This window comes from Trematomus bernacchii, unplaced genomic scaffold (genome assembly GCF_902827165.1).
Source record: "Trematomus bernacchii unplaced genomic scaffold, fTreBer1.1, whole genome shotgun sequence".
NCBI lineage: Eukaryota > Metazoa > Chordata > Actinopteri > Perciformes > Nototheniidae > Trematomus > Trematomus bernacchii.
The window spans coordinates 2,705-146,883 of NW_022987803.1; the positions used below are offsets into that span (position 1 = coordinate 2,705).

The following is a 144,179-nucleotide window of genomic DNA, read 5'->3' on the forward strand; positions in this document are numbered from 1 at the left end:
CAGTTTCAGTGCAGTAGCATGGGAGATGGGCAGAAAAGTGAGTTAGGGGTTAGAGTCCAGGACCATTTGGGGCAGGGGAGAAAGGTCGGAGGCCAGGTGGAGAGATCAGGGGAGAGATGTCAAAGGGCGGAAGAGATGGAGGGAGGGGAGAGAGTTCAGCAGCCTGACCGCCTGGTGGAGGAAGCTGTTGCCCAGCCTGGAGGTGCGTGAGCTGAGGCTGAGGAACCTTCTTCCTGAAGGCAGGAGGCTGAAGAGGCTGTTGGAGGGGTGGGTGGAGTCACCCACAATGCTGAGTGCTTTGCGGGTGAGGCGGGTGTTGTATATGTCCTGTAGTGAGGGGAGTGAGGCACCGATGATCCTCTGGGCAGAGTTCACTATGCGCTGCAGGCTCTTGCGGTCGGCGGCGGTGCAGCTTCTGAACCACAGCGTGATGCAGCTGCTGAGGATGCTCTCGGTGGCGCCTCGGTAGAAGGACAGCATGATGGGGGGTGATGCTCCGGCTCGCTTGAGCTTCCGGATGAAGTACAGGCGCTGCTGGGCTTTCCTCGCTAGTGCGGTGGTGTTGTTTTTCCAGGTGAGGTCATCAGTGATGGTCACCCCAAGGAATTTGGTGCTGGTCACCTGCGTCACAGCAGCGCCGTTGATGGTCAGGGGGAGAGGGGGTCGACGGTGGGTTTCTCCTGAAGTCAACAACTATCTCCTTTTGTTTTCTCCAGGTTGAGGAAGAGGTTGTTGTTTTGGCACCACAGGGACAGCTGGTTCACTTCCTTCCTGTAGTTAGTCTCATCGTTGTTGCTGATGAGACCCACCACAGTAGTGTCGTCTGCAAACTTCACGATGTGGTTGGTGCTGAAGATGGGTTTGCAGTCGTGGGTCAGCAGAGTGAAGAGAAGGGGGCTGAGCACACATCCATGGGGGGCCCCCGTGCTCAGTATGAGGGGTCTGAGGTGTTATTGTTGACCCGTACAGCTTGTGGTCTCTCTGTGAGGAAGTCCAGCAACCAGTTAGAGAGAGGGGCTGAGGCCCAGGTCTGTAAGTTTTTGTACAAGCTGCTGGGGGATGATGGTGTTGAATGCTGAGCTGAAGTCTGTGAATAGCATTCTGATATATGGGTCCTTAGTCTTAGGTTGCGGTCGAATAGTCCAAAAATCAGCTCCTAAATTCTAACCCTATCATCTATTCCTTGACCTCTGAGTGAAACGTCACGGGGTTAAGGGATAGTGGATAGGAGAATTCAAAAGGATTTAGGAGAAGAGACTGCGGTACTTTAGAGAATCCGACTGCACTTTCACTATCTGACGTGTTTATGATGCGCAAGCGGAGGTCATAAATGTGCGTCTGCTGCTGTGGGGAAACTATGGAAACTACAGTTTTCTATACAGCGGACTACAACATGGATGTTTAATAAGAACGAGGGACTACTGTAAACTCATCTAGAGACTCTGCACCTTGCTCTGATGCTGTTGTTTTATGCTTTATGAACGGGGACAACAGAAACATATTCTTCATGACCAAAGTTGGAATTGAAATAAAAAAGGAAAGGGAAACTTATGCTCGTCACCCTCTCCCTCCGGTCCACATTAATACAAATGATCCCAATACGTATGATTGTATGAAAAGATCTTAAAATCAATACAAATGTATTTATTATAAACGTTAGTCCTTAACATCTATCACTGTGTATATCACCATTCAAACATCTTTTAAAAGTTGAACAAACCCCACACAGCTCAGTAAAGACTGTGAAATGTTGACTTTATTTGATCATTTCAGTAAAAACTAACGTTCGTATTTCTCTTTTTGATTATAATACTGATGAACGTTCAAAACAAAGCACTTTGGCAACTTACCACATACGTTTTAAAATGCTTAATAAGCACCGTAACTTTCATGATATCATTTCTCGTTCATAATCGGTTGTTTCCGTGAACGGCCGACTGTTGTGTGACGGCAAATGCCGCGGCCGCAAGGCATTGTGGGGCAGCATTTTCTCCCCTCCTTTAGCTTAGGGAGGTCCAGTGGTTCCTAAGCTAAAGGAGGTTATAAAGGAAGTTTGAAACCTCCTTTCCTTTCATTTAGAGAATTCGAACGGCACTTATCATGGCTGCCACTGAGGGACTTCCGGGTCATTTCACTCCGTTAGGAAGGTTCCTAAGCTAAATGGACTATTCGACCGCAACCTTTCTCTCTTGCGGGTTATACCACAAGGTGAGTTCCTTTTTATTTCCTGCTTCTTCACACACACACATGCTCTGTGCGGTACAGGTTAGCTCCGACCATATTACGTCCAAAACAGTCGGGCATTGTTTCTGATAGCAACGTTTCTGATAGGGCCGTGGGTGTAAAGCCAGCCTACATTTCCAATATTACGTCATATCGGACGCAAATCTGGATCAGCTCCGTTGTAGCCCCGTTTTTAGAGATTTGGGTACGGAGGAAAGAGAGAGGGTTTTATTTTCTGACGCTGCGTGAGTTCGCCGACACACCGGGGACACATATTTATGTATAAAAGACATCATAAAGTGCATTTTGCATGATAGGTCCCCTTTAAGCATATTCAGGCAGTAGCCTATACACCAAGAATGAAACACATGAGCAGATACTACAGTTTGAAAAAGCAGAAAAATCTGAGCTGACAGGAAATGCTCCGTTTTAGTTTAAAACACACAGTTAAGCTCACACACACTATTTTATGAAAATATAGGTTCACCTACTGAATTAAAAACAGAACAAATGAACCAAAGAAAGTGAAAACCATGAAGCAGATTCAGGCAGTAGGCATATAGATTCACACTGAATACACTTAGTATTACTCTACAGAGCAGTACAGCTTACAGAGAAGAGATAACATCTGATCCTTTTACAACAAACACTATATGCTCTTTTTAGGTTTTTACTAACATTCTTAGAAATGTAACAGTAATCTGATTACATTTTTTTTAATGTAACTAAGGGAAAACAGTTACCTTTTATTTGTATAAAATCCTGATTACGTAATCTGTTACTCCCCAAGCCTTACAGCAGGTAAGGAGAGAAGCAGACTGTATTTAATAAAATATTTAATGTGAAATAAAAAAAAACTAAAATAGATCTTGGTTTTTATTTTTATGATGAAGCCCTTTTTGAATTTTTATGATTTTGGGTTGTAAGATTTTCTCTTATTCGGGGCTTTAAGTGTAGAATTCGGCCTAGTGTATATTGCAAAGTATGATTTTGCAGTTGCATTTCTTATTAAGATGAGGCATGCTGGAAACTTGGTTGAACTTCCCCTCAGCGTGACTAACAGTGAGGAGCTTCTATCATCTGGGGACTCTGATGGGCTGGAGGGTTTCAGGGTGGAAGCAGGCGATGCACTGAGGGAGAGGCTGAGGTCACACACTGACAGAGTTTCCTACTCTCACACCACGCCTGGTTAACATTTCTGTTGTTAGCTTATGATGCGGATTGATTTCTTTCTGGTTTGTCTAGTGGAAGTAATGGGAGCTGAAGAAGAAACTCAGTATTAGCAGACAGCATGACATTCCATTCCTGCTAAAATAAATAATTATTAAAATATTAATATTCATGAGTGATGGACAACTATTACTATTAAGAATTCTTAGATAATTATTTCACATGATAAATATGTTTACAAGCAGTGGTGGGAAGTATTTAACTAAATTAACTTAAGTACTGTACAACTTTGAGGTACTTTACTTGAGTATTTTCTTTATATGCGACTTTAAATTCAATTCAAAGAAAAAACATGTAAGACTGCATTTATTTCACAGATGTAGTCTCTAGTTACTTTATAAATGCAGGCATTTACACATAAAAAATATGTAATTAAAAAAATATATATGTTTATGTTTTTATGTAGATTAAAGGGGACCTATCATGCAAAATGCACTTTTGTACGTCTTTTATACATGAATATGTGTCCCCGGTGTTCCAGGGAACTCACCAAGTGTCAGAAAACACAACCCTCTCTATTTTCCTCCATACCCAAATCTCTAAAAAAAGGGGCTGCAACGGATAAAAACTGATCCAGATTTGAACACTGTCCTGACGTCAGGACGGTGGCACTACGGCTATTGGGCCAACTCCACCAATCAGGAGGAGACAGCCACGGCCATTGCCGTTCGAAAGCGCTGGAGACGCTGTAGTACATATGCCAGGCCTGTAGGTGGTGCTGTTCTCACAGAATTAGCCCTTGCAAAAACAGGGCTAAAAAAGTGCAAATTGAGCGAAATGAGGCATGGCTAAAATGCATGATCTGTTTTGGTATTTTGAAAAAAAAAAAGTATAAATATGGTCCTTATAGGTATGGTCCTTCACTATATTATTATAATATAGCATGATAGGTCCACTTTAAACTATCACACATTTTATTTAAGTACCGAAGATAATGATTGAGATGACAGAAAATGTATTCGTAGCAATTTTGCTAATTGCTTACTTCATTTTTGTGTGTAAATTAATTTGATAGTTCTAGTTTGGTACTTAACACTAGAACCGCCAGAGGTCGCTGTATACCTAAAACCGCCAACGGGTCAAATTTACCCGCTATTGATTTTCAAGGTACAATGTTCTTTTATTTATCATGTAGAACAGTGAGTTTTGATCGCACAGGGATGAAAGTTATACCAATAGAATCTGTATAGTTTGTGCAGATAGCATGAAGTATAAAATATCGCTACCAGTGCTGATTTAACCTGTTAAGCACCAAGCCTGTTTTTCATGTTTCAGGCTCGAAAATGACATGCCCAAAACAAATGACTACAACTTAACTTCTAAAAGGGTTATATGAATAATTTCTTTTATCAAAGCAAGGTTACATCTGTGAGTTGGATGTAGAAGTGTCAGAATCAATATAGATGTTTTTTATTTTAAAGAAAATTCAGATTTTACATAGTAAAAAACTGTAAATTATAGTGTCCGTCCAAAAATTCTTTTTTACTTATAGTGAAAACTACCCTTGGATGATGGGTTAGTAGACTAAAAGCTTTAGGAATCCAAAGTACAACATATAATAAGTACCCTGTATCAAGATTGATGCAAAACAAGTGACATTTGACCTTTTTAGAGCGATTTAGCCAAAACCACCCCACCTCTGAGGTGATTTGGGTGAAAATGTTTTTTTTTACATATCTCTGGCCCCCCTTGGTCGATTTGGATGGTTGACACCTCTTTCTGACCGTTAGAGCCAATAGAATCGAAGGGGGAGGCCCCCACACACACACGTTGTGAAGAGAAGAGGTGGAGGCTTCGCACATGTAATTTTGCAGCAGAGTGGACCGATCTCTCGCTCTGACATTTGGAAACGAAAAAGCAGTTTTATTGCTTATGGATTATCAGAAATCATTTCAAAGAGGACACAGACACATTGGATTAACCTATGGATTAACTGCAGCATCGTTTTTTTATCGTTTTAATGCCATTGAAGACCAGTTTTGACCAAGGTAAGCCATGTTAGCGTTTCTAGCTACCTAGCTCCACATGTTATGATGTACGCTTTCGTTTATAGTGTCGCAAATGTTTATCACTGAGTGTTGAGGTGGGCACCCCCAGATTCTGTGTCTCCAGGAGATGCAAAACGAGGGGTTGGCTGTGCATCTAGGATAAGTAATAAGGGAGTTAGGAGTGAGTTTAGTTGCAGAGATAGGTTACATTTTTTCGCACGTGGCTAATTCAGAGTGTTAGCATTGTGGGTTTTTTTTTGGATTTTTTTTTAAAAAGATCAGTTAGCTGAGTTTCTTCCCGTTACATGGATATAAAACATTCATAGTTTATTAAATATTAAGATTCCTTAGATGTTGTTTCCTGCAAATGACGCGTTTATCCGCCCGGTACCTGGGGGGCGGTGCGTAACAGGTTAAACGCTTGGTGTTAGACTTGTGTTTTGTTTAGGTACAAATCTCTCTATCTATCTATAACTATCTATTGATCTATCTGTAATGTTCTGTTCTATGGACATATAATTGTCTACATAAACAGACGACGCGGACTACTTCTCTCATTCCGAGTGTCCATCTTTATTCAACTGGTACGTAACCTGCACACATGCATTACGTCCTCAACGTGAGCTCAGTCATCCAAGATCTTGTATTCTCCAAGATGTTACACTATCTATAACTATCTATCTGTCTAACTCTCTCTCTCTCTATCTATCTATCAATATATCTATCTCTCTCTCAATCTATCTCTCTATCTATAAGGAACCGCAGTAGACAAAAGGCGTTGCTACAGATGTAGCACTCCAGATAGGACTCCAATGGGTGTGTCCCAACCAAAAACCCAGCGGATCCCAGTGGCTGGGGGTGTTGCCAAATTGCTAGAGGGCGTTGCCAAATTTCCCCATTTGTTCAATTACAGGATTTAACCATGAGATGGCGCTTCATTCACAAATACACAAAGACAACTTGGTGTTGTAGACCTTAGTCTGTTTGCAATGTTGCAGCTCTGCAGTTGTGTTGCTGAATACTGTAGCATTTAATCACTTATTTGTTATGGTTTTCACAAGCTGCTATAACGAACATAAAACATCAATATTTTAGATCAAATAAAGTATATCTAATCTTATTATCTTAATTGTACTTCAATAATATATAGTCTTTATATAATAATGTAAATGTTTACACTTCTTTATTTTTTATGCTCATACTTTTACCTTTACAATAGTTTGCTTTATGCAGTATATTGTTTGTAATATTGTTGTGGTGTTTACACAGAACAGTAGATCGAAGTAAATCAACTTATACTTTAAGATAAGATAAGATAAGATGGACCTTTATTAATCCCCGTGGGGAAATTCAGTAGTTCAAACAGCAACAGGGTGAGAGTGAAAAACCGGACAGCACAGATTCACACAGATTAATAAAATCAAAAATAAGATCAGCGATAAAAAAAAATAATAATAATGAGAAACTATGAAATAAGAAATGAATCAAATTCAAATGTAATTAAAGCTGCAAGCAGCGTTGAGCGGGTCTTCGACGCTCCGCAGGCTGTTATCCGCGCACGTCGTGTGTGTAGGTGTCTCGAGGACTCGGCCGTTGGCAAACGTGGGAAGTTTCAGGCCGATCGGACAATGTATTTAGGAGTTACAGCAGTATCATAAAAATTGTGTTTGATGGCGAGTGATCTGTCGCCATGGCAACGGAATTTGATGACACCCCATAATACGCCTAGATGTGTTGAGGGCTGCATCGTTATCAAACCTGTGAAGTTTTGGGCCGTTTGGAGCATGTTAACTGGAGTTATGAGAAAACCGTGTTTCACGGCGACCATTTTGTCACCATAGCAACGACATTTGACGAAATCTCAAAACTGACACATATATGTCTCGAGGGCTTGACCGTTAGCACACATGTGAAATTTCAACACTTTTTTACCATTTACACAGGACTTAAAGCAATATCGTGCTTAACGGCGAGGGATGCGCTGCCATGGCAACAGCTTTTGAGGAAAACTCACTATTGTCATATTGAGGTGTTGAGGGCCGGACCATTAACTGTCATCTGAAGTCTGGTGCAGTTTGGACCATTTTCCATCGAGTTATGACAACACTGTGTTTCATGGCGAGGGATCTGTCGCCATGGCAACGGCATATGATGACATCCCATAATTGGCGTAGAGCTGTTGAGGCATGGACCGGTGATATAAAAGTGAAGATTGGGGGACGATGGGACCGTGTCCATTGGAGTTACAGCGACACCGTGTTTTATGGCGAGGGATGCGTTGCCATGGAAACGGCATATGATTACATCCCATAATTGGCGTATAGCTGTTGAGGGCCAGACCATTAGCCATCATCTGAAGTCTGGTGAAGTGTGGACGATTTTCCATTGAATTAAGACAACATCGTGTTTTATGGCGAGTGATTCGTTGCCATGGAAACGGCATAAGGTGAGATCTCAGATTTCACGTAGAGCTGTTGAGGCATGGACCGGTGATATAAAAGTGAAGATTGGGGGATGATGGGACCGTGTCCATTGGAGTTACAGCGACACCGTGTTTTATGGCGAGGGATGCGTTGCCATGGAAACGGCATATGATTACATCCCATAATTGGCGTATAGCTGTTGAGGGCCAGACCATTAGCCATCATCTGAAGTCTGGTGCAGTTTGGACCATTTTCCATTGACTTAAGACAACATTGTGTTTTATGGCGAGGGATGCATTGCCATGGAAACGGCATATGATGACATCCCATAATTGGTGTAGAGCTGTTGAGGGCTTGACCCTTAACTGTCATCTGAAGTCTGGTGCAGTTTGGAAGTTTTTCCATTGAGTTAGGACAACACCGTGTTTCATGGCGAGGGATCTGTCGCCATGGTAACGGCATATGATGACATCCCATAATTGGCATAGAGCTGTTGAGGGCCGGACCATTAGCCATCATCTGAAGTGTGGTGCAGTTTGGACCATTTCCATTGACTTAAGACAACATTGTGTTTTACGGCGAAGGATGCGTTGCCATGGAAACGGCATACGGTGAGATCTCAGATTTCACATAGAGCTGTTGAGGCATGGACCGGTGATATAAAAGTGAAGATTGGGGGACGATGGGACCGTGTCCATTGGAGTTACAGCGACACCGTGTTTTATGGCGAGGGATGCGTTGCCATGGTAACGCCATATTAAGTAACATCAAATTTGACGTAGAGCTGTTCAGGGCCGCAGTGTTAACCATCATGTGAAGTTTGGTGGCATTCTGAGTATGTCAGTTGGTGTTATGACATCGTGTTCCATGGCGAGGGATCGCCTAGCATCAAGCGAACGCGAACTTTGGCGCCAAATCACGGCTACGCCGTGCGAAAGAAAAAAACTTCCGTGATAACTTTGAATTGCCCATGTCTCGAGACGCTACCCGACAAATTTCGAGTCGTACGGATAAAGTCCCTGGGAGAAGATAGATTTTGTGCGGAGGACGAAAAACGCGATAAATCGCGTTTTTCCGACGCCAAATTCAAAATGGCCGACTTCCTGTACGTTATTTTATACCCCTCCAAGAGGCTTTTTTGTTCGTCTCCACACCCTAGATATGGGTAGCGAGTTTCGTTCGTTTACGTGAAAGTTAAAGTGCGGGGAGTTTACGTTAAAAACGGAAGTGGGCGTGGCCTACGCAATTTTTTACGCAAAGTTCCGGAACCAATTACATATCGCAAGTTGCACCACTTCTGACGCGCGTGCAATTTGGTGAGTTTTCACATATGTTGCGGGGGTCAAAGGTTTATCGGTCGCTGCGCGACCGATTTCAATAGGGTCTTCGCCGACCTAGGTCTCAGACCCTAATTATCATATTAAGTAATATCATACATTAACCCCATTATAGCAGATGCCACATTGAATGGATGAACACATTTATGCATCAATAATTACAACAGAGTATTTCTAAATACAAGTTGTAAAAATACTTATGAGATGATAATACTTTTCAGGGTTAGGGTTAGGTCCGGTCTGACAGCGCTTAGCTCTCTGCTGCAGAGAGGAAGAGAATTCACTGCTCTAAACAAAGTCAAAAATCAACATACAGTAGGCAACATAGGGGGGTGGGGGATGGTGAACGGTATGGTCAATGTTTGTAAACACAATCCCCAGGATGTGTCCTAATCAAACCAAAAGAGAAAATGCAGGTATTACACTCATAAAAGAAATGGTAGACATATCAGTACTCTTAGTGCCAAGTTGTCTCAGACAATCTGCATTTCCTAATGTGGGAGAGTTCTGTGCAAAATGTGGGACACTGAAAAGTCTATGTTAAAAAGCCTCAGTCACCTTAATTCATGTAATAAAAACATCTCAGGTCAGAAACACTCAAAGCTAAATGTGCAATACCATGTTCAGCTATGTTACTATTTATAATGTTATTGTTGTTACAACAGAAGATGTTTTTCTTTAAAGGGGACCTATCATGCAAAATGCACTTTTGTACGTCTTTTATACATGAATATGTGTCCCCCGGTGTTCCAGGGAACTCACCACTCATCAGTAAAGTGGCGCTACGGCTCGAAAGCGCTGGAGACGCTGTAGTACATATGCCAGGCCTGTAAGTGGCGCTGTAGTCTGCCACAAAAGCAGCGAAGAAGACTTCCCGCCCATAGTTACCATGGTTACCCTTCTGTTTATTCTCCGCTGTGGCTTTTTTTCTCCCTCCCCGAGGCAAGCGTTTGCTCCCGCTGCTTTAATTCAATGCAATCCCTCCCCGTCGAGGCAAGCACTGTAATTCTCTCTGGTTAGTCCATCAGCAGATGACAAACACCCACCTCTCCGCCTCTTCCAAGGAACGAGGGGACCGTGCGGCAGAGTTTCAGTTTCAGTTTATTTCGCCGGTCAAAATGTCCGTTAAAGTTTAAATCTTCCGGACAAAATTAGAAAAGTGCCGGTCAAAGGTATTCTTTGTTATTTATTGAGCTTTAAAAAAATGAATAACGACTCTATAGGCCTATAATAATATAATAAAGCACGGAGGGCGGAGATATTTTTTTCTCCCCCTCTTGACTTGATCAGAGCACGGCTCCCCTCTCCTGCAGGGGGGCGTGGTCAGCTGCAGCTCACAGAATCAGCCCCGTAGACAGCTAACAGCACATAGAGCGAAATGAGGCATGGCTAAAATGCATGATCTGTTTGGTATTTTGAAAACAGAAACGTATAAATATACCTTATATAGGTATGGCCCTACAATATATAATTTAAATATAGCATGATAGGTGTCCTTTAAATTGAAGTTAAATGCATCAATCTGGTGCACTTTGAGGACAAAATTAAGAAATGTATGGATACAGCTCTCAACACTCATATGAAACAGAACTGTTCTTACAATATGTGTTGGAAGGATTTATTAAATTACTATGCATATTTTATTTAAACTTGTTTAAAACATATCTAAATAAAGCGTATTGAGCAGGAAAAAAAAAGAGATGGAATGATGGAGCAACTGCGCTGTCATATGTGTGGGCTGGACCTGTATAGTTTAATTTACAGGAAAGGAGTGAGCAGAGGGTAGAGTTGTACTAAAGAGATGCGTTACCATGGAAACCAAACAATGGTGTCGCTGTAATATTTGGAGCGTTATGTTAGAATGAAACAGCCAGGTCGTGACTCACAAAACAAAAGGGTTACTTCACTAACTGTAAGCTTGTCACCCAGAGTAACCTACAGTTAATTTAACTGCTGGAGAAGAAAGATTGGGGGGGGGGTAAGAGAGCTGTGGCTGATGGGCCATTAGGTGTGTAAACACACAGCTGATCACCTGAGAGCTGCCGTTTCATTCAGACTGTTTAAAAAAAAAACGGTCTGATTTTAACAACTCAATGTGTGATTGTTATAGCAGTAATATTAGACACTAATAATACAGTAAACTATTAACACTGTACATATTATTGTTTGCCCGTGGGATTAGGATTATCGGTAGTGAGAGCCGTGCTGCATTTTCCTCCGGTCGGATGTGATATAAAACAAACTGATTATTTTTGTAGTTGTAAACTCACGTGGATTAAACTACATGTATTAGTGCATTCATTTCAATTCGGTGAACATATGATACATTAAATGATCGTGAGGATGATGATTACAAATCGTTTGTATGAGCCGGTCTGCATTTCCTGACAAAAAAACATAGCGATGGTTTTCTACTTACACCAACGTGGATTAAACAACATTATTTTGTTAAATAAAAACATGGTGATGTTTTGTAAATGATTACATGTCTCTTATTTAGCACAGAATATGATCCTATCCGTGACAGATGGATCTTAACAAATATCCGCTATATCAGATACCTCTACTGTAGATCTATCAGCTGTTTATTTTTTATTTCACATGAGTTCCAGTGTGGCAGCTTTTTAATCACTGCTCCCCCTGGTGGATCCATGATCCATTGCAGCTGGTTTCATTATAATTACATTTATTTATCAAGGGGGCGTATCAAGTCCTGCGGGGGGTTTACCTTTTCAGCAGGGGCCCACCCCGTGCAGATCATGGACCCGCACGGGTAGGCGTCTGAAATGAAGTGCTACATCTGTATAGCAACACGTCATGTTTATGCTGCATTTTCTATGAAGTAAATATTACCCGCTGGCGGATATAGGTATAAATGGCAATTTCTTTGGCGATTTTTTCAATCTGACTTCATATTGACAATTTTTAACAACAGAGGGTGCTACATAACACACTTTGAGGAAAAGTCACGGACTGGGAGACTTTAATATTTAATTGAAAAAAGTTACATACAATCAAAAACAGCTGCGGGTAAAATTTACCCGTTGGCGGTTCTAGTGTTAAGTACCATTATCAATGCAGATTTTTACTTGTATTTTTACCTCTATTTGTTTAAGTAAAAGATCTGAATACTTTCCCAACCAATGTTTATAAGGCAATATAAGTGAACAAAGACATAAGAAGAGTTACCAAAGTGCTCTGTTAAATGGTGTTAAGGAGAGCATATCAATGCAAACAAAACAAAGAAGAAATATATACTCACAGCGAGGATTTAAAAAAAGAATATGTTTTATTCTAACTATTTATTTATTTCATTATTTTATTTGTGTTTCATTCAGTCCTGTGTTGGTATTAATCACAAAGCTATGTGTTACTCTGGATATTACCTGGGATAGGGGTTAGCAGTTATTATTCTTTTACATGTGTTCATTGTTAATGTTTTTGGTTTGTGAAGCACTTTGTGTATGAAAAGGGATACATAAATAAAGTGTGGATTTGATTTGATTTAGATAAAAGCATCAGCTTAATGGAATGCAATGCAAAGTAAAAATAAACCCTTTATTCTGGTTAAAGAAATACTCTGGAAATGCCTAAAGTTTTTACATAAGAATCAGAAACGGGTTTATTGCCAGGTAGGTTCACACGTACGAGGAATTTGACTTGATGTCATAGTGAATTGGTAAACCCAATTAAATGTATATTTATATTAAATTGTATTCAATCTAAATAAAGTGTTTTCTTTTTGAGATTAAGATCCGATGATCGCTCTCCCCTGCTGCTACACCTTTATCTTAAAGCGACCACACTAATGGCACTCTTAATGGACACTTGATGAGCTAATGAGCGATTTGATTTCAGCCACTTATCCTGCCCCTTTTCGCCCTGTAATGGCCTCTGTTAATGGAGATTTGATGGGCGAGAGATCTGTGAGATGTGGGCCTATTATGGTAGCTCCATATCTAATATAATGCATAATAAATAGCTTTAAACTAGTAGCTGGAGATTGGTTTAACAGCACATTGTGGGACACTGCTGAAACACTTTCTGTGTTGCAAATGTTACTCGCTTTAGATGGCACTTAGATGAATACTTTTGCTATTGATAGGTCTGATTATTCCCATGGAAAGGAAGACGTGAATCAAATCTGATGACATTAATGATTAAATGGCTCTAAAGTTTCATAATGGCCAACTTTGTACAAGTCATTATGAGATAGCCCCCTCACTTTACAAAGGTCAATGTGTCATGGCCTTAACTTGTGTTGTGTGTTTGTGGTTCCCTTATGTATTGGTAGGCAAGTATGGTACGAATTCCTCAGTGCACTTGTGAATGCGAAAAAATAAAACCCTGTCACATTTACTTCCAAATAATGGACATCATTGCTGTTGTGGAAATATTTACCTAGATAAGGAATTGACCAAGTTTAACACTGTCTACTCCCCTCGTATAAGTTGATTCAGGATGTTTTGTTGGCTCTAGGGACATCTGGTAGTCCATCTTCTCCTACTTTAAAAAAAGTAAAATAAATAAAGGAAGCCAGGGGACCAGGAAAGGACCCTAGTCCTTTCCTGGTCCCCTGGCTTCCTTTATTTTTTTTTTTTTATTGTTTTGTTCGCTCCTCATTGTCTGTTTTGTTTTGTCTGTCCACCATGTTGAGCTACCTTGGGTCCCGTGAAAGGCGTGAATTTTAAATGTCTCTAATGGTATTGAGAATTGGTGTTGTTTTGAAGAAATGTATGCACATTGTATTTACCCATTAGATTCTGAATCCTTGTATAAATCGTTTGTTCTTGCCAAGGGGATAATAATTAAGTCATCTTTCTTTGTAAAAATATAAATAATAAAGGTAGGCTTTCAGAATATCCTTGGCTCTCAACTGATTTTTAGGAACATTCTGCCCAAGTCAAAGTGCAAATCATCAGAATTAAATCTGACAAACCCAACCTTTTGAAAGGACACAGGAAATGTGAGTTTAAGGGACCAGAGGGGTTATTTGGCCCTCGAATGATGACTGTTAGCCAAAGAGCTGTTGGAGCGTTGTGCTGACTTGACTCTTGGATACATCAGGTTGACACTGCTCGTGAAGAGATGACAAGAAATGCAATTTGCAAAGCAATAAGATCAATCAACCAAATATTCAGCTTTGTGAAAAAGGCTGGAATGATGTTGCTCTTCCGTGAGATAATCGACTCTGCAGTACTGTGTGGCCATCTCTTCCTGTGTATCCCTGCCCATATTTCTCATTGTGTAATATTTTACCATTGAGCCAACTGCCAGGAACCAGTGGCTGCCCCCTGAGGCCGAGGCTCTGTTCACCAACAGTACACGCACTACAACCATTAACATAAAGTACAATATAGAGAGGAGAATGCTTTTTTAAAACTGAACAAAGAAGCCTGGCATTATAACTGAATATCTCACACAACATCAGATACCATCACAGACTGACCCTCTGTTCAAAGAGGAAGTATTATATGAAGGTAGATATGGTGCAAAATGCGAGAGCTTGTAAAACCTGATGTGAGCACTTGTAGAGTACAATGTGAGAACTTGCAGAAAAAATATCTGACCTTGTGTGCATACATTTACACTTGTATAAAATATCCACGTATCTGTGAACCAAATTTGAAGTCACAGAAGAAAAAAACGTGTTTAGCTTGTAGAAAAAAATGAACTTAGTGATGACATTTTCACTTGCAGAAAATATATATTTTTTCAATATATTTTCCATTACAACTGCAACTTGGTTATTACAACCTCTGGGTTGAGAGTAGAATCGATGACATCACATGGCTTAGATCTTGACATTGCAAGGAGAGCTCTGAAGTGCCGTAATTCCTCAGTTGTTCAGGTCAGAGCGGTGAGTGGTACACATATTCAGTCAGAGCAAAAAAACGTCACAGTTTTCTCGACAAAACACGTATTACTTTGACACATAAGACTTTTATTCCTACGCACAACACAAGTCCACAGACAGCGCCATGGATAGAACAAAGTCAGACCAGAGCAACAAGGAGACATCCGACAGCCAGAACGATGAGAGTCTCCTGCAGTTTGACGCAGAGACCGTCAAACTGCTCATGATGAGAGGAGATGAACTCTTTGAGTGTGTGACAATCTGTGAGGAAAGATACAGCGCTCTGGAGGAGGAGATGGAAGCTAAAGAGGCTCAACACAAGCAGCAGCTGGAGGAGAACCTGGTGACCATAAACCTGCTGAAGAGAAGAGAGGAAGAACTCCTTCAAAGCCAGGAGAAGTCCACCAAGGACCTGGCTGAGAAACAACAGAGCTGGGAGAGTGGAAAACAAGGCATGAAGTATGTAGTGGACGAGAAAAACTACCAGGCCGCTAGAAACCACACCTTGGAGACGGAAAAACAAAAGATGGAATGGAAAGTGAAAGGGGTGATGAAGCACAACAGTCAGCAGACCTTTAGAATCCAGACCTTGGAGAAGGAAGTCCAAAAGTTGGTGCTCCAGTTGAAAAAGCAGGGAGAAAAGATCTCTGAAGACCAACAACCGATGGAGACCAAACTGAAAGAGGTGTCTCAGGAAAAGTACGACCTGGCAAAGAAGAACCTGAGCTGTGAGACTGAGCTCAAACAGATGGAGGCCAAACTAAAACAGGAGGAGGAGAACGAGCATCTGGCAAAGACAACAAAGCTGGGAGACGGATGTCAAACAGCTGAAAGACCAGATGAGAGAGAAGGAGGAAAAGTTCTCCAAAGACCTGGCCGAAAAACACCTGAGCTGGGAGACTAAGTTAAAACAGGTGGAGGCTAAATGCAAACAGGTGGAGAAGCAAAAGAATCACTTGGCCAAGATCAACAAAAGCTGGGAGACGGATGTCAAAGAGCTTAAAGACAAAATGAGAGAGCAGGAGGAAAAGTTCTCAGAAGACCTGGCTGAAAATCACCTGAGCTGGGAGAGTGAGAAACATCACCTGGAGGACGAGAGGAGAAGATGGAGACTACATTAAAACAGGTCGAGGAATCCAAGAAGAAGCTGGCTGAGGAGAACCACAGCTTGGAGTTGGATGTCAAACTGAAGGACTTGCTAGTGAAGCAGTTTGAGAAAGACATGGAGGTGCAGGAGGAAAAGTCCTCCAAACAACACCAGAGCTGGGAAACCAAGGCCAGTTTGATGGAGACTGAAATAAAAGAGGTCACTCAGGAGAAAGAAGACCTGGCTCAGACACTTCAGAGCCAGGCGACTGAATTCAAAGAGATTCAGGCTCAGTTACATCAGGCAGAGGATGAGAACAACCTGAGCTGGGAGACAAAAGTCCAGCAGCTTGAGGAGAGATGAAGGAGCAGAAGGAGAAGTGCTCCAAAGACCTGAGCCAGAAACACCAGAGCTGGGAGACCACGGTTCATCTGATGGAGACACAACCTCGCTCACGACTGAGCTGGGAGGAAAGAGAAGAAGATGGAGGACGAGAAGACACTTTTGGAGGACCTGTGTCTTCACATGAAGAATAAGAGCAGAGGATTCTTCGCTCGCAGGAGGGCGACTGAGGAAAGGGACGTCGTTTTGCAGAAGATGCTACGCAAGATGCAAGAGAAGGAGATGGGAAAGGAAGCAAAGGGGGAGAAAGAGGAGGCTGGACGTCAGTAGCTGTCTTTTCCTCTCCTCTTTCCCTCCTCCCTTTCCCTCACCTCCTTCCTCACCCCCTACTGCCTTCCCCTTTTCATATTTAGTGTTTTTTAGTTGTGTTTAGACTTGATTTTAAAATAAAATGTTAATTAAATGTATTATGTGTGTGCCTCACTGTGTAAACTTATACAGTATATATTCATTACTGTATGACATGTTGGTTACTAAAGTACTGGTATCTGTTCTATTTGTGATTTAAACAACTTTGAATTTAATAAATACAACAACAATCTAATCACATTTTTTATCTAAAAAACTGCACATTCATTAATTGCTTTAATCAGAAGGGACTCGTCAGTACTTCATAAATCATATGAAACCTCACCAAGCCAGTCTTCTTTTATTCACTTTCAGCCCATTTTATGATCTGTAGTCTCCAACTGAGCAGCTAGATCAGGAGACATGCTGCTGTTCCTTTAAACCCTGATGTTTGGGTTCTAGTTCTGCCTTTTTTACTGAATCCATGAGGATATATTACATTACATTTAGCTGGTGCTTTATCTAAAGCAATGTACTGTAAAGTAAAAGTAGAAGTACTCATATCTTGTACTTGAGTAAAAGTAAAAGTACTCAGATCCTGTACTTGAGTAAAAGTAGAAGAACTCAGATCATAAAAAGTTACTGAATGCAGCTAAATACATGATATAATGTGTCCTCCCAAGCTTCCTTGCAGTCAAAATGGCGGCAAGACGACAACAAATAGGGATTTAATCATCTAGTATCCCGCCTAAATGTAGTAAATCTTAACAAATCAGGTGTGGAGTTAATCTACAAGACTGTCTGGTAAAAACAGACCAAATCTTTCTATGGATGTCAGTTTCTGAGCAATGATAAAGACCAAAATGGGGCTTGGACCAAACTAGGTAATGCTTGTTTCTGGCGTGTTGTTGTAGATCAATAGTCGATTGAGAGGAGTGAGGACTCAGCACTCAATAGCCGCGTTCACACCGGAGTACTTTTCACCGTACTTTTCGCGTTTAGTTCCGTTAGTACCCCTTATGTCGCGTTCACACCAAAAAGAGCACTTAATCTCTGGAACTTTTACCCCCATTTTTAGTGCCTGCTGAGAGATCGTACTTTCCTGGGGGAAAAAAGTGCCCAGTTCTGGTTGGCTGGGCGAATTGCAAACCACGCCCCGTACAACTCTGAAATGTTTTGTAGAGCCGCCATTTTATTATCCTCGCATTAGCATTATTAGCATTAGCATTCGCCCAGCGCACAAACGCAGAGAGACTAACTTATGGCAACACAAAACAAAACATGGGAGCGGTGGAGATGAGGAGGTGTCGGCGTTCTGGCGATTTACTCGGAAGGCTTCAGTAGAAGCTGCTGGGAGTCCCAGCAGCTTCTACTGAAGCCAGTCCCCAACTCCGGGGACTTCCGGCCGGGGACTCCGGGTGGCAGTATACGCCGTGAAGTTGTTTGCTGCCTGCCAGTAAACCCAAAGCAGAAGAAGACGAAGTGACGTCAGCGGCTCATTTGCGTAATCTTCCCTCAGGGAAAAGTACTCCGGTGTGAACGCGATCTGTACTAAATGCCCTGGGGTCATAAGTGCCGGGGCTCTGAGTGCCGGCACGGCAAAGTACTTGGTGTGAACGCGGCTAATGACTCAACCACTAATGGTTCCCTCGTATGCAAATCATTGGTTTTTGGAACGTGTGTTTGGTTAGAATATATCTGGTTTACAAAAGCTTATGGGTTTTTAACGCTTTGTTCTACGACATAAATGAACACAGTAAATAAATACCCCACTTCACTTTTTGTGTCATAGGAAAAGTGGTTGTCAGCAAGTGTCTAAATGAGACGACTAAACGTAATCACGCCCAACATTAGCCGCCTTTAGCTTAGCATTTACGCCTCAACTATTATAAAAGTGGTGTTAATATGTGGAGATTTTATCATACATCAGTAAGTATCATCAACATTTGTTCGCCACAGATCTGATTTTCTGGAATAGTGCAAAAGCCAATGTGAAAAATCCCAATAGGTGCGTTCACACCGGAGTACTTTGGTGTACTTTTCCCACAATAGTTCATCAGAACTACGATATATTTGCGTTCACACCAAAAAGCCCCAGGAACTAAAGTAGCTCAACTTAGTTCGCGAGACTCGCTTTTCAGTCCCTGCTACAGAGCAGGGTCTCTCGTGGGAGAAAGTAGTTCCTACGTCTGATTGGCTGTGCGGAATGCAAACCACGCCCCGTACAACTCCAGAAAAGTTGTATAAAGCAGCCATTTTACTTGCACGCATTAAAATCTCAGCGTAGCAACGAGATATTTTTTGGAAAAACCAGCAGTTATGACAACACCGAAGAGATCAGTGGAGCGATGGACCGATGATGATGTTTCGGCGCTTCTAGATATCTACGCGGACGACGCGATCCAGGCACTTCAGCTCAAGGCAGTGTCCAACGCGAAAATGTACGAGTGCATTTCGCAGGAGTTAGCGGACATCGGGATCATTCACGGCGCTAAATCATGCCGGGACAAGATCAAGAAGCTAAAGCAGGACTTCAAAAAAATAAAGGACCACAATAACAAGAGTGGTAACGGTCGGAAAACCAGCAAGTGGTATGATCGTTTGAACGCTTTGCTTGGCCACAGACCGTCATTCCGCGGCACCGCGGAGACCATCGACTCGAGCACGGCGGCGTGGGAGGATGCAATGGTGGGGGAATTGTCCAAGCACGACGACGACGAATTAGGTAAAATATCTACATGCACTGCACTGTTTAATCTGCACAATAATGGTCACATATGTACTTCTAAGGCTCGGTAGATCGAGCTAGCCATGCTCGGCTGAATTGGCTAACAGCTAGCTAGCTAATCTCGGCCGCTATCTCATTTGCTTCACTAACTCATGGCACTAATCGAATGTAAAATATACTACATGCACTTTACTGTTTTAATCTGCACAATACTGGTCTCAGATGTACTTTTATTTGCTCGGTAGATTGAGTTAGCAATGCTAGGTTGAATTGGGTAACACTGTTAGCAGGCCACAACATAGCTAGCTAATAACAGCTAGCTAGCTCACTAGCTATTCTTCCGCTATAAAAACGTTTGACTTGTGAATAAGTGTGCCATGTTCTGTAATTTGCTTCACTAACTCATGGCACTAATCGTGTGTTTCAGGCAACGTGGTGTTTCCCCTGGAATTGGAAATCAGTGAGATTTCCCCTCCGGAAATCCACGGTAGTGCCTCCTCATCTCCCGTTCCAACAACCAACGCAAAGGTACATATAAACACACTGTAACTACTCTGGCCTTGAAAGAAGGTTACGCATCGAACTGATGTCCACTAATCACGTTTATTTATTTCTTGGTACAATCATGAAACACCGTGAACATACATGTTTACACTTTTCACGCCCTTTTCACTCTCTCACAAACGTAAACATCCGGGGCTAGAGGTCACATGACTTCCGGTAAGAAAGCTCTTAATCATTTTTTACCAAATAAAATTCTAGCAAGCACAAAACAATAAATAAGGGCACTTTGAGCGTCAGCTATTGATCCTATCTTTATTAGCTAGTAAACACATTCCTAGTAAGTTGTAAAACTACTTATTTCTCCTATTAGGAAAGAGGACATGGGATGACCGCTTCCTGGACACCATCACGGCGATGGATGACCGGCGTGCCTTGGCCAGCACGGAAAATGAGGACCGGCATGCCATGGCCAACAAGAAGATGCACGACGAACGGCTGCTGCATGAACACAAGGCCCAGGAATCGCAGGACCAGCTCTTAAAGGTGATGGCTGACTCGGCGGCGCGCCAGGTGGAGAGGTGGCGGTGCGCCAGGTGGAGGTGGCGGCGCTCCAGGTGGAGCAACAAAATAGCTTTCAGGCTGGGCTTCTGGGAGTGCTAAGCGAGCTGGTTAAATCCAACAGGCCTCCAATTAAAAAGAGAAAAAAAACTTGTCGTCGTTAGTCAACTATAGAATGACTTGTTGGGAGGCGTGTGGCGCAGTGGCTGAGTGCGTTGGTGTTCGGATCAGGGGAGCACAGGTTCAAACCCCACTGCAGTCAGCATGTCGTTGTGTCCCTGGGCAAGACACTTCACCCCAAATTGCCTACATCTGGGACAGTCAATTTTGTATTATTGTAATATATATATATATATATATATGCCACTGTTATAATAGTGACACCTAACTTACTTTGCACTAAGGTGTGTCTGATGCTGAGTCTATCCCCACATCTGGGACAGTCAATTTTGTATTAAAGTACATGTATATATGCCACTGTTATCAATAGTGACACCTAACTTTGCACTAAGGTGTGTCTGATGCTGAGTCTATCCCCACATCTGGGACATTCAATTTTGTATTAAAGTACATATATATATGCCACTGTTATTAATAGTGACACCAACTTTGCACTAAGGTGTGTCTGATGCTGAGCCTATTATTGTTATTTTATATTAATATTGCCACTGTTATTATATTGTTTTGATACTACTGACACTTATTGATCTGCTGCTGATAAATAAAAGAACCTACATGGCGATGTCTTGCGTGTGTGTGCTTATTTCTCCTGACACTTTATCTTTATGGTGACCTGTGTAGCATCCTATACATCACATGTAAGTGATTATTCTGATACCATCATGACACCATGAAACTGGCGAAGCTTTATTTATAGTGTCCCACCCCATACATGTGGCTTTGAAAAAGATCATTCCATTGTATTTCAAAATGGCGTCCATCACACAAACACTATTTAAATAAATGGTTAAGTTTGTAATTAACAGTGTTGTGAGTTCAATATTTAATTAATTATAGTAAGGGAACATAGGAGTTCGTGAACTGAGTTCCTCTCAGGAGGATATATAATAAGGTGTTAACTGGTGAGCCTATTTACTGTGCAATACTACAGACATGTTAGTGGTATTATTTCTTATCTAACTCTTTCCTATGGTCAGACAAATCAGAAGTCATTTAAACTTAATTTGAGATTTTGTTTTTTTTGTTTCTCAATTGATTTTCCAGAATATGCACCACCTAGGCATAGACTTTATATCACAAATGAATGACATGTACTACAGTAATTGATGATATTGATATTGCCTACTCAGATCTAGATGTGTATAAAATGAAATCAATTCAAAGTTTCTTGCTGCTTTTAATGCAATTCATGGCTGCAGGGCACACGTCCAAAATCCTTATTCTACAATCATTTAATCAAGACACTTGTGTATATTTTACTTTAATTTGTAATAAACAAAAAATATGAATGGTTGTCATCATTGCTCAGTATTACTTAGCTATTTTAAAGTACTTAAAAACTATTATAAATATTGAAAAGTCATGACTGAAGTGCATTGTTCTGCTGACAGTATTTCTACTCAGTATTTCACCTGTATGGTGCGGTCTGGGCGACAACACACAGTGAAGATGATCTGCTGCACGTACGTAGTTCTTCAGGTGTGTATGCTTAACATGTATGTATTTATCACAGTAAAGATGGTATCCAAAAGTTTTTTTAAGAGCCTTCAACCTCATCCCATTGTCTTTAACACACATTCAACATAATAATATACTCATTAATATACAAATATACAGTATGAGTACTGTTTTGATACTGACATTTTATCTAAGGTGTGTATGCACTATTGTAATTTTGTCTGTTGACTGGGGTAAATAAAAGAGAGAACCAAAAGTACAAAAGATCAGCTTTATTGTCAATTTACATGTTCAGATGCGTCATAAGAGCTGTGCGCGTGTCTTGCCCCCCAGCCTCAACAATGTCTGGCGCTGGCCCATCAAGCTGGGTCGCCGGTAAGGCAGTCCATTCCTCCCTGTACTCCACGACGCTCACATAGGTTATGCAATACGCAACATGCTGCCACCTGGATTTTGATGTTGTCCATGTTGCAGTCGTTTCGCTTCATCAAGCACCGCCATCTGCCCTTCAGTCTGCCAAAAGCGTTCTCCACCACCACTCGTGCTCGGCTTGTTTTGCGGTTGTACACATGTTGCTGGGGTGTGAGCCTTCCTTGGAAAGGTTTCATCAGCCATCTTTGCAGGGGGTAGGCTGAGTCACCAAGGATATAGTAACCCACATCATGTCCACCAATATTCTTTGTTACATGAGGAAGTAGACCACCTCTATCCACACAACTAACCAGTGATGACAAGCTGAACACTCTGCTATCATGCATGCTCCCTGGTAAGCCAACAAAAACACTCCAAAAGAGGCCCTTACCATCCACAACACCCTGCAGGATGACAGAGTGCCAGCCTTTGCGGTTGAAATACTCGTTGTGGTATTCCTCTGGTCTCAGAATGGGATGTGTGATCCATCTACTGCACCTACACACTGTGGCACACCCCATCTGCCCTCAAAATATAACGCCATCTCCTCTAACTTCTCAGAGTTCGGCCATGGCATGAACTCAGGAAGGAGTAGGCTCACAACAGCGGAACAGAACTCCTGCACACAGTAACACACTGTAGATCTGCCGACTCCAAACAAATGAGAGATGGTCCTGTACTCAGAGTTGGTCGCAAGTTTCCACAGTGCTATGGCGATTTTTTTAGGCACGGGTACACACTCCCGGTAGTTGGTGTTGCGTCTCCCCAACGTTGCTTCCAGGCGCATACAGAGCAGTTGAAAAGAGCACTTGGACATTCGGAAATCTTTGATCCACTGCTCATCGGTGTACGTTGGCACCACCTTTTCCCACCAGGCCGATGTTCTATTGTTCACCCAGAGAAAGCGCGGGACACGACGCGTTCCATAGTATTCGCATATCTGGAACACATACAAAGACACAAATTAGCCCTACATAACTCCATAAAATCCTACATTAGATAGTATTAATGTGATTTACTGAACGTACCATTGCTGTTCTTTGGGCGTGATAACGGTCATCCTCCTCAGCTGTCCTACGACGAAACATGTCCAGAGCGTGTGCTTGTCGCCGTCCAGTCCTTTTGTTACGGGCCGTCTCCACGGCAGCGTTAAAAAATCTTGAAACGCTTCTGCCCATTCACTTTGAATGGGGTGACGTCACTTTTTTTCGCTTTCGCCGAAATGCATTGTGGGCAGGCGAGCGGAGATTCTCAGGATTTTCAAGATCCAAAGTTGAACAATGTTCAACTTTGAAGCTGAGGAGGAAGCGTCAGCCAATCAAATCCCATGTACGCAAATCTGACAGTTCAAGCTCTAGCCAATCAAACGGCGTGTATGCTGGAGAGATATCCCGCAGATCATTTCCTCATATTCCAAAAAATGGAGGAGAAATTAGCGGGTAGCGAATCAATCACCCGGTGCTTTATGACCAGACCTACCGGGATATAACCGGAGGAGCCAGGCATGGAGGGAGGTGGCAGAGACAGTGGTATGTTTTCGCCTGTTTTGGGGAGTTTATATCCAGTTTACTTCGGGCTTTTGGCTTCGTATGTCGCGGGCGGGAGATTCATGTGATTGGTTGATCGCAAAAAAAATCCCCAAGCTTCAGATACGCCCACCTCCAAGATTTTTTAAACGCTGCCGTGGAGACGGCCCGTTAAGGCTTCTTAACGCCTTCGCCTCCGAATCAGGCATTGCTATTGCATTTGAATGGTCGTGTATTTGTGGCTGAGTTATTGGCTTAAATAACTCAGTTACGAAGCTGTGTAACACGAGCACCAAAACCACAACTTCAGTCAACTCCATAGCGTGTCTGACTGAGGTCGGAAGGTAAACAGAAGCATACAGCGGAAGCGGAAGTTTTTTTTCTTCTTTCTTCTCTCGGTTTTTTGGCGGATTGCAACTTTAAGGTGCATACCGCCACCTACTGTACTCGCCGTGAAGTTGTTTGCAGCCTGCCAGGAAAAGCTAAGCAGAAGAAGAAGAAGTGACGTCAGCGGCTCATTTGCCTAATCCACCCCCAGGAACTCATTTTGGTGTGAACGCGATCTGCTTTAGTTCGTCAGAACTAAAAGACCTCTCATGAACTAAAGTTCTCATGAACTACTGTGGGAAAAGTACTTGGTGTGAACGCGCCTATAGAGTCTAGTAGAGGGCTCCTCCTGTGCTTATAGAACTAGGGTTACAATACGTAACCCACCGTTATCCAGTAATGTGAAACAAGTCTTGGGATAAACAAGATAAATGTTTCTTCTTTAGCAGCTGTGGGCAGCCGCCTGTTAAATGAAACAGCAGCATTTCAGTGGTTCTGGTGACCAGGAAATGCGACAGAGCTGCTCCAACATTCCTCTGACTCATTGCCAATACATGCAGTCATCTGACCGGAAAAAAGGGGACGTTTTCAATATACCCAAAACAAGCTGATTTACTAAGTTATGGACATACTTTTCAACGCCAACAAATCCACCATCAACTACACATAGGAGCAATACCAGTGGCCTGTACTACGAAGCTAACTTCCTGGATTTCCGGTCCTACGACGCTGGTTCACTTCTTAGCGGGCTAGATAACTTATTCTGAACGGCTAGCCTGCTCCGGAGCAGGATAGGTTCTAGGATAAGAGATCAACTGTGCGGAGTTCTTCTTCTTCTTTGCTTTAATGGCGAATCGCTTCCACTTGGAGCATATATCGCCACCTACTGTTGATTTATTTAATTTCCATGTTAAATCCTTGTCCTCAGACCGTTTCAATAAGGATAAATCTATTACAGGTTGAGGTAGCAAGTAGCAACCATGGTGGAACAGCTGATAACAACAGTGTGCAGAGTTTAAAGCGATCAAGTCATATTACAGGATAAAGGAAATACAGTTTAAACTGCCGTTGCAGGAAAGACGGCCGGCCAAAATCACCGACTGTGTGAATGTGAAAATGAATAGAATATCACCTCCCATCTTCAGAGCAATCTGACTATTATACATTAGCATTAAGAAAGCTTACTTAAATATCTGCCACAACATAAGTAACCGATCAAAGTAACATTACGTAGCCTACAGTCCGCGGCACTGTGAGTGCAGACGTCGATGTGTCCCATTATCATTCATATCACATGATATCACATCATAATGTATCATATATTTCCTTATCTGATTCAGCTTCTTGAGCCGTATCTGGCTGTGCAACACTTACAGTGTCACATACTGTATGCAGAAGTATTATTTTAAGCAACACATTAAGTTGACGAAACACTCGAGTCAAATGTAATTAAAGTCAGATCCACTCGTGTCTTAACGGGGCAGTGATATCATAAACCTGTTGATGTACGCATTCAAACACTTTTTCTGTTACCAGCTGTATTCACCTTGCAGGTGCAGCTATGTGGCTTTTATCCTGGATAAAGTGTTTAAGTCATGGATGTTTAAAGTTGAACTTATTCATATGTCTAATATTATAGTTGACTTTTCATTCAGGAAGTATGACGCGCTGCGCTGTCAGTACGCGGCTTGTCCATGTTTGTGATTGGTAGATCGCTCCAAATACCACCCCTTTTATGTGAACGTGCACCTAACTAGATAGGACACGGCTGGCTTGAGCGATCGAGTTGATAGCCAGCGTCGTAGGACCGCTTAGAGAGAGCGGGTTTGTTTTGGATTAAGTCAACCGGATAACTCAAAACATATACAGGATATGTTGAACTAGATTCGTAGTACAGGCCCCTGCTCTGCAAACTTCCGTCTTCAACTGAAACCCTTTCATTAAAATATGGCCACCATGTCTAAAAGCAGTTAAATTCATTCACCAATAATTTGGTTCGGAAAAATACTTTCTGCCACAGAAAAACAACACCAGATAAACAGAGTGGGGATTTGTTTGTTCCTTTCAGCTGAGGTTGAACTACACAGCACATTAGCTTCAGTCCCCTGAGGCTTCTGGTTTGACCCCCTTTTCTCAAGGTCAGAATTGTTTTGCTTTTCACATAGTTCAGGTGCGTCTGAAATCACCTCATGGAACAGTATCAGCATTTCACATAGTTCAGGTGTGTCTGAAATCACCTCATGGAACAGTATCAGCATTAAATGCAAACACTCTCTGTCCCAGCATGCTGACCGAGATGTTGCCAACAGGAAATGAGTGTGCACAGAGGAAACAGTGACGCTGTCAAAGTGCTCTTCTGGGAACAGAAGCTGTGGAAAGCAGCAACTCTCACAGTGTATACACACACTTTGAACAGAACAGCAGCACGTTCAACTTTGGCTTTCCCTTCAGTGACTCATTGATTGATTTTATTTATAGATATAGAGGGCAAATACAATCCACACTTAACATCATACAATAATAATAGTGTGTGTGTGTGTGTGTGTGTGTGTGTGTGTGTGTGTGTGTGTGTGTGTGTGTGTGTGTGTGTGTGTGTGTGTGTGTGTGTGTGTGTGTGTGTGGTGTGTGTGTGTGTGTGTTTCGACCATTCTCCAATCGTCAATCTACTGCTTGTGAGAGCTACAACCCCGCTTCCGGTTTTGGGCGTGCTGGCATGCATTCACCAATGGTAATGTTTAGATGGATTTTTAGGAACTTCCCCTCGATTCTATTGGCTCTAACGGTTCAAAAGAGGTGTCAATCATCACAATCTACCGAGGGGGGCCAGAGATATCCACCCAAAGAGCAAATCCACCCAAATGACCCCAGAAGTTGTTGTTTTTTGTTTCTAAACCTCTCTAAAAAGGTCAAATGTCACTTGTTTTACATCAATCTTGATACAGGGTACTTATTATATGTTATAGTTTGGATTCCTAAAGCTTTTAGTCTTCGATCCCATCATTCAAGTGTGGTTTCCACTATAAGTAATGTGTTTTTTTTTATTAAAAAAATCTATATTGATTCTGACTTTTCTACATCCAACTCACAGGTTTATCATTGCTTTGAGAAAAAAGATTATTAATTTACCCCTTTTAGAAGTGAGCTACCGAGAGCGTCAGGACTGAATCCACAGTGCACACACCAAGGCAAGGCAAGGCAAGTTTATTTATATAGTACCTTTCAACACAAGCCAATTCAAAGTGCTTTACAAAAATGAAAGACCTTAGCCGCGTTCACACCAAGTACTTTGCCGTACTTAGTGCCGGCACTTAGTGCCCCGGCACTTATTACCCCAGGGCACTTAGTACAGATCGCTTTCACACCGGAATAAGTTCCCTGAGGGAAGATTACGCAAATGAGCCGCTGACGTCACTTCGTCTTCTTCTGCTTTGGGTTTACTGGCAGGCCGCAAACCACTTCACGGTGTATATTGCCACCCGAAGTCCCCGGCCAGAAGTCCCCGGAGTTGGGGACTGGCTTCAGTAGAAGCTGCTGGGTCTCCCAGCAGCTTCTACTGAAGCCTTCCGAGTAAATTGCCAGAACGCCGACACCTCCTCATCTCCACCGCTCCCATGTTTTATTTTGTGTTGCCATAAGTTAGTCTCTCTGCGTTTGTGCGCTGGGCGAATGCTAATGCTAATAATGCTAATGCGAGGATAATAAAATGGCGGCTCTACAAAACATTTCAGAGTTTTACGGGGCGTGGTTTGCAATTCGCCCAGCCAATCAGAACTGGGGCACTTTTTTCCCCAAGGAAAGTACCATCTCTCAGCAGGCACTAAAAATGGGGGTAAAAGTTCCCGGCACTCAGTACTCTTTTTGGTGTGAACGCGACATAAGGGGTACTAACGGAACTAAACGCGAAAAGTATGGGGAAAAGTACTCCGGTGTGAACGCGGCTATAAAGAAAATGGCATTTAAACAAAGTCATTAAAAAACTAAAATAATAAAATAAACATTAAAGAAAAAATACATGAATAAAAGTTACAGTGCAGTTTAAGATATGAATAGCTCAATTAAAAGCAGCGGCAAAAAGAAAAATCTTCAGCCTGGATTTAAAAGTAGTAACGGAGCGTCCACACAGCAGCATTAAAAAAATCTTGGAGGTGGGCGTATCTGAAGCTTGGGGATTCTTTGCGAGCAACGCGACCAACAACCAATCACATGAATCTCCCGCCCCCGACATACAAAGCAAAAAAGCCCGAAGTAAACTGGATATAAACTCTCCAAACAGGCGAAAACTTACCACTGTCTCTGCCACCTACCTCCATGCCTGGCTCCTCCGGTTTGTATCCCGGTAGGTAAATAGGGACTGGTCATAAGGCACCGGGTGATTCCCTACCGCTATAATTCATTTCTCCTCCATTTTTTGGAATATGAGGAAATTACCTGCGGTATGTCTCTCCCAGCATACACGCGGTTTGATTGGCTAGCGCTTGTACTGTCAGATTTGCATAAACAGGATTTGATTGGCTGATGCTTCCACCTCAGCTTCAAAAGTTGAACATTGCTCAACTTTTGAAGCCTGAGATGCCTGGAAATCTCCGCTTTGCTTCCCACAATGCAGTTCGGCGAAAAGTGAGGCAAAGTGACGTCACCCCATTCAAAGTGAATGGGCAGAAGCGTTGGAAGATTTTTTTAACGCTGCTGTGTGGACGGGCCGTAAGAGTTGCAGCGGACCTGCAGGTTTCTGGTAGTTTGTTCCAGATATTTGGAGCATAGTAACTGAACGCTGCTTCACCATGTTTAGTTGTGACTGGGGACAGAAAGCAGACCAGTCCCAGAAGACCTGCAAGTTCTGGGCTAATCCCGTTCTCAACCAAGACTAGGGACTGGAGCAGAATTAAAAAGGGCTTTATTGCAAACCAGGGAAGGGTAAGGGGAATTGGAGCCGTCTGAAGGGGAACAGGCAGGCGGGCAGGGGATCAGAGAGAGCAAAACGGGAGGTATAGAGCAGAGGAGAGACACAGCAGAGCAGAGGGGGATTTGTAGATCCTAACCCTAACTACATACCTTCAACTCATGGGTGTCACTTTGTTAGAGAAAGTGGTGGGGATATATTTTTCAGATTTAAACCACTCATGAGAGTTGGTTTAAGTTTCTCATCAGCACATATTTGTTTTCAGTTAGAATCAGTAGGCGGAGGGCAGTGGAGGCTGGTGCATTCTTCTCCAGGGGGGGCTCTACCAAAATGTAAGCAAACTTATACACAAACTCAAAACATATGTCATATTACAAAGCAGGGCTAGCTCAAAGGCCCACAGCACTTGATACAGTTTATTATTTGAGTGCCTGTTTTTGTCAACCTCCTTATTATGCTTACTGATCCCTATCCTGTAGCCCTCATTGGACAGCTGTGTTTACTTTCCTAAACATGGCTAGTCCCATAGCGTCATCCATGTGGACTCTGGTTTGTTCATGCTTTTTAGTTTTTTCTGATATGTGCTTTAAAGGGCCCATGTCATGGCCATTTCCACTGATCATAATTACATTGTTGAGGTATACTAAAATAGATTTATACTGTGCAATTTTCCAAACTCACATTGGTTTCGCATACAGCATCTCTGTCAAGCATGTGTATTCAGCAGTATTCACTTTCTCCACTAAACGACTCGTTGGAGCTCTTGCCCCCCCCTCCCTGTGAGCCTAGTGTGCTCCGATTGGTCAGCTCGGCCACTCGTTCTGATTAGTCAACCACCAGAGAGGCTGCGCCCATGTCAGTGCTTTTCCCGGCTGCTCTCAGCGTAACATCAGTCTTATCATGGCGTCGGTACAGCGGTATATTTTATATACATATATATTTTTAACTGTTGTTATAGAAGAGTGTGACGGCCTCAGGGCCTTTGTCTTACGGTGGGGTGGAGCTGAAGAGGGTAATCAGCGCGATCACGGACACCTCCGTAGCCGGTGCTATTAATCCCAGCGGCCCGGAGTCTCTCTCCAAAGCGGCTGCAGAAGGACGAACTGAGCGACCCTCTCCCCTCGACCACCTGTCTCTGCATTTACTACAATAAATGTGCCGTGGTTTTGTAAACTCGTGTATGTCTCCTTGTCTTTGTGGCCTACGAGCTACTCTCATAACAAAGAGTAAGTTATTTTTACCCGTTATAAACTACTACTGTTTGATGAGAAATCAAATCATGGTTTGCTATATATGAATTCAGGGAAGAAAGGATAGGCCTACTAAGTATTTCCATTAAACTTTATTTTTAGAAATGTACAAAATGAACATAAATATACATATATACACGGTATATCATCCATTCCTCCTCCTCGCATCTTGCCTGCGCACAGTCGGTGCGGTGCCTTTTAGCACCCTCAGTAGTAGTAGAATCCCTTCCCCGTCATGGATTGTCCGCCAGGATCTGGCTGGACGAAATCAAATGCAAATCACAAAATATTAGAGAAACTTAGTTGTTTTAGATTCGTTAGTAGTAGTTGTGTAATGAACAGCTTGCCTGCTAATATGCTAACCTAGCTTTGTTTACCTTGGTAGCTAACACGATATGAATGTTAGCTTGGAGGAAAGGCAACTATAATGCAGTGTAATAAAACTACTATGAACAAAAGCTAGTGGTTCATATTAGGCTAGCAATAACGTGTTTATAATTGCAATCGTATACGGGTATTCTGCTACGTTCGGTCATACAATGTAACTTGCATGAATACATTGTTTTGCGCTAGCATACAGCTAGCCTCGTTAGCTACATGCAGTATATGTACGGTCACAATGTACGGTAAATCACAGTACAGTATACTGTATGAGTATTCCGTGTGTGTGACTGCAGACATTCTCCTGCCATGACAAACATGTAAGGCCATCTGCTGACATTGTAGTTGATATATTTAAACGCTAGCAACGTAGCATCACAAAAATGTTTTTCTGACCGAAACTAGCTCTAGCTCCGTGTGTTAGATCGCTACGCCAGCTATAATGTAATTACGTTTCGCGACTGACCGGCAAATCACCCGGAGTATACTGTCAATAGGTATTTTGTGTGTGAATGCAGACATTCTCCTGCTATGAGATACATGTATGCAAGGCCATCTGCTGATATTAGAGTTGATATATGGAAACTCTAGCAACTTAGTTAGCACTGTGTCAATGGCTTAGCAGTCCAACACAGTTTACACATTTAAACAGTCTTGTTTGATAAATACACAAATAACAATGCAAACTTACAGGTTGTATACCCAGATCTTCCCCTGCTCCAAACGGTCCAAACAAGCTGTGCATATCCGGCCTCAAACTGGGCAATGTTTTGGAAGCTTTCGTCTGTGAAATGCCGGTTCTTCGAACCTCTGGAGGAGGAACACGACGCTGCTGGTGTGGCCATAGCTCTTCGGGATTGGTCCATTTCGTTCCGGGTACCGCATGACATCAGGCGGTACCCGGAACTAAATGGAAGACTCAAATGGGCAGTGACGTATCTCCAACGAGGCGTTTTGGGGAGGTATTTTCTGTGTTAGAGTTTTACTCGCTACAGGGTGTACTTTGAGGGTTTTGACTCTGCACACCGTTTACATGCATAAAAACCTTCATAACACACAAGGGGACGGGTAATAACCGGAAAAGCATGACATGGGAGCTTTAAGTCACTCACATCTGTCTGGATCCATGCTGGGTCTGGTCCATAGACTGGTTTGATCCTGACATTTGAAAAGGTAGTTAGCTCAGCCTTCTTGCTAAACCAGCTCCTTGAAAAAGAGCACGTATACTGCCTTCCTCTATCCTTAACTCCTGCCTATGTCAGGCGGATCATGGGCCTCATTTATAAACGTGGCGTACGCTCAAAAGATGGCGTACGCCAATTTCTAAGCAATCTTTGCGATTTATAAAAAACAAACTTGACGGGAGGATGTGCGGTCCTCCACGGACACTCTGACCCATCCGTACGCACAAAAACAGGAGATATGAGAAACTGCGACACTGTTGGCAGAAGGAAAAATGGAGAGAAATGTGAAAATAATACCATAAATAAATTGTTACCTCATGTATCTTATATGAAGAATTAATTTGCAAAAAATTATTAAGGCTTAAAATGATTAAACAAACGCCTGTTTGAGTGCACACAAAAACATAACTTGGATAAATAAATAAATAAATACGGATGTTATTGAAAACCACCTCGAATATGTTGTGTTAATGTTATGACATGTATTCTCATAAATTATGCGGTAAGCAGAAGGTCAGAATTACGTCTAAACTGAGGCCATTTTGGATTTCTATAGGTTTTATATACTATCATGTTTAATCATGTTTTGTACCGTTTGCCAAGACTTGAAAAGTCGCTCATAAAACACAGGAGGTATGGAAACTAAGAACACCATATATTTGGTAAATTGTACAGCTGATATAACACAAAACATTTGTTTTATTTCATTTAAGTGGTGGATAGAGTTGCTGCGGGGGGGTTGAGATGCACAGGGTGCAGTGGAGACGCTGCGCACAGCTGATTGATAGCTGGAACACAAACCACCAAATAAAATAAAATAATTCAGATCGAGTCGTCATGACTCCACTCCGGAGGGATCCGCGATCATTTCTTACAGTTTCTCATCAAGGGGGGTCTCCTGTCCCCGGTACAAACATACTGACACACTGCCTGAGGAAGGTTATGTGTATTTTGTCATTAACTTTTTTCGGACCACTTATTTATTTATTTCATGCTGCTGCTCTGGTTCAAACTGCATCCACCAACAATATGATTTACTTGTCTCCACCTCCCCAAAAGAACCAAAATCTGACTCGGTGTGAAAAGTCTTTTTTTGCTGTTCTGTCGGCAATCTTCTTCCTGCTGTCAGTCTGAATGAATATTAATACGGGGCGTTTCTTTGACTATTTATAGCCAAATATCTGCGTTACGTGAAGCCCGCAAAAGCTGCGCCGCATTTCGAGTTGATTGTGATTTATAAAGGGAAACCGGCATAGGACGTGAGTGCGCAGTGTTTTGTAAATTGGAATATTTGTGTGCGTACTTACTTGCTTTGTCCTACGTACACCACCTTCCCACGTGAATCCTACGCAAAGCTTTATAAATGAGGCCCCAGGTCCGAGCTCTTTTACTTTCAGCTTTCCCTCCAGTGTCCTCCTCTCAAAGGGTGTTTCTTTAAGTAATTAAACATCATTTTCCTTCTCCATATTCGCTATCTAGTTTTGTTTACACTCCGTCTCCGTCTCACTGTTGATTTGTGTTGGTTCTCTCGCGTCCCAGGAGAGAAGTTAAAATAAAAAGACTAATGGAGTATCTGAAAAGGTTCAATTTGGTTAATTTAATTAAAGTGGACCTATCATGGTATATTTAAATGATATATTGTAGGGCCATACCTATATAAGGTATATTTATACGTTTCTGTTTTCAAAATACCAAACCGATCATGCATTTTAGCCATGCCTCATTTCGCTCAATTTGCACTTTTTTTAGCTCTGCTCTGCAAGGGCAGATTCAGTGAGAACAGCACCATCTACTGGCCTGGCATATGTACTACAGCGTCTCCAGCGCTTTCGAACGGCAATGGCCGTGGCTATCTCCTCCTGATTGGTGGAGTTGGCCCAATAGCCGTAGCGCCACTGTCCTGACGCAACCCAGTCTCACGGCATTTCGTGTTATTAGTCACGAAATTAATTTAATCTATTGATTCGTGTTCACCAAGACGATTTTCACATTTTTTTCGTGTCACACAGAACGATTTTAAATGCAATGTATTTCTATTGGTAGTGTGTTTCGTGCCTGCAACACGTCTTTTTGTCCGGTCGGGTCTTGGAAGACCAGAAGCTGTGTGGTTCATAAAAACATGTTCTTACTCAATATCTTACCCTAAGCCTAACCCTATCCCTTTTATTTTAAATTGTATAATGTCTGAGTTTTTTTGCCGTCAGTGAGGAAAATAAATGGGGCTCAGAGCCTCAGAATACTGAAATCTGTATTTTATGTCATCTTTTTTTCCTTCTAATTTGTTATTATTTGGTGCAGGCACGAAACATACTACCAATATAAATACATTGCTTCTAAAATCGTTCTGTGTCAGAATACTTAAATCTGTATTTTTTTAAATGTCTTTTTCCTTCTAATTTGTTATTATTTACATTGCTTTTAAAATTGTTCTGTGTGACACGAAAAAAATGGCGAAATCGTGTTGGTGAACACGAATCAATAGATTAATTTCGTGACTATAACACGAAATGCCGTGAGACTGTGTTGCCTGACGTCAGGACAGTGTTCAAATCTGGATCAGTTTTTATCAGATCCGTTGCAGCCCCTTTTTTAGAGATTTGGGTATGGAGGAAAATAGAGAGGGTTGTGTTTTCTGACACTTGGTGAGTTCCCTGGAACTACATATACATATTCATGTATAAAAGACGTACAAAAGTGCATTTTGCATGATAGGTCCCCTTTAAGTAGCGTGGTAATGAAATAAACAGAGGAGTAGTGGAGACAGCAGCTGTTGTCTCGAAGTGGTTCCGGTGGCAAGCGCCCGAACACGTTGGTTCTCCCCGCTTGAATCTCTCCTTCGCTCCTCCTCTCTCGGGGCTGTGACGTGGGGGTCCGCCCTCCTTTCTCCAATGTCCGATATCGCGCATAACAGAGGATTTAGACGTTGTGTATTCATTGCATAACTCCACACGCCTTTTCTCCTCATACACTCTTTCATGACTTTTTATTTAATGCATTTTAACGGCTGTAATCAATGTTAACGTAAAACCGGAAGTGGTCATTGTTGTCAACGGCAATGCCTTTCAATACAGCTTTTCAAAATAAACTTTAACCGGAACTGTTTTCAGAATAAAACAGTTTTAAGCTTACTGTGTGTTTAAACTAAATTACGTCATTCAATATTGATTTTAATTTCTTACACTACAGATGTAGCACCTAATTTAGGACAGTTTGAAACGCGAGGGCCGTGGCCGGCACGGGGTCTGCCCTCGCTCAAGGGAAAACCTCCAACTTGACTTGAGACCGCCCCCTTGATAAATAAATGTAATTATAATGAAGCCAGCTGCAATGGATCATTGATCCAACAGGGTGCAGTGGGGTTCCACACTGGAGCTCATGTGAAATAAAGTCTGATACAGTACGCTGGATGTACAGTATGTCTGGTACAGCGGATCTTTGTTAAAGCTCCCATGTCATGCTTTTCCGGTTATTACCCGTCCCCTTGTGTGTTATGAAGGTTTTTATGCATGTAAACGGTGTGCAGAGTCAAAACCCTCAAAGTACACCCTGTAGCGAGTAAAACTCTAACACAGAAAATACCTCCCCAAAACGCCTCGTTGGAGATACGTCACTGCCCATTTGAGTCTTCCATTTAGTTCCGGGTACCGCCTGATGTCATGCGGTACCCGGAACGAAATGGACCAATCCCGAAGAGCTATGGCCACACCAGCAGCGGCGTGTTCCTCCTCCAGAGGTTCGAAGAACCGGCATTTCACAGACGAAAGCTTCCAAAACATTGCCCAGTTTGAGGCCGGATATGCACAGCTTGTTTGGACCGTTTGGAGCAGGGGAAGATCTGGGTATACAACCTGTAAGTTTGCATTGTTATTTGTGTATTTATCAAACAAGACTGTTTAAATGTGTAAACTGTGTTGGACTGCTAAGCCATTGACACAGTGCTAACTGTGCTAACTAAGTTGCTAGAGTTTCCATATATCAACTCTAATATCAGCAGATGGCCTTGCATACATGTATCTCATAGCAGGAGAATGTCTGCATTCACACACAAAATACCTATTGACAGTATACTGCGGGTGATTTGCCGGTCAGTCGCGAAACGTAATTACATTATAGCTGGCGTAGCGATCTAACACACGGAGCTTGAGCTAGTTTTGGTCAGAAAAACATTTTTGTGATGCTACGTTGCTAGCGTTTAAATATATCAACTACAATGTCAGCAGATGGCCTTACATGTTTGTCATGGCAGGAGAATGTCTGCAGTCACACACGGAATACTCATACAGTATACTCCGGTTTACCGTACATTGTGACCGTACATATACTGCATGTAGCTAACGAGGCTAGCTGTATGCTAGCGCAAAACAATGTATTCATGCAAGTTACATTGTATGGTAGCAGAATACCCGTATACGATTGCAATTATAAACACGTTATTGCTAGCCTAATATGAACCACTAGCTTTTGTTCATAGTAGTTTTATTACACTGCATTATAGTTGCCTTTCCTCCAAGCTAACGTTCATATCGTGTTAGCTACCAAGGTAAACAAAGCTAGGTTAGCATATTAGCAGGCAAGCTGTTCATTACACAACTACTACTAACGAATCTAAAACAACTAAGTTTCTCTAATATTTTGTGATTTGCATTTGATTTCGTCCAGCCAGATCCTGGCGGACAATCCATGACGGGGAAGGGATTCTACTACTACTGAGGCGTCGTGCTAAAAGGCACCGCACCGCACCGGCTGTGCGCAGGCAAGAGGAGGAGGAATGGATGATATACCGTGTATATATGTATATTTATGTTCATTTTGTACATTTCTAAAAATAAAGTTTAATGGAAATACTTAGTAGGCCTATCCTTTCTTCCCTGAATTCATATATAGCAAACCATGATTTGATTTCTCATCAAACAGTAGTAGTTTATAACGGGTAAAAATAACTTACTCTTTGTTATGAGAGTAGCTCGTAGGCCACAACGGAAAGACAAGGAGACATACACGAGTTTACAAAACCACGGCACATTTATTGTGGTAAATGCAAAGATAGGTGGTTGAGAGGATCGCAGAGTTAGTCTTCCTGCAGCCGCTTTGGAGAGAGACTGGGGCCGTAGTGTCCGGAGGTGTCCGTGATCGCGCTGATTACCCTCTTCAGCTCCACCCCATCGTAAGACAAAGGCCCTGGGGCCGTCACACTCTTCTATAACAACAGTTAAAAATATATATGTATATAAAATATACCGCTGTACCGACGCCATGATAAGACTGATGTTACGCTGAGAGCAGCCGGGAAAAGCACTGACATGGGCGCAGCCTCTCTGGTGGTTGACTAATCAGAACGAGTGGCCGAGCTGACCAATCGGAGCACACTAGGCTCACAGGGAGGGGGGGGCAAGAGCTCCAACGAGTCGTTTAGTGGAGAAAGTGAATACTGCTGAATACACATGCTTGACAGAGATGCTGTATGCGAAACCAATGTGAGTTTGGAAAATTGCACAGTATAAATCTATTTTAGTATACCTCAACAATGTAATTATGATCAGTGGAAATGGCCATGACATGGGCCCTTTAAGATCCATATGTCACGGATAGGATCATACTCTGTGCTAAATAAGAGACATGTAATCATTTACAAAACATCACCATGTTGTTATTTAACAAAATAATGTTGTTTAGTCGAAAAAAACGAACAAGAGGAAATGCAGCCCGGCTCTCGATTTTTAATCCTAATTTAATCATCATCTTCACCACGATCATTTATGTTTATGTCGCCGAATTGACATGAAAGCACTGACAAATATGAATATACTGTATTCAACTTCATTAAAACGTTATTAACGTGCCTAAACTCAGTAATTCACTAAAAATATTTATATTTTAATGGAGCCTTGTCAGGCAGATCTTGATCCCTGGGTGTTATTTTTCCCCATAATGACCAAGTCGCTGCAAATTATCCCGCTTATTACATGGCCACATTCTCAACAAAGTAACGACATGACTTCCAATATTAATTGAAATGCTTTTATGGATTTAGAAAATGTTTTTATTGATTTAAAAAATAGTTGTATGTATTGATTTAAATTGACATGCATCCGCTAAGAAAAATAGTCACTAGACACTTGACACAGTGGCTTTTGGCAAAGCAGAAAAAGAACACTCAAACCGAGAGATGAGTTATGGTTATTACAACGTGACTTCACTATTATTTAACAACTCTTTTTATTGGGTTCTTTTATTTGGGGTTAAGTACATTGTCAGAATAAGTGAGAAATGGATTTAACTTCTGTTAGACATCATACATACTGAAGAAATATTGACTGTGAATGTATGCAATATGAATGGCATTCATAATTGATATCTAATTACATTAAAGGTGGGGTAGGTAAGTTTGAGAAACCGGCTCGAGATCGCTAGAATTAGAAAATACACAACCGGAGAAAATCTGCCACTTCCTTATAGAGCCCCTCCTCCAACACACACGAACGCGCACATGACCAATGAGTGCACGAGATAAGTTTGTGCACAGATGGAAGGCTGACAGGCAGGTAGGCCATCCAGTTATTTTAGCCGGGCCGGCTAAAATGATTGGTCGTACTTTTTACAGTATTACGGCTTCCACAGATGACATTTTTTTATGGATTTTTTCTCAAAGCACTCATTCAACGCGTCATTTGCAGGAAACAACGTCTAAGGAATCTTAATATTTAAAAAACTATGAATGTTTTATATCCATGTAACGGGAAGAAACTCAGCTAACTGATCTTTTTAAAAAAAAAATCCAAAAAAAACCCCACAATGCTAACACTCAGCCTCTGAATTAGCCACGAGCGAAAAAATGTAACCTAAAACGGCACTTAAACTCACAATAACTCCCTTATTACTTATCCTAGATGCACAGCCAACCACTCGTTTTTGGTGTCCTGGAGACACAGAATCTGTGTAAAAAACCTCAACACTCAGTGATAAACATTTGCGACGCTATAAACGAAAGCGTACATCATAACATGTGGAGCTAGGTAGCTAGAAACGCTAACATGGCTTACCTTGGTCAAAACTGGTCTTCAATGGCATTAAAACGATAAAAAAACGATGCTGCAGTTAATCCATAGGTTCATCCAATGTATCTGTGCCCTCTTTGAAATTATTTCTGATAATCTATAAGCAATAAAACTGCTTTTTCGTTTCCAAATGCCAGAGCTAGAGATCGCTTCACTCTGCTGCACATTTACATGCGCGCAGCCCCCACCTTTTCTCTTCACAACGTGTGTGTATGGGGGCCTCCCCCTTCGATTCTATTGGCTCTAATGGTCAGAAAGAGGTGTCAACCATCCAAATCGACCAAGGGGGGCCCGAGATATGGAAAAAAAACAATTTTCACCCAAATCACCTCAGAGGTGGGGTGGTTTTGGCTAAACCTCTCTAAAAAGGTCAAATGTCACTTGTTTTGCATCGATCTTGATACAGGGTACTTATTATATGTTGTACTTTGGATTCCTAAAGCTTTTAGTCTACTAACCCATCATCCAAGGGTAGTTTTCACTATCTGTAAAAAATAATTTTTGGACGGACACTATAATTTACTGTTTTTTACTATGTAAAATCTGAATTTTCTTTAAAATAAAAAACATTTATATTGATTCTGACACTTCTACATCCAACTCACAGATGTAACCTTGCTTTGATAAAAGAAATTATTCATATAACCCTTTTAGAAGTTAAGTTGTAGTCATTTGTTTTGGGCATGTCATTTTCGAGCCTGAAACATGAAAAACAGGCTTGGTGCTTAACAGGTTAAGATATTCATTGCTATCGGGATGTTAAGAGCATACCATGGAATATAACAAAAAGTGTATCTCGAGCCGGTTTCTCAAACTTACCTACCCCACCTTTAACTGTGAATGTCCTTCATTTTATTTAAAATAAAATAACAAAAGATTTTTGTATGGATATTTGAGACGTTTATGCTTCCCGGACTGCAAGCCAGCAACATGTGCTTTTCTGCTGCTCAATAAAGTTACCTTTTGCACCTTCGATGCACCGCCTCCGACTCCTATCTCTCGGCACTACAATACTATTGTTAATAGTTTATTCTTATCTAAAAACAGCGGGACGATAGCTCATATACACAGTGATAGATGTTAAGGACTAACGTTTATAATAAATAGCCTAGTATTTATCCATGTTCATAATAATATTTATATATTCAACAACCATTTTTAATGTAAAAGGTTCATAAAATAAAAACACAACACTGTCATTGCAAGTGACACTCAGATGACTTTTATGTTTTTATGTTCAGTGAAGTGTTTTATTATTTTCGGGACGGGGAGACGTGGGGAAACCAAACTAAGTCTTAGTTTGGCCACTCATTTTTAATCACACACGTCTCCCCATCTTATTCAAATTCAAATTATTGACGGGAAGAGCGGTTTAGCCTACATGTAAATGGGTGGCATAGTCTATATGCATTTGAAAATAAATAGTACCCCCCTCTGAGTGACTATCTGTTGACTTCACATCTTGTCACAAACCAGGGGACTTTACTTCCTGATTTTTGGAAGACAAGACTGACCCAAGATACCTGTAGTCGACTAATTACAGGCCTCAATAGAGTTCTGCCATTGGTTGTGCAAAATAAAGGTGGACATAGTGGAAAGTGAAATTGTCATCAGGTTCTATAAGGCTACTTCAATAAAAATACAAAATAATGTATCTGTGTACGTGTTTTAATGTACTGTGATCTGCATGCACTTATCAAACATTTAATTAAAGAATGGTGATATACACAGTGATAGATGTTAAGGACTAACGTTTATAATAAATAGCCTAGTATTTATCCATATTCATAATAATATTTATATATTCAACAACCATTTTTTATGTAAAAGGTTCATAAAATAAAAACACAACACTGTCATTGCAAGTGACACTCAGTTAGTTGACTTTTATGTTCAACTGCTAAATTCGTTACTGATAAAAAAGGGCTTCTACCTAATTACCTTAAATGAACTCACTAATTAATGAAACCAGTTCAATATGCATTATTCTTATTCTTATAATTCTTTATGAGCGCAGAAATAGTCTTAAAATCAGACCTGTTTTTTAAATGAAATCTGACGGCAGGCAGGCAGCTCTGATCACCTAATGATAAATGCGCCACACCTAATCGCCGGCCATTCAGCCACAGCTCCCTCTATACAAATCAAACTGTAGACGGTGTGAAAGCACCTATTGTTTTAAATAATGGTCGGAATGTGACCTGTGAGTCTTCTGAATTACCGTGGGACAGCACATTCTAAACTAAAATGTTAAATCAATAAAGTAACATCTTATCTTATCTTATCTTAATATCTTCATATTAATAATAATAATAAATCATACAGTATGTGTCCGAAAGGGAGCAGGAGGAAGCAAACACAAAGAAATATATACTGCATATTAAAGCAAACGATTGTAAAGGTAAAAGTATGAGCATAACAAATAAAGAAGTGTAATGTAAACATTTACATTATTATTATGATTATTTAATATATAAAGACTATATATTATTGAATTACAAGATTAGATATACTTTATTTGATCTAAAATATTGATGTGTTCAAATGCTCTTCTAAACACAACTGAAAGTCCATGAAAAGTTGTCTTTCTGTATTTGTGAATGAAGCGCCATCTCCTGGTTAAATCCTGAAATAGAAAATCTGGCAACGCCCTCTTGGAAAATAGTGGGAGGGCTTAACATTCCCAGCCGCTGGTCTTAGGCAGGAAGCTGTAAGCTGGAGTCCTATCTGGAGCAAGCCCCCAGGAAGTGCGCCGGACTCAGATGAAAATATGCGTGGTGGCCAAACGGCGGTACTACACTTCCTTTTGGTTGCCAGGCCCGGAAACACTTTTTCCCATTGACTTACATGGGGAAAGAGTGGTCTGTAAATCGTTGGATAATTTAAACTAAATAAACTACCCAGTATGAACACTTGTATAGCCCTTATTAAAAACATTCGTTCCTCAAGTTGTAAAAATGTGCTAATAACGTTATTCTGAGAGTTATTTCCCTCTGCATTATGAACGCGCATCTAACCCACGGGACCGCGCCGCCCGGCACGTTCATGTTACGTGTTCAGCACTACATGTGTTTATCTTTACCCATGGATGCACAATAAGAACGGACCCATATCGCCTTACTGCCAGCCCACGGAGCTGTAATAATGGATATATTGCACATGTTTGCTGTAATTCATCATTTGTAAAATATTATACTACATGGGCTGTATGATTAAATCTTGTACCGTAAATGTTGTATTAAATAAAGTTAATATTACCGACGTAGATTAACGTCCCTGTAGCTTCTTATTGCACTAAGAAGCTTATTGCACTGTATATGTATATATATATATATACATATATATATATACATATATACACATATATACATATATATATATATATACATATATACATATATACACATATATACATATATATATATACATATATATACGTATATATATACATACATATACATATATATACGGTGCAATAATTCTTTCATGCTAAATGAAGCTCTGTTGCTTGGATATCACTAGATCCTGTTACAGCGTAATATAAAACTACATAACGATTGATGTGTAAATTAGCATAATTACTAGCTAACCGCTAGCTGCTAACTGCCGCCTCGTTAATATCAAATCTATCATAATAACAACCCATTACCATGCTGTCATGAACGTGCAGTGCTGTTACGTGTACGCAAATTGACGTGCTTGATGTGAACGAGCATTTTGGGGGGCATGGTTAAAGTTGCGCATGCGCTATGAGCGCACATACGGGTACTTCTCAGGCATGCCGGGTAATCTGTGACGTTTCGCTCTCTCAAAAATTGGGCCATTTTATCATCATGCGCGAATGAGCAACTCTCATAGGAATGAATGAGGCCCCGCCTCCCACGCTGTATCCAGTTCTTATTATACATCCATGATCTGGAGTGCTACATCTATAACTCTCTGGGTGTTTCTCAATCGCAAGTACGCTTGCTTGGTAGCACATGTCTGCCGAGCATCGTGCTTCAGAAGCGAGGCAAGAATACTACCTGGCATTCGGAAAACAAAGAGTGGAACAGGCTAGCAAGTGTGCAGGTGTGCGTCATATGAGAGGCCCTGCCTTACATCTTCCGCCACAGATTTGGGGAAATTGGTCCGTGCGCAAAGCATTGTAGGGATTTTAAGACCGCGGAGTCTACTCATGTGCAGCCTCGATATTTCTCCAAACGGAGTACGCCGGGCTCGGTAGATTTCCAAGTATGCTGGAGATTGGAACAGTACTTCGGCGGCACTCGATGACATAGTATGCTTGAAATAGTGGCTCTGTAGCAGCTTTACTCGCGAGAAACACCCTCTCTCATTCAAACGTCAATCTCTCACTCTGGCGCTCCTGCTGCTAATATCAGTCTTATGCCTAGTAGTATAGGTATATAGCTATAACACACATGATATAGCTTACATAGTAAGCTATATCATGTGTGTTATTGAATTTCAGTTTCCAGAGTTAGAGAGAAAATGGCCTCTTATAATAGATGTATTCATTTTAAGTGAGCTGATGCAAAGGTCAGAAGAAGTACAGAAAGGGCCTCAGGTTTGAAGTAAGAAGATATGATTCTACACTGTATTGAAGTAAACATGTATTGTTTGAACTGTTTTATGTAATCACAACGGTTTATGGGTAATCATATATATAGGAATGTTGTTCTCACTTTTAAACTCACTGACCTAGAGATTCTGTTTTCACACACCAACCTTGAGTTCACTCCTAAAAGCAGATGTCGTCAGTGAGGTCGTTAAAGACAACATTACATCCTCCTTATCACCGCTAAGACCAGGTGCTGTTTTTAAGTCGTTAAAAGACATCGTTAAATATGTGGAGAACTCATGGGAAAGAAATGAAGTTAAGATTCTAATCACAGATAGAGGTTGACTTTTGACCTTATGGAACTTTATGGTCCGAACTCTGATTGAACCAGACCAGAAGGGAATCCAGCCAGTCAGGACACTTGAGGGAGGTGGTCAGCTTAAACAGCTCCTCCCCAGGGGTTCTCTAATTCGCTTGGGAGAAAAGTGGGAAGGAAGAATCGACAAATCTCCGCCCCAAAGACAGATAGAAATACTGACGTTTGTGTGTGTAAAATTGCTTTTGGGTTTGGTGAGTTTGTTGGTCCTGATATCTGTGTCCGCATCGAATCACAAACTTGAAGTCCAATTTCTTCTCGTTTGATGAGTTTGTCTGGTCCCGATGCATTTATCCGCATCGCATCACAAATCTAAAAGCCCAGAGTACTCGAGTACTCTGTATAACTTGTATATGTGTTTGGTTTCCTACTAGAAGTAAACTCAGATAATTTGTTATAACTTTGATTCCGGTGTTTTCAATTCCTTTCTTAATTTAATAGAGATCCAGCCTCATCCAACGAACGGCGCGTAGCAGAGGTATTCTACTCCAACAGGTTATAAAACAGTTAAGCCTTTGTTAGTTAATTAGTCCTAAAGACGTCATGAGATGATGACCTTCTGATATCTAAAAACTAGGGCTGTCAAGTTAACGCGTTAATAACGCGTTAACGCAAAAAAAAAATTAACGCCACTAATTATTTTAACGCGATTAACACATGTGTATTTTTTGTCCTCGGCCGCCGTAGTTTCAGAGCGCATCGAGTGTAAAATACCATCAACAAGCTGATGCTGACAGCCCCGCTCCTGCCGCCCGCTTGTGGCAGACCACACTTCCACGCTCACTGGCAGGCCCGGACTGGCCATCGGGAGGACCGGGAGGGAGTGTGTATGTGTGGCGCGACTCGCGCGAGCGAGGCACACCTTACGTGTTGTTGTTGTTAGCATCTGGTGCTAGCTAGCTGCGCTAACGGATATAAGGAGTTGTTTCAATGACATTTCGCCGACAACTGCGCCGAGCACTTGACTTTATGCAGGTAGCCAGACAGTGTGACATTGTACGAAAAGTCAGCACACTCAGCACGGATAGTACGCGCAACATTATTGCAGCGTCCAGGCAGCTCCCATTCGAGCATATATGCCTTGAGCAGCTGCACATAGCTCAACGATCCATCACAGTGTCTACACACACACACACACACACACACACACACACACACACACACACACACACACACACACACACACACACACACACACACACACACACACACACACACACACACACACACACACACACACACACACACACACACACACACACACACACACACACACACACACACACACACACACACAGTATTATTGTATGAGAGAGGTTCCAGGTTGAATTGAGGCGAATATTTGTAATGTTCAAAGGTTGTTGTGTTTAATATTCATGAGAATATTTGTCATTGTTCAAATGATAATAAACAAACATATAAAGCATATTTGTCCACTCATATGTTGATAAGAGTATAAAAAACTTGAAAGATATCCCTCTAAGGTACATTTAGAACAGATAAAAAATGTGCGATTAATTTGCGATTAATCGCGATTAACTATGGACAATCATGCGATTAATCGCGATTAAATATTTTAATCGACTGACAGCCCTACTAAAAACATATACAAGTATGGCATTCAGAGGGAAAAACATGTGATGTTGTGTGTTAGTTAATGTAAGGAAAATGAGGGTGCGTCATTTTAGAATGCTATATATTCCTGTGTGAAGCTTCTAGTCGTGGGGGCATTTCCACGATTGGCTGCTGTGGCAGAAGGTGATGTACTCCAATATTATTATTGTTGTTGCGCAACTGAATAATAATTAATCTCAACCATATCTGTGTTTGTGTTTTATTGATCTCTCTCTGTGTTAACATTTAAAGTTGGTGAGCTATTAATTGCACTAACAAGGTATGTATGCAAATATTTGAATTTATATAATTTTTCAGGAAATTAATGAAGTCTTTACAAATAGCAACTTTGTAATTTGTCATGATGTATTGCAAAGCATATGAAAGAGTTTATATTAAATTACATAAATATGTTCCTATTGCATAAATTAATCCCAAGAAAAAAGGTTTTCATTTTTTTCATATAGTTCGAAAAGCAGCTTGAGCAATCCTTCACCAGTGAATATAGAAGACATGGAGAGATCATGTACACCACTGTCATCAGGAACAGATGAACATTCCAGGATTAAATCCCTGGATCTCCACCCCCACCAAAGTATTCATATAATCATATAATCCGTTCTTATTGTGCATCCATGGGTAAAGGTAAATCTCATGTAGTACTGAACACGTCACATGAACGTGCCGGGTGGCGCGGTCCCGTGGGTTAGATCCGCGTTCATAATGCCGAGGAAAATAACTCTCAGAATAACGTTATTAGCCCATTTTACAACTTGAGAACCGAATGTCTTTAATAAGGGCTATACACATGTTCATACTGAAGTAAAAATATATGATTCTACACTGTATTGAAGTAAACATGTATTATTTTGAATTGTATTTTAGTGAACATGTATTGTTTGAACTGTTTTAAGTAATCACAACTGTTTTAAGTAATCACAACGGTTTTAAGTAATCACATATATAGAAATTATATTCTCACTTACAACTCACTGACCCAGAGATCCTGTTTCACACACACACAGCTCCTTTTCACCAGCGCACACACATGTTCTTCTCAAGGTCCTTATGGACATCATTATATTTGTGCACAAAGGTTTAATTGTATGAGAAAGAATAGTTTATGTGAAAAACTCCCATGGGAAAGTAAGGGAGTGAATATCGGGGCAGAGATAAGATTGACTTTGACCTTGTGAAACTTTAGAATCTCACGTTCTGGTCAGAACTCTGATTCGCTGTATTGAACCCGACCAGAAGTGAATCCAACCAGTAAAAACACCTGGGGGATGTGAGCAGCTCACACAGCTCCTCCTCACGGACTCTCTAATTCGCTTTGGAGTAAAAGGGGAAGGGAAAAGTCAACACATCTCCGCCCCAAAATATAATTATGAATACTGTTGTTTTTGTATGTAAAATGCTTCTGGTTTGCTGAAAGCTGGTGCTAGAGACGGTAAACCGCATCACAAACCTGGAGTCCATACTTCTTGTTTTCTGAAAGCTGGTCTGTCTACCTGTAAAACCGCATCACAAGCCTGAAGTCCGGAGTACTCTGTACAACTTGTATATGTGTTTGGTTTCCTACCAGAGTAAACTCAGATAATTGTTATAACTTTTGATTCCGGTGTTTTCAATTCCTTTCTTTATTTAATAGAGATCAGCCTCATTCAACGAACGGTGCGCAGCAGAGGGGGGGCTCTCAGCCACCCTAATAGGTGTTCTGCTCCAACAATACTGGGTAGTTTATTTAGTTAAAGTTTAGTTAAAGTTTAGTAAAATTATCCAACGATTTACAGACGTCTCTTTCCCAATGTTAGTCAATGGGAAAAAGTGTTTCCTGGCCCAGCGACTGATACGGAAGTGTAGTACCGCCGTTTGGCCACAAGGAATATTTTCCTCAGAGTCCGGCGCACTTCCTGGGGGCTTGGGTATGACGCCAACGAAGGTCGGAACAAAACCGCGGCGCAGACGCACCCGGTGGAATCCCGGCGTGAGAGTCACAGCGCACCGCACAGCGGTATAAACAGCAGAAGCTCTGGTAAGGATTCTTATTGTGTGTGTGAACAAGCAGCGAGTCCACACACTGAGCATTTAGTTATAGTTTATATTACTCATATCTGAATATAACAACCCAATAAATACTACAGAGGAAACGGAAACATTGAAAATATGAGCGTCTGCAAAAATCCCTCATCATGAAATGAAAGCTTTATAGTTTTCTGAGGTCAGAATTGTTATATATTATAGGTCTATATATGTTGATACAAAGCTAGGCTACTGCCTGACTCACTGCTGCTGTTTTCCTCCAAGTCTGAGAAAGTAACACACGTTGTCGGGATAATTAAGCTCCGGGTTTTGTTATGAAGCCGGGATTCAGGAATGGCGTGGAGATGGAGGAGACTTTTTGCCGTCGTAGTTTGCATGTCAACTTGTGGGACTCGTCCTTTACTTGCTCAGAAAGATCCACACTTTGGATTTCCTGCCCGACCAAATTAACTTAATGACCAGGCTCCGCTTTCCGGCTGACGCTTCTTCACATGCAGCGCACGGATGGAGCTTTTTTTTAAATTATATAAATTTCCTTTTTTTTTTAATATACATTTTTTATTTCAACTAATCGACTAATGAAAAATTGCTCGATTAAGACTTTATTAGTCGACTATTGATTATTCGACTATTAGGGGACTATAACCAAGACATAATTGATCCAAATGACAACTGTAAGTGACTAACATTTATTTACAGTATATTTTAAATAAAAAAAAATATCATTATTCAAACTTACTTCCAAAGTCCAGTCCAGTTGAAAGCAGGAGAGATGCAGCACATGTGGGAAATTGAGCGTGTAGATGTAGCCCTTGTTGCTTGCAGATATTAGTTGGAAACCCCGTTCTTTTGTGACGCAAACTTACAGAAATGAGTTTGACCCTCAAATTTATAATTTAATTATACGAACTTTACTCAAAAAACGTAATAGAGATAGTTGAGATAACTACTTTTATGTAGTTAGCAAGAAAACCAAATATTTCTTTGCATGATCTGTGTCCTTGACAAACACCAAAATGCTCCAGGCACATTGAAGCCAACATTTCAGGCATTTCTCGTGCACCTTTTGTACCTATACTTCTGAAGAGTAATCCGCTAGTCATTTATTTGTATACTTCATATTGATAAACTGGACAGTTGTTGAAGTGTAAAGAGCATCAAACACCACATTCTCGGCATTCATTCAAGCATTTACGGTGAATAATTAATATGTCATCCAGTGACTTTTGTGCAACTTCATAGTTTTATATAATGTGTGTGTGTGTTATTACAAATATTATAATAGTAGTATAGATGATAGTATTATCATCATCCATTTAATACAAATAAACTTCACATTATACAATTCTTCATTTTCAAGCACTATGTTGCAAAACATGTTCACTTAACACAAATCATTTAATACATGTGAAGCCAATTATACAGTCAAACAAGTGAACCCCATGGGATTTTCAAGGGATAACCTGTAACTTAATGTAAAGCTCAGGTAAAATCAAACAGTTGAACCTACAAACCACAAATCTGACATTGCACTGCAAGCAGTAAAGTTAACAGATATGGTTCTAAACTGTATTGAAGTAAACATGTATTATTTTGAACTGTATTTTAGTGAACATGTATTGTTTGAACTGTTTTAAGTAATCCTATATATATATTGTCTACTCATTTACACTCACTGACCCAGATATCCTGCTACACACACATACACCTCCTCCCACCAGCACACACACATATTCTTTTCAAGGTCCTTTCTGGGCATCAATATATCTGTGTACAATGTTTGGTTGTCTGGGAAAGAATAGTTTGTGTGAAATATTCCTTGGGAAAGTAAAGGAGTGAATACAGGTGCAGAGATAAAGATTGACTCTGTCCTTGTGTACTTCCGAAGATCTCAGAAGAAACATACTTTTTTCCCAGAACTCTGATTCGCTGTATTGGACCCGACCAGAAGTGAATCCAACCAGTAAAAACACCTGGGGGAGTGAGCAGCTCACACAGCTCCTCCCCATGGACTCTCTGATTCGCTTCGGAGTAAAATGGGACCGAAGAATCAACACATCTCCGCCCCAAAAATGTCTATGAACACTGTTGTTTATTCATGCAAAATGCTTCCTGTTTCTGACTGGCTGGTCCCGATACCTGTATTGCCCGGCAGTAGAACTGGAAGTCCAGAGTACTCTGTAAACTTGTATAAGTGTTTTTTACCAGTAAAATCAGATTATTGTTATAACCTTTATTCCGGTGTTTTGAACTCCTTCTTTTATTAAATATAACCAGGCTCATCTAACGGACGGTGCGTAGCGGAGGTGGGCTTTAAGCCACCACCACGGTGTTTGCTACAACAGCAGTCATGTCATTTATTTACATAGAAATTGGAAATTGAAAGGCCTCTGCCCAAGTGATACAAATTACGTTTTATTCTTTAAAACATAAAAAAAAAAAAAAAAAGCCAATAGAAATCAAATGGAGTGGGCAAAAATGCATGTTATTCATATAATTATTATAATAATTGGTTTAACCTCTCTATGGAATTGTGTGATGGACATGGATTTCTGAAGGTTATATAGATTTGCTACATTAATGTTTTACATGTATTCTTTACAACACATGCTGCATTACTTTGAGAATTCTACGGTTTCTTTATTTTCTACTTTGGTATTTAAAATGGTAGTTGAAATGCCATGGTGAAAAATGTGGTAAAATGTTTTTCCACATATTCTACATCACATACAATAACCTGTGTTTCCATGTCTTGTACATGTGTTCTACATGGTAAGCCACATGTTGCCCACATGGGCAACACATGTGAACACTGGGGAAATTCATGTGTTTTTTCTGTAAGGGTCTGTCCGAATATACAATGACTTTGGATGCCATGTCTCAGTGGTGGCTCATGTCCTTGGTGTTTATATGTAATTGTCTAAAGAAGATGGAACGTCTTTTGGAAGTAATCTATGTGCCACAGATCTGAGTTTGTGTCAAGAAGGGAGAAGTTCAGAGCAGATCTGTATTCACTGCTACACAGTTCCTGCAGGACGGACCTGCCGCAGCGCTGCCCTGCTTCTCTCTTTGCAGGCTGACTTCCCGGGGACATTTATTGAACTAGATGTAGAAAGTAAATCAAAGAAAACAGTGTTGTGCTGTTTTAGTGGCCCGGACAACTGAGCCCCTCTCTGCTGTTGGTTCTCCATTTAAGCAGCAAAAGCTGGCAGTGGTTCAGATCCCCCCCTCTCATGCCAACTCCTCTCTCTCTCTCTCTCCCAATATCTCTCTGCCAACCTTGATGCCAGCCTGCCTGCCTGTCAGGGCAATGCTTCAGGCCGCCATTAAGGTTCAAGGTTCTTTATTGTCAATCTGACATAGCTACAGAGTAATTATGTAGTTGAAAATCTTATGTCACAGGCTTCTCCAACAATGCAACATAATAACATAATAACAATAAGAGCAAGAGCAATACAAAAAGAAAAATAGTTATAAAATAAAGTGATGATGTGGAATAGTGCAGTACAAGTCTATATACAAGTTATTGGAATGATATATATATATTAGGTATTAGATACATAATACTGAGTAGCAGATGAATGTTTTGAAGTTGTTTCAACAGTTCAATTTTTTAACAGTCTCACTGCCCACGGGAAGAAACTGTCTCCGAATCTTCTTGTCCTTGCCAGGATGCTGCGGTAACGTCTGCCAGACGGGAACAGAAAGAACAGTTTGTGGCTGGGGTGATGGGGGTCTTTGATAATCCGTAGTGATTTCTTCCTGAGCCGCTGGGAGTAAAGGTCCTCCATGGATGGCAGCTCCGTCCTGGTGATGTTCTGTGCAGTTTTCACCACCCTCTGTAAAGCCTTACGATCGAGGTCGGTGCAGCTGCTGTACCAGGCCGTCATGCTGCCAGTCAGGATGCTCTCTGTGGTGCACCTGTAGAAGTTGCAGAGTATCCTGGAATCCATTTTGAACCTCCTCAGCCTGCGGAGGAAGAAGAGCCGCTGTCGAGCTTTCTTGGTGATGGTGGTGGTGTGAAGAGACCATGTCAGGTCCTCAGTGATGTGGACCCCAAGGAACCTGAAGCTGCTGACTCTCTCCACTGTAGTCCCATTGATGGCGATGGGGGCGTGTCCCTCTCCCTGCTGCTTCCTGTAATCCACAATCAGCTCCTTTGTTTTGCTGATGTTGAGATGGAGGTTGTTATCCTGGCACCAAGATGTCAGGTTTTCGACCTCCTCTCTGTACGCCGTCTCGTCATCGTCTGTGATCTGGCCGATGACGGTCGTGTCATCAGCAAACTTCACGATGGTGTTGGAGCTGTGTGTGGCCACGCAGTCGTGGGTGAACAGGGAGGAGAGGAGAGGGCTGAGCACGCAGCCTTGAGGGGCACCGGTGTTGAGAATCAGGGTGGAGGATGTGATGTTTCCCACCCGCACTGCCTGGGGTCTGCCCGTCAGGAAGTTCAGGATCCAGTCACAGAGGGCGCTGTTGAGCCCGAGGTCTCTGAGCTTGATGGCAAGCTTGGAGGGCACAATGGTATTGAATGCTGAACTGTAGTCAATGAACAGCATTCTCACATGTGTTCCTGTTCTTCGGGTCCAGGTGTGAGAGGGCAGTGTGGAGGGTGAGGGCTATGGCGTCGTCTGTGGACCTGTTTGCTCTGTAGGCAAACTGCAGGGGGTCCAGAGATTCAGGGAGGGAGGAGGTGATGAATGATTTGACTAACCGCTCAAAGCACTTCATTATGATTAACAGGCCAAGCACAACTATTCGGACGTGCCTCAATGTTCAGAGTCGCTAATGATGATGTTCAGGCCAAGTTCCAGTCATCCTACACTAATGTCAGCTACGTTATTGTTTCCTGTGACTGCTAGTGATTCATACCAAGTGGAAGGTAAGTTAACCAAGTGCTGACACCCGGGGATCTGGTGATAAGTGGAAGCAACTTGAGGACATCCTGCATTACCTAAACATAAAAGGTGTATTATAGTGTGACACACTGTCAGGGAGACAACAAATTCATTAAGTACAGTAAGCCGTCAGTGAACCCTAAAAGTAAAACACACCAAAGATCTGTCTGAGAAGCATGTCTGAGAAAACATGATAACATTTGGACCAGTGCAGCTCACACGACAAACAACTTCATTTGTTGCATTGTACAATTTACAGACAAGATCACTAGGTTTTGAATCCTGAATGAAATGTTTCAAGTTATGCATTCTATGCCACGCTTTGCAATGATTGTGATGTTCCATGGAACAGTTGTGACAGTTTCATTTACAGTTTATTTTTCAAACCTCGATGAGACAAATGATTGAGGAAAAACTGTATGAAAATATACAACTTTTAAGGGTGCAGAAAAATGAAAATATTTATAATAACAAAAAAGCTATACTACCTTCCCCATGCAACATGTCTAATAATATCCTTGTGTCTATCAAAACATTACTGTATCTGCCAGCCAATGATGAAAGTAACAACACAATTTCTGACTCGTTCCATTGGGCTGAAGGGTACCCGAGAAACCCCCCTACGTGAACCCAAAGATCATAAGGTGGCTCTACCTACAGTACTTTCCTCTTACATAACAAATGACAACATGGATCCTCCAGGTAAAACCCATTGAAACCTACCAGGGAGAAACAAAGCTTAATCTAAACACAACATTACATGTAGCAATCCCCACAGGAGCAATTTGGGGTGAAGTGTCTTGCCCAAGGACACCTAAGAACAGTGCACTTACCCACAGCCTCCCAACACCCAACTAACACCAGACTGGCAGAAGCTCTGCCTCCAACAGACATAACCAAAGTGTAATTGTCCTGCAAAAATGATCGTTAAATCCTACCACCATTGCTTCCGACTTAAGTTTACAAGAACAAACATTTCAAACAAACTGCCATATTTACAGTTTTCACAAATTATTTATTTCATTACCTCAGTGGACAAAACCCCATCCTGTCATGAACTGGCTCACGGTTCAGACAAAAGGAAGTCAGAGTGTCATTAATCAAACAAATTATGAGGTATTAACATATGCAAGGTGGGAGAGAGAGCAGGGGGTTCTGCGTGCACCTCCAGTTACCCGCACACTCTTGCTGGTCGAGATGGCTCAACAGACAAAAGAGGGTATTTCGCGTACTGCGAATGCATTTCAAATATTTAGTTTTAGATTAGATTTATTAGGGTCCAAGCATCGACAACGTCGGATGACCCTATTGTATTTGTAGGAATTATTATTATTACTATAGTTAATTTTTCCCGAAATGAATCGCATTTTGAGGGATTTAATTGTTTTTAATTGATTAATCGCATGATTGTCCATAGTTAGAGTGGACAAATATGCTTTATATGTTTGTTTATTATCATTTGAACCATGACAAATATTCTCATGAATATTAAACACAACAACCTCTGAACATTACAAATATTCGCCTCAATTCAACCTGGAACCTCTCTCATACAATACAAAGTGTGTGTGTGTGTGTGTGTGTGTGTGTGTGTGTGTGTGTGTGTGCGTGTGTGTGTGTGTGTGTGTGTGTGTGTGTGTGTGATATGCTCGAACGGGAGCTGCCTGGACGCTGCAATCATGTTGCGCGCACTATCCGTGCTGAGTGTGCTGACTTTTCGTACAATGTCCCACTGTCTGGCTACCTGTATAAAGTCAAGTGCTCGGCGCAGTTGTCGGCGAAATGTCGCTCCTCTGTTTTCATTGAAACAGCTCCTTATATCCGTTAGCGCAGCTAGCTAGCACCAGATGCTAACAACAACAACAACCACACGTAAGGTGTGCCTCGCTCGCGCCACACATACACACACCCTCCCGGTTCTCCCGATGGCCTGCCGGTGAGCGTGGAAGTGTGGTCTGCCACAAGCGGGCGGCAGGAGCGGGGCTGTCAGCATCAGCTTGTAGATGGTATTTTAAACTCGATGCGCTCTGAAACTACGGGGCGGCCGAGGACAAAAAATACACATGCGTTAATCGCGTTAAAATAATTAGTGGCGTTAATTTCACTCTTCCGTTGAAAACGCCAATCATAAAAGAAGAGGGGTGTAACCAATTAGATTTGGTGTTACTGCGACATGGAACGCCCACTTCCTGTCAAAAATAAAATGTCTCCGCGGGCGAGCAGGCAAAGGTTTTGCGAGCAGAAGAGCCCCTCGAGAGCGAGGAGACCTCCGCGCGAGAGCAGTAGAGTAAGGAGAGCTCCTGTAGATTAAGTCTGAAACTTAAAAAAGTGAAAATAATTAGTGTAATTCTCCTTACCCCCTTAGTGGAGACCCTACTGGGGCTTTACACTGGCGGGGCTCTTAGGTGTAATAGTTATCTCAATTATTACTCTCTTCAGAGAGAAAAGGTTACTTTTGAGGGAAAGTACTCACCAGTAATGAAAATAAAAATTGAGCGTAGGGCTTTAGCACCAGCTCAAATCACAACATAGGAATGACAAGCTTTGACGAGCGAAGGCAATCGTCAGGGAGCTGCTTATAAACTATAACAGAAGTTGCACATCTAGTTACTTTGGAGCGAAAACGCTCACCAGTAAATGAAAAATGCCCGGACTCTAACTCGAGTGCCCCGTGGGCTATTCACATCAAAACAAAAAGGAGCGTATTTCTCCTTGCCTCTAACCCCTAGATTCCACCGGGTCCGTCTGCAGCGCGTTACGGGCGTGTTACGGGCGCGTTACGGGCGCGTTACGGCTGCGCCGCGGTCCACACGGCGATCGCGGCCACTCTAGTCACGCGGCACGTTACGGCTCAGAAGCGTCCCAGAAGCGTCCCGGCGCAGGGCTCCTCTAAAATTAGGATGAATCCTATTTTTGGCGCGGCGCAGCCGTAACGTAAGGTCGGGCAGGCAGGAAGTGGGACGTTCAGAGCTATATAGACCTATATATACACACACACAAACTAATTTTGCAGACCCTATCCCTCCGTAGTCTTTCAAGTAGGAGGAGAAATGCCAGCGTTCTCCTCCGGTTTACAGGCACTGTGTAAATTATATATATAGAATAATTATGATGATGAACGCATTTTTTTACCACTAAAATACAGCAACACATCTTTGATTCATGTCGTTTATAACTGGAATATTACAGTTATTATTAACTTTGTCTGTACAAAGTAGCCTGTCCAGGAAATATGCCCAAATCAACAAAAACTGCGAGCCGGCAGGCAAGACGCTCCGCTTCTGAAATGCTTCTGAAACGCGCCTGGTAGGGTATGACGCCGGAGGAGGCCGGACCAAAACCGCGGCGCAGCCGTAACGCGGCGCAGATGGACCCGGTGGAATCTAGGGGTTAGTAGGAAACCTACTGTTCTAGCATGGTTCAAATCAAAAATATTTTTATTTAGTTTCGACAATCAATAAGCAGTGTTTGTCATATAGTAATGGTAAACATAATATATGCCAATGCAAATGAGCGATTGGTCTGTGCTGATTGTACAAAAGGAAAAATAAAAAACAAAACAAGAAAAACACAGACAAACAATAACAACGACTAAAATAATCCCCTATCACTGCCAGTGATCCTTATGCACACGAATATATGCCAGACATATTTTTGGGTGAGTATATATGCATGTAAAACAAATGCATATACACACATGCAACCTACACATACACATTTGCTGTATACATACACATACATACATACATATGCTGCACTTAAGCTAAACCAATAACAGAATGATTTACAGAGTTTGGAATGCATTTATAAATGGTCCCCAGGCTTCCTGAAATTTGCTGTTTGAGTATAGAAGTGAGTATCTGATCTTTTCAAGTTTCATACAGGACATAACATCTGTCACGCCTGTAGATGAGTGGGCGGGAAACTATCCATCTAAGCAGGATAGCTCGACGAGCTAAGAGGAGAGCAAAAGACAGAGATCGCCGCCGTTCTGCAGTTAAACGCATCTCCTTTCCTTTTACCCCAAATAGGGCAGCCAGAGGATTTGGATCCAGTTCAATACTGAACACTTGGGATAGAGTTTGAAAAATCTCCGTCCAGTACATGCTTAGGTGGGGACAGGACCAGTACATATGAATGAGAGAGGCTTCATTAATTTGGCATTTATCACAGTAGGGACTAACATCGGGATACATTTTGGATAGTTTGACTTTTGAAATATGAGCTCTATGTACCACTTTGAACTGAATTAAGCAGTGACACGCAGATAGAGAAGTTAAATTAACCAGTTTGCGGGCCGTGCATTTCACCCCTAGGCCTTTAGTAGTATGCCGACATGAATGAATCCACCTCTAAATACCATCGTTATGACGTCACGGCTATAGAAACCGTTAATATTATACAGAAACGCAGAATAACAGGGCGTTGCATCACAGACAGGTATCTAATGTAGCGAGAATTAATGCTATTAGCACAAGTCTCCTTTCACTGCAGCCACAGCTGCACCACACTAGGGATGTGCATCTCCATCACTGAGGCCGATGCGCATCTCGATACGTTGCCAACGATACGACACATTAACGATACATTTGAAACACCAGGCGATACGATACGATTCACCCCTTTTGCGATACAGTTCGATACTATTTGATTCAACATTATGCGATTCGGGGCGATACGATGCGATTCAACACGATGCAAAATAATGATACTTCAATATGGTACGACAGAGGATTTTTGTTTTATTCCTTATATGCAGCAAATCATAAATTAACAAAAAAGTGCTTTACATATTTGGTTCCCTCTACTAGTACTGCGCATCCCATCATGCTGTTCCTTTTTTACTAGGGGTGTAACGGTTCACAAACATTTCGGTTCGGTACCTAGCTCACGGTTCTGTACGTTTTCGGTACGGCAGAAAAATGATCACAAAACATAAAATATTTTTTGGGGGGTTTTAATTATTATTAAACTGTGAATAATGTATTCACTCAAATAAATACAAAATATAATACAATAAACATTAAGGTGCATCATTTCGATGAACTGAAAAAGTCTGTATTTGAACTTTACTGTACTAGTACTCACAAAACATAAAATATTAGTTTAGCGTTTTTAATTATTAATAAACTGAATATTCACTCAAATAAATACAAAATATAATAAAATAAACATTAAGGTGCAGCATTTCGATGAACTGAAATAATCTGTACTTGAACTGTACTGTACTAGTACTCACCTAAGCAGCCAGCTTGACATTAGGACTTGCTTGCTTGTCATTGTATTTTCATGTTTTCTTTAAGAAAAATTAACTTGTCCACATTGCTTGCCGAAAGGGCAGATCTGCTGGCACTAACAATGTCTCCTGCTGTGGAGAACACCCTCTCGCTAGGGACAGAGGTAGCAGATACAGCCAGGTAGCGCTTTGCTAACATGGCAACATAAGGATATTTGGCGTTGGTATTAGCTTTGGCTGGGTCTGAACTTTTTGCGAGTGGTGGAGGCTTAAATGCTAGTGGGAGTTGGGTTTGCACTTCAGTAATTTTTCTTTTGGTACCGGTGATATTCATGTTCGGGTGATGCCTTTTCAAATGAGTGTGCAAGTTTGATGTATTGCCAGCCGCGTAACCAATTTTAGTTGAACAATGCCGATAAACAGCTTTGGTTCGGTCCACGTGCTGTCTTTGTCCATCATCCTTGTACGTAACTGCGAAACCAAAATGTTCCCAAACCGGAGACTTCAATGATGCTGGAGGATTTTCGAGCTCAACTTTATCTGCGTTCGCCAGTTCCTCAAATGACTGACTTTGAATTTGAACGCATCCCTGTGACCAACTCTCATAGTATGCCTCTCGTCCAATGAAATGACTTGGTCGCTCTATGACACGTTGAAACCAATGTGAGCAAATTACACTGAATGTTGCGACGCAGCACCTGAGATTACTTCCAAAAAGTTGTTCACGTTCTCAATTTTTTACGTTTAACGTTATATTCGTTCGGTACACCGAAGGGCCCATACCGAATATTTTCGGTACAAATACGTATACCGTTACACCCCTATTTTTTACCTTAACCTGTTAAGACCTGAGCCTGTTTTTCAGGTCTCAGGCTTGAAAATGACATTCCCAGAACAAATGACCATGTCTTCCCTTCTAAAAGGGTTAAATTAATCATCTTTGTTCTCAAAGTAATGATAAACCTGTGAGTTGGATGTAGAAAAGTCAGAATCAATATAGATGTTTTTTATTTTAAAGAAAATTCAGATTGAACATAGTAAAAAACTGTAAATTATAGTGTCCGTTCAAAAATTATTTTTTACTTATAGTGAAAACTACCCTTGGATGATGGGTTAGTAGACTAAAAGCTTTAGGAATCCAAAGTACAACATATAATAAGTACCCTGTATCAAGATTGATGCAAAACAAGTGAAATTTGACCTTTTTAGAGAGATTTAGCCAAAAAAACCCACTTCTGGGGTCATTTGGGTGGATTTTCCATATCTCTGGCCCCCCTTGGTTGATTTTTATGAATGAAATCTCTTTATAACCGCTAGAGCCAATGGAATCGAGGGGAAGTTCTACACACATCAACACGTTATATAAATAAATAAGGAGTGAGAGTGACGCGTGGCCAAAACCGGAAGCTGATATGTAGCAGGCCCCGCTATGCAGGGCGCGATGACAGATTATATTCCTGTAGAACAGGAGAAATTATGAGCAGAGAATGCCTTTTGCTGCTCGTTTTGCGGGTCTTGCCAGAATTTATTCACAATTGGCACAAAACAAAACACAATTGTTCTTGCCCTTTTTCTACTCTCAATATAAACACATGTTTATATGTTCATGTCTTCAAAATATACTTTTAACATGCTTGAAGTATTCAAAATAAACACATTTGTCTATAACCAAGTGTCATTAACTTCATGACTAAAAATAAGAATGTACTGTTAAGTACCTTTTCAGGATAACTATTAGCATTAGTCTAAAATGTGCTAGCATTAGCATCTAACAAGCATTTACAATAATTAAAGAACGACTGACCATAGTACACATAGGCTATAGATAATACAGAACACACCTTGTCATTTGGAATATAAACACTGAAAATAGGTAGCTAATAAAGTGCACAGGAGCTATAAACAATTAACTTGCATTCACTTTCATCAGGGAGCGTGAGTCTACTACATCTAAATAGCGACCGCCATTATACATACACACACAGCCACCACGAGGTGGTCTTACATCTAAATAGCGACCGCCATTACACATACACACACAGCCACCAAGAGGTGGTCTTCTACGCGGCATTAAACATAATAAACATCTACACATCACTTCAAACTTAAGACATTGCGATTTATAACATTTGTGACAATCTGTACACATTACTGACCTGTAGAACAGGAGAAATTATGAGCAGAGAATGCCTTTTGCTGCTCGTTTGGCGGGTCTTGCCAGAATGGCAAGCTAACGACAGCGCCGTCATCACGTCAGACATTTTACGGCAGACGCGTAAATAATAACCAACCCCTTTGCGGCAGTGATGCCCTGCCATCTACTGCCCCCTGCTGTCCATTGTTAAACAGGTCATATAAAATCATATTAAATATAAACATACAATTGTGATTACACACTTTGTGTGGGTCACACATACACTCTGGTGGCTACCATTAGCAGCTAACTTATTTGCTCCGAATTTTACATAAAAATGGAAATTATGGATTATAAATAATTTTTTCAAACCGACAGTCACATTATCAACCCATGGATCAACCTATACAGCCTCGTTTTTTCTCGTTTTAATGCCATTGAACACGTCTTTTGATCTAATTGACAGCTACGGTGCGACGATCTGCCGTAAAAGCTCCGTAAAGGTAGGTGTTGTGATGTCTGTGTTTGCTTCCCCTGTCGCGTGTTCGGATCGCTCAGTGATGATACTATACCCTTTATAATCTGTGGAGTCTCAGCTTTAATCGGATATATTGTATGTGCAGTTACGATAAGTAATAAGGGTATCTTTATCTTGAGTTCTGTGCCGCAGTGCCTTAGAATTTTTTCGCTCAGGGGTCATTTATGAGACTTGTGTTTTGTTTTGGTAAAAATGGTTCATATCTTCAGTTAGCTGAGATTCTTCCCATTAATCTGGTGCTACACATTAATAGTTTCATAAATGTTAAGAAGCCCTGAGACAGTCTCGAAAAAAAAAAAAAGTTGGGGGGGCCCCCCTGTGAGGGGGCCTTAGGACTGAAGAGGTTAAAAAACTCTCCAGAGTACAGTACAATTGTATAACACCTCACAGTTAAACAATTTAAGGATGCATTGCCCATGATTAACAATGTGCAAATAACAACTACCATAGTGCAATGCCCATACAACTGCCAGTGTTGGGTTCAGAATTCCAGAAAAGACAGACAACTTCTAAGTTTAACTATTTATTGTAAAGAGAGCAAAAGATATATATTACTTGGCCAAGGACTCATCACGTCTTTGGGAATCACAGGCAGCAAGGCTGTAATCACCAAATCCGTAAAAAGCCTCGAACCTCGTGCGACAATACATTTTATTACACAGGGCGTTGCCCGTACATTTTTCAAGACTAGCTGAAGAGATACCATGGTTTAGACTTGGTTCTCTTTGGTTGGTGCACAGACTTTGAAAAAAGTCTCTTGGCAGCACGATCCTCCAATCAGCATTTGGCCGGCCTGTGGAAGTCCCTCCCTACTCTGGCACCATCATACGTAATTTGTTTTCGCTAACGTTTCTACAGAAAAAGTGGAATCTTCATAAGGCTGCTTCCTATGTGTGGGAGTGGAGCTCACCCAAAGCTCAAGGCCGGAGTGATGTCCTCTTTGTATTCTTCCACTGTCTGCACCTGACCTTGCTACTCTGTATTGCAGGCTAAAGATGTCTATTTATTCCAAAGTCACAGCCACATAAATGAGCACAATAAGCTTATAATGTAATAATAAGAATCAGTCTTTCTAATGTTATATAAAAATAGCCTCCACAGGCTCATTCACTGGCACTTCCACAAACAAAATAATTATTACATTCAAATAAAGTACATTATTCAAGTAACTTTGGATAATAACACGGGAGAAATTAGCAGAACCGCTCTCTTTTCCTCTCTCTCTCTCTCTCCTGACAGCCTGTCAGTATCCGTCTCATGCAACTCACTGATCCAGTAATGTAATGAGTGACCCGAGAAATATATTTATAACTAGTTTAGCTTGTTCCAGAGGTAGATAAAATAGCTGTGTTAGGTCTAACTCTTAGTGTGTGTTTTGCTCCGCTCACCGGTCCGGGTGGAGCTGCAGGATTTCTGCTTCACACACGTTGCATACCGCTATTTTATTTAAAATACTGCCAAACTGGTGAAGCCATTTTGGCGAGCTTGTTTTGCCGCGCACAGAGTCATGTATTTTAAGTCATGTGATCGGCTCTCCTGATCGGCCTTTATAGAGAGCACCGATCGATCGGCAGAGAGTGAATATCGGCCGATCGATCGGAGCATCCCTAGTCTCGGAGCTCTGCCAACAGGACCTCCTCTCGCCTTTGCTGCCCTGACAAAAAGTATTTCATCAGTGACAGTAGTTCTCCCCCTGGTTCACTGGTTGACCCTGAGGCTATAGGAGCTGCTGGGGGCACCCAGGAAATGTCTTCATCATCGTCATCGTCTGAAGACAATGCCGTTTCCCATGCCAGCTCTGATTTTGCAGTTGCCGTCCCCTCCTGCTGCTGACGCTGGGAACGTAGTCCTGTGCGTTGCTTCGTAAAGCGGGTTAGCTTTTTTCGACTAGCCATCCCACTTCTGACACCATATGTGACGGGGTGCTATTTGTCCGTTTGTAAACATAGGCTTAGTCGGTTGATATAAGCTCCAAAAACTTTATTTATAACAACAACTAAATATATATACTTTTTGACAATATTGAAAAAGTATAACTTAAATAAACAAAATCAAAGTTACCAAATTAGGTTGTCTATCACTGATCCATGGAGTAAACACATACTAGCTGTTGCCTTCACTGCAACAATCTCCCGAATGCCAGTCCAGGGCCAACTCCATCCCTTATGAACCCATAGCCCCTCCCCACAGGCTTACACAATTAATTCAAAAACACATTGTCAACATAATTTTAACCCCTCAAACATGAGAACAATTATACGACCCAAACATAAACAGGTTAAAGATGCGGTAGGTAATTTTGGAGAAACCAGCTCGAGTGTGCTAGAATTTGAAAATACACAGCCGGAAAAAATCTGCCACTTCCTTACAGAGCCCCCCCTCCAACACACATGAACGCGCACATGACCAATGAGGGCACGAGATAAGTTTGTGCACAGTAGTGATGGGAATTCCGGCTCTTCTTGGTGAGCCGGATCATTTGGCTCGGCTCACCAAGAAGAGCCGGCTCTTTCGGCTCCCAAACGGCTCTTCAGTTTACCACATATTATACCTTTTATAATTCAATCAAATGTAGCCCTGTTTTGACTAATGATTTATATGTGTACACATATCACTTAAATTATTCAATACATCCTTTGTACTGAAGTATTCAAAAGTAAAAATTACATGTTTAATATCAATTATTTGCTGTGGCCAATTGTTTTCATTGCATTTACAGACCCTTGTATCTCTCTGATACCATCCAATGAATGCACTGACTTGCTTGTAGAACCACGCTACACAAAGCAGATAGCAACACAAAAACTTAAGCATAGACATTTAAAAAAAAGGGCTACTGTATCGACATTTTAAAATTATATTTAAAGAAAAGGCCCTGACAAAACAGCAGGGCTCTATTTCAGTATTAACTATAGAAAAAAAGACAGCAACAGCTGACATCAAATCTTTGCTGAGCCCAAGGATAATCATAAATAAATAACATAGTGAAAATAAATATATTGCTATGCTCAGTACAGCAGCATCCAACCGTCTCTAATCATAAAAAAACATAAGAAAAATAAATGTATTGCAATGCTCAAAACAGCAGCATCCAACAGTCTCTAATCCTTGGATATTACATGTCACTGCATGCATGCACGGAGCAGCTGTAGCGCGGAGATCATCATATCATTCTGTCTTGTATTACTTAAAAAAAAAAAAAAATTAAAATTAAAAAAAAAAAACAAAAAAAAACGGCTCGTTCGCGGGCGCGAGCCGGCTCCCGTCGTTCACTTAAAAGAGCCGGCTCTTTGAGCCGGCTCGTTCGCGACCGACACATCACTAGTGCACAGATGGATAGCTGACAGGCAGGTAGGCACACCAGTTATTTTAGCCGGGCCGGCTAAAATGATTGGTCGTGCTTTTTACAGTATTACGGCTTCCACAGATGAATTTTTTTTATGGATTTTTCTTAAGATATTCATTGCTATCGGGATGTTAAGAGCATTCCATGGAATATAACAAAAAGTGTATCTCGAGCCGGTTTCTCAAACTTACCTACCCCACCTTTAACTATCTCATAACACAATCATCCCCCATCATTAATAAACGCAAAATAAATAGTAAATTGCATGGTTCATGACATCATATTTAAACCACAGAAGTGATGTGCCTCCGTCTTTTCCACATTCCCCTTTGCTGGGGAGACGGCGGCGTAACTCAGTTCGCTGCCCGTCACGCAAGTATCGTGTACTATTTGAATGTATGTTTAAATAATTGTAGACTCACAAGCGTGCACTCATGGTCGCGCTACAGAAAGGGAGGGAAAAAAGGGACGTTAAGTGATGATTTAATCTTATTTATCGACGAACGGAAGAGAGCAGGAAATGTTTGGTGTGTGTGTGTGTGTGTGTGTGTGTGTGTGTGTGTGTGTGTGTGCCGCCGGCGTCAGTGGCGGAGTCAGTCACTCTGATCCGCTCCGTCACACAGCTCAAGTTTGCAAAACCGGTATGACTACAAACACCAAGGCGGTCAGTTAAAATCGAAATGTAACTTTTTACAAGGAAGGAACACTCAACTTCCCTGATGTCATTATTAAGTCATGTTTAATAGAATGTATATCAGTGTATTATAGTTGTTACTTTATCTATTTAAACCAGAACGTTTCTCAATTCTTTGTAAAGTATGAAAGGGGTCTTTTTACCTTTCACTCCATGCTGAAGTTCACTGCTTCTAGGAATGTAGGTCTGTCTCTCGTGTTCAGCATCCTCGTGTCTGTCTGCATCACCTGGAAACTTTAAACAAACAGATATATATATGTAAAGTAACAATGTGTTGGTCACAGACTTTTTTACATGCAAACGTCATGTCATAATCTTTTTGTTATCCTTGTAAAAAGTGCTGGATATCACAGCCCTTACTGTATCTTATCAGTTGGATTGTGTATTATTGTGTAGTTGGGGTCCTTTTTATTTTACTGTTATTTTGGAATAGTTTTTCATGAGACAGTCAAATTAAATATTTGTCCTATGCCATATTCACATTCATTTGTAACACACACGTAAGGGTGAAAGACAAACATCTTTAACAAATATAGTGCAATGAATAAGCTTAATTGTCACAGAAGCACACATAACGTCATATCTAATATTTAAACAAATCATGTCCTTGTCACTAAAGCATTGACTGAGCTATTTTTCATCCTTAAATGCAGGCATTAAGTTACATGTTCACGTTCTGCTGCCACAATAAGTCGGTTTCTCCAGTGTAATGATAATAAAATGCTTAGTAAGTATTGGTAATAATATTAATAAAAACAATAACGTTTGGGTTCGTTCGGTTATTATGATGGTAACGTTAACCAGTAAGCTTCAATAATTAACTCCAGCTCAACAAACCATATTGCAATATCTACGTTAACGTTATTTCTGGAAACATCTGGAAATGTGACATTCATATTTTTTAAATACACATATCTTATAGTGAGGTTAATCTCATGTACAGTACGCTGGTCTTCAACACTGCTGTGACGTTAGCTGTCTGCATCGTCGAGCATAGCTAATTTAAATTAACAATAACATGCATACAGTTACCTAACTAGCAAACTAACTAATGGACGAGGATGACCTTACTTTACCAACCTCACACAGAAGCCTTTTGTTCTACAGTGTAATCCTTCTTAAAGGAAACCTATCATGCTATATTTAAATGATATATTGTAGGGCCATACCTATATAAGGTATATTTATACGTTTCTGTTTTCAAAATACCAAACAGATCATGCATTTTAGCCATGCCTCATTTCGCTCTATGTGCTGTTTGCTGTCTCCGGGTCTGATTCTGCTGACCACGCCCCCCTGCAGGAGAGGGGAGCCGTGCTCTGATCAGCTGCTGGGCTGTCAGAAGAGGGGGAGAAAAAGAGATCTCCGTCCTCCGTGTTTTATTATATAGAGTCGTTATTGATTTGTTTTAAAGCTCAATAAATGACAAAGAAGACCTTTGACCGGCACTTTTCTAATTTTGTCCGGAAGATTTAAACTTTAACGGACATCTTGACCGGCGAAACAAACTGAAACTGAAACTCTGCCGCACGGTCCCCTCGTTCCTTGGAAGAGGCGGAGAGGTGGGTGTTTGTCATCTGCTGGTGGACTAACCAGAGAGAATTACAGTGCTTGCCTCGGGATGGATTGCATTGCAGCGGGAGCAAACGCTTGCCTCGGGGAGGGAGAAAGAAAGCCACAGCGGAGAATAAACAGAAGGGTAACCATGGTAACCAAGTCTTCTTCACTGCTTTTGTGGCAGACTACAGCGCCACTTAAAGGCCTGGCATATGTACTACAGCGTCTCCAGCGCTTTCGAACGGCAATGGCCGTGGCTGTCTCCTGATTGGTGGAGTTGGCCCAATAGCCGTAGCGCCACCGTCCTGACGTCAGGACAGTGTTCAAATCTGGATCAGTTTTTATCAGATCCGTTGCAGCCCCTTTTTTAGAGATTTGGGTATGGAGGAAAATAGAGAGGGTTGTGTTTTCTGACACTTGGTGAGTTCCCTGGAACACCGGGGACACATATTCATGTATAAAAGACGTACACAAGTGCATTTTGCATGATAGGTCCCCTTTAATGTTTTACACTTCTCAATTATGTTTTAACTTGTATGCTACGGATAGCATCATTAGCACAGATGTAGCTTCGTCTCGCTCGTTAGCTGAGTAAAAAGACCAGTAAGAAATAAAGTGCTTGAATTTCACTTACCGAATAAACTGCATTCATGGACGGTCTGTTTGAACCGCAGAGCCAGAAGATAAGTCCGATATTTCAATGAAGAATACTCCACCAGGCATCAACACAACAAACACGTCCGAGTTCAAGTTGTGTTCTCTGGATCAGCTGAGCCCCTGTAGCAGCCTGAAGCTAACGGGGCTAATGGAGCTAGCAGAGAGACCACTAGCAGTTTGGTACTTCCGTTTCATTACAATGACTTCCGTTACAGCAAGAATCCCCCTCACACACATAGGTGAAACACATGCCCATTCCCTACTGAGAACCTTTCAGTAAAATGTTTTCAGGAGTGTGTGTGCGAGGTGTTCAGTAGTGAATGTGAGAGGATTTCAATAGTGTGTGTGTGAGGATAATTTTCAGTTGCGTGTGTGAGGTACATTTTTAGTAGTATGTGTGTGAGGTTTAATTTTCAGTTGTGTGTGTGTGAGGTGTTCAGTAGTGAATGTGAGAGTATTTCAGTAGAGTTTGTGCAAGGTCAGATGTTTTCAGTAGTGTGTGTGAGTTTGAATTTTGGCCTACACGGCCCTTCATACTATTTCACATCCCATACAATTTGTAATAAAGACATGTGTCTGTAAAGTCCTTTGCTCTAAATAAACTTGAGCAAGATGAAATTGGAAATAAGGCATATAAATGGCACAAATAAAAGAACAGAGTAATGCATCTGGCCAGTAAATGCATTTTTAACCTGTCAACAAAACTAATGGGTAACAAAAAAACTGGCCATACTCGATAACTCGTAGCTGTTGCCCCAATTACTAGTAGCATTATCACATCAGGTGCGCAGAGGTGGGAGAAGTACTCAGATCTTGTAGTTAAGTAAAAAAGTACCAGAGTGTAGGAATACTCCGTTACAGTAAAAGTACTGCATTCCAAATGTTACTCAAGTAAAAGTAGAAAAGTATTATCATCAAAATATAGTTAAAGTAGCGACAGTAAAAGTAGTCATTGTGCAGATTGGTCCATTTCAGAATAATATATATGATATGTTTTATAATGATTGATCATTAAAGTGTTCTCAAAGCTGGTAAAGGTGCAGCTAGTTTGAATGACTTTGTATACTGCAGGGTAGCTTGTGAATTTACTCCAGGTGGAACTAAAGTCTGATTTAAGACTTGGTTATATTTCACATCATTCATCCACATCTGTAAAGTAACTAAAGGTATTAAATACATGTAGTGGAGTAAAAGTACACCATGTACCTCTGAACTGTAGTGGAGTAGAAGTACTAAGTAGCAAAGTACTTAAACACTCCAGTAAAGTACAAGGACCTCAACATTTTACTCAAGTACAGTACAATATAATAACATAATTATATATATTTTATTTATAACTTATATAAATATAACTGAATTAGTTTAAAGAGAGAAAACATTTTGACTAAAAGTTAACTAAAATGTAAAGATTTTTATCGACTAAAACTGGACTAAAACGTTTTGAGTTTACGTCGACCAGTGGCGAGCCGTGACTTTTATACCTAGGCCCTCTGACCCCCCCCGAGCTATTTTCCAAAATCCTATGGATGAATCCCATTGCTTTTTTGTCGAGGGAACCCATGCGGAGCTTACTTTCAGGTTTTAGGACGCGTCACTGCACCACTCTATAACACACATGCATAAACTTCACAGCGGGCGGAACTTGTCATAAAGTCCGCGAAAAATAAAGCCCACCCATTTAGAGGGAAGATATAATTGGTCAATTGTACTGTCATTTGACATTACTCTCTCGTTGAGTTACTGTAGCTGGCCCTCTGTGAATTTACAGCAGGACCACCAATCAGCTCCTATCTTCACAGTAACTCGCAGAGAGGGTCACATTTAGTCCTTTTTATCCTTCATAGTGTAGGAGCTTCTGTAATGTAACCCTTCACATTCCAACAGAAACTGAACAGGCAGATTTGAAGGATTTATTTCTTTGGACATTTTATTTTAAATACAATTAAATCAAGTTATTTTGGTAAAACTAATGAAAAATATAACAAAAAAAATATTTAAATTCTTTATATTATTTTTTAGAATATCTTAGGCCCTCAGAGAGGGCCTAGAGGGCCCTGACGGCTCGCCACTGTCGTCGACTAAAACTAGACTAAAACTATGAAGGCTAAAAAGGACTAAAATGTGACTAAAACTAATAACCATTTTCGTCTAAAGACTAAGACTAAATAAAAAATAGCTGCCAAAATGAACACCGCTCCAGAGAGGGAGCGAGCTTTCCCAGCACCTGAAGGTGGATCAGCTTCCCCTGGGAGCATTTCCCCTTCCACTAGTTTTGTTTTTACTAAGGACGAGAGCTTGAAACAAAATATTAATAAAACGCTGCTTGGGGCGCTACGTTACAAAATACTACACAGACAGCGCTAGCTGGGAGATCGATCACTTTATTTGCTAAACTATGCGGTAGGCTACTATTAAATCCACGTAAATTACACATCACAGCAATGAGGCCAAATAAATTATACCAGGATACATCCTTTACCGTCAAACTGGATCTAAACACAGCTGCCTGTGTGCGTTTGATAAATACTTTCTGATTTTATATTTATTATACTAGGTTATGCTACTTATTAGCTGCATGGCCCTAACGTGTAAAGTTATACAAGCATTTGTACCAGTGCTTTTCACAAGTAGACTCTTGCAGGCCAGAGTAGCTGGAGTGATTCAACAACAACAAAAAGACATATCTTAGAAGTGATCAGGATGAACAGAAAGAGGAAAAGGAAAAGAGAGTTCACTGAAGAGACCAGGGGCCTCATTTATAAACGGTGCGTATGCTCAAAAGATGGCGTACGCCAGTTTCTAAGCAATGTTTGTGATTTATAAAAAACAAACTTGACGGGAAAATGTCCTCCACGCAAACTCTGACCCATCTGTACGCGGTACGCACAAAAACGGGAGAGATGAGAAACTGCAGAAACGGAAGAATGGTGAAAATAATACCATAAATACCTAGGCTCTGGAACACTCTGCCCCTCCATGTGAGGTCGGCCCAGACCCTAGGGGTTTTTAAATCTACACTAAAAACACACTTCTTCTCTCTGGCCTTCTAGTTAGAGCGGAGTACGACTCCTGACTTTTCCTTGTGTTTTATTTTTATATATATCTGTTGTAATTTATTGTCTTTTTATTGTGATTGTAGTAATGTGTTTTTATTACATGTACAGCACTTTGGCTCGACCAAAAATCGCTTTTAAATGTGCTTTATAAATAAAACTTGATTTGATTTGACTTGATTTGATAAATATAATGTTACCTCTCATGTATCATATATGAAGAATTAATTCGCAAAAATTGATTGAAGCCAATCTTAAAATGATTAAACAAACGCCTGTTTGAGACTCCTCAGTGCACACCAAAACGTAACTCGGAGAAATAAATATATACGGATATGTTATTGAAAACCACCTCGAATATGTTGTCTTAATGTTATGACATGTATTCTCATAAATGATGCGGTATGCAGAAGGTCAGAACTACGTCTAAACTGAGGCCGTTTTGTATTTCTATTAGGGCTGTCAGTCGATTAAAATATTTAATCGCGATTAATCGCATGATTGTCCATAGTTAATCGCGATTAATCGCAAATTAATCGCACATTTTTTATCTGTTCTAAATGTACCTTAGAGGGATATTTTTCAAGTTTTTAATACTCATATCAACATATGAGTGGACAAATATGCTTTATATGTTTGTTTATTATCATTTGAACAATGACAAATATTCTCATGAATATTAAACACAACAACCACTGAACATTACAAATATATGCTCGAACGGGAGCTGCAATCATGTTGCCCGTACTATCCGTGCTGAGTGTGCTGACTTTTCGTACAATGTCCCACTGTCTGGCTACCTGCATAAAGTCAAGTGCTCGGCGCAGTTGTCGGCGAAATGTAATTGAAACAGCTCCTTATATCCGTTAGCGCAGCTAGCTAGCACCGGATGCTAACAACAACAACACGTAAGGTGTGCCTCGCTCGCGCGAGTCGCGCCACACATACACACACACACACACACACACACACACCCTCCCAGTCCTCCCGATGGCCAGTCCGGGCCTGCCGGTGAGCGTGGAAGTGTGGTCTGCCACAAGCGGGCGGCAGGAACGGGGCTGTCAGCATCAGCTTGTACAGTAGATGGTATTTTAAACTCGATGCGCTCTGAAACTACGGGGCGGCGAGGACAAAAAATACACATGCGTTAATCGAGTTAAAATAATTAGTGGCGTTAATTTTTTTTTGCGTTAACGCGTTTTTAACGCGTTAACTTGACAGCCCTAATTTCTATAGGTTGTATAGATACGAGCATGGTTTTATATACTATCATGTTTGATCATGTTTTATGCCATTTGCTAAGACTTGATAAGTCGCTCATAAAACACAGGAGGTATGGAAACTAAGAACACCATATATTTGGTAGATTTGGCAGCTGATATTACACAACACATTTGTTTTATTTAATTTAAGTGGTGGATAGGGTTGCTGCGGGGGGGTTGTTATTTACAGGCTGCAGTGGAGACGCTGCGCACAGCTGATTGACTGCTGGAACACAAACCACCAAATCAAACAACAACAGTTTGTTGCTGGAGTGGTGGAGGTCTTTGATAATCCTGTGGGCTTTCTTCCTGAGCCGCTGGGTGAAGAGGTTGGATGGCAGCTCCGTCCTGGTGATGTGCTGTGCAGTTTTCACCACCCTCTGTAGAGTCAGGATCCTCTCTATGGTGCACCTGTAGAAGGTCAGGATGCTCTCTATGGTGCACCTGTAGAAGGTCAGGATGCTCTCTATGGTGCACCTGTAGAAGGTCAGGATGCTCTCTATGGTGCACCTGTAGAAGGTCAGGATCCTCTCTATGGTGCACCTGCAGAAGGTCAGGATCCTCTCTATGGTGCACCTGCAGAAGGTCAGGATCCTCTCTATGGTGCACCTGTAGAAGGTCAGGATGCTCTCTATGGTGCACCTGTAGAAGTTGCAGAGAATCCTGGTGTCCATGGGTCGATCTCAAGTTACTTATTTTTCATTTCCTCGCTCTCACCGGAAGTTAATTGGTATGCACTTATTTGTGCTGGAGGACCAAGGACCGGGAACCACCAGACCATCCTCCGGTGAAATCCTCAGACACTCACCTCGCCCCCTTACCGTGTATCGCTCACTGATTGGATGATGTAGCACATGCACTGATCTGACGCTTCTTGGCATGAGAGCAGTTTAACAGCGGTGTGAAAATAACACATTAAACTCACGGGAGTCACTCCTCTGTTTATACAGTGTTTTGTTTCAATTAATGTATCATTTAGTTAAAAATATGTGATATATCTGAACAACAAAGTGGACAAATCATTTTATTCATTTATTGGAAAAAAAATGTCATGATCTCCAAAATTAAAAGAGAGACAGATTTCATGTCTGTCAGCAGGAACAGCTTTTTTCGTTTTACATTTTTATTTATTGTCATTTTATCAGGGTTGGGGAAAAATCAGGACCCAAATGCACTTAAGAGGACAAAAAGGTCAGGTAACAAAAAGCCGATGACAGGAATAACAAGAAACTTAACATGAACAAAACCGGGGAGCAGGACAGACAGGAACAAACTTACAGAAGGGAACAGGCAGGTAATACGGACAAAGAAGACGAGCAGGTAACATGGACTTGAAAAAACGGGCAGGTATCATGGACAAGAATTGACAACCAGGTAACATGGACCAACATGGAGGGTGACAGGAAAGACGACGATCTGACATAGAGCACAGGGGAAGACAAGACTAAATACACAGAAGGGTAATCACAGAACAAGACACACAAGGGCAACAGTTCAAGGTTCAAGGTTCTTTATTGTCAAACTGACATAGCTATTAGTACTATATAGTAATTATGTCGTTGAAAATCTTATGTCACAGGCTTCTCCAACAATGCAACATAATAATAATACAGATAGTAAGAGTAATACAAAAAGAAAAATAGTTCTAAAATAAAGTGAGTATGTGGAATAGTGCAGTACGAGTCTATATACAAGTTATTGGAATGATAGATATTAGATACATATTACTGAGTAGCAGATGAATGTTTTGGAATTGTTTCAGCAGTTCAATTGTTTAACAGTCTCACTGCCCGCGGGAAGAAACTGTCTCAGAATCTTTTTGTTTTTGCCAGGATGCTGCGGTAACGTCTGCCAGACGGCAACAGAAAGAACAGTTTGTGGCTGGGGTGATGGGGGTCTTTGATAATCCGTAGTGATTTCTTCCTGAGCCGCTGGGAGTAAAGGTCCTCCATGGATGGCAGCTCCGTCCTGGTGATGTTCTGTGCAGTTTTCACCACCCTATGTTAAGCCTTACGATTGAGGTCGGTGCAGCTGCCGTACCAGGCCGTGATGCAGCCAGTCAGGATACTCTCTATGGTGCACCTGTAGAAGTTGCAGAGTATCCTGGAATCCATTTTGAACCTCCTCAGCCTGCGGAGGAAGAAGAGCCGCTGTCGAGCTTTCTTGGTGATGGTGGTGGTGTGAAGAGACCATGTCAGGTCCTCAGTGATGTGGACCCCAAGGAACCTCGCCGTTTATCCAGGGCTTTTGATTTGGGAATGTTCGTACAGAAACCTTCGGTACCACGTCATCGATGCATTTCCCAATGTAGCAGATGACAGTGTCCGTGTGTGTGTTGATGTTATTGTCCTCAAACACACTCCAATCCGTAGATGCAAAGCAATCCTGCAGTGCTGAATCTGACTCCTCGCTCCATCGCTGTACTGTCCTTGTTACCGGTCTGTCCCTTTTAAGTTTCTGCTTGTAAGCAGGCAGCAGCAGCAGTGAGATGTGGTCTGATTTGCCGAAGGGAGGGCGAGGAAGAGCCTTATATCCATGTCGAAAAGGGGAATAAACATGGTCCAGTATGTTTCCCCCGCGCGTCGGGCAGCTGATGTGTTGGTAGTACTTTGGCAGGACCTTCTTCATGTTGGCGGTGTTGAAATCTCCGGCCACAACGAACGCCGCATCTGGCCGTGAAGTCTCGGTCTTATCAATAATCCCAAACAGCTGATCGAGTGCCGTGTTGTTGTCGGCGAGCGACTGCGGCGGGATATGCACTACTGTTATTACAACAGATGTGAATTCCCTCGGCAGGTGAAAGGCCCGGCATGTGATCATGAGGTGCTCTAGATGAGCTGAACAGTCCGAAGAAATAATCTTCACATCTGTGCACCAGTTGTTATTAGTCATTACACACACACCGCCCCCCTTTTCCCCGAGTTAGCAGTCCGGTCCTGACGAAAATTAGTGAATCCGTCAGGAACAATGGCGGAGTCCGGGATAGCGGGGTTAAGCCAAGTCTCAGTGAGAATGAACACGTTACAGTTCTTAATGTCCCGTTGAAAAGCAATCCGACTTCTGAGTTCATCTAGCTTATTTTCAATGGATTGAACATTACTCAGAAGAATACTCGGAAGAGGGGGTCGATTCTCTCGTTTCCTCAGTCTGACCATCAGCCCGGCCCGGCACCCTCGCTTTATCTTCTTCTTGCGTCTCTCAGGTAGGGCAGCAGCAGGTAGCCATGGCAAATCTCCATTGTCTGTCGGTGGGCTATTGTCCACGAAGTTTCGAATGTGAAGAAGTTCCTCTGCTATATTGTATGGCAGAGTAGGTGCGGTCGTCTTGCATGTTGCGAACCATGTTAAAAGTAAAACGGCAAAAGTAACAGGTGACAGGTGAACACAATCAGACAATCAGACACAGGAGGGCAAACACAGGAAGGAATACCAGACACAGGGAGAACAGAACTTCAAAATAAAACCATGACTAAACACACAAAACTAAAATCATGACACATTTCCATTCAGTCACAGCTGAGACATGAATGACGTGATTTGTCTCAGTTTAACAGCCAACACAAGTGTAAGTGCCGTTACTTAATTTTATGCCTACAACAATACCGTTACGATAATAAAACTTCTGTTCACGTTTATTTAACCCACAATATTTCTGTTATGCTTTCTCTTCTATCAATTATTTTTCTTTCTATTGTGCACTCAAAGCAATATTAAACTATTGTTTGTTTATACATTTTAAGAATGGCTTTTATCTGTTTTTGAAAATGAGTTCTTATTTTATTTATTTGGGTCTAGAACAGCAGGTGGGGGGGGGGGAGGTTGTTTGTGGTTGTCAGACGATCAGCTGTGCGGCGTCATCACAAACGGACGTCGCTTCACGTTTCGCTCCGAGGAAAGGAAGTTCCATTGCTCTTAACCTGTTACGCACGGCCCGCCCGGTACCGGGCGGATAAACACGTCATTTGCAGGAAACAACGTCTAAAGAATCTTAATATTGAATGAACCTATGAATGTTGATCAAAAATTCAAAAATTGATGCGGATCAAAAATTGATGCGCCGGTGAAGATGGCCGCATCGTCTTTGTGCTCCTCTCCAACTTTGCCCATTTTCGTATTTTGTACATATTTCTTTTACTTTTGCCGTTTTACTTTTAACATGGTTAACATGCTAGCCGACCGCACCTACTCTGCCATACAATATAGCAGAGAGGAACTTTTCCAATTGCGAAACTTCGTGGACAATATTAACCCTCCGACAAACAATGGAGATTCACCATGGCTACCTGTTGCTGTTCTACCTGAGAGACGCAAGAAGAAGACAAAGCGGGGATGCCGGGCCGGGTTGCTGGTCAGACTGAGAAAACGAGAGAATCGGCCCCCTCTTCCGAGTATTCTTCTGGCTAATGTTCAATCCATTGAAAATAAGCTAGATGAACTCAGAAGCCGGATTGCTTTTCAACGGGACATTAAGAACTGTAACGTGTTAATTCTCACTGAGACTTGGCTCAACCCCGCTATCCCGGACTCTGCTATTGTCCCTGACGGATTCTCTATTTTTCGTCAGGACCGGACTGCTAACTCGGGGAAAAGGGAGGCGGTGTGTGTGTAATGACTAACAACAACTGGTGCTCAGATGTGAAGATTATTTCATCGGACTGTTCCGCACAGCTAGAGCACCTCATGATCTCATGTCGGGCCTTCCATCTGCCGAGGGAATTCACATCTGTTGTGATAACAGCAGTGTATATCCCGCCGCAGCCACTCGCCGACAACAACACGGCACTCGATCAGCTGTTTGGGTTTATTGATAAAACCGAGACTTCACGGCCAGATGTGGCGTTCGTTGTGGCCGGAGATTTCAACACCGCCAACATGAAGAAGGTTTTGCCAAAATATTACCAATACATCAACTTCCCGACGCGCGGGGGAAACATACTGGACCATGTTTATTCCCCTTTCCGGAATGGATATAAGGCTCTCCCTCGCCCTCCCTTCGGCAAATCAGACCATATCTCACTACTGTTGTTGCCTGCGTACAAGCAGAAACTTAAAAGGGACAGACCGATAACAAGGACAGTACAACGATGGAGCGAGGAGTCAGATGCAGCACTGCAGGATTGCTTTGCATCCACGGATTGGAGTGTGTTTGAGGACAATAACATCAACACACACACGGACACTGTCATCTGCTACATTGGGAAATGCATCGATGACGTGGTACCGAAGGTTTCTGTACGGACATTCCCAAATCAAAAGCCCTGGGTAAACGGTGAGGTGCGCGGCAAACTGAAAGCGCGCACTCTCGCGCACACAGCGGGAGATTTGGAGGAGTACAGGAAGTCTAGGTATGATCTCCGGAGAGCAATTAAAAATGCAAAGAGACAGTACAAAGACAAGGTGGAATCTGACTTCAAAGGCTGTAACACTAGGAATATGTGGGCGGGACTAAGGACAATGACTGACTACAAAGGAGCAGCGGGGGGTGCTGCGGGAGTGTCTGCGTGCGCATCTCTCCCAGATGAGCTAAACAGTTTTTTTGCACGCTTTGAGAGCAGCCAGGCTGTGGAGGTACAGAGGGACCAGGAGCTACACTGCCCTTTTGTTTTAAATAGGGCAGATGTGTGTAAATCCTTTAAAAGGGTTAACCCACACAAGGCTCCTGGACCTGATGGCATCCCTGGCCGTGTTCTCAGGGTGTGTGCAGTTCAGCTGGCAGAGGTGTTCACAGACATCTTCAACAGGTCCCTGCTGCAGTCTGTAGTCCCCACATGTCTTAAACACTCCACCATCATTCCTGTCCCCAAAAAGACAATCATCACCTGCCCCAACGACTACCGCCCAGTAGCACTCACCTCCATCATAATGAAGTGCTTTGAGCGGTTAGTCAAATTATTCATCACCTCCTCCCTCCCTGAATCTCTGGACCCCCTGCAGTTTGCCTACAGAGCAAACAGGTCCACAGACGACGCCATAGCCCTCACCCTCCACACTGCCCTCTCACACCTGGACCCGAAGAACAGGAACACATATGTGAGAATGCTGTTCATTGACTACAGTTCAGCATTCAACACCATTGTGCCCTCCAAGCTGGCCATCAAGCTCAGAGACCTCGGGCTCAACAGCGCCCTCTGTGACTGGATCCTGAACTTCCTGACGGGCAGACCCCAGGCAGTGCGGGTGGGAAATATCACATCCTCCACCCTGATTCTCAACACCGGTGCCCCTCAAGGCTGCGTGCTCAGCCCTCTCCTCTACTCCCTGTTCACCCACGACTGCGTGGCCACACACAGCTCCAACACCATCGTGAAGTTTGCTGATGACACAACCGTCATCGGCCAGATCACAGACGATGACGAGACGGCGTACAGAGAGGAGGTCGAAAACCTGACATCTTGGTGCCAGGAGAACAACCTCCATCTCAACATCAGCAAAACAAAGGAGCTGATTGTGGACTACAGGAAGCAGCAGGGAGAGGGACACGCCCCCCATCGCCATCAATGGGACTACGGTGGAGAGAGTCAAAAGCTTCAGGTTCCTTGGGGTCCACATCACTGAGGACCTGACATGGTCTCTTCACACCACCACCATCACCAAGAAAGCTCGACAGCGGCTCTTCTTCCTCCGCAGGTTGAGGAGGTTCAAAATGGACTCCAGGATACTCTGCAACTTCTACAGGTGCACGATAGAGAGTATCCTCAGTGGCAGCATGACGGCCTGGTACGGCAGCTGCACCGACCTCGATCGTAAGGCTTTACAGAGGGTGGTGAAAACTGCACAGCACATCACCAGGACGGAGCTGCCATCCATGGAGGACCTTTACTCCCAGCGGCTCAGGAAGAAATCACTACGGATTATCAAAGACCCCCATCACCCCAGCCACAAACTGTTCTTTCTGTTGCCGTCTGGCAGACGTTACCGCAGCATCCTGGCAAGGACAAGAAGATTCGGAGACAGTTTCTTCCCGCGGGCAGTGAGACTGTTAAAAAATTGAACTGTTGAAACAACTTCAAACATTCAACTGCTACTCAGTAGTATGTATCTAATACCTAATATATATATATCATTCCAATAACTTGTATATAGACTCATACTGCACTATTCCACATCATAACTTTATTTCATTTTTATAACTATTATTATTTTTGTATTGCTCATGCTCTTATTGTTATTATGTTATGTTATTATGTTGCATTGTTGGAGAAGCCTGTGACATAAGATTTTCAACTGCATAATTACTCTGTAGCTATGTCAGATTGACAATAAAGAACCTTGAACCTTGATGTTTTATATCCATGTAACGGGAAGAAACTCAGCTAACTGATCTTTTTAATTTTTTTTTTCAAAAAAAACCCACAATGCTAGCAGTCAGCCTCTGAATTAGCCACGAGCGAAAAGATTTTACCTAAAACGGCACTTAAACTCACTCATAACTCCCTTATTACTTATCCTAGATGCACAACCAACCACTCGTTTTTGGTGTCCTGGAGACACTGAATCTAGTGGTGCCCTCCTCAACACTCAGTGATAAACATTTGCGACGCTATAAACGAAAGCGTACATCATAACATGTGGAGCTAAGTAGCTAGAAACGCTAACATGGCTTACCTTGGTCAAAACTGGTCTTCAATGGCATTAAAACGATAAAAAAACGATGCTGCAGTTAATCCATAGGTTCATCCAATGTATCTGTGCCTTCTTTGAAATTATTTCTGATAATCCATAAGCAATAAAACTGCTTTTTAGTTTCCAAATTCCAGAAAGAGAGATCGGTCCAATCTGCTTTCGATTTCCAGACGCGCAGCCCCCACCTTTTCTCTTTACAATGAGTGTGTATGTGGGCCTCCCCCTTTGATTATATTGGCTCTAACGGTCAGAAAGGTGTGTCAACGATCGAAATCGAGCAAGGGGGGCCAGAGATATGGAAAAAAAAACATTTTCACCCAAATCACCTCAGAGGTGGGGTGGTTTTGGCTAAACCTCTCTAAAAAGGTCAAATGTCACTTGTTTTGCATCAATCTTGATACAGGGTACTTATTATATGTTGTACTTTGGATTCCTAAAGCTTTTAGTCTACTAACCCATCATCCAAGGGTAGTTTTCACTATAAGTAAAAAATAATTTTTGGACGGACACTATAATTTACAGTTTTTTACTATGTAAAATCTAAATTTTCTTTAAAATAAAAAACATTTATATTGATTCTGACACTTCTACATCCAACTCACAGATGTAACCTTGCTTTGATAAAAGAAATTATTCATATAACCCTTTTAGAAATTAAGTTGTAGTAATTTGTTTTGGGCATGTCATTTTCGAGCCTGAAACATGAAAAACAGGCTAGGTGCTTAACAGGTTAAAACACATTTCCTTGCTTCTTCTCCTTTCTCGTGGTTTCCTTGCGTCTCTCCATGCATCCCTGGTGGGAGGGACTAAGACGCAAGTGAGGGACTGTCGTGACTCGTGTTTCAGAATTCCTCTGCGAAGCAAGGAGCCGGATCAGGCAATAAAGTTATAATAAAGCTGATTTATTTCAGTTGTGATAAGGAGTACAATTGTGGAGGTTTCCGGAAATCAGTGATCCACAGACTGCAAGCAGTTTACTGTCTCACACTTCCTTCCAGAGCCTCAAAAATCGGCAAAACACAGTGTCATATACTTCATACATAGGAAGAGTTGTCCTCTTTTGATTGGTTATGTATATTTTTGGGTGTAGTGCTGGAGGTTTCTTGTTGGAGCACAGGCGAGTCCACGCCTCCTGGCTTCACGAGGTCCGACACATCCAGCCTTCGTCCCAGGATGTAACATGCCCTACTCTATTCTACCTTCTCTCCTGTCACGTGCTGTTCTCTGCATCTGGCTTGGTGCCTGGCACCACTGACCCCTCATGAACCTCTGTGAATAACTCAATGCATAATGTAAATAAAGTAGCAGAAATGCAGTTCCTTCCTTATGTTTTTGCTCACCATTAACACTGTCATGAAGCTCACTTCTCTTCATAGTTTAAGACATTTTGTTAGCATATTATTCATAAACATTTCTTTATGAGCAAGCAATAATATCCTTCAGGACGCAGGGATGGAAGTTAAGAGAAGTGAGACGCAGCTTAGGTTGAACCTCTACAGCCTGCGGAAGAAGAAGAGCCGCTGTCGAGCTGTTTTGGTGATGGTGTTTGTGTGAAGAATCCATGTCAGGTCCTCAGTGATGTGGACACTGAGGAACCTGAAGCTGCTGACTCTCTCCACCGTAGTCCCATTGATGGGGGCGTGTCCCTCTCTCTGCTGCTTCCTGTAATCCACAATCTGCTCCTTGGTTTTGCTGATGTTGAGATGGAGGTTGTTATCCTGGCACCAAGATGTCAGGGTATCACTTCATGATGATGGAGGTAGTCGTTGAGGCTGGTGGTTTTAGTCTTTTTGGGGACAGGAACGATGGTGGAGTGTTTGAAGCATGTGGGGACTACAGACTGCAGCAGGGACCTGTTGAAGATGTCTGTGAACACCTCTGCCAGCTGAACTGCACACACCCTGAGAACACGGCCAGGGATGCCATCAGGTCCAGGAGCCTTGTGTGGGTTAACCCTTTTAAAGGATCTGCACACATCTGCCCTGTTTCAAACAAAAGGGTAGGGATCCTGATCCTTCTGTGCCTCATGGCTGCTCTCAAAATGTGCATAAAAAGCGTTCAGCTTGTCTGGGAAAAACGCACATGTGATGAGTTGTGAACTTCACCCAACAACAACTTCTCCTTATGCCTCTTTTTTCTGTTGAGTTTTCTGTTCCCTGCACAAGACCTCGATGATGGAGCAGAGAGACCCATCAGCAACATCCTGGTGAACGTTTACTGAATACTTATTAGCATAGCTATCGAGACATTGGTTACACACATCTGCTGTCCAGAAGGATTTTATTGTTTTTCACCAAATTTCTGAAACCATTTGTATCTGGCACTGATGGTGTGAATTGTCCTGCAAAGAAATCTCCAGCCTTTTTCAAACACCAAGTGAGACAAGAGTTACTTTGCTGTGCTTTCATTGCACATACCGGTGAACTGCATCATAAAACTGTTGGGTGTAATAAAATTGATTCAGGGATTAATTACAGAGCGGTACTCAGGAATACCTGGTTCTTTTTATTGGACCACTCGTTGCAGTTTTACTTTTTTAATTAAGGGCCAAACATGCTTGTTTTGTACATTTGTGAAAACTCTCCCATAGGCTTAAAATCAGAAACAGGACGCTTATTTTTCTATTGGAGAAGAAACAAGAGAAGCTTAACTGGTGAGCTGGTTGGCTTTTGATGGATAGGACTCAATATCCATATTAACTAATAATCAGGGTTCATACGGTCATTAAAAACTTTGAGAAGTAATGGAAATTCAAAATGCAAATTCCAGGCCCTGGAAAAGTTATGGAAAACAATATTTTTCCCAAAGTTTTGGAAAAGTAATGGAAATTTAACTAAAGTTGCGTCAAATATAATTTACATTTGATCTAATCGCCAAAATAATTTGCAGTCGTGAGCTGTTATGTGCCATCATGATGCGCATGGTGTTATTTTTTAATATATGAAGCGCGAGCTGTGTGCTTGAGTCTTCCTGCCTGTCGGGCCGGCTGAACTCTGCTGCTCCGGGATGAGCATCTAACTTCAGCAGCTACATTACCTACGGTGCGTTCGTAGCTGTGCACTGTGGCACAGACTGGACCGCTGGTAAACAGCTGTTAGAACGGTTCAGGTATTCAGAGCAGAGCTCCCTGTCGGAGCGGCAGAGCGTGATGTGCACTGAAAGGTTTTTCTGTCGCAATATTATTTAAAGTGGACCTATCATGCTATATTTAAATGATATATTGTAGGGCCATACCTATATAAGGTATATTTATACGTTTCTGTTTTCAAAATACCAAACAGATCATGCATTTTAGCCATGCCTCATTTCGCTCTATTTGCTGTTCTCCAGCCCTGTTTTTGCAGGGGGCTGATTCTGTGAGCTGCAGCTGACCACGCCCCCCTGCAGGAGAGGGGAGCCACTCTGATCAAGTCAGAAGAGGGGGAGAAAAATAGATCTCCGTCCTCCGTGTTTTATTATATAGAGTCGTTATTCATTTGTTTTAAAGCTCAATAAATAACAAAGAAGACCTTTGACCGGCACTTTTCTAATTTTGTCCGGAAGATTTAAACTTTAACGGACATCTTGACCGGCGAAAGAAAACCTAACTGAAACTCTGCCGCACGGTACCCTCGTTCCTTGGAAGAGGCGGAGAGGTGGGTGTTTGTCATCTGCTGGTGGACTAACCGGAGAGAATTACAGTGCTTGCCTCGACGGGGAGGGATTGCATTGAATTAAAGCAGCAGGAGGAGCAAACGCTTGCCTCTGGGAGGGAGAAAAAAAGCCACAGCGGAGAATAAACAGAAGGGTAACCATGGTAATCATGCGCCGGAAGTCTTCTTCGCTGCTTTTGTGGCAGACTACAGCGCCACTTACAGGCCTGGCATATGTACTACAGCGTCTCCAGCGCTTTCGAGCGGCAATGGCCGGCCGTGGCCCAACCCCACATTCCCCTGATAGGTGGAGAGTTGGCCCAATAGCCGTAGCGCCACCGTCCTGACATCAGGACAGTGTTCAAATCTGGATCAGTCTGTATCAGATCCGTTGCAGCCCCTTTTTTACACATATTCATGTATAAAAGACGTACAAAAGTGCATTTTGCATGATAGGTCCCCTTTAAGGAATCGTTGAGCTAGCTAGCTAGCATACATTGTCACTATCTGCTAACGTTAGCTTTCGTTTTCTAATCGTTTTTTTTATAGGCTATAAACAGAGGTCGTATAAGTAGCCTATAGATATTGTACTAGAGTAAAAGTAGAAGTACTCAGATCTTGTACTAGAGTAAAAGTAGAAGTACACAGATCTTGTATGAGTTAAAGTAGAAGTACCAGAGTGTAGGAATACTCTGTTACAAGTAAAAGTCCTGCTATCTAATTGTTACCCAAGTAAAAGTACAAAAGTATTATCATCAAAATATAGTTAAAGTAGCGACAGTAAAAGTAGTCATTGTGCAGATTGGTCCATTTCAGAATAATATATATGATATGTTTTATAATGATTGATCATTAAAGTGTTCTCAAAGCTGGTAAAGGTGCAGCTAGTTTGAATGACTTTGTATACTGCAGGGTAGCTTGTGAATTTACTCCAGGTGGAACTAAAGTCTGATTTAACACTTGATTATATTTCACATCATTCATCCACATCTGTAAAGTAACTAAAGGTATTAAATACATGTAGTGGAGGAAAAGTACACCATTTACCTCTGAACTGTAGTGGAGCAGAAGTACACCATGTACCTCTGAACTGTAGAGGAGTAGAAGTACAAAGTAGCAAAACATTGAAATACTTAAGTAAAGTACAAGTATCTCAAAATGTTACCTAAGTATAGTACTTGAGTTTATGAACTTAGTTACTTTTTACCAGTGGCTATAAAGATAGAAAGACTAAGCCTTGCACAGAGGCATGAAAATACATTTTCAAAATGCTCAACAGTGCTGCCAAAATTATAAACTGACTACTACACAATTAAAATAAATGCTTTTATATATTTCTATTAGATGTGACTCTTTAGCGTTTCTGTTATTATTACCACTGCTGCTTTAGTTGTTCTGACTGCTAAAATCCTCTGTTATTCCTCATTTTAAAGCCGATATTCCGTGGGGTGGGGGGGGGTCGGATCCTTGTAACCTTTTTCATACCTGATGAGTTTGCATCCCTGACTACAGTTGCTTTAGCGTGTAGAAGCTAGTAAGCATGAAGCGGTTCGACTATAGTTGCTGGGGTGCCAGTCAGGTCAGGCCTGACAATTTATAGTTAAGATCAAGTCAAACCCTACAACGGGTACATGTTACCGACGGGAAAAACATAGGCTACAGCACATGCCCCTCTTAACCAGTACAATATTTCTGTATTTTCAATAGTAAATTAATACCTTTGAACAAAAACACACAACACAAACAAATACTATATTTTAATAGTTCAAGACCAGTGAGTCCCATGTGAATGAAAAAGTATAATCCATATAGTTCATGAAAAATAGTCCAACAAAAACAATAATCCACATAGCGTATTAGTTTCAGTTCAGTTCACCACCCACAGAAAACACATCTTCGTTTAACTTCCCCCCATCTTCCCACACGACACTTTCAGATTACCCTGCTTTGTGTAGTCCGGTCTGAGTAGAAAGTCCAGGCCGGGTTTTACGCCGTTTTCCCTGACTATACTCCCAACCCGGAAGTGTCAGCGCCTGCCGGCGTTCTATTTACATTTCTGAAGCGCTACTCTCAGCAGCAGAGAAACAGCGATCCAACTGGGCCGAGCACCAGCTTCCGTGCAGCCAATAGAGGGTTTTTTCCCCCCGTGACGATCGCCCCGTCTGTCAGCTTCTTCGCTTCCTCAAAACCATCTCCTCCATTTTGGTTTGCTCACCTCTTTTATAGACCCGCCTTGTCACAGCTGACGAGACATTTTCAATGGCTTGTGGAGGAGTGGGCGGGTAGGTTTTGTATCACAGGAGGGATTGTGTGTGTTGGTATGACAGGCAGAATCGCTACAAGCTCAGCGCAAGTTCTTTCAGGAAGACTGGGTATATACATTCACTCCGCAGCTGCATATAATCAGCTCATCACGGGCGTTGTCTATAACCTATTACATGTCAAATGTATTTAGTCAACTATACATATACTAATACAAAAAAGCCCAATAACTTATTTGCACAAAATTTGTGATGTAACCTGTTTTTTCTTCAAGCATATTCAAGTATCAGGCATTACTTACCTACATTTGATTGATTTTGCTAACTTATCACTTAACTTATGAGGAAATATACCTCAGCTCTAGTGAGGTATGTTTTTCTGTATGCAGCCCTGAGTGAACAAAGGTTTGGACACCCCTGGGCTAAAGTCTTACTTAGGACTGCAGGAAAATCACTCTCCTTCTTTCTTCTACATGTGAGGATCAGCTGCCAACAACCGGATCATCAAAAACGTCCTTCTGTATCTATGTTCTTTAAATGACTCAACTGCTTCAAATTGTAAAACACTAATGGAAGAATGCATGTTTTGTCCTATGTAACCTAGATCTGACCCCAGACTCAATAAAAGGTCAAACCCATACACTAATTCAGATGCAGTGACTATTTCAAACTAAATTAAATGACACGCCCCCTATCATAATATGACATTGAAAAAGTGCAAATGGAGAAATGTCGTATTTAGGACATGTTTGTGTCTTAGCTAGCATGATTGTGTGTGTGTGTGTGTGTGTGTGTGTGTTCAAGGTTCAAGGTTCAAGGTTCTTTATTGTCAATCTGACATAGCTACAGAGTAATTATGCAGTTGAAAATCTTATGTCACAGGCTTGTGTGTGTGTGTGTGTGTGTGTGTGTGTGTGTGTGTGTGTGTGTGTGTGTGTGTGTGTGTGTGTGTGTGTTTACCTTGCCAGTGTAGTCTTCCTCTTCACACATACCCCTTTTCCACCAAACCAGTTCCAGTTCTAGCTCTGTGCTAGTTCTCCTCTGGTTCCAAACTGGTTCTTCTTTTTAGCCCCAGTTGTGTTTCCACCGCTCAGAACCCGACTGGTGCTGCGTCATGACATCACCGTTTGCGTTGCTGATTTTCTGCCCAACGCCACTCACAACAACAACAACAATGGGGGACTGCGTTGTGTCGATGATCGTGATGATTTTAATCCTACCAAGCTAGATTCAACGATTAACGACTTCTCCAACGTTATACTCTTTCCCAGAGTGCAGTGCTACATTGTTTATTACAGTTTTTTTCAATTGCTAAAATCATTTTCTCAAAACACTAAACACAATTCACAAAACCACACACCCAAAGTGCAAAACACCTCATATATCTTGCAAAATGAATCCAAAACTATACAAACACTTACCAAAACCAAACCTTTGCACCAAATGGCACACACTTCATTTATAGTACAAGACACTTTGTCCAACACTGTGGTGCTTTATCTAAAGCACACTCATCTCTTATGGTGATCTGTATGTAGATAATTCCAAATACAAAGATTGTTCAAGTCTACAAAAATATGTGCAGAAACACAAATATACAGTTGTTATACTTATACTTGTTTTTCTCCAAAACAAATTGGTGCAACTTTCCTGCACAACACATAGTTACAGTTGTGTAAACACAAATGACGCCTTTGTCAAATACACTAAAGTGAAAGGAAAACTTTGAGGAAAAACTAAAACAAAAAAATCATTTTAGAAAAAACAGAGGAGAGAAAAGTCCTCAGACATGAGACTATTCAGCAAAACTAGTTTTTAGCATAATACTTCAGAATCTTAAAATCCCTTAACGTTTGTATGCAATTGTGCTAAATTAAACACTGGAATCAAGCAAATATGAATATGTTTGCATGACATTAGTTATTTATATTTTGCCATCACTTAATTATACGTTTAATACATTTAAGTTAAGCTAAGGTACATGTGATGATAGCTAGTTAGTGCTCTTACCTGTGAGGCCTCCTCCAAACAGCATTATAACCAGACTGTATCATTAAAACTACAAGTACCAGTTCTAGATCCTTGACTTTAGACAAACAATTCAAAAGACAAAATGTATTTAAAGACCAATCTTTATTTGAAGGTGCCTCTTAACCTGAGATATTAGTTATACAGTAATAGTATTGACAATCTAAAAAAACTGAGCAACTCAACAGTCAACTTTATATTTCTTATAGTCTAAAGCATTTATTATTTTCATTTTTCCCCTCTCATATTCAGTGTGGATGGATTGAGACAGCGTGGTGTCCAGAGAGCTGCAGAGACTTCAGAGAGAAACCTCTGTGTGATGGACGTCCTGTCTGTTGGTTTGGCCGGAGAGGACTGAGGGTCTTTCCTCTGTGAGGAGGACCAGGCCTGATGGAGGAGCCCATGCATAGCTGATACCACCTGATCAGGCCTAGTCTGTCACTTTATTTGACTAAATGTGTTTACTTATACATTTAATAGGTTTACACCTTCTGTCCATATGTGCTTTTTATTTAAAACATGTTTGATTAACTTTTGGTTCACATTTCAATAAATTGAATTTGTATTTGCACTCCTTTTGTCCATTATTCTTACTGAAAATTTTAGATTACACATTCACATCTGACTGAAGATTGGCCCCATTTATTTGCGTTGCAAACTCTGCGGTACAAGGTACATGTTGTGAAGCTCATGAAGTGAGGCAAATAGAAATAATCAGCTGATGGAGTGTAGATGTGGAAATAGGTGCATTCGATCAGCTGACTGTGTTTTCACAATAAAAATAGTTTCTTAGTGAATGTCCTGTACTGGTCTTAACATCTCATAACATCAGCTTTTAATTTTCCTCTTGGATGTTCTTCTTGACCCTCGGAGAAAGAGGAGATGCTGAGTCGTGCCTTTCAGGCATGTCCTTTCCTAACAAAAATTACAGGAAACATAAAACATATTATTGCAGAACAAGTGTGTTATTTATGAAAGAGGTGTGTTTGTGTTTTTAGGGGCTGTAGATATAATTATTTTGTAATTGTAATGTTTTTTTTTATTTCAACAGTGAGCTACAAAGACAATCAGATTATGAATGAACAGTATGAAATTCATCAACATTGAAATGTATTTTATTATCAAAATAATATTTAACTGTTATTAAAACAAGCTTGCTCTGTTGTCTCACTGAAAGAATAACTTTTACCACGTTTTTACAGACAATATTGAGAGATAAATAGCAGTTCTCACTATGTGTTAAATATCTTTGCCTTCAATACATTAAATTAGAAAGCTGACAGTCATATTGCTTGTTAACATCTAAATGTAACCCTTTGCATGGAAAAAAACCTCAACTTCACTGATGTGTAGGTGATCTAGTATTTAGTATTGTTTAATGGAATGTATATCAGTGTATTAAAGTCAATACTTCATTTATTTAAACCAATATCTTTCTTGATTCTTTGTACAGTATGAAAAAAGAGTATTTGCACCTGTGCTGAAGTTCACTGCTGTGAGGAGTCCAGTTCTGTCTCTCACTCTGGTCCAGCCTGTCTGCATAACCTGGGCACTTTAAACAAACAGATATATATGTAAAGAACCATGTGTACAAACAATATAACTTATTATCTTCTGTTGAACATGTTGGATTGTGTATTTTCCGAGTCAGGGTCCTTTTTATTTTACTGTAACTTTGGAAGTTGTGTTACCAATTCTTACTGTTTATTTGATACCAATTTGGTAATGCAATTAATAAAAACAACAAGATTTGGGTTCGTTCTTCAGATGACTGTGATGTTAACGTAAGCTCAATAATGAACTCCAGCTCAACCATCCATATTGTAATCATCTTGAAATATGACATTAATAATTGTAATATACACACATCTTATTGTGAGGTTGATTTCACATACACTACTTCGACGTTAGCTTGTCTACATACTTGAGCATAGCCAATTTAAATTAACCTTAGCGATGCATACAGTTCCTACCTACATAATAAAATATCTCTCTAAGTTACAAGGATGACCTTATTTTATCAACCTCAAACAGAAGCCGTTTGTTCTACAGTATTATCCCACTTAAAGGGCCCATGTCATGGCCATTTCCACTGATCATAATTATATTGTTGAGGTATACTAAAATAGATTTATACTGTGCAATTTTCCAAACTCACATTGGTTTCGCATACAGCATCTCTGTCAAGCATGTGTATTCAGCAGTATTCACTTTCTCCACTAAACGACTCGTTGGAGCTCTTGCCCCCCCCCCCTCCCTGTAAGCCTAGTGTGCTCCGATTGGTCAGCTCGGCCACTCTGTTCTGATTAGTCAACCACCAGAGAGGCTCCGCCCGCTTTTTTCGGGGAACATCAGTGTAATGGTACAGCTGATATTTTATACTAACTAACCGAACTGAACCTACAACTGTTGTTATAGAAGAGTGTGACGGCCCCAGGGCCTTTGTGCAGGTGTGTTGCAGGGCTTACGGTGGGGTGGAGCTGAAGAGGGTAATCAGCGCGATCACGGACACCTCCGTAGCCGGTGCTATTAATCCCAGCGGCCCGGAGTCTCTCTCCAAAGCGGCTGCAGAAGGACGAACTGAGCGACCCTCTCCCCTCGACCACCTATCTCTGCATTTACCACAATAAATGTGCCGTGGTTTTGTAAACTCGTGTATGTCTCCTTGCCTTTCCGTTGTGGCCTACGAGCCGACATAACAAAGAGTAAGTTATTTTTACCTGTAATAAACTACTACTGTTTGATGAGAAATCAAATCATGGTTTGCTAATATATGAATTCAGGGAAGAAAGGATAGGCCTACTAAGTATTTCCATTAAACTTTATTTTTAGAAATGTACAAAATGAACATAAATATACATATATACACACGGTATATCATCCATTCCTCCTCCTCTTGCCTGCGCACAGCCGGTGCGGTGCCTTTTAGCACGAGGCCTCAGTAGTAGTAGAAGTCCCGTCCCCGTCATGGATTGTCCGCCAGGATCTGGCTGGACGAAATCAAATGCAAATCACAAAATATTAGAGAAACTTAGTTGTTTTAGATTCGTTAGTAGTAGTTGTGTAATGAACAGCTTGCCTGCTAATATGCTAACCTAGCTTTGTTTACCTTGGTAGCTAACACGATATGAACGTTAGCTTGGAGGAAAGGCAACTATAATGCAGTGTAATAAAACTACTATGAACAAAAGCTAGTGGTTCATATTAGGCTAGCAATAACGTGTTTATAATTGCAATCGTATACGGGTATTCTGCTACCATACAATGTAACTTGCATGAATACATTGTTTTGCGCTAGCATACAGCTAGCCTCGTTAGCTACATGCAGTATATGTACTGTCACAATGTACGGTAAATCACCCGGACTATACTGTATGAGTATTCCGTGTGTGTGACTGCAGACATTCTCCTGCCATGACAAACATGTAAGGCCATCTGCTGACATTGTAGTTGATATATTTAAACGCTAGCAACGTAGCATCACAAAAATGTTTTTCCGACCAAATCTAGCTCTAGCTCCGTGTGTTAGATCGGTTGCATACACGCTACGCCAGCTATAATGTAATTACGTTTCGCGACTGACCGCACGGCAAATCACCCGGAGTATACTGTCAATAGGTATTTTGTGTGTGAATGCAGACATTCTCCTGCTATGAGATACATGTATGCAAGGCCATCTGCTGATATTAGAGTTGATATATGGAAACTCTAGCAACTTAGTTAGCACAGTTAGCACTGTGTCAATGGCTTAGCAGTCCAACACAGTTTACACATTTAAACAGTCTTGTTTGATAAATACACAAATAACAATGCAAACTTACAGGTTGTATACCCGGATCTTCCCCTGCTCCAAACGGTCCAAACAAGCTGTGCATATCCGGCCTCAAACTGGGCAATGTTTTGGAAGCTTTCGTCTGTGAAATGCCGGTTCTTCGAACCTCTGGAGGAGGAACACGCCGCTGCTGGTGTGGCCATAGCTCTTCGGGATTGGTCCATTTCGTTCCGGGTACCGCATGACATCAGGCGGTACCCGGAAGAATCAAATGGGCAGTGACGTATCTCCAACGAGGCGTTTTGGGGAGGTATTTTCTGTGTTAGAGTTTTACTCGCTACAGGGTGTACTTTGAGGGTTTTGACTCTGCACACCGTTTACATGCATAAAAACCTTCATAACACACAAGGGGACGGGTAATAACCGGAAAAGCATGACATGGGAGCTTTAACGCTTAACACTTGTCTATTTCGTTTTAACCTTTATATATACAGTCTATGGTTTTAAGTTAACTTGGAGGCTAAGATTAGCATTGTTAGCACCGATGTAGCTACCACTCGCTTACAAGCCTTAACATTCATTACGTAGCTGATTGAAATCATAAACACATAAATAAAGTACTCGAATTTCACTTACCGCAAAACCGCATTCATGCACCGTCTGTTTTAACCGCAGAGCGAGTCACAATAGTCCCATATATAAGCATGAAGAACAAACAAACACGGCCGGGGTCAAGTTGTGTTCCCTGGATGAACTGAGCATGGAGAGTCCCTGTAGCTTCACGGAGACGGAGCAGCTAGCAGAGAGACAAGAAGCTAACAGCAGTCACTTGACAGAGCTGTCACTCAATGCGACCACGCCCTAATTTATGCAAAAACTTTAAGACCTAATATAAATAAAAGGGTCATGTTAGAAAACAATTCACTCACAGATTCATAATCATGAAGGTGGAATCTAACTATATACATAATAATATTTATTGCATCCAGGGCTAGAAACGTTTTTTTTCTGCTGTGAAATTGGGCATTTTAACATGGGGGTCTATGGAAATTGCTCCTTTCTGCAGTCATCGCCTATCGGCCAATATATGAACTGCAGTTTGTGGCACTTCCGTATTGGCGTCCCGGCTCTTCCCCAGAGTTTGCCGCTTGGGTTCAACGCGTCATAGAGCAACCAAGTCATTTCATTGGACGAGAGGCATACTATGAGAGCTGGTCACAGGGATGCGTTCAAATTTAGTCAGTAATTTGAGGAACTGGCGAAATGGCGAATGCAGATAAAGTTGAGCTCGAAAATCCTCCAGCATCATTGAAGTCTCCGGTTTGGGAACATTTTGGTTTCGCAGTTACGTACAAGGATGACGGACAAAGACAGCAGGTGGACCGAACCAAAGCTGTTTGTCTGCATTGTTCAACTAACATTGGTTACACGGCTGGCAATACGTCAAACTTGCACACATATTTGAAAAGGCATCACCCGAACGTGAATATCACCGGTACCAAAAGAAAAATGACTGAAGTGCAAACCCAACTCCCACTAGCATTTAAGCCTCCACCACTCGCAAAAAGTTCAGACCGAGCTAAAGCTATTACAAACGCCAAATATCCTTATGTTGCCATGTTAGCAAAGCGCTACATCTGTCCCAAGCGAGAGGGTGTTCTCCACAGCAGGAGACATTAGTGCCAGCAGATCTGCCCTTTCGGCAAGCAATGTGGACAAGTTAATTTTTCTTTAAAAAAACATGAAAATACAATGACAAGCAAGCAAGTCCTAATGTCAAGCTGGCTGCTTAGGGGAGTACAGTTCAAGTACAGATTATTTCAGATCATTGAAATGCTGCACCTTAATGTTTATTTTATTATATTTTTTATTTATTTGAGTGAATACATTATTCACAGTTTAATAATAATTAAAAAAAATAAAAAAAAAATATGTTATATTTTGTGATCATTTTTTCTGCTGTACCGAAAACTTACCGAACCGTGACCTAAAAACCGAGGTACGTACCGAACCGAAATGTTTGTGAACCGTTACACCCCTACTGGATGACTTATACCAACCATGTCATGAAGAATCCAAGCCCTTGCTCACTACTGGAAGCAGCGGAGCTCGGCAAAAGGACCATGCCCAAAGGATGGGGAGTGGCGACATTAACCCGATAAAACCTGGAGAATGTGCCAGAAGATGCCCACGACGCCGTGGCGCAGATGGTCTCCAGGGGCGCCCCTCTCGGGGCAGCCCAAGATGTTGAGATGCTCCTTGTAGAGTGGCATCTCAGCCCTGATTGAGCAGGCGACGAGTCTGCACCAATAAGGACATAACTCGTCCCGATTCCCTAGACATTAGGGCAAAGGCTTACAGTGATGCATCACTGAGGCCCAGCAAAGAAGGCTCAGCCGCAGCCTGCTGCAGAGAGGTAGAGACAGCCAGCATCAGATGGGAGAGGGAGTTCCCGTGCCGCTGTGTCCTAGGCCTTACAGAGCGGCTGGTCTGTGACCCTGCCCTGAGGCCGAGGGCACCTGGCATCGGGAGCCAGAATCGGGGAGGCGATGGCAGGCTCAATGGATGGCAAGCGACCCAGCCCCACCCTCGCCGGATCCTGCATGGCAGCAGAGTGGGAGAGGGCCCTGGTGTCTCTCCAGCATGCATGGATCTCCCTCAGGTACTCCTCTGAAGGAGGAACCGTGAGATTGACAGGGGCAGGGTTATGCCTGAAGAAGGCGCTAGCCTGAGCCGAGTCCGCCTGCGGAACCTGAGGCTGCAAGCGTGCCAGGGCCGCACGACTAGTGGCCGCCATGGAGGCGCCCTGCAGAGAGCTCTGAGCAGAGTAGTGGGAAGCCTCCTCGGGGGTGAGCGGGGCCCCGTCCTCCAACCCTTCATGGAAGAGGTTTAGCCGAAGCCGCTAGCGACATGGCATCCTCAAGCAGAGGTGCGGCAACCGAAGGAGGGCCAGGCGGCAAGCTAGTAGCCCCCACTCCGGACCCTGGCTGAAGGGCCAAGAGGAGCGACTTCATCCGCTCCATGACGGCAGCTAACCGATCCACCTTAGAGGACAGCCTGTTTCTAGTCCTCTACCTGGGGGGTGAACCCATAGCCATCACTCCATGAAGTCGCCGGGAACGGCCAGACTGAGCTGGAGGAAGTTGTGACGAGGAGAGGTGTCCATTGGCTGCTGCCAGACGCTCCACCTCTGCGACTCTAGCCACCCTGAGCGCCCGAGGCATGAAGCTACAGTTCATGCAGGCGCTTTGCGTGAGATCCACCCTCGAATGCTTGAGGCCAAGGCAGAGGGAGGCAGCGGTCATGGCCGTCCTCGGGCTCAAGAGAAGCCATACAGGCGCTAAATGAATGAGCCATTCTGTAGGTAGCCGGATGCAGCGTAGCCGGGAGCGGGTGCGAGAACACAGCCTTCACCAGCTACCTGCTGAACGGAAAGAGTAGAGCAATGCTCCTACTCGCCGAACACAAAGAGGGATTTAACTGCACCCACGTTACCAGCAGAGGGAGCGGGAGCGAGAGCACTGCCTTCACCTAGCTGGATTAAATAAAGAAGTTTAACAGGACAGTTTAGCCAGGCAGCTGCTGCTAGAATGAAGCAGCGTGTCTACCAGGAGCGGGGGCGAGAACACTGCCTTCACTGGTTGAGTTAGTAACGAATGCCAGATGCAGCGTAACCGGGAGCGGGTGCGAGAACACAGCCTTCACCAGCTACCTGCTGAACGGAAAGAGTAGAGCAATGCTCCTACTCGCCGAACACAGAGAGGGATGTAAATGTCCTACACCCACGTTACCAGCAGAGGGAGCGGGAGCGAGAGCACTGCCCTCTAGAGATGGCAAATCCGGATCATTTTACGGACTCAGGGTCTTCTGAGTCAGTCATTGAAGAGATCCGGATCATACGAGTCATTTGAGTCATATGAGTCAGCATGACCAAGACCGTAGAAATCCTATTGGTGAAACCGAAAAGTTGTTGCATTTCACGAGCATATTATTATTCCATATATTTTGAATATACATATATATATTTGTATATATATATATATATATATAATATCTGCATGTATATTTTCTATTTCGACATGTATATTTTATATTTTATTTTATTTTTATTTCTATTCTTGCATATTTTGTAGTTTTGTTTTATTGTAAAATGCCTTATGCTGCTGTAACAACAACAATTTCCCAATTTGGGATCAATAAAGTACTATCTATATCTATTAAACTGACGTTATATTAACCTCTGCTACACAGTGTATTTTGCTTTAATAAAAAATGTTGATCACAAAAAAAAGGGTTATTTTGCGATTTGGCAAATCTGAGTCTGCGAGTGCGCACTGCTGTGTGTTGCACACACAGTGAGTCAGGATTTGCGAATCCGAGTCTGCTGTGGACTCGTGCATGACGGACGAGTCTGCTGGATCTCTGGATCTGCTGCTATACGGTTACGGCTCCGAGTCCGCACGAGTCTGATCCGCTGTGTGTTGCAGCGAGTCAGGATTTGCGAATCTGCGAATCCGAGTCTGCTGTGTGGACTCGTGCATGACGACGAGTCTGCTGGATCTCTGGATCTGCTGCTATACGGTTACGGCTCCGAGTCCGCACGAGTCTGATCCGCTGTGTGTTGCAGCGAGTCAGGATTTGCGAATCTGCGAATCTGCGAGTCTGCTGTTGGAGCCGCCGGCTCCTCTGAGTCCCCACGAGTCTGCAGGAAGTTTCACTGATCCGCGTCCCCTCCCCTGAGCCAAACGATCACTTCTGGCAGCTATCCTGTGACTGTATACTTGCTAAAGGGTAGGTAGATGGACTTGGGGTACGTTGTAATGTGATTTTACATGTTATAAAGAGAGTAGCGAGTGACGCAATTTATAGTTTTAATTTGTACGTCACACCAAGTGTGGGACTCAAGGACTCGGGTTAATGGAGAGGGGAGACTCGTCATGACCAGCTCATTTCTAGGATCCGGGTTAATGATCCGGATGAATCAGGACTCGCCCATCTCTACTGCCTTCACCTAGCTGGATTAAATACAGAAGCTTAACAGGACAGTTTAGCCAGGCGGCTGCTGCTAAGAATCAAGCAACACGTCTACCAGGAGTGGGGCGAAAACACTGCCTTCACTGGTTGAGTTAAACAATGAAGCTCAACAGAGCACGCAAGATGTTAGCCAAGCAGCTGCTGCTAACAATCAAAACAATACGTTACCGGGAGTGGGAGCGAACACGCTGCCTTCACCAGCTGAGTTAAATAATGAAGCTTAACAGTACAGGATGTTAGCCAAGCGGCTGCTGCTAACAATCAAAACCATAGTACGTTACCGGGAGCGAGAGCACTGCCTTCACCAGCTGAGTTAAGTAATGAAGCTTAACAGTACATGCAAGGTGTTAGCCAAGCGGCTGCCGCTAACAATCAAGCAAGATCAAGTCAAATAACACAAATGTTAAGACCAGATAATTAGCTTCTAAAGAAGAGAACAGCACAGAGCCGTAGTTACAGTAGTAACCATGGCCAGTGCTTACACGGCATAAAACCGTAGTTACAGTAGTAACTATGGCCAGTATTTACACGGCTTAGAACCGTAGTTACAAAAGTAACCGTGGCCAGTGCTTAAAAGTGTCAGCCAAACGGCTGCACACTAGCGCATAATATAATATTGGGAGGGATGAAACCCTCTAGCACAATAAGGGCAACTTTATGGAAGAGGAAGCGGAAACACTGTCGTCACCAGAAAGTCTAAGGCAAACAATAAACAAGACAGCAATCAGGACAACTTAGCTGGGAGAGGGTGCGGGGACACAGCCATCGCCAGCTACCTGCTGAACGGAAAGAGTAGAGCAATGCTCCTACTCGCCGAATAAACAAAGCTAAGACCAGAAAACTGGTGTCTAAAGAAAAAACAGCACGGGTAACTCCGGTGCTTAAATGGCAAACAAGTGAATATGTCAGATTTCCGTGTCTCCAAAACTCTAAACACATTTTCAGCTCGGCACCCAATTTGCAATTCAACTTGGCAGTTTTTGCAAAACACTGCACACGGTTCTCCAAGTAAGAGACACACATCTGAGATATACACTTGTTTGCCATTTTCAAAACACTGCCATTAAAAATGCTAAACACATGAACCAGTTAACAAATACACATGCCAAATGACCGTAAACACCAAACTGCTTTATTGTTGACTCGTCAATCAGGATGTAAGCACTAGAAAAAGGCTTCATGTAAGAACTTTTTACAACAACAATGTATATATGGACAGCAGCAAGAGGAAGAGGGAGGATAGGAGAGAGGGAGGATAAGAGAGAGGGAGCAGTGGCGAGCCGTGACTTTTATACCTAGGCCCTCTGACCCCCACCCCTTCCCTCGAAAAAAAGGAAAAAAAGAAGAGTTACAGCGTATACTTCAGTGGAATAACAAAACAGCGGCCCGGGGTGCAAAACGCATCAATGACAGCGACCCTCTTCCACAAAAAACAACACCATGTATCTAAACACCTATCATGACAGGGCACCCACAGCCAAGTAATAATTAAAAATGAATGAAGTCGGCACGGCGGCCCACATTGAAAATGACTTACCTTTGATGATCAAATCACTTAAACACAAAGTCCATCCTGTCCTTTTGGATGAAGCACTTGATGGCGGGTCATGCAGCTGATCCTTTGCCACTCCAGTTTATCATTGTAACTCAATCTTGAAAATGACTTAATAATTTCGCAACGATGTCATCACTATCACTGACATGAGCCATCATGAACAAACTTATGCTAATCATAAATCTATCGATCATAAATCTATCGATTAGATTTATGATTCAAAAATTATAAAAGTAGGGTAGACATGTGGATATTATCCGGCTGAACAAAACGTGCATTTATCTAACAGGTTCGTTTTCCACAGACCTTATTTCGAGCTATTTTCCAAAACCCTATTGAGAAATCCCATTGCTTTTGTGTCGAGGGAACCCGAGCGCAGCTTACTTCCGGGTTTCTTCACAGAGGGCGGAACTTGTCATAAAGTCCGCGAAAATAAAGCCCACCCATTTAGAGCGAAGATATGATTGGTCAATTGTACTGTCATGTGACATTACTCTCTCATTGAGTTACTATAGCTGGCCCTCTGTGAATGTACAGAGGGACCAACAAGCTCTCCCGTCTTCACATAACTCGCAGAGACGGCTAAAGGAGCTTCTTTCATTTAACCCTTCACATTCCAACAGAAACTGAACAGGCAGATTCTAAGGATTTATTCGTTTGGAAATGTTATTTTAAATACAATTAAATCAAGTTATTTTGGTAAAACTAATGAAAACTAGAAAATGCATTTCCTGCAGAAAATGCGTGCGAATGCTGTAAACTGTGAACATTTGTGGCTGAATTTAGTTGAAAATGCAGAAAAAGCTGAATGTTATTAGCTGAATGGTAGCTGCTTTTAGCTACAAAAATGGAGAAAAAGCTTAATATTTAAAAGAAAAGGTTTAAACAAACATGTATAGCCTTGATGTCCTGAAATAGCTGAATAATGTAATAGTTGAATGGTTTCTGCAGCTGAAAATAGGCTGAAGGAGTTAAATATCAGATGTAAGTAGTAGTGAATGAATTTGTATTAAGATGAGAAAAGAAAGTAAAAAGGCTTGGGAAAGCAGCAGAATATTTGAACTGCAAACTTTTGAACTAACTTGATGGTGAATTATCTGTCGCCATGGCAACGGCATTTGATGACACCCCATAATACGCTTAGATGTGTTGATGGCTGCATCGTTACCAAACCTGTGAAGTTTTGGGCCATTTCGAGCATTTTCACTGAAGTTATGAGAAAACCGTGTTTCATGGTGAGCATTGTGTTGCCATGGCAACGGCATTTGAAGAAATCTCAAAACTGTCCCGTAGATGTCTTCACGGCTGGACTGTTAGCACACATGTGAAGTTTGAGCACTTTTTGAACATTTTCATAGTAGTTATACATAACATTAGGAGGTTACATTACTCTCTCTCTTCTCTTGATCGCCCTCTCTCTTCTCTTGATCACCCTCTCAATCTTCTATCGCCCTCTCTCTCTTCTCTTGATCGCCCTCTCTCTCTTCTCTCTCTCTTCTCTTGCTCGCCCTCTCTCTTGATCGCCATCTCTCTCTCCTCTTGATCGCCCACTCTCTCTCCTCTTGATCGCCCTCTCTCTCTCCTCTTGATCGCCCTCTCTCTCTCCTCTTGATCACCCTCTCTCTCTCCTCTTGATCGCCCTCTCTCTCTCTTCTCTTGATCGCCCTCTCTCTTCTCTTGATCGCCCTCTCTCTCTCCTCTTGATCGCCCTCTCTCTCTTCTCTTGATCGCCCTCTCTTTTCTCTTGATCCCTCTCTCTCTCCTCTTGATCGCCCTCTCTCTTCTCTTGCTCGCCCTCTCTCTTGATCGCCCTCTCTCTCCTCTTGATCGCTCTCTCTCTCTCCTCTTGATCGCCATCTCTCTCTCCTCTTGATCGCCCTCTCTCTCTCCTCTTGATCGCCCTCTCTCTCTCCTCTTGATCGCCCACTCTCTCTCCTCTTGATCGCCCTCTCTCTCTCCTCTTGATCGCCCTCTCTCTCTCCTCTTGATCGCACTCTCTCTCTTCTCTTGATTGCCCTCTCTCTCTCTTCTCTTGATCGCCCTCTCTCTTCTCTTGATCGCCCTCTCTCTCTCCTCTTGATCGCACTCTCTCTCTTCTCTTGATCGCCGTCTCTTTTCTCTTGATCGCCCTCTCTCTCTCCTCTTGATCGCCCTCTCTCTCTCCTCATGATCGCCCTCTCTCTCTCTCCTCTTGATCGCCCTCTCTCTCTTCTCTTGATCTCTCTCTTCTCTTGATCGCCCTCTCTCTCCTCTTGATCGCCCTCTCTCTCTCCTCTTGATCGCCCTCTCTCTCTCCTCTTGATCGCCCTCTTCTCTGTCCTCTTGATCGCCCACTCTCTCTCTCCTCTTGATCGCCCACTCTCTCTCCTCTTGATCACCCTCTCTCTCTCTTCTCTTGATCGCCCTCTCTCTTCTCTTGATCACCCTATCACTCTTCTATCACCCTCTCTCACTTCTCTTGATCGCCCTCTCTCTTCTCTTGATGTGTCTGTGAGAGAGAGAGAGAGAGAGAGAGAGTCTGTGTCTGAGAGAGAGTCTGTGTCTGAGAGAGAGTCTGTGTCTGAGAGAGAGTCTGTGTCTGTGTCTGAGAGAGAGAGAGAGAGAGAGTCTGAGTCTGAGAGAGAGAGAGAGTCTGTGTCTGAGAGAGAGAGAGAGTCTGTGTCTGAGTCTGAGAGAGAGAGAGAGAGTCTGTGTCTGAGAGAGAGAGAGAGAGAGTCTGTGTCTGAGTCTGAGAGAGAGAGAGAGTCTGTGTCTGAGAGAGAGAGAGAGAGTCTGTGTCTGAGTCTGAGAGAGAGAGAGTCTGTGTCTGAGTCTGAGAGAGAGAGAGAGAGAGAGTCTGAGAGAGAGAGAGAGAGAGTCTGTGTCTGAGTCTGAGAGAGAGAGAGAGTCTGTGTCTGAGTCTGAGAGAGAGAGAGAGAGAGAGAGTCTGTGTCTGAGTCTGAGAGAGAGAGTCTGTGTCTGAGTCTGAGAGAGAGAGAGAGATAGTCTGTGTCTGAGAGAGAGAGAGAGAGAGAGAGAGAGAGTCTGTGTCTGAGTCTGAGAGAGAGAGAGAGAGTCTGTGTCTGAGTCTGAGAGAGAGAGAGAAACTAGAAAATGCATTTCCTGCAGAAAATGCGTGCGAATGCTGTAAACTGTGAACATTTGTGGCTGAATTTAGCTGAAAATGCAGAAAAAGCTGAATATGTTATTAGCTGAATGGTAGCTGCTTTTAGCTACAAAAATGCAGAAAAAGCCTAATATTTAAAAGAAAAGGTTTAAAAAAAGTTATAAACAACAACATGTATAGCCTTGATGTCCTGAAATAGCTGAATAATGTAATAGTTGAATGGTTTCTGCAGCTGAAAATAGGCTGAAGGAGTTAAATATCAGATGTAAGTAGTAGTGAATGAATTTGTATTAAGATGAGAAAAGAAAGTAAAAAGGCTTGGGAAAGCAGCAGAATATTTGAACTGCAAACTTTTGAACTAACTTGATGGTGAATTATCTGTCGCTATGGCAACGGCATTTGATGACACCCCATAATACGCTTAGATGTGTTGATGGCTGCATCGTTACCAAACCTGTGAAGTTTTGGGCCATTTCGAGCATTTTCACTGAAGTTATGAGAAAACCGTGTTTCACGGTGAGCATTGTGTTGCCATGGCAACGGCATTTGAAGAAATCTCAAAACTGTCCCGTAGATGTCTTCACGGCTGGACTGTTAGCACACATTTGAAGTTTGAGCACTTTTTGAACATTTTCATAGGAGTTATACATTACATTAGGAGGTTACATTACTCTCTCTCTTCTCTTGATCGCCCTCTCTCTTCTCTTGATCACCCTCTCAATCTTCTATCGCCCTCTCTCTCTCTTTTCTTGCTCGCCCTCTCTCTCTTCTCTCTCTCTTCTCTTGATCGCCCTCTCTCTCTTCTCTTGATCACCCTCTCACTCTTCTATCACCCTCTCTCTCTTCTCTTGATCGCACTCTCTCTCTTCTCTTGATCGCCCTCTCTCTCTTCTCTTGATCGCCCTCTCTCTCTTCTCTCTCTCTTCTCTTGCTCACCCTCTCTCTCTTCTCTTGATCGCCCTCTCTCTTCTCTTGATCGCCCTCTCTCTCTCCTCTTGATCGCCCTCTCTCTCTTCTCTTGATCGCCCTTAGGCTGAAGGAGTTAAATAAAGATATTAAATGTAAGTAGTAGTGAATTAATGTTTACAAACACCTGTGTGTGTAAACCCAGAGATGAAAGGTTACCATGGTGACGACTTGTGACGATTTACCAACTGCAGCACTGAGTCCCATTAAGAATGCATTGAGGATTATATCTGACAATTTTGCCACCTGTTCAAAAACTATGGCTCCTATCAAATAATTACCAGACCGTGAGCATCAGGGAACCCCAATGAACTGATATATGTTGTTTTTTTTGGTTTTGTGTGTAAAATGTGGAGATGGGAGCAGTTTGTCTAAAGTGTACTTCTCTCTGTTCTGAAGAAAGTTCCGGAAAGATTTAACATGGGAATCAATTGGGAGCTAGGTGGACTTTATGTCTCTTCATGCCCTCAAGAGGCATTTTGTTTAATATTTCTTCTTAATTTTCCAACCTAGGAGAGGTTTTCCTACGTTTTTCATGTAAACATATGTCTGAGGAGTGTAGGGTTTGGGAATTATGGCAAGTTTAAAACATTTTTGGGGAAGAATTTCAAGCACTCCTCCACTCTGTTTTGAGATCAAAGCACTCTAGACTTAACGAGCTGCTCCATCCACACTAATGTTAAAATCTGAAAAAGGCCTCTCTACCAAGCTCCAAACTAAGTTAAATATCTCAAAAAGTGTAAAAGATATCAAAAATAAAAGTCAAGTTTGAATAGCTGAAGGTCTTGTGATCATTTGGAAGTTGGAATGAAGTGTCTAGCTGAAAGTATGTGGAAGGAGTAGCATTTGGCGCAAAGTGTAGGAAAAGAGGATTTGAAGGCATCTCCCATTAACTTCCATGTTAAAAAAAGAGTATAAAAAGCTGAATATTTCAAGAAGTATAAAATATTTTTAAAAATGTGAAGGTTTCCCATCGATTCCTGAACAGGCTGAATAGTTTAATATTTGAATGGTTTCTGTAGCTAAAAAGAAGCTGAAGTTATGGAGTGCCAAAGTATTGGCTGAAATAATAAGGGGAAGAATAAAGATTCGAAGAACTATAGTGGAATGCTGTAAACAGCATTCACACTAATAAAGATATTACATGTAAGTAGTAGTGAATGAATGTTTACAAACACCTGTGTGTGTAAACCAAGCGGCAAACTCAGGGGAAGAGCCGGGACGCCAATACGGAAGTGCCACAAACTGCAGTTCATATATTGGCCGATAGGCGATGACTGCAGAAAGGAGCAATTTCCATAGACCCCAATGTTAAAATGCCCAATTTCACAGCAGAAAAAAAACGTTTCTAGCCCTGGCTCCAATACATTTTATTATGTATATAGTTAGATTCCACCTTCGTGATTATGAATCTGTGAGTGAATTGTTTTCTAACGCGACCCTTTTATTTATATTAGGTCTTAAAGTTTTTGCATAAATTAGGGCGTGGTCACTTTGATGGACAGGTACGTGCCTCACTGTCAGCTAACAGCAATTTGTCCACTCTGCTAGGCTACAACGTTAGTTAGTTGTAGTTGCTGTACTTGACCCTTTAGCCGTGTTCGTGGTGATTGTGCCTTTTAGGGAATATTGTTACAAATACCAGACAATTAAAATGTCGTGCTGTGCGCTTGAATGTACTAAGAGACCTTCCAAGAAGTCTACTCTCAGCTTTTTTCGGTGAGTAAAATGATAACATTATACATGTTAATCCCGTTAGCAGGTGTTTGTGTGCTTGTTAGCTTAGCTTGTTATGTAGCTTATTATGTAGCTTATTAGCCAGCTAAGGACGTAACCCTTTATACATGTGTATATATATATACAGTTTAGTTTATGATTCAGCCTTTTATAGTATATGGCTGTGACGCCCATAATGCTAAACGGGAGCAAATGTTAAAAGGGGACCCAATTATCCCAGTGGTGGCCGCCGGAGTCCACGCCGGCTGAAGCTAACGGAGCCGCAGGGGGCTAGCTCGCTAGCGCGTCCCGGCGGCTCCGTTAGCTTCGGCCGGCGGCGGAGTCCGGCATTATAACTGGAGATCAAGGAATGCAGCGAAACGCAGACTTGGTTCGCCTGCAGCCCGCTGTAGTATTAGCTAAATAAATTATGTTGAACAAGGCTTATTAAGCTGAACATCGCCACAATTGTTCTGCTATGTATCGGTACTTGTATTTGTACTTGTATTTTTATTTTATTAACGTGTGAATGACAAGCATTACAAATAACAACAAATAGCTCATTATCTTGCAGATTGTCTCGTTTGATTATGAATGTAACGTTTATATAGTGGAACTACACTGTTTTATCAAAACCAAAGTGCCACGCAGTAACTTGGTATGCATGTATTTCAGCAGGAAATGTGCAACCTAGATGACATTTACCAACACAGACTATATAGAAATATTTGTAAAAGTTGTTCATGCGTTATTAAGTGAATATGGCATTAACCCTCCTGTTGTCTTCGGGTCAAATCTGACCGATTGACTACTTTCATCAATCATAACTTTTTTGTTTTACATTCGATTGCATTAAGGATTTATGATATCCTTCACAGTAGACATTTGAACATATAAAATTGCTGATTGACCTTGTCGTGGTGAGTGGGCTTTAAACTAAGACGGGTCATACTGAATAGTCTGTGCACACATTTTTAACATGTGATCTTTCTTTCATGTAGGACGCTTGAGGGAAGTTGCAACGCCTCGGCCAATGTGATGTCTTCCCCACGTGAAAGAGATTGAAGGCATAATTTATAACTTGAGACAATTTTCCAAAAGTTATGACTTTTATTGGCTTAGGTAGTAATGGATTACATCCAACACGAATCAAGATCGTATAGAAAAAAAGGAAAGTGTAATCCTTAGTTACATAGGAAAAGATGTAATCGGATTAGTTTGACTTTTTTTAATAATAGGGAAACTCAGGATGACAATCTTATTCAAAACCTGAAAAGAGCATATAGTGTTTGTTGTAAAATGATCAGATGTTCTCTCTTCTCTGGAAGCGGTACTGTTCTGTAGGCTAATACTTTAATTGTGAATCTATACACCTACTGTCTGAGTCAGCTTTATGTATATTATACATTTAAGTAAAAAAATCATATTAATATTTCTTCTCTCCTGTGTTTATTTGCATAGCATTTGATATTGAGGTAATCCAAAAGAAAAATAAAGTTATCAGGTTACAGTACATTACTTTTATATCTTGATACTCACATTAAGTTACTGGTTGCGTTTTTGGCAAGTAGCCCTCCCAACCCTGTACATAAGTTATATCATTTTAATTACTGATACAGTTGTTGCACATCTTTAATTTATTTTCTAGTGTACTTAAGTTGTACATTTTCAATGTGAAATAGATCGGATTAAATATAGAGTAAAAGCACAATCTTAAATTATACATTTATAATTTTCCTATGCTTATTGTTAATGTAGTGGTGTTATAAACAAAATGTTGTCGTAAAGGAAATTAAGATGTTTTTTATTTGTTGACAAAAGATTTAAAGTTGATGCTCACAACATGTGGGAACATTTATTGAGAAAAATGTTTCTATTGTAAAACAAATAATTATCTGCATACTGAACAATTTATGAATGTGATTTATTTTAAATATTTACAGAATTATTTTAACAAATAAAATAACAAAAAACATAATAACAAATTTAAAAAAAAAGTTTGACAGACAGCCATGCCCAGCATGGGCCTGGAGAGCTACAGAGTCCATTCGGGGGAAGAGGGGGGGGTGGGATGTGGGGAAGAGGAAGAGCAGCCATGTTAACAGTGTTATGGCTACAGATGTAATATCTAACTCAACATTAGCCATGACAGTCTGGGCTTAGCAAGGGCCTTAGAAAACATACTCTAAAGGCCAAATCCAAAAACAGTGATACTGACATTTTAGCAGTTCACAGTCTTTGGAGATGGTCTTTCAGGCAATTGGCTAGTGACTTTAAAAAAATATCATTTCCCCTAGGGGTGAAATGAACTCTATCTCGCAAAAAAAGCCCAGGACTGTCATGTCTAATGTTGGAGTGGTCAACAATGGCACCATTTAGGCTATGAACAAAAGTAGCCATAACACTGTTAACAAACTTCCGGGCCTTGTCAATTTTGACAGGATTTGCACCAGCCCTCCATCGGCACCTCTGGTTGATCTGGGAGAGCATGATCTTCATGCCAGGGTGCCGATGGTGAAGCTGGTGCAGGTCCTCCTTCATCTGATTCACCAAGTGAACACTGGGCACATCCCCCAAGTCGTTGCCGCCACAGTGGATGAGGAGGACATCCGGGGCTGCTCTTCCTTGCAGGGAGTTGGAAAAGAAGGGGAGGAGACCTCTCCAGCGCAGTCCACCCCAACCGAACCAGCAGGCGCGAAGGTCGAGGCCAAGGTGTGAGGATCTGCAGTACTTCCTCCTTCTTTTCCACTTCTATGTTTGTTTGTCTTCCTGGCTGGGCGTGGCTGACCTACATTCTGATTCCCGCCAACTCATCTCCACTGCTGTTGTTCATCTCACTGATTGCCACTACTCACCTGCACCTGCTTAAAACCCTGGTTCCCATCCTCAGCCTTCGCCAGTTCTTCGTTTATTCTTCAGTGGTAAACTATCGTCCAGGCCTACTAGCAGTATTCTAGTAAACCCTTTGATACTCCTAGTGAAAGGTTTCCTTTCTAACCCTGCATCTTTATTTCTCCAGATCTACACACACCTGCCGCTCTGCTTGCCACGTCCAGCCTCCGACTCCTCGTCTGAGTTCCCTCCGTGCTTCCGCGCACACCAGCTCATCCAGACTACATTCGCCAGCTCTGGATCTCCGGCTCTCCACGCCGGTGCTTCCTCCGTGCATCTCCGCACCTCCGTCTCCCCCTGAGCTATCCAGCTCCACGTCTGTCTTCTCTGAGCTCCTCTCTACACCTTGCCTGTGCCGTGGTCAAATAAAGACTATTGTTTGACACTTCACCACTGTCTCCGTCTAGTGTTTGCGTAGCGGGTTCTCATCTCCAGTCACTTCTCGGGAAGCGTAACAGAAGAACTGGCCAACAATGAACCCCGCAAGCACTGGAGCGGATCCCGCCACAGTCCATCATGCCCTGTCTAGTCAGGGTTCCCTTCTGGGTCAACACGACCAGCTCATTCGGGCGTTAGTCGAGAGCAATCAATCCATGGCTCATCATGTCTCAGAGTTAGCTTGCCAGATCTCAGCTCTAACTACCTCGGCTGCAGTTTCTCTTGCCACTCCCAATCCAGCTTTTTCTCCTACTCCACGCCAGGATTTCCCCATCACCGACCCTGAGCCATTCCACGGTGAGGTGGAGAAATGCAGAGGATTTATTTTCCAGTGTAACAAGGTTTTTCGCCAGCGTCCTGTTTCGTTTGCAGCTGATGTTACCCGGATTAATTATGTTCTGAGTTTGCTCCGTGGCAAGGCTTTAACCTGGGCAGAGGCTTTGAGCTCTTCAGTGGACTATGACAATCTGCGTTTCGAATGCTTCTCTGAGCGTTTTTCTGCTGTCTTTGATCATCCCAATTATTCTGGCTCCGCCGAGAATCAGCTGCTCGGTTTACAACAGGGAAACCGGAGTGTGGCCGAATATTCCATCGAGTTTCACACACTCGCTGCAGAGGCTCGATGGGACGAGGCGGCTCTCAAGGCGGTGTTTTTGAGAGGATTAAAGGATCAGCTCCGGGATGAATTAGCTGCACGAGACGTTCCAGCGGATCTCCAAGATCTGATTTCCTTGGTGTCCCGCCTGGACTGTCGTTTGCGGGAGCGCAGAGCTGAGCGGACACAGCGGAATCCACCTGTCTCACACAGTAAGCCCAGTTTTTCCACCTACCCTGTTCCCTCTGTGTTTAAGTCTCCCTCCGTTTTCTCGCCGCCCAGCGGGCGCACCTCTTCTCACGAGGAGGCTATACAACTGGGTCGCGCTAGACTATCTCCGGAGGAGCGTCAACGTCGGGCGTGTGCTGGCGAATGCATGTATTGTGGCAACGCTGGGCATGTCATTTCCAACTGTCCTGTACGCCCAAACGTGGGAGCTCGTCAGTGAGATTGGGGGTCCTGACGAGTCCACAGCCATCTTCTCTACCTCCATCTTTGTGCCGTTTTCTAATACCCGCCAAGATTTGTGTTAATACTATGACTTTGCCTATCCAAGCTCTCATTGATTCTGGTGCTGAGGATAGTTTTTTGGACCGTGAGTTAGCTGAACAGCTGGGACTCTGCCTGGAGCCGTTAGATGAACCTTTAACAGCCTATGCACTTAATGGACAAATAATCTCCTCTGTAACAGCACAGTCAGCCCCTTTGACATTGATCACCTCCGGCAACCACAGAGAGCTCATCCAGTTAAAGGTAATCTCTGCACCTTCCACACCTCTGGTATTGGGTTATCCGTGGCTTCGCACCCACAACCCACACATTGATTGGGTCAAAGGAAAGATCATTGAATGGGATCAGCACTGTCTCGCTAACTGTCTGTTATCTGCTGTACCTCCTGTCTCTGTCTCCCCAAACTCTGCTGCTTCTGTAGACTTAACTGGAGTTCCTGCGACCTACCACGACCTGAGATTGGTCTTCAGCAAGGAGAGGGCTCTCTCTCTTCCTCCTCATCGGCCCTACGACTGCTCTATAGATCTGTTTCCTGGGGCTCCTCTACCCACCAGCCGCCTCTACAACCTGTCCCGTCCTGAGAAGGAGGCTATGGAGCTATATATCACGGACTCAGTGGCTGCTGGGATTATTCGTTCTTCCTCCTCTCCCGTGGGTGCCGGTTTCTTCTTCGTTGGCAAAAAGGATAAGTCACTGCGACCTTGCATTGACTTTCGTGGGTTAAACAACATTACTGTTAAGAACAAGTACCCATTACCCCTTCTCACCTCTGCTTTTGAACCTCTCCATGAGGCAACCCTGTTCACCAAGCTTGACCTTAGGAACGCCTATCATCTGGTCCGTATCCGTCAAGGGGATGAATGGAAGACGGCTTTCAACACTCCCTTAGGTCATTTTGAATACCTAGTCATGCCCTTTGGACTCACTAACGCTCCAGCAGTATTTCAGGCTCTGGTCAACGATGTTCTGCGTGATTTCCTTAACCGCTTTGTCTTTGTTTACATAGACGACATCCTGATTTTCTCCAAAGACCAGGAGGAACACGAGAACCATGTCCGCCTGGTGCTTCAGAGACTGCTGGAGAACAAGCTCTATGTCAAGGCTGAGAAGTGTGAGTTCCACCAGAACCGGATCAGCTTCCTGGGCTATATCATTAGTCAGGGCAGAGTGGAGGCAGATTCTGGAAAGATCGAGGCTGTGGTCGAGTGGCCAGCCCCTACTACGAGGAGGGAGCTTCAGAGGTTTCTGGGCTTCGCCAACTTTTACCGCCGCTTCATCAGGAACTTCAGTAAGGTTGCTGCACCTCTCTCAAGACTCACCTCTGTCAACATTAAGTTCTTCTGGACCCCAGAGGCTAATGAGGCTTTTCTCAAACTCAAGTCCCTGTTCACCTCTGCTCCCATCCTCATCCAGCCAGACTCTGAGAAGCAGTTTATTGTGGAGGTTGATGCGTCAGACACTGGGGTGGGAGCTGTCTTGTCACAAACTGCTGGTTCTAATAACATCCTTCATCCTTGTGCTTTCTTTTCACGCCGCCTCTCTCCTGCTGAGCGCAATTATGACGTTGGAAACAGGGAGCTTCTGGGAGTAAAGTTGGCGTTAGAGGAGTGGAGACACTGGCTCGAGGGCAGCAAGCAGTCATTCCTGGTCTGGACAGACCACAAGAACCTCGCCTACATCCAGTCAGCGAGACGGCTGAACTCTCGACAGGCCAGATGGGCTCTCTTCTTCAGTCGCTTCAATTTTAGTCTCACATACCGTCCAGGTTCCCGGAATGTTAAGCCCGATGCTCTATCCAGACTGTACTCTTCTGACTCTCCCGAGCCCTCTGCTGGTTCAATCCTGCCCAAGAGTTGTGTTGTAGGCGCCCTCTCTTGGGAGATTAATAACACCATCCAGGAGGCTTTGAGAGAGCAACCAGATCCTGGTAACGGTCCTCCGAACCGTCAGTTCGTTCCCGATGCTGCTCGCTCCAAGGTTCTACAGTGGGTCCACAGTTCCCGGTTCTCCATCCATCCCGGAGTAAACCGCACACGCTCTCTTCTTAAGAGACACTTCTGGTGGCCAACTGTCAACAAGGACACTCAGGAGTTTGTTTCTTCCTGTCCCACGTGTGCTAGGAGTAAGTCCTCCCACCAAACACCTGCAGGATTGCTTCAGCCTCTACCCATCCCTAGTCGTCCCTGGTCACATATCGCCTTGGACTTTGTTACCGGTCTGCCTCCCTCCCAGGGTAACACCACAATTCTCACCATTGTTGATAGATTCTCTAAGTCTGCCCACTTTGTAGCTCTTCCTAAGCTCCCTTCAGCCTTGGAGACCTCCCAACTCCTCTCTGTACACGTTTTCCGGCTACATGGAATCCCTTCTGACATAGTTTCTGACCGCGGTCCTCAATTCACCTCTCGAGTGTGGAAGGAGTTCTGTCAATCCCTGGGAGCTTCTGTCAGTTTAACATCCGGATATCATCCCCAGTCAAACGGTCAGACTGAGCGAACCAACCAGGACCTGGAGTCAGCCCTCCGCTGCATCGTTGACCGTAACCCCTCTACCTGGAGCTCCCATCTTCCCTAGGTTGAGTACTCGCATAATTCCCTAACGTGTTCTGCTACTGGTCTCTCCCCGTTTGAGGCTTCTTTGGGGTACCAGCCGCCCCTGTTCCCTGAAGAGGAGAGAGAACTAGCAGTTCCCTCGGTCCAGCAGCATGTTCGTCGTTGTCAAAAGATCTGGAGAGACACTCGCTCTGCTCTCCTCCTGACTTCAGCTCGGAACCAACAGTCGGCCAATCGCCACAGACAAGCTGCTCCTCCTTACGTCCCAGGTCAGTCTGTCTGGTTATCTTCCAGGAACATTCCTCTCCTCACAGAATCGAAGAAGTTGTCTCCACGCTTCATTGGTCCCTTCTCCATTCAAAGGATTATTAACCCCTCTGCAGTCCGGCTGAAGCTTCCCAGAACATTGAGAGTCCATCCTACTTTTCATGTCTCCCAGATTAAGCCTGTTCACACCAGTGACTTGAGCCCTCCGGCCGTTCCCCCTCCTCCCCCCCGAGTCATTGATGACCATCCTGCCTACACAGTGCACCGTCTCATGGACGTCAGGCGCCGGGGCAGGGGCTTACAGTATTTGGTGGACTGGGAGGGTTACGGCCTCGAGGAGCGATGCTGGGTTCCTCGCTCCCGAGTCCTGGACCCTGTAATGATAAGGGCCTTTCACAGGGCTCATCCAGACAAGCCTGGTGGTCGCCAGGAGGCTCCCGTTGAGGGTGGGGTACTGTGAGGATCTGCAGTACTTCCTCCTTCTTTTCCACTTCTATGTTTGTTTGTCTTCCTGGCTGGGCGTGGCTGACCTACATTCTGATTCCCGCCAACTCATCTCCACTGCTGTTGTTCATCTCACTGATTGCCACTACTCACCTGCACCTGCTTAAAACCCTGGTTCCCATCCTCAGACTTCGCCAGTTCTTCGTTTATTCTTCAGTGGTAAACTATCGTCCAGGCCTACTAGCAGTATTCTAGTAAACCCTTTGATACTCCTAGTGAAAGGTTTCCTTTCTAACCCTGCATCTTTATTTCTCCAGATCTACACACACCTGCCGCTCTGCTTGCCACGTCCAGCCTCCGACTCCTCGTCTGAGTTCCCTCCGTGCTTCCGCGCACACCAGCTCATCCAGACTACATTCGCCAGCTCTGGATCTCCGGCTCTCCACGCCGGTGCTTCCTCCGTGCATCTCCGCACCTCCGTCTCCCCCTGAGCTATCCAGCTCCACGTCTGTCTTCTCTGAGCTCCTCTCTACACCTTGCCTGTGCCGTGGTCAAATAAAGACTATTGTTTGACACTTCACCACTGTCTCCGTCTAGTGTTTGCGTAGCGGGTTCTCATCTCCAGTCACTTCTCGGGAAGCGTAACACAAGGTTGCTGCCGATGGTCTCTGTAGCTCTCTGGGCTCCACGCCGGACATAGCTGTTTCCGATTATCCATACAGTCACTATGGGAGGAAAATAAATGAGAGTAACAAATGCTTCAGATAATGAGGAATATCAAATTAAGTATAAAGGGTTGCTCATTTTGTTCCTTTGACAATAACATACAACATAACATATGAAATCACACCTGACGTATATATATATGTATATAGATATAGTATGTTTGTGTGTAATGTCAACCATCTGAAGTCATGTAAAGTAAGCCAGGACCATCAACTTACAGGTTGTGGAGGAGGTTGCCATCTTTTTTTCTTAATGCTGAAAGAAATAAAAATGGTTTAATCAATATAAAAGCGCCTTTCTTTTTCTACAGTCATATTTAATTTATACTCTCACAGCGCTGTTGAAACAGTAACGTTGGATTAAATGTATATACAATTGATGGTCAAAAAGTATAAATATGCAAATTTTGCATTTGTTAGCCCATGCATATTACACTGTTTATATTTGAATCATGGAGAAGCGTTTTTAAACTTGTATAGTGTAATATCAAGAACAGTTAAATCATAGGGAAAAGCTTTGTTTAATTCACAATACGCTAATTCCTTTACATACTGTATAGGCCACAGTTTATGGCTAATTCCATAGGCTAATTCACGCAACACTGGCCATATCTCTGCTAGTTTACAAAGTTGTTACAAATGACATTTATATTTGAAAAACGGTGAAGCACTTAAAAAACAATTGTATAGTGTAGGTTCAAGAACATTTAAATCAAAAGGACAAGTTTTGTAAAGTTACAGGGGATCTTACCTTCAGAACGCCGGGAACGAGGAGCAGTGACCGCAAGCTGGGTTGTTAGCTTAATACTGTGAGCATGTTAGCTTAGCTTCTTAGCCTGAGCTAGGTCTGGAACTTGACGGCCGTTGGCAGAAGGTCCCGCCCTGTCCCGCCTCGTCTCCGCCACGGCTCCGCCTCTTTGCCCTTATTTGGATCAGGATGTAGCAGGCGGGAGTTAGACTCTGACGCCACTGTCGAGCCGTTAGTGGCCGACTCCGCCTACTAAGGGCTTCTCGGCAACTCTGCAGAATCCTATGGGTGACGTCACGGACCCTACGTCCATTTATATATACAGTCTATGGTGTAAACCCAGAGATGAAAGGTTACCATGGTGACGACTTATGACGATTTACCACTGCAGCACTGAGTCCCATTAAGAATGCATTGAGGATTATATCTGACAATTTTGCCACCTGTTCAAAAAATTACCAGACCGTGAGCATCAGGGAACCCCAATGAACTGATATATGTTGTTTTTTTTGGTTTTGTGTGTAAAATGTGGAGATGGGAGCAGTTTGTCTAAAGTGTACTTCTCTCTGTTCTGAAGAAAGTTCCGGAAAGATTTAACATGGGAATCAATTGGGAGCTAGGTGGACTTTTTGTCTCTTCATGCCCTCAAGAGGCATTTTGTTTAATATTTTTTCTTAATATTTTTTTATTTTCCAACCTAGGAGAGGTTTTCCTACGTTTTTCATGAAAAAATATGTCTGAGGAGTGTAGGGTTTGGGAATTATGGCAAGTTTAAAACATTGTTTAGGGAGCACTGCTGCACTCTGTTTTGAGATCAAAGGACTAAAGACTTAACGAGCTGCTCCATCCACACTAATGTTAAAATCTGAAGAAAGCCTCTCTACCAAGCTCCAAACAAAGTTAAATATCTCAAAAAGTGTAAAAGATATCAAAAATAAAAGTCAATTTTGAATAGCTGAAGGTGTTGTGATAATTTGAAAGTTGGAATGAAGTGTCTAGCTGAAAGTATGTGGAAGGAGTAGCATTTGGCGCAAAGTGTAGGAAAAGAGAATTTGAAGGCATCTCCCATTGACTTCAATGTTAAAAAAAAGAGTTTAAAAAGCTGAATATTTCAAAAAGTATAACATATTTTTAAAAAGTTGAAGGTTTCCCATCGATTCCTGAACAGGCTGAATAGTTTGATATTTGAATGGTTTCTGTAGCTGAAAGTAAGTTGAAGTTATGGAGAGCCAAAGTATTGGCTGAAATAATAATAAGGGGAAGAATAAAGATTCGAAGAACTATAGTGGAATGCTGTAAACAGCATTCGCACTAAATATAACAAAAAAAATATTTAAAAAAAAAATATTTAAAGAAAAATGTTTTTTTTTTTAATGTTTTCAAATATTATTTTTTAGAATATCTTAGGCCCTCAGAGAGGGCCTAGAGGGCCCTGACGGCTCGCCACTGAGATGGAGGATAAGAGAGAGGGAGGATAAGAGAGAGAAGGAGGATGAACTGAAGTTGAAGAGTTATTTGCAGCATAACGGTTGGAGCTGTGTGACCGTCACGGACCGTCTCCACAGCAGCGTTAAAAAAATCTTGGAGGTGGGCGTATCTGAGGCTTGGGGATTTTTTTGCGATCAACCAATCACATGAATCTCCCGCCCGCGACATACGAAGCCAAAAAGCCCGAAGTAAACTGGATATAAACTCCCCAAAACAGGCGAAAACATACCACTGTCTCTGCCACCTCCCTCCATGCCTGGCTCCTCCGGTTTATATCCCGGTAGGTCTGGTCATAAAGCACCGGGTGATTGATTCGCTACCGCTAATTTCTCCTCCATTTTTTGGAATATGAGGAAATGACCTGCGGTCTGGCTCTCCCAGCATACACGCCGTTTGATTGGCTAGAGCTTGAACTGTCAGATTTGCGTACACGGGATTTGATTGGCTGACGCTTCCTCCTCAGCTTCAAAAGTTGAACATTGTTCAACTTTGGATCTTGAAAATCCTGAGAATCTCCGCTCGCCTGCCCACAATGCATTTCGGCGAAAGCGAAAAAAAGTGACGTCACCCCATTCAAAGTGAATGGGCAGAAGCGTTTCAAGATTTTTTAACGCTGCCGTGGAGACGGCCCGTCAGGCTACAGGTGATGCTTCTTCTGCAGGATGATGAGGGGCTGTGGCCCAGTGAGGTGGTAAAATGCAGACTAAGTATTTTTCTTTCCTCTGTTTTTTCTAAAAAGATTGTTTGAATTTATTTGTCCTTAAAGTTTTCCTTTCACTTTACTGTATTGGACAGAGGCATCATTTTTGTTTACACAACTGTAACTATGGCCCAATTCCAAATCACACCCTACCCACTCCCACTCCGTGACGGAGTGAACGCCGTGGCGGAGTGACACTCGCAGCTCAATGAGGCTCCCTCCTTTCAGATGGAGGGTGTAAATACAGCGGCAAGCTTTGGAACAAACTCCCCTCTCTCCGCCAGAAACAGGAAATGCCGTAACTGTATGTAACAACGGTTTCAAATCAGCATCTCTTCGACAAAAAATGTAATTAATAACTAAAATAAAACTCGAAACATCTTTAATTGTGTTACTTTTTTGTAAAGCTCTTCTAGTTTTAAACCTGATGTTTATAAGCTTCTTAGTTTTTGCAACAGTCTGTAAATATACACAACGTTATAATAAAATACATAGGTATGACTAAACACAGGTATGATCCTAAGTAAAAAAAAATTAGGTTATCATGAGGTTGTTAACATCGCAATTTATCAGTGAATGTTTGCAGGAACTGATTGTACACAGCGTCTTTCCTGACGGACACACACAGCGTTGAGTCCGGCCAGGTAGTGCAGCAGGTGAAGTCAGGACCGATGCAGACTCGCTGTTTGAGGGCTTGATAACCCACTCCCCCTCCACACTTGTTGGTTTGGAACAGCACTTAATGTGGCAGACCCTCCGCGCGAACGGAGGGGTAGGGTGTAGGGGGTGGATTGGAATTGGGCCTATGTGTTGTGCAGGAATGTTGCACCATTTTTTTTGGAAGAAAAGTACAACAACAGTTTATTTGTGTTACTGCACATATTTTTGTACTTGAATAATCTTTATATGCAGAATTCTCTACATACAGATCACCATAAAAGATGAGTGTGCTTTAGATAAAGCACCACAGTGTGTAGTCGGTTGTACTATAAGTGAAGTGTGTGCCATTTGGTGCAAACGTTTGGTTTTGGTGTGTTTATGTAGTTTTGGGTGCAGTGCTTCATTTTGAAAGATATATGAGGTGTTTTGCACTTTGGATGCGTGGTTTTGTGAATTGTGTTTAGTGTTTTGAGAAAATTAGCCCTGTTGTCAAAACATTTGTTTTAGCAATTGAAAAAAACTGTAAATAATTATGCTTTATGTGAGATTTTTGTGAGTTAGCAACTGAAAAAATATATTATGTGGTTCAGCGGCATTTACCCACCGCTGAAGTGCTGCTCGACCACGTTTACTGACGGCAGCGGCCGCTGGAAAGCAGTAATTCACTGTGTGACTGTCACACAAGCAACTAATGCATATCCCCCATCCCCATAAGTTAATGTGTTTCCGTCTGAATTGACGCTTTTTGGCATAACGCCGTTATTAAAGAACAAAAATCAACAGGAAACAAATATTTGTCTTCAACGGGAAATAACAGCGAACGGATGGTCATTAAAAGTAAGGTAAAAACAAACAGCATCACACTATGCCTAGTAAGTGTTGCCTCACTTTATATTAGTGTGTATTTTATAAGTGTGTGGTCGCGTTATAGTGACTTTGCTCAGCACCCCTGCTCCCGCCTCTGACGTAAGCGTGGCGTATTTGGTTCTTGGTTTCTGGACGGCTCAGATAAGAACTGGTTTTCGTGACCAAGAGCCTTTGATCTCTAGCCGATCACAATCTTGTACATCCCATGATATCAGTATTACTCATCTCAACTACAGGGGTGTATTTGTGAGTGTGCATGTGAAAGTGTGTGCGTGTGTGTGTGTGTGCGTGTGTGAGAATTAAATATGTGCACACCATTATTTCTCTTTTAAAGCTGGAGCTACTTTTAGCTCTGTCACTGAACTTTCTCCTTACAGCAGCATCTTCACTGCAGTTACTGCATGTTGGATCTCCATGAGGAATTATGTAAATAATCATGTCAGTGTATAGCTCGCCTGCATGTGGAGAACATGACGGCTGTTGCTCTGGAAACACTTGCTGCATGTTAGGTTCAGGCTGACCAAGGTTGTTCCTTTGGGCTTGTTTTTTTAGTTTCTTACCACATAACTTTCCCAGTTTAATTCCAGCTAGAGGGCTGTTGCATAACCCCCCCCCCCCCCCCCCACACACACACACACACACACACTTTCTTTGCATGGTCAGCCACACATGCACATATGGACAATGGAAAATGTTCACTATGTCTCATGATTTACACCCCACTGCTAGAATGGAGCTGGAGATCCTGGGAAATTGGACATCCTGTGTGGACCATTCTCTGTGTGTGAGAATAAAGGTCATGTAAGCCACTGGTGGTGGGAACAAGGGTAGGACAGGACCTGGTACACCCTGGTGCTACACTCTGTACCAGTCCTGACTCCTCAGCCACCCAAACTGTCTCCCTGCCTTTCAGTGCCTCACACAGTTTCCTCCCCCACAAAACATGACATCAAAGCAGTCTTTTAATTTCACTGATCTTTTATCCCAGGGGTGGGGAACCTCCGGCCTCCGGGCCGTATACGGACCGCGAGACCATTTGGTACGGCCCTCGAGGTAATTTATAAACACACGCAAAAAAGAAAAATGTATAAACACACGCAAAATAATTAAACAAGCAAGTGTCTGTTTTTCCTGGCAAAGGTCAGGGTCCTTGAACACAACACGAGCCTAACGTGTCATCACCTGGTATATGTCTCGTCTGACAGAGGTGTAGTGCTGACGGAGAGCACTAGAACGTCGCTCCGGCACTTCAAAAATTGCAGTACCCACATGCTGCAGTTTCTGCGTGGCTGTGTCTTTAGTTGAAAGCCCAGTGGTGATCTGTTCATCTGTCATACTGATCATACAGTCAATCACTTTGTTGTTATTAGCATCTGGTTAGCTAGCTATGCTAACGAATATAAGAAGCTTTTTCTACAACCAGTGAGGTAAAGGCACATCTTTATATGATCATTATAGTTATAAAAAAATAAGAGAATAAAGTAAACTGGTATAAAATACTATATGACAGTAAAAAAATGTTATTAATAAACAAGAATACAGTTTAAAAGGGTTTTAAAAGTGATTTGGGACCTTATTTTGGAAAAAATATGTATTGAAGTCAATGGGGAGAGAAAGATTATCTTTCGATCCCGTTTGAATTGTGCCACGAATTACATATATGATGTTTGTCAATCTTAAAAAATCATTTCCAAGTCAAAAAAGTCACAGTTTGTCGTAAAACTGTTGAAATATAAGACTATGAAAAATACTAGAAAGACTACAAATCCCAGAAGTAAGTAAGTGATGTCATTAACGTTACACATTACACTCGTGTTACTCACCGAAACCTTGTAAAGCCGGTCCCGCATGCTGGCTCTTATGGAACCGACTAACTCCCCTTTTTCGTATGTACAGCTCTCAACATGCCCAGACTTGTAGTGATTTTCACCTCTTTTAATACTTTTCGCCTCATTCTGAAAGAAAGAGGTGAAATGTGCTAACGTGACGGCCATCTTGGTGTTGGTGACGTGTGCGAGACCAGAGATGTAGTTCATTGAGCGGTTTCACACAAAAAAAAGTGTTATGTTAGAAATTAAAATCAATGTTTAATAGCATAATTAGTCTAAAATATATCGTCAGTTTTAAAAGCTGTTTTATTGTGAAAAAAACCCGGAAGTTCTCAAAGTCTCAATGCCAAGCTTTTATTCTGAAAATCCTTCATATCCGGTCAGCATGTCGCTAACAATGTTTTAAACTAACGATTACAGCTGTTTATAAGGTATTAAATAGAAAGTCATGAAAGAGATAAGGAGGAGAAAAGGCTTAAGGAAGTAGGCAGGGAATACAGAATGTTGAAGTCCTCTGTTTTACGCGATGTCGAACATCGAAGACCGAGGAGGACGTACCCCCTATCTGCACAGCGGGAGGGAACGAGAAGAAGATAAAGGAGATCGGAGAGGGGAAGAGGGGACTTCTTCTTCGCTGCAGCCCCACGAGAGACAACACCGGCTTTGTCTTTTCCCTACCCTCTGCTTGTTGTATCATCGTGCCATTTAATTAAACTCACCAATTTGAACCTTTTCGGAGACTCCATTAGTCTCTTCATTCTAAGCTCCTCTCCTGGACGCGAGAACATCGAATACTTCCAATAGTTGGCAACCACGCGCAGGACCTCGTGAACCCGGGAGAACTAACCAAGCCAGCTGTTCAACGGATCCGCGGCCCTCCGTCACACAACAAGAGCTCACACATAGTGGTAAGAAGAACCGGTTAAATCAAATCTTCACTAGCTTATGCAGGAAACTTTAGGTTTGTGTGTTTGATGGCGGCCAGCGGATCCGGAGAATAACTGTGCATTTAATGTTAAACAAGCTAAATTAAGAAGCATAGACAACACGTGGCGCTATTTTAGGACAAGCAGGGGTGAGTCTATTTTTCTTTTCTTTGTTCACTAACACTGCATGCTTCTAACAAAAATTTGAAAACACTACGGGTGTTAAAGTTGCTAAGGGCAATACATTTAAAAACACTACGGGTGTTAAAGTTGCTAAGGGCAATAAAGTTGCTAAGGGCAATACATTTAAAAACACTACGGGTGTTAAAGTTGCTAAGGGCAATACATTTAAAAACGCTACGGGTGTTAAAGTTGCTAAGGGCAATACATTTAAAAACACTACGGATGTTAAAGTTGCTAAGGGCAATAAAGTCGTTTCGGACGGCAGTGATTATACTATTGTGTGTTTTTACCAGACATTGCGGGTGGATTACGACAGGAAGTGTGGCATTCGTGCGTTGGATGACGACATTCTAATAGTGTTTGGATAGCGTCCCATTTTGTCCCATTAAAGTGCGTGTTTAAACAGCAACAGATAATCACCAGACTATAAAGTCAAATATTACGTCATTGGCCGATGATGTAAGGGCTCCTCATGTTAAAATAGGATATCTCTAGGATAAAGCCCATATTCATAGTAAACTAGATAGAAATGTTATTTTGTATATAAAGTGTAGTTTTGTGTTGTATTTTTAAACTTTGCTCTACTACACCAGTGTTTCCATTTTGTCCATTTAAAGATCACCAGCCATTATTTAATCTCATCAGTGAGAACCACATGGTGTAATTTCAACATCTCTTTGTTCTGGGGGTCAGAGTTTGAAATAATCAGTAGCCATCTTGTTTTGACCTCATTTCAAACAAAACACAGGGCAGTTGCCATTTCGTGAAATGCAAATTCAAAGGACTCCTTTGTTCTTTGTAACCCATGTGGTTTCACTCCCATGAGGCCAAGTCCTTTATCTGACCTCCATCTTGTGAAGAACAAACCATTCTTCTTGTCTCAGTTGGATTTAGTCTTTTGCTAAATCAGGTTATCTATACATATTGTTGTTGGACTTTGGTGGTTGTAAACAAAGATTATTATATTTTCTCAGCAGTGTTTTTCTCAGACTGGAGTTTAAGCCTTCCAATCTGATTTTTTGAAATATTTGTGTTTGCAAATGTATTTTTGGCTTGTTTATGCTTTACTGTTTAAATCATATTATGTTTTTCCTTCCCATTTGATTTTTGAAATATTTGTTTCTCCTTCCCATTTCAAAGGTATTTTTTAGAAAAATAACCTTCTTCTTGTTACATAGAAGTCAGTTTTCGAACAGCGCACTCTGCTGGTTGTACAGAATTGTTGCAGAATTACAATTATATGCTGAAGTTTATTTCTCACGTGTTATAGATAAACACATACTTCATCACACACAGATAGAATTACAGGTGGTTCCTGATTTTAAGATAAGAAACCTTACATAATAGTCTTTCAACCTAGACTATAGAATATTCAAACACCATATTTTTATTTTTTACATTTTATAACATTTGCATAATCTCATGCACACACATTTTTTACATTTTATAATATTTGCATAATCTCATGCACATACATTTTTTATTTTTTACATTTTATAATTTTAATTATTAATTTACTTTATTAATTAAAAAAAAACTGATTTAAGGTTAAGTACTGTTAACTACTGAAGACATAGGATACTTTTATAAAGGAATACAAAGGTACTATTCAGAGGATTAGTAATACATCTTTGATAATTTAGTAATTTCATCCTAGTATTTGAGAAACATGTCACCAAAAGACACTAAGTTAAGAGCATTCGCAGTGCCAGGCTCAACTGCAGATATCAAGGAAAGGGTAAACATCAGATCAGATGCTACAACATATCCAAATGATAGACAGAAGACATGGAACCAAATAGAGAAACTGTTTAAACAGTGGCAAACAAGAGGATTGATTCCAGCGGATGACCAACCTGGACCAACAAAAGCCCATAGAAGAGCAGTACTAGACTATGAACATGAACAATGCCTACAACAGCTAAATGTATGGAGGGAAGCTGAACAAAGGTTTATAAGAGTTACAAGTCTGATACTCCATCTGGAATATGCCAGCCTATTGACAGACAGCATAAATGTGGTCGGAATAGCAGACCTGCCAGTGAGAGTAGAATTCGCAGAAGAAAGACGACGAGAAAGAGAAACACAAAAGACAGAGCAGGAAGCGCTACAACTAAGACTTTTGAAGATACAGGTAGCGGAGAAAGACACAGAGGCTTGTAGGAACAAGACAAGGAGAAGGGAGGAGAAGCTTTCAGAGATAGCCATAGAACCAGAGAAGGCAGGCCAGACACCTCCAACAATTCAAGCTCAGGAAGAACCAGAGAAGGCAGGCCAGACACCTCCAACAGTTCAAACTCAGGTAGTGCCTGAGATTCAGGTGCAGAATCAACAAAGAGGTGGAAGACGTTTCCGGTTTGAGGGATGTCACTGTTGCAGCCAAATGGGCCATTGGTCCAGAGATTGTCCGCAACACAAGATGCTACAAGTACTAGAACATTGCACCACACAGCAACAAGCCCCAAACAACGGCCCTCCACACAGTTACCCCAGGGGAGGTTTCCATGACTACAACAGAGGCAGGGGGTCCCAGGGATGTCAAAGAGGAACAGGATGTCCAAATATGAAGAAGGACATTTTGAAATCCAGCCACATAGAGCCATATCTGTCACCACAGGGAGGAGAGGTGGAATGTTATTTAAAAAGATCATGACTAGCATATTGCATTTCAATATAAAACATCCACAGACCAGTAGAAGAACATTAAAACATAGTAGAACATTTAGCAGACTATTTTTGTAATTATGAGAAGGAAAGACATTACGAGTGATGTTGTTCCCCCACACAGAAAACTATTGTGTCCACACAGCTAGTGAGGTCAAGACGATGGGTTTAGCACCCAAAACATGAAGAGGAAAAACCTAGCACTCACCCAAGAGGGAGGGTCTTTACCAAGTCCTCCTGTTTACACCGACTGCAGTTCAAGGGGCGAAGATACACCTGATGTGGAGCTGTTGAGACCTGAAAACAGAAACCCGATTCTGCTGTGGTGAAGTCTGGCTACAAAGGGAGGTGTTTCGATAGGAACCACTTGTCTCAAACCAGTGAAGAAGTCAACAAAAACCCAGCAGAACTAGAGAGTGACTGTTGGCGGGAGAACAGTGACAGGGCGACAGAAACTGGCACAACATAGATAGACCCCGTCAGAAGACCGGGGCTGGGTTTAAAGGGGAACTTCATTCATTGTTAGTTGAAGTATAGTTTTTATTTTTTTTTTTATGAGCCAAACAATTATGTGAGAATAGTTCGTACTTTCCCTCTAGTTTAAAGAAATATTATTTTGTCATGATATCTTTGTTCAGCAGTGTCAGCCAAGCCTCTAATCCTAGAGCTATTGAGACGCATTAGCAAAACCAAGGGTGTTGTTTTTTTTTCCGCAGCAACAATGATACAGAATACCATGACAAAAGCCATTATAGAACTAACAACAAGTAAACTATTTTTGTGCTAATGGCAGATTGTTAGTGAATATGCATTTATAACATAGGAAGACGATACATCACACAACATCTTTGTACGCCTTGTGGGGCACACGGAGAATTTATATTTATTTACTACAACGTTATGGGTTTTCCATGTCCTATTCATAATAGAGTAATCATTGCAATATTAATTGAGCATTTTATGCTCAAAGGAGGGAGCGTCATGATTATACAGATATATTGATTTCGGTGACGTTGTGGTTAATAAATAACATGTTGTCAACAATGGGTCTCATAACAACAAAAGGTATACCAAAGCTTGGGCCTCCTCCAAGGAGGGAGTGGTCCAGTTTTAGATATTAGACAAATAGAAGTGGATGAATATGTCAGAGCTCTGAGTAATATTTTCCAAGTTTTGTCTACACAGGCTAGGAAAAACTGCACAGATACCAGACGAGACACCAGAAGAGACTCCTGTTCGGCCAGGTGATTGGGTGAGGGTGAAAGTTCACAAAACACAGTGGGCTGATCCCCGGTGGTCGGAACCGTGACAAGTTGTAAAGAACTTCACACGCGCTCCAGTTTAAAGGTAAAGAAAAAGGAGCAAATTGACACCACCTCACACATTGTCACCCTTCACTGGCAACTTCCAGAAAAGTTATTGGAAGCTAGGACTGATTTGGCAGAGCTGGAACAAAACAATAAATATAAATACGATTAAGATAGCAACAGCTCAAAAGACGAATTGTCTTTAGATTTTTATAGATTGCACACTAAAGTGAAAACCTATTTTGTTTTTTCACCTGAAAAAGAGTCCAACGTTTTGTTTCTATTTTCGTATACGTTATTTTTGTACTCATCATTTACATTCTGTAACTGACAAAACCATGGATAAAATAGAGATTATGTCAAGAACAAAGCCAAAGCAATTGTGGGGTCCCCTAAGGATAAGAGTCAGAATAGCATTGTTGATTGTGCTCATTACACTTGGCACCTTTCTAGTTGGATGGGGAGTACAATATCATGAAAGACATGGATCCATTAGTTCACTCGTAGAAAATGCCCACATCACTAACAAAACACCAGCTGTGTTTCAGAGACTCTCACTTATCCCCAGAGCCAAAAGATCAGTTGAGCAACAAGAGGAGGAGTTAGAAATACTCGTTCCCAAAGAAGAGGAGGTTACAATCAAGATGATTCACCCCCCTATATGCAGTTCTTGTATCAAATGATGAGATGGGTTTAAGTGATCGGAATATTTAAGTGATGGGGATTTACAATTTAGGGGAATCTCCAAATACACTGGATCCATGTTTTAGTCTGTACCAGAAACACCCCCCGTTAAGACTATGGACAACCGACTGGTGACCTGAGCACAATTATTGAAAAGTTATTACAGTAGAAACAGGGTACTAACCCACGAGGACAACTGTATGTACAAACTCTATGAACAAAATTCCCCAACAGATTGTGGCGACTGTGCACAGATGTATCCAGTCACAAAAGTTACTATTGCGCTAAGTAATAGTGAGATTTAAAATATTCGAGAATATATGGGGACGTCCTTTTATAGTGTGTGAAATATGTGGTGCTTGGAACATGTAAGTATTTCAATTTATAGAAGAAGATGGTTTCCTGAAAGAGTTATTTGGAGTAGATGTGTTACAGTGGCTGAAAGCAATGTTTAGGGATATAGTAAAATTATTAGTAGACATTAATTGTGTTTAGATGGCATTTAACAACTAAAACAGATATTATGATTAGAAGATAGAGTGGAGAAGGTTGGATTTACTTTACCTCAGTGTGTTAGAATTTCTATAGGTAATGCGTCCCGAGACCTGGACTCTCTCTCTCTCTCTCTGCCTGTCAGACTGCTACGACCCCTATTAGACAAAATACCTCACTACAGGAGACTCGTCCTCCTTCTCCATCGAACAGACAGAGAACCAGAGCTGAACCAACAACGACAAGACTGCATCCAGAACCAGAACAGCATGCTGACATAAAGAGGCATACTCTCATCAGGACATGAAGTTCCAAGCTGAGCCACGAGATATGGCACAAGAGCAGAGTGTGGGACATGAAAGCAGAATACGCCCTCCATACAACAGCGAAGAGACTGTAAAGAAGGAGATGAAATGCAAAGCAGTTGGGCCACTGAAAAGAGTACCAGCGGAAGGGTTCAAGAGCTGGTGGACTGAGGAGAAGAAGGAACCAGAGGAGAAGACAGAACCTGAGGAGTTGGCATGGTCTAACAGAATGTGAGGGGGTCGTGGCTTGAGACAACATGAGGAGAAAAAGGAAAACGGGAATTAGTGAGTTTATACATAAACACACTTATTCACAAACAAACTTGAATTGACTTTGACGTAAAGACAAAAAGATTTATTAGCCATGAATTAATAAATTGGTAAATTAAAATAGCAATAAAGAGGAAATAATCCTAAAACACACTGAGGGTACTATGAGAAAAAGGGGCAGACATGTTGGAAATATTCACTACACTTTAAGCAGTGAGTGTTTTGGGACTTAGGAGTACAGAGTAGAACATATTCTTCAATCTTTTCATCATGTAAACGAATTATTCCCTAAGAGATACTTATTCATGGGTGAATTTGGTAGAGATCTAATGTGTTACAATATTGATCTCCAGTTAAAGGGATAGTTTTAGTGAGCACTCTATAAGAACAGACAAATCTGTGTTTGATGGAAAATGTTAAAGGGGACTTAGTACCAAGCCAAATATAGTATCCCAATCTAAAGTATTGTTTTCGCCATTGTAGCATAGTTATTACCATAGGAGAACTGTTTGTCTCCAAGATGGAGAGTTGGAAAAGACACTGGGCAAAGAGCGATTGAAAATTTAATTTTGGAAAAAGCAATATCATTGGGAGTAATACATACAGGGCCTTGGAACACTCATAGCAATGATGCATATTTTTGACAACCCATATCGTTTAGGGAGAAGGGGTCACTCAACCCACCCAGCAGTTGTTTTAAATCTTACTTGCAGCTTCACAGGGAGCGCACGGCACCAAATTATGAGTTTAAAAGACAAGCGTCACCACCTCCTAATGGTCATCCATTTAATCAGGGATGACCTGAAATTTAGAGATGTTATTTAAAGTAGAAACATATCCGCCATAAGTGAAAATTCCTAAATTGAACTACAAACCATTGATGAAATAACTTCTGTTTTTAAAATCCTTGATAAAGGAGGGAGTAACTGTTACATGCTCGGACACCCAAGGTTCCACACACTGTTAAAGGGGTTAGCATAGTTCTTTAAGCAGACCAGAATTGAAGATAAATTAGTATAATGAGTTATTGATATTCCACCGGTTTTCACACCATTTGAGGAACTGTATCACTGCATTAGAACAGACCACCCAAAGGTACTGAAGTAGGAACTTTTAAGTGATGAAATTCTCTAACTGTTGTAACTGACCAAAATCTTCTCCCAGAAATGACTGTCTGAAATGCCGTATCCCAGAGTAGATGTTTGATGGTATCATGGAACTAAAACCTTGTACGCAGTCTTGCCACAGGATTGGACGGGGACCTGTGCACTTGTACAGCCAGTGATGTTTTATATGCAGTACCAATGACAGTGGGGCAGTTAATCAACATGGCGAAACACCCCAAAACCAGTAGGGCTAGGAGACCAGTCAAAGGAGGGAGTTTAGGCTCCACAGTGTACAAGGATAGCATAGGGGTGCCCAGGGGAGTGCTAGATGTTGCAGTTGCATTCCATGTACCCGCACCCTAACGTACCGATTGATCACCACGGCCTTTTCTAGAGAACATATTACTTTCATACTTTAAAAAGTATGAAAGGGGGGAGGGTACATTTCTCATAAGGGAACAGTTTCAATTGCTAGCAGAACAAGAAGACCCAACCCATATACAGATATTGATGAAAATGATAACAGTGTGTAAATGATGTTAAATGATATGGATGATAAATGATGAGATTGTTCAAAGAATGTCCAAATGATGTGATACTTCAAATGATGAAATCATTTGAAGGAAGAACCAGCTACAATGCTAATATGAAGGGAATCAATGCAATTTACTATACTATTCCAAGATGGTGTATTCTTTATTACTTTATACTATTCCAAGATGGTGTATTTTTTATTTACTTTGTACTATTCTAAAAAAAAGTTTGTTTCTTTTATACTTTGTAAAAACAAGTGCCTTAACACTGAATGTAGTATGAGAAGGATTTCTGTGAAAGGAGGGAGTAAGAAATGTTCTGATACCAAGCTAAGTGGTGCTATTCATGATATTGAATGTTAACACTAGAAGTTATGCACAAAGAAAACTTTTATGATTGAAGACCAGCCAAAGTATTTTTTTTATTTGTTGTATTTTTTGTATTTTAATGACGGTTATTTAAACCATTCCATTCTGATTGTATGTTTTTGATATGAGTTATGTACTATGCAAAGTTCAGATGAAGAACTAATTAATTTCAGTATTGTGTTCACACCTTAAAAGGTGTGAAAGGAGGGATTGTTAGAAATTAAAAATCAATGTTTACAGATGAAGAACTCATTAATTTCAGTATTGTGTTCACACCTTAAAAGGTGTGAAAGGAGGGATTGTTAGAAATTAAAATCAATGTTTAATAGCATAATTAGTCTAAAATATATCGTCAGTTTTAAAAGCTGTTTTATTGTGAAAAAGACCCGGAAGTTCTCAAAGTCTCAATGCCAAGCTTTTATTCTGAAAATCCTTCATATCCGGTCAGCATGTCGCTAACAATGTTTTAAACTAACGATTACAGCTGTTTATAAGGTATTAAATAGAAAGTCATGAAAGAGATAAGGAGGAGAAAAGGCTTAAGGAAGTAGGCAGGGAATACAGAATGTTGAAGTCCTCTGTTTTACGCGATGTCGAACATCGAAGACCGAGGAGGACGTACCCCCTATCTGCACAGCGGGAGGGAACGAGAAGAAGATAAAGGAGATCGGAGAGGGGAAGAGGGGACTTCTTCTTCGCTGCAGCCCCACGAGAGACAACACCGGCTTTGTCTTTTCCCTACCCTCTGCTTGTTGTATCATCGTGCCATTTAATTAAACTCACCAATTTGAACCTTTTCGGAGACTCCATTAGTCTCTTCATTCTAAGCTCCTCTCCTGGACGCGAGAACATCGAATACTTCCAATAGTTACTTCACAGTTTTACGACACATTCTTTTTTTTTTTTACTTGCAAAATTATCTTTTAAATTGACAAACATCATATGTGTAATTCGTGGCACAATTCAAACGGGATCGAACTATAATCTTTCTCTCGCCATTGACTTCAATACATCATTTTTCCGAAATAAGGTCCCATGGAGGTCCACCGGAAGGGGAGGGACTTCGCCTCTCTATATGGGTGTTGAGAGATGTATCCATAGATCTCTTAATGTTGCTCTCAAAGTGCACCAGATTGATGCTTTTAATTTCAACATTTAAAAAAACAATCTTCCTGGGGGAGCACCCCCCTAGAGCAGGTTAGGTCCCCCCCCCCCCCACTTAAATCATGTTCACATGGATAGGAAACTAAATACATTTGCACACATCGTGTGTCCATATCTTTGTTTTGGTGGTCATGCCACAACCGTGCACGTGCATGCATACGTGAGTCATGGTAAGATATCTGGATTAAGAGGTTGCTTTTTCTTTGCACAGCATGAAAGAAAGGCCAAATGAATGGGCTGTGATTTTAGTATTTTTAAGCAGAGGTCAATCATTTGTACGGCCCTCGGAGGATGTTGAAAAAATTGAAATGGCCCTTGAGAGGAAAAAGGTTCCCCACCCCTGTTTTATCCCATAAGCTTTGCTGTGCATTTATACAAATATGTGAATCTGTACCTAGGCCTGTTATAAATGCAGACCAGCGACCATGGCCAGAAACAGGGTAACATGCCTTTATACCCAGTAGAAGTAGTGAGTTTCTCACTAAAAAGTTATGATTATTCCATTCAATTGTCATAAGCCACGTAACTAATTAAGACATTATTTCCCCTTTTCAAGCCATTTGTGCTGTTAATGTACATGTACACACACAAACACACGCAAACACATTTTTATATATTACATAGACAGTGGTTGAAGAGAGAGGACTTTCCTTATCCAATGTTTAAATGAGCAGGCTCACCGTACAAACTAGCAAATACATCCAGAGGCAAGGCAGGCCAGCCCTGGATCATTTACATTTAGTTAGATAGCGGCAGTTTGTCACGAGGCTCTGCGTCTCACAAGGACGCACCAGGCTTTCAACTAACTCCAAAGTTATCATCTATATCAACTTCTCATGTTGCATTAACCAACTGCAAACCTGAGCCTTTGGAGCCATTTAACAGCTAGATCAAGTGGAATTGTTAATGACTTTATCTCGTATCTGCTTTATTTATTCATGTCGCATTGTCTTGGAAGCAGAAAGTGTGTGTGTGTGTGTGTGTGTGTGCGTGCGTGTGTGTGCGCATGCGGGCATGTGTGTGTGTGCATGCGGGCATGCCTGTGTGTGTGTGTGTGTGTGTGTGTGTGTGTGTGTGTGTGTGTGTGTGTGTGTGTGTGTGTGTGTGTGTGTGTGTGTGTGTGTGTGTGCTGTGTGTGTGTGTGCTGTGCATATATGTTCATGAATACCCCTTTGTACAAATGATGTAGTGTCCAGTGGGTGCCAAGTGTCTCCCCAGAGTTTCTAAAGCCTGGTCCGAGGGCCTCCGAGCCTTATTATGCGCCTGACTGCCATTATGTTCTGGACACACACATATCTACCCATGCACGGATTCTGGTATGAACTCAAACCTAAGACCAGTGTTAGACAGATGATCTAAATCTATTAACTATTATCTAATGATCATCTATATAATAATAATCTATTAGCAATCTAATAACTATTATAAAGTGAGGACTGAAGCTGCAGAGGAGCAGGACTCTGAATGGAAACGACCACTCATCTAGCCCACAGAGTCCCGGTCAGGGTGCCAGCACGCAGGGCATCACCGGGGAGGGGGCACCCAAACATCCAGCACAAACACTGCATTTCTTGAGTAGCGAAGGATCCAGCTTAGCAACAGCTTTGTCTCTGTCCTGTTGGCAAAACTCAAACAGCGCAAACATGCATAGATGCACATACACACACAGTTTCCATGCTCTTAATGATTGGCTTTTTATGCACAAAGCATGCAGGGACACCAGGATCTGAAGACATCTGAGGATACCAGGGGGGGTTACATAATACCTTTAACAGAGCGGGGGAAAAAGGTCTGTAGGAATGGATTTTCCAAGGAAAACATCTCATCCTACCCCACTGTTCAGTCTAATGCTCAGCATCAGCATCAACAAAAAAGTTGAATCAATGTTTTCTACTTGCTCTCCACCAGGATGTTACTGGTCATCATGAGTCTTTGTGAGTGAGTGCACCTAAGTACAGTACCTTCAATATAAAACGCAGGTTTAATGCAGTATAGGAGACAACTTTTGGCCAGGCTCTCAAATGATGTAAGACCGGGCTGTTGTATAGCTCAGTTGGAGACCATGTACTGGAGCTTGGTCCCCAAGTGGAGGACCCGGTTCAATTCCAGCCCAGGACCAAGTTCTGCGTGTCATCCTCTCTCAAATAAAGGCACTGGTTGCCCAAATAAATCCTAATAACATATTTTTAAGTAAGACCACTTTCTGCAACTAGGCAGAGGGCAACTGCTTTACTGCAATTATTTTTTTTAAAGTTAGCCAGAGACAAACTCAGTTAACCTGTCAGTGTGCTGATTAGCTAGCGCACGTTAGCTATCTAGCGAGCAGAGTTGTTTCACAGGCACTCTCATACAGCCAGCAGCTCCTCACAGCTTTATACGTTGCTGTAAATGTTAAAAAAAAAAAAGGATATTTGATCATATAAATAGTTAGTTTCTTGCATGAAAAACTGTTATAACTTCATTACAGTTCATTCAGAAGCGTAAACTGTTCCTTTGGCAACTAAAGGTTGATAAAGCTGGTGATGCTATGCAAAGTAATATTTACACTTTCACAACACGTGCTAAGACATTATAGGCTACCGCCAAGTGGAAGGGCCCTCCAGCCGGAAAAGCATGTGAATAGGTGAAATGCAGAGGAGTTAAAGGCATACCTGATGAGACCATATGCATCCACTTTGCAGTGCTGGTTTCTGTATTTTCAGGTAAGCTAAAGTGATGAAAAGATGTATAAAAGTAGTGACACAGATGTATAATGAATGTGTACATTACATTACATTGCATTTAGCTGACGCTTTTATCCAAAGCGACTTACAATAAGTGCATTCAACCAACAAGATACAAACTTGAAAAAAACAGAATCATATAAGTACATCAGGTTTCATAGAGCCAAAACATTTCAAGTGCTACTCAACTGGCTTTAGATAAGCCAGTCCTTTATTAGTATATAAGTGCTTTGTTAGAAATTCTTTGTTAGCAATTCTTTGTTAGTAATTCTATCGCTTGAAGTGGAGTCGAAAGAGATGAGTTTTCAGTCTGCGCCGGAAGATGTGCAAGCTCCCTGATAGTCCAATAGCGACGCTTGGTCAGGGTCCTTTGGCGTGCAGTTGTGACGCGCCGAGTCTCCTTCAGCTTCATAAACGGACGCAAAGAGCTTTCAACTGATTGCAATGTATTCCCATCGGCGGCGGTATTTGACGCTGAGGGAAGCACGGCATCGGTCCATGTCGGCGGCTGTTAAAGGCAATGTGAGCGTCCATTCCCATTGGATAACGGATTTTACACCCGGAAGTAAGTATTCCCCTTACTGTTGATTGACTTTACAGTGATATCTGCACTACTCATCAACTTAAAAACACCAGATTATCCTTGTTAATTACACAACATTGATTGGTTTAAATTGTGTGCAATGCTTTTGTGTTTTTCCCCTTCGATTCGGAGAAACAAATATTTTTTCGGAGTTTAGGATGGCAGAAGACACTACACTACCCAGAATCCTCAGCTATCGTTTGGGACTACACCATGTGCTTTGCTTGACAAACCCCGTGATTAGTCCTCAAGCCCTGTGATTGGATGTTGGAGTGGCAGTGCGCGAAGTTTACACCGCGTCAAACAGCACTTTGAAATGGAATGAAACCCATCGACGGCACACTATTCAAAACAGCCTGTGACCCCTTAGGTCACAGGCTCCTCCAATGGCGCATTTCCATTGCAGCGCGTAGCTCGTAGTGATGGGAATTCCGGCTCTTCTTGGTGAGCCGGATCATTTGGCTCGGCTCACCAAGAAGAGCCGGCTCTTTCGGCTCCCAAACGGCTCTTCAGTTTACCACATATTATACCTTTTATAATTCAATCAAATGTAGCCCTGTTTTGACTAATGATTTATATGTGTACACATATCACTTAAATTATTCAATACATCCTTTGTACTGAAGTATTCAAAAGTAAAAATTACATGTTTAATATAAATTATTTGCTGCATGTGGCCAATTGTTTTCATTGCATTTACAGACCCTTGTATCTCTCTGATACCACCCAATGAATGCACAGACTTGCTTGTAGAACCACGCTACACAAAGCAGATAGCAACACCTATAAAAACTTAAGCATAGACATTTAAAAAAAGGGGCTACTGTATCGACATTTTAAAATTATATTTAAAGAAAAGGCCCTGACAAAACAGCAGGGCTCTATTTCAGTATTAACTATAGAAAAAAAGACAGCAACAGCTGACATCAAATCTTTGCTGAGCCCAAGGATAATCATAAATAAATAACATAGTGAAAATAAATATATTGCAATGCTCAGTACAGCAGCATCCAACCGTCTCTAATCATAAAAAAACATAATACAAATAAATGTATTGCAATGCTCAAAACAGCAGCATCCAACAGTCTCTAATCCTTGGATATTACATGCCACTGCATGCATGCACGGAGCAGCTGTAGCGCGGAGATCATCATATCATTCTGTCTTGTATTACTTAACAAAAAATAACAAAAACAAAAAAACGGCTCGTTCGCGGGCGCGAGCCGGCTCCCGTCGTTCACTTAAAAGAGCCGGCTCTTTGAGCCGGCTCGTTCGCGACCGACACATCACTAGTAGCTCGCTTTAAGCGTGCCGTGTCGTGCCGTCCCCTTTTTTGGTTGTGCTTCCACTAGGCCTCGTTCCGGCGCGGCACGGCGCGGGGCCACTTTTTCCCCTCTTTTCTGGCCCTAGAAAATTGTGGTTCTATCGGGGCCAACAAACAGGGCTGAGTCGGGCTGAGTATGCTAAACTAGAGAGAGGAGCGCTGGCAAGAGGGCTAGAACTACAACAAGATGGACATATTTGACCGTGATTTAATTGTAATACACGTTTCAAAATGATGCCGAAGTAACAACATACTGATACCGGTTAGTAAAAACCATGAATTAATGCTTTGTCAAGTCTGCAGACAGACGGCAGGCGAAAAACCTTTTAAAATTCGTGTTTTTCTAGATGGAGATTGGCTAAGCTAACGCAGTATATGCCCCGACCGTCCACACTCACAACAACGGCCTATACAGACATAAATAAAGCAGCGACTGTATTCACCATGACACAGGCAGTCTGTGGTGTGTACTTGTTTAACTTTTGTCGAGTTTCTGAACATATATAAGGAGCTGTGAGCTCTGAGTGCTCACAGCTAACGGCTGTGTTGTGTTTCTGGATTTCTCATTGAAGATGACGTCACGGCTCCGCCTACACTGCGTTACTATAGTAACTACCCCAGTTCCTAAACTGTAATGGAAGCGCAGCATGAAGTGAGTCGGCCCTGTTAAGGCCCAACGCGGCCAAGCCGTACCGAGCCGTACCGAGTGTGGCCGAGGCCGACCGTGTAGTGGAAATGCGCCACAACAGTGCAACATAATAAAACAGATACAGAGAAAAAATAGTGCAAGTAAATACAAAAAGAAAAATTGTAAAAAAGTGAAATAGTGCAATAAGAGTCTATATACAAGTGATTGGAATATGATATATTAGATAAATAATTTCTAAGTAGCAGCCAGATGAATGTTATGGATGTTGTTTCTAAGTTCAGGTGTTTAATAGTCTTATGGCCTGTGGGATGAAGCTGTCCCTGAGTCTGGTGGTTTTAGTCCGGATGCTGCGGTACCGCCTGCCAGACGGCAGCAGACAGAACAGTTTGTGGCTGAGGTGTTGGGGGTCTTTTATGATCCTGAGGGCTTTCTTTAAGGTTAACCTGGTATTTTTACTCCACTACATTTATTTTAGTTACTTTACAGATTTGGATTAATGATGTGAAATATAAACAACCCTTAAATCAGGCTTTAGTTACACCTGAGTAAAATTCAGTGAAGGTGATTGTCAAGTGCCAACAATCAGGAGAGATATTAGTTGGTGCTTGAGAAGACTAAACATTTATCTGCAGATCCCTATAAAGTATATTCATTACTCGTTATTCTCTACTAATAGTTAATTAAAAACTGTATATAATGGCTATTTTGCACATCCCTTTCAAGATTTCAAGATTTTCAAAGGTTTATTGACATATCATATACACAACTACGGTGTAGTTATGCAATGAATGAAAAACTTGGGTCACAGGTTCCTCAACAGTGCATTACAAGACATCTATCAATATGTGTCTATACTAGGGCTGCACGATATATGGTGTCGTGACGATAATCGCGATATGCGCATGCGCGATATTCACATCGCGTGGACGTGCGATTTAAAAAAAAAACACGTCATGTTACAATTATTTTGCTGCTTGCTACAAAAGGAAAACTTGCGCGGCTCTCATGTCAGGGGTACTTGAGTGAGTGACATGCAGGCTCTGCATGCACAGCACACCACAATCAAATCTCCAAAGCAAACGGACCCGGTGATTAAAGGTAAAAACACTGAATAAAGTAGTTTCATGTGTTTCTCCAGGGCAGTTCGGCGCTGCTAACCGAGCTAGCTCAGCTCGTTGCTCTGATAACTTAAGATCCAGACGTCCGTGACTAAAATCCTTCATCCGGTTAAATATAGTTAAAAAAATACCAATTGCATAGCATTAAAGTTCAAGAAAGGATGGTTTGCGGGGAAAAAAAACGTATTTTCTTCAATTCCTGTATGTTTTCATATCGCAATATATATCGCAGGGGGGGGGGAAATCGCAATGTCAGTTTTTTCCAATATCGTGCTGCCCTAGTGTATACTTCCACCATTAAACTGTCGTATTCTGCACATTTCTTATTCTATCTACATACATCTTATAAGAGTATAATTAATATGTATAATATCAGTTAAAATAAGTGCTTCAACATAGTTAAGATTGCAGGAAAGTTGATTGTCAAGTCCCAAAACAAACCATGCAATATATTAGACGTTAAGTACTTTGTCAGGCTTAATATCTGTAGATACCCCCAAAGCTTTTTTCTTATTTAAAAGAAGACCTTAACCGAAAGTATTCTTAATGTTTAAATAAAGCCTTATAAGTTTGTCTGTTTTGCACATCCTCCTATCAGGCACTAAACTGTTTTATTGTAGAGATCACTTACAGTATCTTCTTGATATTTTCTATTCTATATTATTTATATCATTGACCTTCCACTTTCCCACTATATTAAGAGTATGTACTCTTAATATTTAAATGTTTTCATCAAATATAACACATTCAAAAGTGCTTTACAAAAATGAAAGACATTAAGAAAAAGGCATTTTAAAACAGTCATTAAAAAGCAACACAATCTACCTGCATTGCAATGACTCTAAACGTGTAATAACGTGCTTTAAGCAGTAGGAGGTGCGGGTTAAAAAGCTGTCAAGTTTACAGTGTTAACAAAATAAAATATACTGCTGTTTCTGGTTTAGTTTACGACGGATATATTCTGTTATTGTTTTGATATTTGTAACACAAAAGCGATGCAAAAACCCACAGCAACACAGAAAAGATGGTCTTAACATGACCCAGCGGTCTAGTAGTTAATAAAAAACAATAATATCAAAACAAATTATTACTACTAACTTTATTGTGAAATTAAAACAGAACGGTAAAAGAATAGTTTCCGGTCTATTCTGAGGCCCGATCTCTGTAGATAAATAAAGAACCACGACAGATGTGTAATGTTTAATGCAGCCGAACCATTCATTACAATGCATTCATGTGATGACTTTCAAAGAGTAAAGCAAGCACTGCTGAATAAAGTATGATTTTATCTTTTACGAAACGTTTTTTTTCATATGGAATGCAGTTGGAGGTCAACCAATCACAGAGCTTGAGAACTAATCACGGGGTTTGTCGAGCAAAGCGGAATGATAGCTGAGGATTCTGGGTAGTGTAGTGTCTTCTGCCATCCTAAACTATGAAAAAATATTTGTTTCTTCGAATCGAAGGGGAAAAATACAAAAGTATTGTACACAATTTAAACCAATCAATGTTGTGTAATTAACAAGGATAATCTGGTGTTTTTGAGTTGATGAGTAGTGCAGATGTCACTGTAAAATCAATCGACAGTAAGGAGAATAGTTACTTCCGGGTGTAAAATCCTCCGTTATCCAATGGGAATGGACGCTCACATTGCCTTTAAATGCCGCCGACATGGACCGATGCGGTGCTTCCTTGAGCGTCAAATACCGCCGCCGATGGGAATACATTGCAATCAGTTGAAAACTCTCTGCGTCCGTTTATGAAGCTGAAGGAGACTCGGTGCGTCACAACTGCACGCCACGGGACCCTGACCAAGCGTCGCTATTGGACTATCAGGGAGTGAGACTGTGTTGATGTGTAAGTGTCACAAACTAGTGGTTATGCCGATGTGATATTTAGATCACATTTATGTTTTAGTTTTACCGGTTAAATTACAAATGCGTTGTGTGAAACAATGCATCACCTGATAGCTAATATAGACTACTGCCTATAGTGTAACCACCTGTAGCTAATTAATGAGATGTGTAATAGTGGTGAATATCGCCAGTCAGTGTGTTTTTTTAAATGCAAGCAGACTTTTTTGATATTTTGAGTTTTATGGAAGTGCAAACAAACATTAAGACAATGCATCACTTATTAGACCTAGCCGATAGTATGCAGCCACATTGCAGTGTTGTTCTTATGTTTCTGCATTGTCAGAACCAACAAAGTAAAAGGAATTTATTTCAAACTTATGCACACCCTTTTGTGTCCAACATGTGACTGCAAAACTGTTTTAATGTGCCAATTTACTAAAAACAAAGTTGAATGTACATACAGATATGAGTTAAGATTTATAATATATTTACATGAATGTTTCACGTTGCTGTCATGGCTTCTCTTCTGTAGTGCTCTTTTTTTGTCTTATTGTATTTCAAGCACAAAGTGTGTGTGTGTGTGTGTGTGTGTGTGTGTGTGTGTGTGTGTGTGTGTGTGTGTGTGTGTGTGTGTGTGTGTGTGTGTGTGTGTGTGTGTGCACTTGTTTTCATGACAAATAAGGACAATTTTATGATAACACACCTTCACTATCAGGACACTTGGAAAAATGAGGACATTTTTGGCGTCCTCATTTTTCTGAACTCACTACAGTGTTTTAAACTCCCCCAAATGCCCCTACACCAAATATCTTCAACGTCCTAAAATATCACAATTTCATGACATGAAGTGTGTGAGTGTGTTTATGGATTTTGCTCATCGATGAATACGCCAACTAGTGGTCACTTCTGGAACTTAACACACTTTTCACACACTTTAGTCACGTGACTCAAAAGGTCCTCATAAATCTCATATTTTTCAGGTTCAAACACACTCCAATGTTTTAAGCTGGTTTTAGTATTACTGCAATATATATGTATTTCCATGGACTCGGAGACAACTAAAATAATCAACAATTAATTACTGCTGATTTTAGTCACCTGCCTTATAATCTAGAGAACTAGTTATTCCATCATTACTTTTATTTACATCGAATAGCCAGATAAGCTAATGTTAGCTTATTAGCTTAACGTAGCTAACCGCATGCAAAGGACCCCTGCCACATGGAAGATTCTCTCGACAGAACTGGAAGGATTGCACACTAAATTGAGGTAATTCATTACTTTTTCTAAGATGTTGTTACTGAAGCACAAGATATTATTTTAAAATGTGAATTGTAACAGTGGTTTCCAATTTAACACCAAATTGATAGATATTCAGTAGACCTAGTAAGTAATGTTATTTGTGGAGCTTACCGTGTTTTAGTAATTTTATAACAGTATTTACCTTTGAAGACGCTTTGTCTGTGCTCTTGTAACATTATTTGTTGAGGTGTTAAAGTAACTTGAAGTTACACAATTCTAATTGCAGTTGCCCAGGGTTTGCACTGAACAGTTAGCTTATCAAGCTAATGGGATCCTGCATTAGTGAGAACATGAGTTAGTAAGTTATGATTAAAGAATAAATAATACCATTTTATAAAACATAATTGATACAAATAAATTAGAAATGTAATTTCTATTTGTTCTTGTTGACTTTTTGTCATTCTTCCATGTAGATGTTTGCTAATTGAGGAACAAATGGCGAGTGTAGAGTGTGTGTGTTACATCGTCCTCATATTGTTGGGTAGCAGATATTGTACAGTTCAAACTATTTCTATAGAGTCTTGAGTTACAAGCCCAGATCCTCATGTGAATTGTTTTTACTAAAATCTGTGTCCCCTACATGAAAAGTCAATGGATTTCTGACACGTTATTGTTGTATTTTAAATTGCAGAAACTGAGTGACATGATCCCGGCTCAGCCTTTAGCTGACTCTGAAAGGAGCCAGAGATCCACCTCATCCTTCCAACAGGTAATTAAACATTTACTCTAGACTATTTCTATACAAGGTAAATTCATGTCTCAATCAAGTCCAATGCACACATATAATGCCTTTTAACTGCATTAACACAAAGGTGTTGTGAAAAAACTTTCACAATGTCAAGACTGACTGTTGTTTCTAAATATCATAGTGGAAAGATATACCCCTACCATTTGATAGCAGTAACTACCTCTTAAAACCTGAAAATGATCTTTATTGCCCCTAAATTCTGTGTTTTTTCTCCTTTTGCCAATGTATTTGCCAATTTAACCTAATGTGTATCAGTTTACATTATCTAATTAATAGGGAAGTAGATCCATACTTATTACTATGGGGGTTTCAGGTTTTTTTAACAACAACAGCACACCTCAGAAGTCAGGAACACTGACTTTATGTAACTTCAGTCGTCATGTCCTCATTTTGTTTTAGGTTGTGTAGTCATGATGTGTTTCAGAGAACGTCCCCATATGTTACAACCCAACGAGTTTAGAGTGTGTGTGTTACATCGTCCTCATATTGTTGGGTCGTAGATATCGTCTTTAGGTTGTGTAGTCATGATGTGTTTCAGAGAACGTCCCCATATGGTACAACCCAACGAGTGTAGAGTGTGTGTGTTACATCGTCCTCATATTGTTGGGTAGCAGATATTGTACAGTTCAAACTATTTCTATAGAGTCTTGAGTTACAAGCCCAGATCCTCATGTGAATTGTTTTTACTAAAATCTGTGTCCCCTACATGAAAAGTCAATGGATTTCTGACACGTTATTGTTGTATTTTAAAATGCAGAAACTGAGTGACATGATCGCGGCTCAGCCTTTAGCTGACTCTGAAGCGAGCCAGAGATACACCTCATCCTTCCAACAGGTAATTAACCCTTATGTTGTGTTTGAAAGCTGTTACCCTTCATGGTGTTCGCGGGTCAATTTTGACCCATGATTTATCTCAGTCCAAAACACTCACAAATAATGACTATCATCCAATATTGTTTTAACTACATCATAACTAACTTCTAATGCATTCATAACCATACAATCCTGTTGTAATGTTATTGTATGGCCCCAAAACACATTACACAACATATTGCACACGTTCAGGTTCAAGTGTTAGTGTACATATTCTTTGTGAAAGGTCAAGTTCCCGTGGGGGGAGGGGGGCCAGAGGGATGGGAGACCAGGTGCATGTTGCGCAAAAAATATTGTTACAGTGGATGAAGGGGGTGGGGGTGGGGTGTCTAAAGTCAAAGATGAATCTTGATTGGGCCAAATTTGACCCCGAGTCACCCACAACAATTCTGCTCGGTCTAACCAGACCCGAACACCAAATTATACACTTATTTTTTTAGAGACATTCAGACTTGGCTAAAATTGTCAAAATCAGTTTTGTAGTGTTTATATAGCTGTTATGGAGGATATCATGATGCCTTGTTCCGATAAAAAAACTAGATCGTAGTTATTATATAATTTGAATTTGAAACGGGTCACGGGAGACCCGAACACAACATAAGGGTTAATTAAACATTTACTGTAGACTATTTCTATACAAGGTAAATTCATATCTCAATCAAGTCCAATGCCTACATAAAATGCCTTTTTACCTAATTAAAATTAATATATTGTTTAATAAATGTAGAATCTCAATATAACTGTTACTTGTTTCTAAATATCATAGTAGAAAGATATACCCCTACCATTTGATAGCAGTATCTACCTCTTAAAACATGAAAATGATCTTTATTGTCCCTAAATTCTGTGTGTTTTCTCCTTTTGCCAATGTGTTTTCCAATTTAACCTAATGTGCATCAGTTTACATGATTTAATTAATAGGGAAGTAGATCCATACTTATTACTATGGGGGCTTCAGGTTTTTTTAACAACAACAGCACACCTCAGAAGTCAGGAACACTGACTTTATGTAACTTCAGTCGTCATGTCCTCATTTTGTTGTAGGTTGTGTAGTTATGATGTGTTTCAGAGAATGCCCCCATATGGTACAACCCAACGAGTGTAAAGTGTGTGTGTTACAACGTCCTCATATTGTTGGGTAGCAGATATCGTCTTTAGGTTGTGTAGTCATGATGTGTTTCAGAGGACGTCCCCATATGGTACAACCCAACGAGTTTAGAGTGTGTGTGTTACAACGTCCTCATATTGTTGGGTAGCAGATATCGTCTTTAGGTTGTGTAGTCATGATGTGTTTCAGAGAACGTCCCCATATGGTACAACCCAACGAGTGTAGAGTGTGTGTGTGTTACATCGTCCTCATATTGTTGGGTAGTAGATAACGTCTTTAGGTTGTGTAGTCATGATGTGTTTCAGAGAACGTCCCCATATGGTACAACCCAACAAGTGTAGAGTGTGTGTGTTTTCATTGTCCTCATATTGTTGGGTAGCAGATATTGTACAGTTCAAACTATTTCTATAGAATCTTGAGTTACAAGCCCAGATCCTCATGTGAATTGTTTTTACTAAAATCTGTGTCCCCTACATGAAAAGTCAATGGATTTCTGACACGTTATTGTTGTATTTTAAATTGCAGAAACTGAGTGACATGATCCCGGCTCAGCCTTTAGCTGACTCTGAAAGGAGCCAGAGATCCACCTCATCCTTCCAACAGGTAATTAAACATTTACTCTAGACTATTTCTATACAAGGTACATTCATGTCTCAATCAAGTCCAATGCACACATAAAATGCCTTTTAACTGCATTAACACAAAGGTGTTGTGAAAAAACGTTCACAATGTCAAGACTGACTATTGTTTCTAAATACCATAGTGGAAAGATATAACCCTACCATTTGATAGCAGTAACTACCTCTTAAAACATGAAAATGATCTTTATTGTCCCTAAATTCTGTGTGTTTTCTCCTTTTGCCAATGTGTTTTCCAATTTAACCTAATGTGTATCAGTTTACATTATCTAATTAATAGGGAAGTAGATTCATACTTAATACTATGGGGGTTTCAGGTTTTTTTTAACAACAGCACACCTCAGAAGTCAGGAACACTGACTTTATGTAACTTCAGTCGTCATGTCCTCATTTTGTTTTAGGTTGTGTAGTCATGATGTGTTTTAGAGGACGTCCCCATATGTTACAACCCAACGAGTTTAGAGTGTGTGTGTTACATCGTCCTCATATTGTTGGGTAGTAGATATCGTCTTTAGGTTGAATAGTCATGATGTGTTTCAGAGAACGTCCCCATATGGTACAACCCAACGAGTGTAGAGTGTGTGTGTGTTACATCGTCCTCATATTGTTGTGTAGTAGATATCGTCTTTAGGTTGTGTAGTCATATTGTGTTTCAGAGAATGTCCCCATATGGTACAACCCAACGAGTGTAGAGTTTGTGTGTTACATCATCCTCATATTGTTGGGTAGTAGATATCGTCTTTAGGTAGTGTAGTCATGATGTGTTTTGGTGGACGTCCCCATATGGTACAACCCAACGAGTGTAGAGTGTGTGTGTTACATCGTCCTCATATTGTGGGGTAGTAGATATCGTCTTTAGGTTGTGTAGTCATATTGTGTTTCAGAGAACGTCCCCATTTGGTACAACCCAACGAGTGTAGAGTGTGTGTGTTTCATCGTCCTCATATTGTGGGGTAGTAGATATCGTCTTTAGGTTGAATAGTCATGATGTGTTTCAGAGAACGTCCCCATTTGGTACAACCCAACGAGTGTAGAGTTTGTGTGTTACATCGTCCTCATATTGTTGGGTAGTAGATATCGTCTTTAGGTTGAATAGTCATGATGTGTTTTGGTGGACGTCCCCATATGGTACAACCCAACGAGTGTAGAGTGTGTGTGTTACATCGTCCTCATATTGTTGGGTAGTAGATATCGTCTTTAGGTTGTGTAGTCATATTGTGTTTCAGAGAACGTCCCCATTTGGTACAACCCAACGAGTGTAGAGTTTGTGTGTTACATCGTCCTCATATTGTTGGGTAGTAGATATCGTCTTTAGGTTGAATAGTCATGATGTGTTTTGGTGGACGTCCCCATATGGTACAACCCAACGAGTGTAGAGTGTGTGTGTTTCATCGTCCTCATATTGTTGGGTAGCAGATATTGTACAGTTCAAACTATTTCTATAGAGTCTTGAGTTACAAGCCCAGATCCTCATGTGAATTGTTTTTACTAAAATCTGTGTCCCCTACATGAAAAGTCAATGGATTTCTGACACGTTATTGTTGTATTTTAAAATGCAGAAACTGAATGACATGATCACGGCTCAGCCTTTAGCTGACTCTGAAGCGAGCCAGAGATCCACCTCATCCTTCCAACAGGTAATTAAACATTTACTGTAGACTATTTCTATACAAGGTAAATTCATGTCTCAATCAAGTCCAATGCACACATATAATGCCTGTTTACCTCATTACAATTAATATATTGTTTAATAAATGTAGAATCTCAATATAACTGTTACTTGTTTCTAAATACCATAGTAGAAAGATATACCCCTACCATTTGATAGCAGTATCTACCTCTTAAAACATGAAAATGATCTTTATTGCCCCTAAATTCTGTGTGTTTTCTCCTTTTGCCAATGTGTTTTCCAATTTAACCTAATGTGCATCAGTTTACATGATTTAATCAATAGGGAAGTAGATCCATACTTATTGCTATGGGGGTTTCAGTTTTTTTTAACAACAGCACACCTCAGAAGTCAGGAACACTGACTTTATGTAACTTCAGTCGTCATGTCCTCATTTTGTTTTAGGTTGTGTAGTCATGATGTGTTTTAGAGGACGTCCCCATATGTTACAACCCAACGAGTTTAGAGTGTGTGTGTTACATCGTCCTCATATTGTGGGGTAGTAGATATCGTCTTTAGGTTGAATAGTCATGATGTGTTTTGGTGGACGTCCCATATGTTACAACCCAACGAGTGTAGAGTTTGTGTGTTACATCGTCCTCATATTGTTGGGTAGTAGATATCGTCTTTAGGTTGAATAGTCATGATGTGTTTTGGTGGACGTCCCCATATGTTACAACCCAACGAGTTTAGAGTGTGTGTGTTACATCGTCCTCATATTGTTGGGTAGTAGATATCGTCTTTAGGTTGAATAGTCATGATGTGTTTCAGAGAACGTCCCCATATGGTACAACCCAACGAGTGTAGAGTGTGTGTGTTACATCGTCCTCATATTGTTGGGTAGCAGATATTGTACAGTTCAAACTATTTCTATAGAGTCTTGAGTTACAAGCCCAGATCCTCATGTGAATTGTTTTTACTAAAATCTGTGTCCCCTACATGAAAAGTCAATGGATTTCTGACACGTTATTGTTGTATTTTAAAATGCAGAAACTGAATGACATGATCACGGCTCAGCCTTTAGCTGACTCTGAAGCGAGCCAGAGATCCACCTCATCCTTCCAACAGGTAATTAAACATTTACTGTAGACTATTTCTATACAAGGTAAATTCATGTCTCAATCAAGTCCAATGCACACATATAATGCCTGTTTACCTCATTACAATTAATATATTGTTTAATAAATGTAGAATCTCAATATAACTGTTACTTGTTTCTAAATACCATAGTAGAAAGATATACCCCTACCATTTGATAGCAGTATCTACCTCTTAAAACATGAAAATGATCTTTATTGCCCCTAAATTCTGTGTGTTTTCTCCTTTTGCCAATGTGTTTTCCAATTTAACCTAATGTGCATCAGTTTACATGATTTAATCAATAGGGAAGTAGATCCATACTTATTGCTATGGGGGTTTCAGTTTTTTTTAACAACAGCACACCTCAGAAGTCAGGAACACTGACTTTATGTAACTTCAGTCGTCATGTCCTCATTTTGTTTTAGGTTGTGTAGTCATGATGTGTTTTAGAGGACGTCCCCATATGTTACAACCCAACGAGTTTAGAGTGTGTGTGTTACATCGTCCTCATATTGTGGGGTAGTAGATATCGTCTTTAGGTTGAATAGTCATGATGTGTTTTGGTGGACGTCCCCATATGTTACAACCCAACGAGTGTAGAGTTTGTGTGTTACATCGTCCTCATATTGTTGGGTAGTAGATATCGTCTTTAGGTTGAATAGTCATGATGTGTTTTGGTGGACGTCCCCATATGTTACAACCCAACGAGTTTAGAGTGTGTGTGTTACATCGTCCTCATATTGTTGGGTAGTAGATATCGTCTTTAGGTTGAATAGTCATGATGTGTTTCAGAGAACGTCCCCATATGGTACAACCCAACGAGTGTAGAGTG

The 144,179-nt window shown here is 41.7% G+C and overlaps 1 protein-coding gene across 1 annotated transcript; it reads left to right on the plus strand.

Moving 5' to 3' along the window:
- The first annotated feature begins 19,154 nt into the window (after positions 1-19,154).
- Positions 19,155-93,474, plus strand: LOC117498584. The gene is made up of 4 exons (XM_034150782.1): positions 19,155-19,560; positions 19,991-20,091; positions 20,443-20,561; positions 93,258-93,474. Exons 1-4 carry the CDS (start codon positions 19,155-19,157, stop codon positions 93,472-93,474), a joined length of 843 nt encoding a protein of 280 aa, XP_034006673.1.
- The last annotated feature ends 50,705 nt before the right edge of the window (positions 93,475-144,179 follow it).

Excerpts from the sequence above, each read along its gene's own strand:
- LOC117498584 (XM_034150782.1), top strand. The coding sequence starts at position 19,155 with ATGACAACACCGAAGAGATCAGTGGAGCGATGGACCGATGATGATGTT. Across the intron at positions 19,561-19,990 it reads GCACGACGACGACGAATTAG|GCAACGTGGTGTTTCCCCTG; the intron begins GTAAAATATCTA and ends CGTGTGTTTCAG. Across the intron at positions 20,562-93,257 it reads AAGAAGATGCACGACGAACG|GAGGAACCGTGAGATTGACA; the intron begins GCTGCTGCATGA and ends ACTCCTCTGAAG.